The sequence below is a fragment of the Oncorhynchus mykiss genome, chromosome 5, assembly GCF_057628025.1.
Source record: "Oncorhynchus mykiss isolate SJ-2025 chromosome 5, ASM5762802v1, whole genome shotgun sequence".
NCBI lineage: Eukaryota > Metazoa > Chordata > Actinopteri > Salmoniformes > Salmonidae > Oncorhynchus > Oncorhynchus mykiss.
Window position 1 is genome coordinate 90,484,041 of NC_143026.1, and position 121,353 is coordinate 90,605,393.

Sequence of the window (121,353 nt, forward strand, 5' to 3'; positions counted from 1 at the left end):
ATGAAAGTGTCACACAATCTTTGACAGCCATGAGTTCACACTTATTAATGTTAAGATATAGACCAGACGCTTTGGAAAAGGATTGTATCACATTGATCGATATGGGAATCCCTTCATCCCCTTTTCCTTCCACTCCTCTTCTCCCGGATGTCACAGTCAACTCCACACAGGATGCAGCTGTGGAACAGCAGTAGTACAGTCTGTAAAACCCAGATGCGCAACATCACAAGACTTCCGGCAACGCTTGCGAAGCAGACTTGGCAGACCAGGCTGGGGTTTGAGAAGGCAATGAGAGAAGTGTAAAAAAAAATATTTCTTCGTAAATATAAAAATATGTTTACCTATAAGGCACACCCTAGTTTCTAGCCAATGTCTTAAGCAGCTTAACATGTTATCACTCCAACCACGTGAAAGTGACAAACTGACACGCTGATTTTTTTTTGTGTCAAAAACAACTTTACGTCGGAGTGCCTTTGATTTGACCGCGTGCGCATGCGTACTTCGGCGCGATGTAAAATTGCGTGACTAAGACCTCTGCAAAAACATCAAAATGAATTACAGATTTCTTGATTTATCTTAGATTCATTAAGACTATTTTGCTACGGCGGCTCAAGAGGGACAAACATGATATCTACACTGAACAAAAATATAAATGCACATGCACCAATTTCAAAGATGTTACTGTGTTACATTTCATATAAGGAAGTCAGTCAATTTAAATAAATTAGGCCCGAATCTAAGGGTTTCACGTGACTGGGAATACAGATATGCATCTTTTGGTCACCTTTAAAAAAAATACCTTAAAAAAAGTATGGGGCATGGATCAGAAAAATAGTCAGGATCTAGTGTGACCATCATTTGCCTCATCTCCTTCACATAGAGTTGATCAGGCTGTTGATTGTGGCCTGTGGAATGTTGTCCCATTCCTCTTCAATGGCTGTGAGAAGTTGCTGGATATTGGCAGGAACTAGAACACGCTGTTGTATACGTCGATCCAGAGCATCCCAAACATGCTCAATGGGTGACATGTCTGGTGAGTATGCAGGCCATGGAAGAACTGGGACATTTTCAGCTTCCAGGAATTGTGTACAGATCCTTGTGACATGGGGCCGTGCATTATCATGCTGAAACATGAGGTGATGGCAGCAGATGAATGGCACAACAATCGGCCTCAGGATCTCGTCACGGTATCTCTCTGCATTCAAATTGCCATTGATAAAATGAAATTGTGTTCGTTGTCCGTTGCTTATGCCTGCCCATACCATAACCCCACCATGGGGCACTCTGGTCACAACGTTGACATCAGCAAACCACTCGCCCACTTGACGCCATACACGCTACGCTGTCTGCCATCTCTACCCGGTACAGTTGAAAACAGGAATCATCCATGAAGAGGACACTTCTCCATTGTGCCAGTGGCCATTGAAGGTGAGCATTTGCCCGCTGAAGTCGGTTACGATGCTGAACTGCAGTCAGGTCAAGACCCTGGTGAGGACGAGGAGCACCCAGATGAGCTTCCCTGAGACGGTTTCTGACAGTTGGTGCAGAAATTATTTAGTTGTACAAACCCTCAGATTCATCAGCTGTCCAGGTAGCTGGTCTCAGATGATCTGTCAGGTGAAGAAGCCGTGGAGGTCCTGGGCTGGCGTAGTTTGACGTGGTCTGCAGCTGTGAAGCTGGTTGGACGTACTGCCACATTTTCTAAAAATGACATAGGAGGCGGCCTATGGTAGAGAAATTAACATTATATTCTCTGGCAACAGCTATGGTGGACATTCCTGCAGTCAATATGCCAATTGCATGCTCCCTTAAAACTTGAGAGATCTGTGGCATTGTTGTGTGACAAAACTGCACATTTTAGTGGCTTTTTAATGTGCCCAGCACAAGGTGCACCTGTGTAATGATCGTGCTGTTTAATCAGCTTCTTGATATGCCACACCTGTCAGGTGGATGGATTATTTTAGCAAACGAGAAATGCTCACTAACAGGGACGTAAACAAATTTGTGCACAGAATTTGAGAGAAATATTCATTCTGTGCTTATGGAACATTTCTGGGATCTTTTATTCCAGCTAATGAAACACGGGACCAACATTTTACATGTTGTGTTTATATTTTTGTTCAGTGTATAAACCCTTGATTGCTGATGCTATGCATTGGACAATAGTGAAAGGCTTTGAAGCCACCGGTAGAAGCAGTCCTCCATAGGAATGAATGAAATCCGAGGCGGAATCCTTCCTGCGGGGTGGTTTGAGTATTTAAAAAAATATAATAATAATTTACTTTTGGTGGTCAACAAACTCAATGTACTTCAAAATCTAAACTGTGTAGTAATGATAATGAACTTACAGTTGCTCACTAATTATCATCTGAATGAAAGATAAAGCAGTGGTTCTCAACTGGTTTTGCATCGGGACCCAAATTGAACCAGGTTGTCTCAGCTGCGATCCGATATTTGCATCGCCAAAATGAATCGGCAAAATACAAATCGGGAAAAGTATTTTTTTATGCTATATTAATGACACGGGAACAACATTCCCTCCTCTTTCATCATTAGTAATTTCATTAAAAATTACATTTAGCCCATATTCTTGATGAAAAATGTTAATAAACTCACTGGTTTGCGACCACAAATCAACCGAAATAGCACTGGTAATATTTGAAATACTGTGATAGAAGAAAAAATGTAGAGATTCAATTATTTAACATTTTGCAAGTTCATTATATATTTTTTTACACACTTTCGACCTGGTTTAAGTCGTTTATGTAAAGACTGGAGTATTTTTGTTATTTAATTTATTTATTTTTTACTCAGAGACCAACAACCCATTCAAACCTCGTGAGACCCAAATTTGGGCCGCGACCCACCAGTTGAGAAGCGCTGAGCAAGACAGCCAGAAATAATCGAAAATTCCAAAGACGACAGAGAGAGAACACATTTTTTTCATATTTTGACAGCGAGGAAATGTAACCAATTTTCTGTGCGGCCCCCCGGCAAATGTAGCCCCCCGGGACAAAATGAGTGTGACACTTCTGCTGTACTGTCTTTGGCAGTAGTGCTGTAGCCTGGTCGACTCTCCGGGCCAGGTGCCATAGCATTTTAGTGGGCTGGCCTAGTGTCTTTGGTATTCCAACTGGGCCAATCACTGGTCCTCATGAGCTTGTAGTCTTACTGCCGTCATGTGGTACTCAATTTGTATGCCACAGACAAATATGAATTCACAATAGTTTTTTGAAGTTTTAAACGTCAATTTGAGATGGATTGTAAATATCAGCAAAATAACAAGTATTACAGAAGCAGCTGTTCATATAGAAAGTACTATATCTCTAGAAATCACATGTACATTCACCCTACAGAACCACAGCTGTGCATACCTTTTCCTACTTATAACTGAACAAAAATATAAATGCAACAAGCAACAATTTCAACAATTGTACGTAGTTACAGTTCATATAAAGGAAATCAGTCGATTCAAATAAATTCATGAGGCTCTAATTTGTGGATAAATGAATGGCCAATATGTTTTTCCCCCACAAAAGGACTTTAGTACACACATAGATACTCCTGTTTCATCAGCTGTTCCGGGTGGCTGGTCTCGGATGATCCCGAAGGTGGAGAAGCTGGATGGGGAGATCCTGGGCTGGCAGGGTTACATGTGGTCTGTGGTTGTGAGGCCGGCTGGGCGTACTGTCAAATTCTCTTAAAACGACTTGAGGCAGATTATGGTAGAGAAATTCACATTCCGTTCTCTGGCAACAGCTCTGTTGGACATTCCTGCAAGTCAGCATGCCGATTGCACACACCCTCAAAACTTGAGACATTTGTGTTGTGTGACAAAACTGCATATTTTAGAGTGGCCTTCTATTGTCCCCAGCACAAGGTGAACCTTTGTAATGATCGTGCTGTTTAATCAGCTTCTTGATATGCCACACCTGTCAGGTGGATGGATTATCTTGGAAACGGATAAATGCTCATTAACAGGGATGTAAAGTAATTTGTGCACACAATTTCTGAGATTTTTCATTTCAGCTAATCAAACTGGAGGTAGCAGGTAGCCCAGTGGTTAGAGCTTTGGGCCAGTAACTGAAAAGTTGCTGGATCAAATCCCCGAGCTGATCTGTCGTTCTGCCCCTGAACAAGGCAATGAACCCATAGTTCCCCGGTAGGCCATCCTTGTAAATCATTTGTTCTTAACTGACTTGCCTAGTTAAAAGGTTAAATAAATAAAATAACACTTTACATGTTGAGGATGTATACAGTACCATTCAAAAGTTGGACATGGACATTAGACCTGTGGAAATCTGTCCTTTGGTCTGATGAATCCAAATTGTAGATTTTTGGTTCCAACCGTCGTATCTTTGTCAGACGCAGAGTAAGTGAACAGATGATCTCCGCATGTGTGGTTCCCACCGTGAAGCATGGAGGTCTGATTGTGTGGGGGTGCTTTGCTGGTGACACTGTCAGTGATTTATTTAGAATTCAAGGCATACTTAACCAGCATGGCTACCACAACATTCTGTGGCAATACACCATCCCATTTGGTTTGCACTTAGAGGGACTATCATTTGTTTTTCAACAGGACAATGGACAACACACCTCCAGGCTGTATAAGAGCTATTTGACCAAGGAGCGTGATGGAGTGCTGCATCAGATGACCTGGCCTGCACAATCACCCGACCTCAACCCAATTGAGATGGTTTGGGATGAGTTGGACCACAGTGTGAAGGAAAAGCAGCCGACAAGTGCTCAGCATATGTGGGAACTCCTTCAAGACGGTTGAAAAAGCTTTCCAGGTGAAGCTGGGTGAGAGAATGCCAAGAGAATGTTTAACCCTTTTGGTCACTATATTGTTACATGTGTGTTGTCATAGTTTTGACAACTTCACTATTATGTAGAAAATAGTAAAAAATAAAGAAAACCCCTGGAATGAGTAGGTGTGTCCAAACATTTGACTGGTACTGTATATTACATACGGTGTTCGGAACAGACAACATATTTAAATTCCGGACTGATATTGCTAGCTCTGACATTTCTTAATCTCTTGTTTCTCCATTAGTTTTTTTGTGGGTGGGGTCATTTGTGTGTTATATTGTACAGTTAGACATATACTACGTTGCTGGAGCCAGAAACACAAGCTTTTCACTGAATCTGCAGTGATTTGAAGTACTTACCACGTTACTACACTTCCTAGAGTGGGACTGATGACAGAATTACAGCCCAGTTAGCAGCGTTTTCAAAATGGTAGTGTTCTACTTAAGTACTTGGTCTTTGATAAATGGCACTCAAGTCAGAATAAATCAAACGTATTAATATGGAAAACATTTATTATGATTTATGTATACAAAAAAAAAAATATTTCAAAATTGTAAAATGTAATAAAATCAATAGCAGTATGACAAACACACATTTGGCATGCTCCCTCCCTATACAAGTCCTCTTAGAGTGATAAAGTTTAGGGTTTCGGTTTATCTCCGCATTTGACCCAAATATCAATTCACAAATGTTTAGTATGGCTCAAAATGACTAAACCATGCTCTCCCATGTTAACTGGATTTCCTCATCGTCAGTCCTTACCACCACTACTATACAGTAAAAAGTACTAACAATATTCTTAGCTTCTCCACTGGCTTAATAAATCCCAGCATCTAATGTGGTAAGGAGTGAACACTGAAAACCCGCCAAGAAAAACGCTGTAGTCTCTCACATTTCACTTGCTACATCTGTAACATAGAACCTGATAATTTGGCAGTACTGTGAATACATACTGACATCATTGACTCACATTAATAGTAGTACTGTGTACTAACAGTAATGTGTGTCTAAACCAAACAGTGCATGAAACTAAAAGCTGTCAAGAAGCCTAAGTAAAAATCACCAGTAGTGGTGGTGGAATTCCTATAGAAAACACTTAGTAAAATGACCGTCACAGTTCAATCAAGATTAAAAAGAGAGTCTGGATACCGTATCTGTCTGCAGTGGATACGTCATTCCCAGGGATCCACTCTTAGAGTTCAATGGAAATGCATCAATACAAAACCTTGTTGCAACATTACTTCCATGCTTTTCAGTTACCGTGACAATTAAAAAAATGGTTAAAAAAAAAAAAACAACCTCTGCCTGAAAAGCATAGCCATGCATTTACACTAGACACTAATTTTGCTAAATATTTTTTGGGGAGAATTAACACTTTATAGTCAAACACACACAAAAAATAGTTCTGCCATTTTAGACCCAAACTTGATCCATCTAAAGAGAACCCGAAAAAAAACAAATTACAATTATCCTATCAAAATAATAATATTCAAATAATGCAAAGCACTGCATTCAAATAGACATACAACAATTATGTTTCCCAGGCCAGTATTAAAACTATAAAAAGTCAAAGCAACATTGCATCTTTTTTTTGTGTTGTTCAATTTGTAATTAGTCACGATTATTGATCAAGTGAGAAAAAAAACCCCTCAATAATCCAAATGGCTCCTTCCCTCCAATTTCAAAGCCATGTTAAGAGATAACACTGCTTGGGTAGTATAACTACTTCAACCACTGAGATGCTATAGCACAGCCAGCCACGAAGAATGGAAAATCAACCAGGTTTATAAGTGTTCACATCCTGAGGTCATATATATATATATAAAGGGGTGCGTCACTCAAAATGACTAAATTACATATTAGTTTCCTTACCCTGTAAGCAGTCTATGGACAAGGAACGGTATGTAATTTTGTAATTTGGGTTACTATCCCTTTAACTTGTCTACAACAAGTAGTTGTGTGGGATGAGAGTCGAGACAACAGATCCTCCTTCACGCATCCAAGCATATTGCCATTAGAATCTTTTTTTTTTTTCAATTCTGTTTTGAAAGTCCAAACTGCACCCCCCCCCCCCCCCCCCCCATCTCCATGAAAAGGCAGATTCTCACCAATTGCATCTCATATTGCTGACTTGAAGTAGCACGACTACCTTTCATTCTAGGCACGGCCATACATTCAGTAGGTGCATAAGGTAGAAAGGTTACACCCGGTTTAGTTTTAAAACAGAAACCCTATCATTAAATCTTAAGTCACATTTAAAATATGCACACTGTAGTTCTTACAGTCTACTTGTCTTGAGAAACATAATTTTCAAAAAAAGATACAAAATGCATGATTTATCATGTCAACAGCATCAGAATAAGACAACAGGTTGGAAACGTTCAGTGACTGTTTATACCAGTACACACCTGATTGAACGTCAACCAATCACCAAGCCCTCAATGAGTTGAATCAGGTGAGTTTGTCTGGGAGCAAAACACATTTTTGCTGTTGGGGGGGGGGGGGGTAACTCGAAAGACGAGTTGGGAAACGCGTTTTTTAAAGAGTGGCGTTTTAAATACAAGCTTTGCATGATTGCATGCCATGTTCTATCGTAACTCATCTTTGGCCTCATTACGTCGCCATCTGATGTAATTCTCTCCAAACCATAAAAGTACTATTTGTGAGAAAGAGCAAAGTCTTAAATCTATATTTCATTACGTAAAAAAAAAATATACACTTTTGAAAATTTGAAACATTTCCAATTATAAAATTGTAGGCATTAATGCATTTTTAAAATATACCAATCCATATAGTAGAATACGTCATCCTGGCATTTCCATCCTGTTGCTGTGATTTGCCAGACTAAAGCCAGTACATGAGCTAAGCGACAGCTGTCAGTTACAATCTACTACACATTTAAGGAACCAAAGATCACATCCACTCTGCCACTATGCTCGAGCCTGTAATGGAACCCACACTGAATAGTGCTCAGTTTGATAATAAAATGCCATTTAACAGACTTATCTAAAGCGACACAGTCATGAATGCATTTTTTTTTTTTTAATTGCGCATGGGTGGTCCCAGGAAGCTTTGCAAGTGCCATGCTCTACCAACTGAGCTACGAAGGATCATGTTGGGAAATGAAACCTTGAAAAGGAGCGATATTCAGTGTGCAACAGATTCCAGGCTGACCATTCTCCTTCAAAACTCCTTTTCGCTCTCCTGCCTCAAAGGTGACAAGTTCATCGAATTAGCAATCGATTCAAATGCCACCACGGACAACTATGTCCCCCTAAAACTTTCTACAATGCTTTTAAACTTTTTTTTTTTTTTTAGACAGACAATTGGTTAGGTTTAGGTCCAGCTTTTTCTCAACAGACTAGGTGTCTAGGGTTAAAACACATCCCATGCACACAGTGAAGTCCTTTCTGACTTGACAACAGCAAGCCTAAAGCCAGTGTCCTCCGGTCCCGGGGACTACACTCATTGATTCATGTAGATTAAGTGGAATGTGGGATCATGTGGTGAACAAACAATCATTATTCTTTAAAAATCCAGAAGACATCCAGCTGTCTGACTCAACATAATTTGGGGGGGGGGGGGGGATGAACTAACTTAGTGAATTCAGTCCTAAACTCAAGGCAAAAATTGTTTTATTTTGTCATGATTACTTGGATGTTAAAAACGGGGTCTTGAAAATATGGGCAGGCTCTTAAATTGTCTTATAAGATTAAAAAAATATTAAGAACACAAGACAGAATTATACAAAAAGATTTGAGTGGCTCTAGAAAAAGAAGCAGATTTTGTAGGAGAACAAACTATGGGAACTTCTTCACATGATTGAACATTCCCTGGAAGAGGCCTTTTCTCCCTGGAAGGAAACAAGGGTAAGATGTGAGACAAAACAATGCACCACTAAATTAATACTAGCAGTTACATTAAAACAGACATCTTAATCTAGTATAGGCACATGCAGCACGTTATGTAGAAGGACTGAGAAGCTCAGTTCTGGCGACTTTAAGCAGACATCCTACTCCAAAATGAGTACAAATAAAATTACTCACATCTAAAATATAATTTCCACCTTCAGAAATGAGCCCAATAACATATCGGTAAAAAGTATTGTCGCCCGTAGCTTAACTGATGCAGCATAGTGGCTATAAATACATAGATACCCCATGCTTCAACCCATCAACACACTTACCCTATTGGACTAATCCTTAACCAGATTCTGAATTTGATCTTTTAACTAGTTGGCATCCAATTTATACATTTTATGTCCCCAAAATAATAATATAACTATTTTTATAGTCAAACGCCAGATGGCAATAGCTTAAACTTCCGCTGACTGGGATAAGTTCAACCTGACTGGGATAAGTTCATTATGGGATTCAATTCAAGGGAAATAATTTACTCTCAGTTCCTCCTCCTCGAAGTCGTCATCATCATCTCCGTTCTCCACCTCCATCAACGTCTTGGTGACGGTTCTCTTAGCCACTTCCTGGACAGGAAGACAACAGCTCAATAAAAAAAAAATCTCTGCATAGGTCTTGTACTTATTCTGCAATTTTCGCCCTCACCAAATATTTTGCACATGGCAATGTTTGTAAAGGCTATTCAAATTGATATTACAATTCAGGACATGTAGCTAATGTCTGAGAAAATACAAACAAATATTGAACTTACAGTGCCTTCAGAAAGTATTCATACCCCTTGATTTTGTGTTACAGCCTGAATTCAAATGCGATTTTCTCTCTCGCACCCATCTACACACAATACCCCATAATTACATAGTGAAAACATGTTTAGAAATGTTATTTATAAAAATCTACTTTTAAAAAGAAATCACAACTGAGTTAATACATGTTAGAATCACGTTTGGCAGCGAAGTGTCTTTCTGGGTAATTCTTCAAGCTGGTTGTTGATCATTGCTAGACAGCCATTTTCAAGTCTTGTCATCGATTTTCAAGACGAAAACTAACTAGGCCACTCGGGAACATTCAACATGGTCTTGGTATGCAACTCCAGTGTATATTTTTCCTTGTGTTTAAGGTTTTTCTCCTGATGAAAGGTGAATTTATGGATATGCTTGTGCTTTGCCAATGACAAGCATACCCATAACATGATGCAGCCACCACTATGCTTGAAAATATGAAGTGGTACTCAGTGACGTGTTGGATTTGCCCCAAACGCTTTTTATTCCGGACATAGTTAATTTCTTTGCCACATTTGTTGCAGATTTACTTAACTTTTTCGATATAGGGGGCGCTCTTTTAATTTTTGGATGAAAAACGTTCCCGTTTTAAACAAGATATTTTGTCACGAAAAGATGCTCGACTATGCATATTGACAGCTTTGGAAAGAAAACACTGACGTTTCCAAAACTGCAAAGATATTGTCTGTGAGTGCCACAGAACTGATGTTACAGAAAAAACCCAGATAAAAATACAATCAGGAAGTACCGCATTTTTTGAAACCGCCTCATAGCAATGACTCCTTATATGGCTGTGGAGGAGCTAGGAGTCAGCTTACCTTTTCCACGTTTTCCCCAAGGTGTCTGCAGCATTGTGACGTATTTGTAGGCATATCATTGGAAGATTGACCATAAGAGACTACATTTACCAGGTGCTCGCTTGGTGTCCTCCGCTGCAATTATTGCGTAATCTCCACCTGCGTGTATTTTTCCATTTGCTTCAGAGGAGAATCCTAACTGGCACGAAAGACTTATCATCGAATAGATATGTGAAAAACACCTTGAGGATTGATTCTAAACAACGTTTGCCATGTTTCTGTCGATATTATGGAGTTAATTTGGAAAAAAGTTCGCCGTTGTAATGACTGAATTTTCAGGGTTTTTTCTTAGCCAAACGTGATGAACAAAACAGAGCGATTTCTCCTACACAAATAATATTTTTGGAAAAACTGAACATTTGCTATCTAACCGAGAGTCTCCTCATCGAAAACATCCGAAGTTCTTCAAAGGTAAATTATTTTATTTGAATGCTTTTCTTGTTTTTGTGAAAATGTTGCCTGCTGAATGCTAGGCTTAATGCTATGCTAGGCTATCAATACTCTTACACAAATGCTTGTGTAGCTATGGTTGAAAAGCATATTTAGAAAATCTGAGATGACAGTGTTGTTAACAAAAAGCTAAGCTTGTGAGCCAATATATTTATTTCATTTGCGATTTTCATGAATAGTTAACGTTGCGTTATGGTAATGAGCTTGAGGCTATGATTACGCTCCCGGATACGGGATTGCTCGACGCAAGAAGTTAAGTTCCTTATTGCAAACAGGATGCATGTTTTGGAATATTTTTATTCTTAAAGGCTTCCTTCTTTTCACTGTCATTTAGGTATTGTGGAGTAACTACAAGGTTTCCTTCCTCCCCAGCAACTGAGTTAGGAAGGACACCTGTTTTTTTTTGTGTTTTTTTTTTTAAAGTGACTGGGTGTAATGAAGGGAGGCATTGGTGAATTATTTCTGAAGGCACTGTAGGGGTGCGTTTCTTCCCCCCTCACCTCTCCATCAGAGTTCACAAGGGTGGTGGTGATGTCATCCCCGGTGCCCCAGGAGGCCTGGCTCTTCCACAGCAGGTCAGAGGGTGGGCTGTGAGACACACCTGCGTCTGAGCTCCACACCTACAACAGGACATCACACAGAAAGATGAAATCAGGACTATGTTCAACACCAGGGGAAATAGCTAATCAAATTGTTAGTGGATTTACAAACTCTTACCACTTGGGTGAATCTAGTTGATAAATAAATAAAGACCAGTCACAGACTGACTGAGGAGGAGTGCTGCTTACCGTGACAGTCTTGCCGGCCTTGAGGACAAACTTCGGGGAGAACTTGTAGGTGATCTCCTCTCCTTCTCCAATCTGCCTCTGCAGCCTCCAGCTACCTAGAGACTGGTCCTATAGACAGTGTGTTTTAAACACCAATTATTTCACCGATCCTAATAAACACGCAATTCATTATTGATTACTTCACAGCAGTGAAGGATCAGAGAAGTTGTAATATTGAATTGTAATATGTAATTGCAGTGTTGTAGCATTCGAGTCTGACTCGAGTCACAATTTTCATGACTTTAGACTCAAAACTTGGACACGACCATTGGTGACTCGGACTTTCCTTCCTGGCACTTGTATTTGCACTTGGACTGAACAGGCTACTATGATAAGCAGAATATTAGCAGCACTGGGTGGGCAGAGCAGCGAGGGTTCTGTTCTCCAGCAGGGGGGTGGGCAGAGCAGCGAGGGTTCTGTTCTCCAGCAGTGGGGGTGGGCAGAGCAGCGAGGGTTCTGTTCTCCAGCAGGGGGGTGGGCAGAGCAGCGAGGGTTCTGTTCTCTAGCAGTGGGGGTGGGCAGAGCAGCGAGGGTTCTGTTCTCCAGCAGGGGGGTGGGCAGAGCAGCGAGGGTTCTGTTCTCTAGCAGTGGGGTGGGCAGAGCAGCGAGGGTTCTGTTCTCCAGCAGGGGGGTGGGCAGAGCAGCGAGGGTTCTGTTCTCCAGCAGGGGGGTGGGCAGAGCAGTGAGGGTTCTGTTCTCCAGCAGTGGGGGTGGGCAGAGCAGCGAGGGTTCTGTTCTCTAGCAGTGGGGTGGGCAGAGCAGCGAGGGTTCTGTTCTCCAGCAGGGGGGTGGGCAGAGCAGCGAGGGTTCTGTTCTCTAGCAGTGGGGGTGGGCAGAGCAGCGAGGGTTCTGTTCTCTAGCAGTGGGGGTGGGCAGAGCAGCAAGTGTTCTGTTCTCCAGCAGGGGGGTGGGCAGAGCAGCGAGTGTTCTGTTCTCCAGCAGGGGGGTGGGCAGAGCAGCGAGGGTTCTGTTCTCCAGCAGGGGGGTGGGCAGAGCAGCGAGGGTTCTGTTCTCTAGCAGTGGGGGTGGGCAGAGCAGCGAGGGTTCTGTTCTCTAGCAGTGGGGGTGGGCAGAGCAGCGAGGGTTCTGTTCTCTAGCAGTGGGGGTGGGCAGAGCAGCGAGGGTTCTGTTCTCCAGCAGGGGGGTGGGCAGAGCAGCGAGGGTTCTGTTCTCTAGCAGTGGGGGTGGGCAGAGCAGCGAGGGTTCTGTTCTCCAGCAGGGGGGTGGGCAGAGCAGCGAGGGTTCTGTTCTCCAGCAGTGGGGGTGGGCAGAGCAGCGAGGGTTCTGTTCTCTAGCAGTGGGGGTGGGCAGAGCAGCGAGGGTTCTGTTCTTCAGCAGTGGGGTGGGCAGAGCAGCGAGGGTTCTGTTCTCCAGCAGGGGGGTGGGCAGAGCAGCGAGGGTTCTGTTCTCCAGCAGGGGGGTGGGCAGAGCAGCGAGGGTTCTGTTCTCCAGCAGGGGGGTGGGCAGAGCAGCGAGGGTTCTGTTCTCCAGCAGGGGGGTGGGCAGAGCAGCGAGGGTTCTGTTCTCTAGCAGTGGGGGTGGGCAGAGCAGCGAGGGTTCTGTTCTCCAGCAGTGGGGGTGGGCAGAGCAGCGAGGGTTCTGTTCTCTAGCAGTGGGGTGGGCAGAGCAGCGAGGGTTCTGTTCTCCAGCAGGGGAAAGGACACAGCACCGGGCACACGCAGCCTACATCAGCTGGTGAGCTGCGTGGGAGCAAGCGATCAGTGTGGGCAGACGGAGCCTAGGCTACACGTCGTACAAGCGACTCGCTTGCTTCCGCGTAACCACCAGTCAACCATTTAGCTTCGCCTGGTTAATTAAGAAACACTAACTCCTTTACGAAATTTAAAATAATAGTATTGAGTTTACATACTCAATATAGCCTGGTTCCTCTCTAGGTTTTCTTCCTAGGTTTTGGCCTTTCTAGGGAGTTTTTCCTAGCCACCGTGCTTCTACACCTGCATTGCTTGCTGTTTGGGGTTTTAGGCTGGGTTTCTGTACAGCACTTTGAGATATCAGCTGATGTACGAAGGGCTATATAAATAAAGTTGATTTGATTTTGATTTGATTTAAAAGTTTTTAAAAAACAGTCTAGCTACTGTCGCCCTCTCCCCTTGGGTCTGAAAAGTAGGTTGTCTTTGAATTTGTCATCTACCTCTCTACCTTCTCACTTTCCCTAGTCTCCCTTTAGTTTTCGCTCTAGAATAAAACATTTACAGAAATATCAGTGTGCGGCTACAAAAAGTAGCTTAGAGGCAGTAATTATTTTTTGCAAATTATTAATCCGGTCAATCTGACAGGAGCAATAGCCAACTCCATCTAGAGACCATTCATCCATTCAAAAACAGCATTACTAATTTGACATAACTATTGAACACAAATTAAATATTTGTGTAAACCTGTTTATGAAGGACTTCTGTTTCATAGGCTATTGCATATCGAAGGCAATTATGACCTAAAGAACAACCTAATTATTTGTTTTGCTTTCAAACTTTGACATTTTTACTTGCACATCAACCAAAATTAATGTGGTATTTTTTTTGTTAAAATCAGACCCAGAGACACAGACTTCAGCCATAACATGACTTGTGACTCAACTATTGATGACTCAGAACTCAGCTATAGGGAATCGTGACTCGACTACCAACACTAATTGTAATTCTGAATAGTAGTAATATGTCATTTTATGAGTAGCTAGCGGTACCTTGTCTGAGTCGTTCTTCAGGGTGACACACTTCCCCTCCAGGTCAGTCTCCTCGATGGTAATGCTGCCGATGGCCTCTGCCTCCTGGTTGATGTGAACCTGAGGCACGACCACTGACTCTTCCTGCAGCTCCACGCGCTTCCTCTTGGCCCAGGAGGAGCGGGAAGAGCCTGTGCCCATGGCGCGGGACACTGTCACACGGCTGGACGGGCTGGGGGACAGCTTCAGTCTGTGGGGGGGAGAGGGGAGGAAAAACAGGAGGGGGGAAACAGAGAAAGAAACGTGAGTCATCCATTACTTGCATCCCCCATTACTTTAATCAAAGAAAACAAAACACCTGTATTGTGGAGGAAGACATCGTTTTACTAGTCAACCTTCAGTCTTCTGCTCTTCACTCCAGCAGTCTGTCTGGCGCTAGCTGATTGGCTCAGGGTCTCAACCAACCACCTGCCTTCAAATACTGCTTATGACATTACGTCATAGACATCTATCCTGCAGCATCTGGATAAGCCTTCCTAAACCCTTCACTTGGTGCCCGCTGAACCACTCACCAGGTAAAAGTTAAGAGGCGTGACATTTGGGGGAGAAACAAGTGTCAGCTTGAGAGGCCCGTTTCAAATTAGCTAGTTGTTTACCCTTCTGTACTAGCCTGGGGGAATATTCTCTAACCTAATCAGTGACAAACCAGAACGGAGAATTATTTGACCATGCTGGTCATTTATGAACATTTGAACATCTTGGCCATGTTCTGTTATAATCTCCACCCGGCACAGCCAGAAGAGGACTGGCCACCCCTCATAGCCTGGTTCCTCTCTAGGGAGTTTTTCCTAGCCACCGTGCTTCTACACCTGCATTGCTTGCTGTTTGGGGTTTTAGGCTGGGTTTCTGTACAGCACTTTGAGATATCAGCTGATGTAAGAAGGGCTATATAAATACATTTGAACGATTTTAATTATTGCCATATTTATTAGTCTACCTGTTTAGTGTAACAGGATGAATGCAATGCAGTTGGACTTGTTCCAGCAGCTTGCCAACAACAGCATTACAGACGGACAGAGAGACTTCTCAGGCAGGGGTTGAAGAAATGCACTGCTCATCTGTCTGTTGTCCAAATCTAACAAATAGCCATCATTGCATCTTGCAAACTAAGTGTTTTTCTTTTACACTTTTAAAAATCAGCTTTCCCCTGTTCTCTATTGGATGAGTGAAGTCAGTCAGCCCGTCCGTCCATCCCATCCTCACCTGTCTTCCTCTCCCTCCAGCAGTTTCCTGTAAGCGTTGATCTCCATGTCCAGGGCCAGCTTGACGTCCAGCAGCTCCTGGTACTCGTTCAGCTGCTGCTGCATACGCTCCCTCATCTCAGCCATCTCCCTCTCCTTCAGGTCCATCTGCATGCGGTGCTTGTCCCGCTCTCCAGCCACCAGGTTCTCAAGCTCCCGCACACGCTCCTCATTGGCAGAGGCCTACACACGGAGGGACGAGATTACAAAATAAGGACAGTTCAAGGAAGTACAACGTAATTGCAGTAGATGGCTATCTGGAAGTAAATAAACAGATTGTGTTTAAAAGTTCAGACGACCAGATCGATGAACAACAGTACTTAAACATGCCGTTCAGCCTAATAGGTATGTGTACCTGTTTCTGCAGGGCAGAGAGCTGGTAGGCCAGGCTCTCGATCCTCATATGAGCCTCCTGCAGTTCCTCCCGAGCTGTGCTCACCGCCTTGTCATTCAGCTCAGACGACACCTTGGCATTATCCAGCTAAACAGACGGGGTGGGGGCAGAGAACAAAACATGTAATTGACACTCCCGCAGGCCGGAACTACAGACAAAAAGGACCACAAACAGCAGTATAAAAATTAACTTGTCACAGATGCATGATAAATATAGCATGAAATTGACAACTTGTTTCACAACAACCCCACTAACTTTCATGGCCAATTATAAATCATTATGGTAGTATTTCCCCAATGTGTCCCTTAGACGCCCCACAGGACTGCATACAGTGCATTTGAAAAGTATTCAAACCCCTACCCCTTTTTCCACATTTTGTTACATTACAGCCTCATTCTAAAATTGACTGGCCTCCCAGCCAAACTGAGCAATCTGGGGAGAAGGGCCTTGGTCAGGGAGGTGACCAATACCCGAGGGTCACTCTGGCAGAGCTCTAGAGTCCCTCTGTGGAGAGGAGAGAACCTTCCAGAAGGACAACCATCTCTGCAGCACTCCACCACGGGCCTTTATGGTAGAGCGGCCTGACGGAAGCCATTCCTCAGTAAAAAGGCGTATGACAGCCTGCTTGGAGTTTGTCAAAAGGCACCTGAAGACTCTCAGACCATGGGAAACAAGATTCTCTGGTCTGATGAACCCAAGATTGAACTCTCTGACCTGACTGTCAAGCATAACGTCTGGAGGAAACCTGGCACCATCCCTACGGTGAAGCATGGTGGTGGCAGCATCATGCTGTGGGGATGTTTTTCAGTGACAGGGACTGGGAGACTAGTCAGGATCGAGGCAAAGATGAACGGAGCAAAGTACAGAGAGATCCTTGATAAAAACCTGCTCCAGATCGCTCAAGACCTCAGACTGGGGCAGAGGTTCACCTTCCAACACCCAAGGACCCTAAGCACACAGCCAAGACAACGCAGGAGTGGCTTCGGGACAAGGCTCCAAATGTCCTTGTGCGGTCCAGCCAGAGCCCGGACTTGAACCCGATCGAACATCTCTGGATAGACCTGAAAACAGCTGTGCGGCGACGCTCCCCATCCAACCTGACAGAGCTTAAGAGGATCTAAAGAGAAGAATGGGAGAATCTCTCCAAATTCAGGTGTGCCAAGCTTGTAGTTTCATACCCAAGAAGACCAGAGATTAATGGCTGCCAAAGGTGTTTCAAAGTACTGAGTAAAGGGTCTGAATACTTACGTAAATGTGATAAAATTATAAAATGCATGTATAGATTTGCCCCTCCAAAAATGTTACTGTTTTTGCTTTGACACTATAGGGTATTTTTGTGTAGATTGATGAAGGAAAAAAAAAAATCTCATCAATTTTGGAATAAGGCTGTAACGTAACAAAATGTGTTAAAAGTCAAGGGCTCTGAATACTTTCCAAAGCACACCTGATGATTCAACTAAAATCAATGATTAGTAGGCTACTAAGTTGCACCAGGCTACTAAGTTGCACCAGGCTACTAAGTTGCACCAGGCTACTAAGTTGCACCAGGCTACTAAGTTGCACCAGGCTACTAAGTTGCACCAGGCTACTAAGTTGCACCAGGCTACTAAGTTGCACCAGGCTACTAAGTTGCACCAGGCTACTAAGTTGCACCAGGCTACTAAGTTGCACCAGGCTACTAAGTTGCACCAGGCTACTAAGTTGCACCAGGCTACTAAGTTGCACCAGGCTACTAAGTTGCACCAGGCTACTAAGTTGCACCAGGCTACTAAGTTGCACCAGGCTACTAAGTTGCACCAGGCTACTAAGTTGCACCAGGCTACTAAGTTGCACCAGGCTACTAAGTTGCACCAGGCTACTAAGTTGCACCAGGCTACTAAGTTGCACCAGGCTACTAAGTTGCACCAGGCTACTAAGTTGCACCAGGCTACTAAGTTGCACCAGGCTACTAAGTTGCACCAGGCTACTAAGTTGCACCAGGCTACTAAGTTGCACCAGGCTACTAAGTTGCACCAGGCTACTAAGTTGCACCAGGCTACTAAGTTGCACCAGGCTACTAAGTTGCACCAGGCTACTAAGTTGCACCAGGCTACTAAGTTGCACCAGGCTACTAAGTTGCACCAGGCTACTAAGTTGCACCAGGCTACTAAGTTGCACCAGGCTACTAAGTTGCACCAGGCTACTAAGTTCCACCAGGCTACTAAGTTGTAGGAAAGGATGGCCTAGGGGTGTAAAGCTAGTTTCTTAAAGGTCAAAGAAAGGTCATACAATGGCCATAAACCCCTAGCCTTACAGATATAAAAAGGTTTAGGGTGGGAAGCACGGGGTCAGACATCATACATACCTTGGCCTGGAAGGTGTTGCCCAGCTCCTCCTTGTAGATGGAGACTTGTTCCTCATGCTGCCTGCGCAGGTCCTGCAGAGCCTGAGCCAGTTGGAACGTGTAGTCCTGGGTCACCCCACTGTCCACCTCCACGGTACGCTTCTCACGACGCCGACGCGTCTCACGTACCTCCTAAACACAGAGGGTCACCTAGCCAGTCAGACAGGTGTTCCCATGACAACACGGCTAGTATGCTTGCCCAGGTGTAAAGACGTACAGCTTTCATATCAATTGGTTTGTGAAGAAACGGGAGGCATGTGAATCACAGTTGTAGCTTTTGTTCTTGTGCATTTCACTGTGTGTGTGTGTGTGTGTGTGTGTGTGTGTGTGTGAGTGTGTGAATCCACAGCAGCTGTAGGACTTTATACACTGAGTATACAAAACATTAAGAACACCCGCTCTTATGACAGACAGACCCGATGAAAGGTAGGAGACAGGTTAAAGAAGGATTTTTAAGCCTTGTGACATGGATTGTGTATGAGTGCCATTCAGAGGGTGAATGGGAAAGACAAAAGATTTAAGTGCCCTTCAACAGGTTATGGTAGTAGGTGCCAGGCACACCGGTTTGTGTCAAGAACTGCAACATTGCTGGGGGGGTTTTTCCCACTCAAGTTTCCCATGTGTATCAAGAATGGTCCACCACCCAGAGGACATCCAGCTAATTTCACACAATTGTGGGAAGCATTGGAGTCAACATGGGCCAGCATCCCTGTGGAACGCTTCTCGACACCTTGTAGAGTCCATGACCTGATGAATTAAGGCTGTTCTGAGGGGGGAAAAGGGGAAGGAGTTCCTAATGTTTGGTATACTCAGTGAACAGGACTAAGTTGGCCTGAAGTTATCATTTCTAAAAATGTGACATTTATTTACCTGCTGGGGCTTTAAATCAATAAATAGTTTCAGTAGGTTTTTAGTGCAGTACGTGGTACTTAATTGTCATTCATTTTTTTATTTAACTAGGCGAGTCAGTTGAGAACAAATTCTTATTTACACTGACGGCCTACACCGGCCAAACCCAGACGACGCTGGGCCAATTGTACGCCGCCCTATGGGACTCCCAATCACGTCCACATGCGAAACAGCCTGGAATCAAACCAGGGTCTGTAGTGACGCCTCTAGCACTGAGATGCAGTGCCTTAGACCGCTGCGGCCACTCAGGGGCCATTTACCTGAGGGGGCCCCCCCCCCAATGAATAGTGTTGCCCCACCCTGGGCAAACAGTGATGGATGTTATCGCTATGTGTCCACACACACCTCGTCGAACATGCTCTTCCTGAACTGCAGCTCTTCCGTCAGGCTCTGGCAGCGGTTCTCCAGATCCACTCTCATCAGAGTCTCGGTCTCCAGCTGCTTCTTAGCTACAGAATGGGCATCTTCAGCCTGGAAACACAAGACATGGTGTGTAAGAACTAAGGTCTGACCTGTGTGTGTATCCTAACCTTGCGGCAACATGATAGTGTGTGTATCCTAACCTTGCGGCAACACGATAGCGTGTGTGTGTGTGTATCCTAACCTTGCGGCAACACGATAGCGTGTGTGTGTGTGTATCTTAACCTTGCGGCAACAAGATAGCGTGTGCGTGTGTGTATCCTAACCTCGCGGCAACACAATAGCGTGTGTGTATCCTAACCTTGCGGCAACACGATAGCGTGTGTGTGTGTATCCTAACCTTGCGGCAACACGATAGCGTGTGTATCCTAACCTTGCGGCAACACGATAGCGCGTGTGTGTGTATCCTAACCTTGCGGCAACACGATAGCGTGTGTGTGTGTGTATCCTAACCTTGCGGCAACACGATAGCGTGTGTGTGTGTGTGTGTATCTTAACCTTGCGGCAACAAGATAGCGTGTGCGTGTGTGTATCCTAACCTCGCGGCAACACAATAGCGTGTGTGTATCCTAACCTTGCGGCAACACGATAGCGTGTGTGTGTGTATCCTAACCTTGCGGCAACACGATAGCGTGTGTATCCTAACCTTGCGGCAACACGATAGCGTGTGTGTGTGTGTGTGCGTGTATCCTAACCTTGCGGCAACATGATAGCGTGTGTGTGTGTATCCTAACCTTGCGGCAACACGATAGTGTGCGTGTATATATCTATATCCTAACATTGCGGCAACATGATCGCGTGTGTGTATATCCTAACCTTGCAGCAACATGATAGTGTATGTGTAAGCTCAGTCTGACTCACCGAAGTGTGTATGCGTGTGTGGACGTACTTTACAAATAATATGACTCACATCCCCCACCCCACCCCACTTCTCTTGTTCCAATGTACATATATAGCCCATAACAGTTACGTAACTAACGACAACCATCTCTACCAACTTTCAATTGGGTCATTTCCGTTCAGTTTGCCACTTGTGGTTGCCCAACCTCCAGCCTTAACAGAAGAAACAGACTGTATGGCAAGTAGCAGGCAGGTGTGAGTAAAACAGGAAATCCAGATAAGGATACTACCAGGCTAGAAATATTGTGCGTGGGATTCCCTTTTGTCCTTCTAAGTAAACGCACAGACCTTGTTGGTAGAAAACCAGACAGGGCTGTGTGACCTAACAGAAGCCCGTCCCACCAGGCTAGAAATACAATGCACGGCCTTGGACTCGTTTTGGTCGTCATCAGTAACACGTTAGACTGTTTGTGTGGTCCTCTGTAGATCAGTTGGCTAGAGCACGGCGCTTTCAACGCCAGGATAGTGGGTTCGATTCCCGGGACCACCCATACGTAAAACATGTTTTCATTCGTGACTAAGTCGCTTTGGATAAAAGCACCTGTTATAAATCCCATTTTATTATTATTATTTTATAACCAGTGTCGTGAGAGTGAAACTGTAAACGGTACAGAAACCTTGGCTAACTGGGCCTTCAGGTCGGCAACCTCCGCAGCCAGGTTTCCATTCTCACTGAGGGCCGTGGCCAGGTTTGCTTCACTCTTGTTGAACTGGGCCTCAAGGTCCTTGGCCCGAGCCATGGCAAGAGTCAGGTCGCCATCTTTCTTTTTCAGACTGAGGAGATGGAGAACAAAAAACAGACACTGAGACCATGTGCATTTATTTTCATAAAATAAAAACAGTAACTTAGAGGAAAGTGTCTACAGGTACCATTTCCATTCAAACCAAAGAGATTTAGACTGAAATTTGTTTAACTTTTGCCAATTTCCAACCAACTGTTTGATATATTAAAGCGTGTTTCTTGTCCCTAATCTGATTTCACAGATAAAGGCACGAAAAAAAGACCACCGTAATCTCAGCACTTCTTCTGCGCTGTACAGCATCAGCCAAACAGGAAAAAAAAAAGGATCACGACTGTATAGCTTCCACATTAAACGTTGCTTTAAAGATAAGCATGCCCACAAGACCGATAAATAAAGAGGATAGTCCTTCAGTGGTTAACAGCGGTAACCAAGACAGTCAGTGCTTTAGAAACTAACTTCCTGTCTACCAAAGTGTTAATTAGCAACCATGTAAACAATGATCAACACAAGCGTCTGGAACTTTTGAGGAACAGACGTAAATCTCCCCCAAGCATCAAACCAACTGCCTTAACAAGTCATTCAAAAACAGCTTGGGGGGGAAATAGGATTAGTTAAGATTAAGTGAACCGGGTTTACACTAACAGCAAGAGTAATTGGGAGTCAAGACTACGAGGCATCTCCACAAAATGACCCTGCTCATAAGACCATGTAGTTAATTAAGTGAAGAGAATAAGATCACGTGAGGATTTATAATTTAGAGTGTCCTCTGACTAGGATAATAACCAACAACACAGGATTGGATTCCATTCGATTGAAGGGAGTCAATTCAGGAAGTAAACTAAAATTACAATTCAATAATTTGAAGTAAAAACAGCCATCTATTTTCAATTACTTGTTACTTGTGACGTAATACATAAAAGTAAATGCTATGTATTTCAAACATAGATTTTTTTAAAGTTTGAATCAAAATCACTCCCCGAATTGACTAGCTTTAATTCAAATGACCCCCGACCCTGACAGGGACATAAAACAGTTGCTTTGAAGAGAGATTAGCAACACCTGGCAGTGAAACAATCTGGGATATTAAATAAACCATTTGGGTTGGGAGCGTAGAATTAGCATCTTAAAACAACTAACGTTAGCCACAGATTCTGTCATACTGCCCAAGTTAACACACACACAGCGTTTTTTGTAGGACAGGAATTTGCAGCTTGTCATATAACACAGCTATTTTGTGTAACAGACTGTAAAGGAATTTGTGTAGCATGTCATAAAGGAATTTGTGTAGCATGTCAAAGGAATGTGTGTAGGATGTCATAAAGGAATTTGTGTAGCAAGTCCGTAAGCAGGGTTCCCCAACTGGCGGCTCTGGGAAAACTATATTAAAATAACTTTTTTTGTGGGGGGGGGGGGGGGGGGGGGGGCTGCTTAATGACTTGCTTAATGATCAGCTCCAAGTTATTTTAATGTTGGAAATCTGTTCACGCATAGAGAGCTGTACAGTACCAGTCAAAAGCTAACAAACCATTTAATGAGTAGGTTTCTTGAAAAAAATAACTATTTTCTACATTGTAGAATAATAGTGTAGACATCAAAACTATGAAATAACACATGGAATCATGTAGACACACACAAAAAAAGTGGTAAATCAAAAGACATTTTATATTTGAGAAACGTCAAAGTAGCCACCCTTTGCCCCAATGGCAGCTTTGTACACTTGGCATTTTCTCAACCAGCCTGGCCCACGGCTGAATCTAGTTGATGACCCCTGTCAAAGGATTGCGTGTAGAATGTCATACAACCAACACACAAAGATTTCCTACGACGATCAAACGTAATGGAATGTACATCTTGTCATGTTGGCCTATAACTCAACCATTTCCCTCTTCCACAGTGAGAGGAATGTGCAGCCTTTCCCGTTGAATAACACACTTTTCAGGCAGACTCCAAATTTTGGGTATCAGTGGGTGTTATTACTTACTTCCTGGTCACCTCCTCCACGTCAGAGTTGGCCTTGCCCAGGTCTATCTGAAGCCTGGCCCTCTCCCTGGCCGTCTCATCCAAGACACGCCGTGCATCCGCTAGCTCTGCCTCGTACAGGGTCTTAATCCCAGTCACCTGGTGCAGAGAGGGAGCACACACACACAAATCACAGTTTGTCACACGCGCCCAAAATATAACAGGTGTATACTTTACCGTGAAATGATTGCTTACGAGCCGTTCCCAACCACGCAGAGTTTTATTTTTAAATAGTAACACAAGAGGAATAAAATACACAACAGAGCAAAACACAGGAAGTACCAGATCAATGTGGAGCTACATACAGGAAGTACCAGTACCAGATCAATGTGGAGCTACATACAGGGAGTACCAGATCAACGTGGAGCTATATACAGGGAGTACCACATCAATGTGGAGCTATATACAGGAAGTACCAGTACCACATCAATGTGGAGCTATATACAGGGAGTACCAGATCAATGTGGAGCTACATACAGGGAGTACCAGATCAATGTGGAGCTATATACAGGGAGTACCAGATCAATGTGGAGCTATATACAGGGAGTACCAGTACCAGATCAATGTGGAGCTATATACAGGAAGTACCAGTACCACATCAATGTGGAGTTATATACAGGAAGTACCAGTACCACATCAATGTGGAGCTATATATAGGAAGTACCAGCACCACATCAATGTGCAGACGTACGAGGTATTTGAGGTAGACATGTACATGAAGGCAGAGTAAAGTCATTTGGCATCAGGATAGATAAGAGTAAAATAAAGTGAGTAGAAGCAGAAAATGAGTATGTATGCGTGTTTGTGTTGTGTCGGTATGAATGTGTGTGTGGGTTGTGTGCAAGTGTCAATGAAGTGCGTGTGAGTATATATATATATATCACAGCTCTCTATCTAGTGAATGTGCGTAGGGTCAGTGCAGATAGTTGGGGTAGTATTAAATAGACTATTTAGCAGTCTTATGGCACACAGACTCAGTCACGAGCTGTGCCCGGTCAGAAGCCTGTACTATCCAGCATTCCACAGATTTTTCCCCCCAAATACATAACAGATTGCGGGCGTGGCTTGCTTAACAATTCCCAAACGAAAAGATTGAATAAACCTGTTAATACCACTCAGACCTTTTGTTATAAAAAAATTGTTTATATCTTAAACTGGTCATTAAAAACATGTTTGAAGAGATGTATAACTTTTTCTTGAACGCCACTTTCTTTGCACAGTCACTTTTAACTCATTCCATTATCAAATACAAACTAAAATCATTGCAAAGACTTTCAAGAGGCCATCTGACAAGCATCAAACTAGTTTTCCCCAAAACATCAATATTTGCATACTAAGTTGTTTAGCAATGCATGTGGCCTCATGCTGTGCAAATCACAACAGGCTTGTTTAAGATATAAAAACAGGCCGGGAGAAAGTAACAGTTACAAAAAAAAACTTTGAAAAGGCACCCCCCCGGGCCACTCCCATCTGGAACTTTGACTCTGCACAGCCCCGGCAGCCCAACAACACTCCCCTCGGCTGGAAACAGGGCGGTGTCTCTTTACAGTTTGGCTCAAGTCCAGACAATGATCCCATTCTGGGGTCTGTTCAGTAGACAGAGCCCAAGTCAAAGCACTTCTTAGTGGCTGAGATTTTCTACATAACCACTATGTAACAGTGATAGAATGTAGTAGCTAGACGAGCTGAAAGGTGCTTCCTAACCTAGCAACGAACAGGTGTACGAGCTGACAGGTTAGTAAGCACCTTTGACATAACGCTGAACAGGTGTACCTAGCAACTACCATATATCAACAGTAACCACAACCACTCAACTCATTGCTTGCTCAATGAATCTACCCACTCCCCCATTTGTATTCTTTCTACAAAACCTGGTGAAATAGTTATCAATGTAATCCTCTGCACTGAAGTGAACTGAAGTCATTCAGGAGCTCCGAGACTGAAGTTGTCAAATAAATCAGACTAAGGAACTGTACAGCAAATTGCACATACCGTACACATTCCTACGTGATAGGAATCCCACAGAAGATGTGGATTTTATGCTGCACTGGGAATAACAATAATAAATGCTGATGGTGGTGCTATAAACATCAGGGTAAAAACAAAAACCACCTGGACTGCTCTAACTCTAACAAAATGGCCATGTTCAGCTGCAGGTGGTTGGTTTGAATGTTTAGTGATTAAAATAAAATGTTTTGCTCCATGAATTAGTCCAACAAAATGTATACCGCCATCTTGTCTATTTCAAATCTTCTCTCATTAACAGATAAGTGCACCCACCTACACCGGTCTCGATAAATGAGAGAATATTTTAAATAGACAAGATGAAGGCGTACACATTGTTGGACTACCTCACAGAGCAAAAATGTTTTATTCCTTTTGGTTGGTCGAACATTGTCTGTGCTATGCCAAACAGTAACGTACCTATCCTGTAATTGGTAATATAAATGAACATAAAGCCGGTTACAATCTGCTAACTAGGACAGAGACAACTTTGGTTAGTTTACCTTATCTACCAAGCAATGTACTAATTTTGGACTTCATTTTTTTTTTTTTTTTTTTAAAGAAAGGTCAGATTTGTTCATTTGAGTTTAATAAACACAACCAGGTTCCCCTCCAAAATAACAATAATAATCGCGGGAGTTTCGAACACCCAAAACGTGTTTTCCTAGCTGGCTAATCGTGCATGTAAATGTAGGCACGACAGCTAGCTACCATGCAAACGGGACTAGCATCACGAGTCTTATAGTTAACTATATGATTCACCAGGAATGAGCAAGATGACTAGTGAAATATTACAATGAAACAATAGTCTCAACGATTGATACAATGTAGCTATGGCGAGACAGTGTAACTAACTGTACAAGGTCTTTGGACGAGTACAATGTTACCTACAAGTTAAATAGCTACAAACTTGCTAGCATGCTAATCAGCTAGTTTCAGCCAAGGCCCGTGAGAAATACAGCCAAGCCAACAAATCAAACTGCTCGAAAAATATACAAACTGATAGACCACAAGTTGGTTATCGGTGTGTTCCATTAATCAGCTCGATTTGTTAACTAGATTGTTGTTTTACCGGTAACTTAGTAGCTAAGTATCTTGCTAGCTAGTTAAACGCTAACGTTAGCTAACTACCGTTAAATTAACGTTATAGGGTTAGCTAGCAACATAAGAGATTTAATGGTTAAAAATTACCTCTCGTGTAGTGACTTCTTCCTTTTCGGAGACCTTGACCATGAGCCGGTCATTTTCAAGCTCTAGTGACCGGACTCGGTCGATGTAAACGGCAAGCCTGTCGTTCAAATGTTGCAGGTCTTGTTTTTCCTGGAGGCGCGATATCCTCGTCGGGGAGAGCGGGGTTCCAGCAGGCGCGGCGCGGCTTGGGGTTGCGGTGGCCATGATTCTTCAAGTTTTACTCCACTCTGTAATGTTTTCAAACTTGTTTTATTTATTTTTTAATTGTTTTATTCTTCCTTACCCTCGATCGCCACGCACTTGTTGTTTTGAGGTTCCAAAAGCGGTTTAGTTAAAACCTAAACGAGTTTGTTTGATGAATGAAATCTGCAGTCTACTACCAAGACATGTAGCTAAATTTCTCCTAGTTTTGAAAGACCTCGCCAAAACAAAATGGCCGAACTTCACGCGGACCGCGCCAAAAGGAGAGTTGAGTTTTGCTCATAGACTTAGCTAGACATCGCATCTGTCCGAAAACAGCTATATTGTGTTTAGAGCAATCATTTCACATGACCTGGATTTGAACCTTTTCTTTAAAGCTTTTTCTACAAATTGTCCCACTTTTTTTTTATATCAGATTGGTCCAGTACCATCCTCAGACAATTGCTTTCATTTTATGCAATTCTCATTTCTGTGACAGGCTTCAAATAAAGGTTCATATCTAGGTCATGTGACATGATAGTCCAAACCACGGGGCCCTAATTATGGCATCTGTCAGCATGTGCAGCCCCATTTAGGTGGTGGGCCGAAGCTGCAAGACGTGAACATTCTGATGATGTGTTGGCACAGTTAATTCTTGCACATTTTCTCAATAAAAAAAAAGTATATATATTTCATTCTGTCTGCTCAGGCAAATTAGCCAAACTGCTAAACATGGAACCAATCAGAACTCCCGTACATACCCCTCGTGATGAAGGCAGCCAATGGCCTGCTTCTATTTTAGGATGTAAACACAGCCTAAAATGAAAACTCGAGCTGCTCTCTGTATGTGTGTGATGAGCTCCCAAAGACTGAAATAACAGAAATATCTGCTTTTGAGTGCACTTAAAGCTTTTTTTTCTCCGAGCAACAGCGTGTGCGTTTGTAGCTATGAACAGCTGACAGAAGGTTAGTTAAGTTTTAGTTCTTTTTTTTAATTAATCAGATATGAACTAATGGACGATGCCAGAAGTAGAGATGGAGCTTGAATCTGATGGAGGTGGAAATAAGGAGGCATGGACTTTTGTCTAAAAGAATGGTACAAAAAAAAGGATAATTGACGTGGGAAAAGAAAACACATCTATAAGCCTATAGTATCTGGTAGGGGTTAGTTTGTTAGGCCTCACTCGAGATGATGATAATTGTCCTGTGTCTTGTTTTGACCTACGGCCCAGGGCACCTGTCAAAAGGAGACATTTCTGTGTCGGAAGATTAAAATGCTAAATATAAAAACGCAACGTAAATAACGATGTTTTCGGTTAACAGCGCAGAAATGTAACGATGCACCTACGAAGGTTTTAACAATGAACTTAACCTTAAGAAGCTTTTGGGAAACACTCCAGTTTAGTTGAAGAATCTACTGCAGTGTTTTGTATAGGCAAACCTGTAACAGCCATAAATGGAGACAAACAATCTTTCGTTATATCCCATTATATGGTGTACAATCTGTTCACTAACTCCAACTAAGCCCATTGACAGGGCTCCCGAGTGGCCGCAGCGGTCTAAGGCACTACATCTCAGTGGAAGAGGCGTCACTGCAATACCTGGTTCGAATCCAGGCTGCATCACATCCGGCCGTGATTGGGAATCCCATAGGGTGGCGACCCAGGTTCGTCCGGGTTTGGCCGGGGTAGGCCGTCATTGTAAATAAGAATTTGTTCTTAACTGACTTGCCTAGTTAAAAACATTTTTAAATAATGTGGCTAATCTTATGTCAGTATGAATTAAATAATGAGCCCTGCCTTAGTGATTGTGTATAAGCGACGTTTAGAGGGTTCGAAGAGTGGAACGCCATCTATAGCTGGGATAGTAGAGACTCGACACCATCTCAAATCAAACACCATCTCTAATCAGTTCATATGAAAGATAGGAATTTTTTAGACAGGTCAGGCATTACTAATCTAATTCTCATCCTTACAATTGTATTAGCTTTATTTAACCCTTATTTTACCAGGTAAATTGAACTAGAACACATTCTCATTTACAGCAACGACTTGGGGAATAGGGGGGGGGGGGGGGGGGTGAATGAGCCAGTTGTAAGCTGGGGATGATTAGGTGACCGTGACGGTATTAGTGCCAGATTGGGATTTTAGCCAGGACACCGGGGTTAACAACCCTACTCTTATGATAAGTGCCATGGGATCTTTAGTGACCACAGAGAGTCAGGACACCTGTTTAACGTCCCATCCGAAAGACAGCACCCTTTACAATACTTGTGCTATAGATTTTTGTAGTCTTAAATGATTACTTGGAATAAAGATATCTAAAGCTCCCTGTCCTGGAATGACATGCTAGTGATTCAATTATCTTTGTTAGGGGCAATCAGTCGATGAATAAGAAGAAAATTGACTTATTTAAAATTGAGACGCTGCCCATGCTGTCAGATATAGTAGTTTCACTGATACAAAGATGAGTCCTCTATCTATATCTATGACCTGTTGTTCACGAGCATATCTGCCCTCTCATTGGCTAGAATGCTCCCACCTGATTTTGCCTCCTCCCTTTGACAATTTTTGGTCTGTTCCCTCATATTCATCTCTGGACCTCTTCTGCTTTTTTTCATTGTTACCCTCTCATCATCAATGGTGATTTTAGCATGTGGGGCAAACTCAAAAAAATATGTTTTTATACAGTCAGCAGAGCCACAACACTAAACAATACATTAATTGCACTACAACGGAGACAAACATGCCCACAAACTGTTAGGGCCCACAAAGCTGTCCCATCAGCAGAGGTTTCCTTTCTGCACCATGGCGTGAATCCTTACCACCACTACACCTGGCTATCAGCGGAGCCTTGTCTGGCAGCGAAACAGTTCATTCAGTCTCATTTACTGCTTTTTTAAAAACCATAGCTGATATGGCAGACTTGCTTCAACAAATGTGGTTAATACTGACTCCTTGTGGAGTTGTGTAAGTTGAAAAGAACCACATTCTCCTTCAATAATAAAGTAAAAATAAACATTATTACATTTATGTTCAGTACATGTATGCGTATTCTTATATCATTAACACTTATCTCAAAGTATAAGCAAGTGCAAGCAAACGAGGTAGGCCTATTTGTTCAGCACTTTCAAAATGGACACCACCAGACATTGATGTAAGTTCAGATAAATTCAGCAAGATGTTGAGGCCTTAACTTTACACTTCTTTAAGCCGCGCGAGAGGGAGAGAGAGAGAGAGAGAGGGTGAGAGAGAGAGAAAGAGAGAGAGAGAGGGTGAGAGAGAGAGAGAGAGAGAGGGTGAGAGAGAGAGAGAGAGAGAGAGAGAGGGGGAGAGCGAGAGAGAGGGGGAGAGAGAGAGAGAGAGAGAGAGAGAGAGAGAGAGAGAGAGAGAGAGAGAGAGAGAGAGAGAGAGGGAGAGAGAGAGAGAGAGAGAGAGGGAGAGAGGGAGAGAGAGAGAGAGAGAGAGAGAAGGAGAGAGGGAGAGAGAGAGAGAGAGAGAAGGAGAGAGGGAGAGAGAGAGATAGAGAGAAGGAGAGAAGGAGAGAGGGAGAGCGAGAGAGAAGGAGAGAGGGAGAGAGAGACACTCGGTTATCCTACCATTTTAAGTATTTTATTCGGCCTATGTGGTCTAAAAATAAATGAAAATACAATCCTGAGGATCCACTTCTATATAAAATATACCGACACACAGACCGCAACAACAAACAAAAAAAGAACTCGTGCAATATTAACTGGAATTACATGGGTCTAGTACTGAACTTTTTAGGCGAAAACAGCTATGTGAATGGGAAGAGACTGTCGCTGGTAAACATGGTTACAGACCCAACATCACACACTCCTCCTTGTCAAGAAAAGCACATGAGCTAATTATAACACACAAAGTAAGAAAAATAATGAAATCATACCAACATTGCCTGAAATGATGAATAAGATAGACCTATATAAGCAATAGGCCTATAACAATTGAGATGCACAAACTATGGCATAAGGAAACGATGAGCGGATGAGAGGCAATCCGTAATTTCGATCAAGACATTAATGAGCGAGCTAAAATGGACATTGTCAGTATAAGTATTTGTTCAGCACTTTTGAAATGTAAAGCGACAGAATTCAGAATATGGGCCGTTCTAACAAGTCAAAACCATAGGATAAATAAAGGGGGCATATAAGCAGACAAAGAAAGTTCTTACAATATTCGATGATGACATTTCTCTAAAACAGGCTATAGGCTACATGTGCACCACCAAGTCAGAACAGTAGGCAAAATTCTGAGGGGGAAAGGGACCACGGGCCTGCGGGCCTCTTGCCTAAGCACTCCCTAGGTGCCTTCCCCTTCCCCCCTGGGAACAAATGAAAACATGATAACAAACAATTTCAATAATCAAAACAGTGAGTCCTAATGACACATACCAGACATAACCAATCAGCTCCCTCAGCAACAACTGACATATTATATACCAAATCTCTTTCTGAGAAACCACCAACACTATATAACCCTTAGCTCCATGAAAAACAACCAACACAGCTCTCAGCAATTACATTCTCTATATCACAATCAATCTTTCTGCATTCTCCTCCCAGCAATGATCTCTCTCCTAAACAACAGAACACGGGCTTTTATAACTAGAGAAGGAGTCTACTGGGATACAGCTGTAACTTGACGAGGGGGGGGGGGGGGGGGGGGCTCCAATTAGCCGTGGAGTCGACCAATCAGCTGCTTGGGGGATTTCAGGAAGCCATCTCCTGAAACACACACTCAAATACACAAACTACAACACAGAAACGGGGGAATGTAACACTGTGGCCAATGACATTGAGCCCTCTTAGATGGGCACTTCTAATATAAATCTATGGCAGCATCCAAAGGGGATTGAACTGCCTAGCTCCCTGTAGATTCTGCGGTGAGGTAGTGTCCCCATGAGTGACAGAACTGTCATGGCTGTTGAAAGGAGTGGACCAAGGTGCAGCGTCGTGAGCGTACATTTTCTTTATTAATCCAAATGACGCCAAACAAAACAATAAACACCACAAAAACAAACCGTGACGCTCACAAGCAAAGTGCTCTAAACAGAGTCAACCTCCCACAAACGCAGGTGGGGAAAAGGGTACCTAAGTATGGTTCCCAATCAGAGACAACGATAGACGGCTGTCCCTGATTACCACATTTCGGTAATCCAACCAGCTGAAAATATGCATTGGTACTTAAAGAATATGATGACAGATCAGTTGTCATCTGAGACATTATTACTAATGATAGGATGACATAAACTGTATCTTGGAAAGTCTACACATTACAGTTATCAGATTCACATGGAATTGTTGTGCAATTTAAATGTTTAAATATGAAACTATTTGTGAAAAGATTAAATGTAATTTTAGCTTCCAAATGAGAGAATTGGGCTTTCATGAGTGAACTATGCTCAACTCAGTGGCCCTGCCCATGTGAACAGACATTGGTTATAAACTATGAAACACGCCCTTCTCTCCCCTCCTATATATAAAGCCCTTGACGGAAATGTAACTTTCTGTTCCGAGGACGTTAGGGCGACAGTCCTACTTTAAAAGGGCTCAGATACTAAGCTGTTCCAAGGATGTGTGGACTTGAGGTCCCTACGTTGAAAGGACAAAGACCACCTACAGAACTAATTAGCATCGAATTTCAATGTGAAGGTGACGACCTACATGCCGGAAGGATGAATTTCGACTATACCAGCCATAATATAGCATGAGCATATAACTTGGCAACTTTTAACTCTTATTCACTCCAGAAGTGATACTTCCTAGCCGTTGAGATAGCAGCAGTCGCTCAACATAGGCTAGGAGAGGACGGACAGCGTACCCATTCTACCACGCTCCAGTTCACCCCTAGACATTCTTCAGAGGACCAGAGATCCATAAAGGACAACCCAGCCTCCCATCTACTGAAGCGCAGCTCAGAGTAAATATTTATTGCATTCTCCTTTTTCAAATGGGCGGTTATTTAGAATGCAATAGATTCTGTATTTACGATAGCGTAGCTTCTGCCTTTGTTCCTCAGTCTTCCCGCTCTTTCACTCAAACCCAACCCCTTCTCTTTGTGAAACCAGCCGTCGTATCTATTCCGTCCACCAGGGACGTTTTCTTTCTGACATAATTTGTAATCAATGCATGATCCATTCTGTGTGATGATTTAGGTATTTAGTCAATAAATAACGAAACCACATTTTGTATTGCTGATTCAACTTGTTAGCCAGAGTTCCTGAAGATAACCAAGAATTTACAACTTTCAGATGAGACTTAACAAGGTGACGATTAAATATTGACTGATATTGAAATAAAAGATGACTAGGTCTTTAAGAGAATATTTGAAAGATAACAGCTCTATAAACATTATTTTGTGGTGCCCCGAATTTCTAGTTAATTATTTACCTGATTAGCTCAATCAGGTAATATTAATTACAGAGAAATGATTTTATTGAATAGCATGTCAAATCACTTAATCCGGCATAGCCAAAGACACAACTCTGGCTAAAATGCTTGCTTGCTAGCCTAGCTTCCTTTCATGGGACAACCATGAGGTTAACATAAGAATACTACTTCTAGCTTCCTTTGGCATCCATGAATACACAAGTTCATCGGACACTGGGGAAGTAGATAAACGGCCTCATTGCCAAAATCCCGAAGTATCCTTTTAATAGATTATATTTTATAAATAATGTTTTGATGTTGCATTTAACTGCCGTTATCAAGGTAATTTCCTTAGTAGGTGACCTAATTTCCTTAGAGGTTAGTATGTGAGAGAAGTCGGAGCTCAGGGATGATCGACAAGTTTCCCACTAGGAATTACCAGAGGTGGGACTAAGTCACTATTATTCGAGTCACAAGGTTCAAGTCTTATGTCGAGTGCAAAGTAGAACGGGTCGAGTCTCGAGCCGAGTCCAAGTCATGCATTCTAAGTCCAAGCAGAGAGGAAGAGAGAGGCCCAACTCAGAGGAAAATCTGTCTCCCTCCAAGAGGTGGTGTTTTTTTGTATGGAGGTCAATGAGAGTGTTGAATTTGGTCAATAAAACAATTAATGGCTTATTTGCTACGTGAGGTTTACTTGATCTAATAGAAGTTTTGAAATGCTTAAGTTGTCACGAGTGTACTGATATAAGTATCACACGTGACATACCGGCAACTTTGAGAAAAAACACTTTATAGAGGAGTTGTCTCGAGATGGTTATGCATATTCTTGACATGAGGCTAGTAGCATAGCCTCTCTCTCCATTGAATACAGGCAGTTGACATCAACAACCCAATCCAAAGAAAGGATCGGCGGGAGCTAGACCGCTTTGTGGACAACGACTCCCATTGTTAGGGTGTAGAGACGCATCTTGTCAGTATATCCATAATCTTTGGTGCAAGTCAAGTCACAAGCTTTTTCAAGTCAATTAAACTAAAATCTATACATGCAATGACTTGTTCAACTACAAATATTTGTCGATTGATTGAGGCTACCAGACAACCATTTTCATTATTTTGTCTACATAATTAGGCCTATGTAATAATTCATTTGAACAAATTCCAAAAGCAAGCTTCATAAGTAAATTATTCATTTTATGCAATTTCATACCAAAATAACAGTTTTTTTTTGTTGGGAGCTTGCATATTTATGGCAATCCTCTCTATGTACAATTTGACATTTGCTCTGCACCCCATCCTATATTACAGAAGTCCAGAGGACATACTGTGCCTTCAGAAAGTATTCGCACTCTTTGACTTTTTCACGTTGTTGTTGTGTTACAAGCCTGAATTTAAAAATGTATTACATTAAGCTATTCTCGGCCTTGTCTCAGGATGATAAGTTGGTGGTTGAAGATATCCTTCTAGTGGTGTGGGGGCTGTGCTTTGGTAAAGTGGGTGGGGTTATATCCTGCCCGTTTGGCCCTATCCGGGGGTATCGTCGGAGGGGGCCACAGTGTCTCCAGACCCCTCCTGTCTCAGCCTCCAGTATTTATGCTGCAATAGTTTATGTGTTGGGGGGCTAGGGTCAGTCTGTTATATCTGGAGTATTTCTCCTGTCTTATCTGGTGTCCTGTGTGAATGTAAGTACTCTCTCTCTGTCTCTGCTCTCCTTTGTCTCTCTCTCGTTTGTCTCTCTCTCTCTCTCTCTCTCTGTCTCTCTGTCTCTCTCTCTCTCTCTCTGTATCTCTCTCTCTCTCTCTCTCTCTCTCTCTCTCTCTCTCTCTCTCTCTCATCCCTAGGACCATGCCTCAGGACTACCTGGCCTGATGACTCCTTGCTGTCCCCAGTCCACCTGCTGCTCCAGTTTCAACTGTTCTGCCTGCGGCTATGGAACCCTGACCTGTTCACTAGACGTGCTACCTGTCCCAGACCTGCTGTTTTCATCTCTCTAGAGACAGCAGGAGAGATAGAGATACTCTGAATCATCGGCTATGAAAAGCCAACTGACATTTACTCCTGAGGTGCTGACCTGTTGCATTCTCTACAACCACTGTAATTATTATTATCTGACCCTGCTGGTCATCTATAAACATTTGAACATCTTGGCCATCTTCTGTTATAATCTCCACCAGGCACAGACATAAGAGGACTGTCCACCCCTCATAGCCTGGTTCCTCTCTAGGTTTCTTCCTAGGTTCCAGACTTTCTAGGGAGTTTTTCCTAGCCACCGTGCTTCTACACCTGCATTGCTTGCTGTTTGGGGTTTTAGGCCGTGTTTCTGTACAGCACTGTGACATCAGCTGATTTAAGAAGGGCTTTATAAATACATTTGATTGATTGAGTTTGTGACTGGCTCACACACACACACACACACACACACACACACACACACACAACTCCATAATGTCAAAGAAATAAAACATGAAATGCTGAGATGTCTTGAGTCAATAAGTATTCAACCCCTTTGTTATGACAAGCCTAAGTAAGTCACATAATAAGTTGCAAGGACTCACTCAGCATGCAATAACAATGTTTAACATTATTTTTTTAAAGACTACCTCATCTCTGTACCCATACAATTATATGTAAGGTCCCTCAGTTGAGCAATGAATTTCAAACACAGATTCAAACACAAAGACCAGGGAGGTTTTCCAATGCCTCGCAAAGAAGAGCACCTATTGGTAAAAGGACAAATGTTCTAAAAGCAGACACTGAACATCCCTTTGAGCATGGTAAAGTTATTAATTAAACTTTGGATGATGTATCAACATACCCAGTCACTGCAAAGATACAGCCTCCTTCCTAACCCATTTACCGGAGAGGAAGGAAACCGCTCAGATAGGCCAATGGGGACTTTAAAACAGTTACAGAGTGACAGGAGAAAACTGACGATGGATCAACAACATTGTAGTTACTCCACAGTACTAACCTAATTGACAGAGTGAAAAGAAGGTAGCCTGTACAGAATACAAATATTCAAAAATGTGCTTCCTGTCTAAAGTAATACTTCAAAAAAATGTGGGAAAGCAATTCACTTTTTGTCCTGACTACAAAGTGTTGTATTGTATTTGCCCCAAACATATTACTGAGTACCACTTTACAAGCATAGTGGTGTCTACATCATGTTATGGGTATGCTTGTAATCATTAAGGACTGGGGAGTTTTTCAGGATAAAAATAAACAAAATGGAGCTAAGCACAGTCAAAAATCCTAGAGGAAAACCTGGTTCAGTCTGCCTTCCACCAGACACTGGGAGATTAATTCACCTTTCAGCAGGACAATAACCTAAAACACAAGGCCAAATATACACTGGAGTTGCTTACCAAGAAGACAGGTAATGTTCCTGAGTGGCTGAGTTACAGTTTTGAATGAAATCTTCTTAAAAATCTATCGCAAGACCTGAAAATGGTTGTCCAGCAATGATCAACAACCAATTTGACAGAACTTTAAGAATTTTCAAAAGAATAAATGGGAAAATGTTGCACGATCCAGATGTGGAAACTCTTAGGCCGTGTCTTGATTTGACAGTTCATGCAGCTTTAATACTCTGATCATAGAGTTTTGATCATGGAATTCCGAACTCATCATGCAGCTACACCTACATTTAAAATGTGTCTACCGTGTCCACAGTGTGTCCGGAATCCATTTTCCTATGCTACATTCAAATGCCAGTATGCTTTTCTACAAACAGGGGAATAGGGTAAATATGATAAAACAACAACTGATGACAGTAGCTAACTACTGTAGATAACTAGCCAGCTAACCGCTGTAGCTAGCCAGCAAACTAGCAAACTAGCAAACAGCTAAAGGAATTGCAAACGGGTTGCAAAGAAATATATTTTATAAATATTAGCTAGCTAGCGTTGAGGACAGCAAACACATTCCTCACATGCTAAGAACGTATTTCCTCCAACATTATAATGAAAAGGTGCCTCTTGTTCCCATATCACACGCTTTCTAGAGAGCGCTGATGAACTTGCCCACTGTATGCGCTTTCCGTAACCTGATTGTGTCCAGACTGAGGAGAAATCCACACACAATTAATCACTGACCACTTACTGAAGAGGTCAGCCAGATCGGAACATAATCAGACCACAAAGCGAATTTTAATGTGTCTAGATCCGTCTCTGATAACAGAAGTCACATGTCAGTGTGAAGTGGAGACATACATTTGTATTTTTTTTTACAAAATGTTAATGTTTCTTCCACTTTGACAGAGTATTTTGTGAAGATCAATGACAAAAAAATACAATTCAATCCATTTTAAATCACACTTTGTAACACATGAGTGTAAATACTTTCTGAAGGCACTATGATTTTTTAATTTTTTATAGTTCCCTTATGTTGAGATCCCGACTTCTCGTGATAATGACAAAAGTTTGGTCGAGATCACAAGATAATCAAAAAAGTACCACTCGTCATCCATTGATTTGTTCAGATGCACGCTAACCACTTTATCAAGGAGCCCTGCAGCGGCGTCAATATTTAAGCACTGAACAACGCTCGACATGCAGCACTGTCTCCCAAGACTACAGGCAATCGCATTACAAGGAACAAGGCTAGTCTTGTGAGCCAGCTAGTTAGCTAGGTAGTCTTGTTAGCTAGCTAGCAACCTAGCCTGTTAGCTATACTGATTGTTAACTTGCATAACTGATATACAGTGCCTTGCGAAAGTATTCGGCCCCCTTGAACTTTGCGACCTTTTGCCACATTTCAGGCTTCAAACATAAAGATATAAAACTTTATTTTTTTGTGAAGAATCAACAACAAGTGGGACACAATCATGAAGTGGAACAACATTTATTGGATATTTCAAACTTTTTTAACAAATCAAAAACTGAAAAATTGGGCGTGCAAAATTATTCAGCCCCTTTACTTTCAGTGCAGCAAACTCTCTCCAGAAGTTCAGTGAGGATCTCTGAATGATCCAATGTTGACCTAAATGACTAATGATGATAAATACAATCCACCTGTGTGTAATCAAGTCTCCGTATAAATGCACCTGCACTGTGATAGTCTCAGAGGTCCGTTAAAAGCGCAGAGAGCATCATGAAGAACAAGGAACACACCAGGCAGGTCCGAGATACTGTTGTGAAGAAGTTTAAAGCCGGATTTGGATACAAAAAGATTTCCCAAGCTTTAAACATCCCAAGGAGCACTGTGCAAGCGATAATATTGAAATGGAAGGAGTATCAGACCACTGCAAATCTACCAAGACCTGGCCGTCCCTCTAAACGTTCAGCTCATACAAGGAGAAGACTGATCAGAGATGCAGCCAAGAGGCCCATGATCACTCTGGATGAACTGCAGAGATCTACAGCTGAGGTGGGAGACTCTGTCCATAGGACAACAATCAGTCGTATATTGCACAAATCTGGCCTTTATGGAAGAGTGGCAAGAAGAAAGCCATTTCTTAAAGATATCCATAAAAAGTGTAGTTTAAAGTTTGCCACAAGCCACCTGGGAGACAGACCAAACATGTGGAAGAAGGTGTTCTGGTCAGATGAAACCAAAATTGAACTTTTTGGCAACAATGCAAAACGTTATGTTTAGCGTAAAAGCAACACCCTGAACACACCATCCCCACTGTCAAACATGGTGGTGGCAGCATCATGGTTTGGGCCTGCTTTTCTTCAGCAGGGATAGGGAAGATGGTTAAAATTGATGGGAAGATGGATGGAGCCAAATACAGGACCATTCTGGAAGAAAACCTGATGGAGTCTGCAAAAGACCTGAGACTGGGACGGAGATTTGTCTTCCAACAAGACAATGATCCAAAACATAAAGCAAAATCTACAATGGAATGGTTCAAAAATAAACATATCCAGGTGTTAGAATGGCCAAGTCAAAGTCCAGACCTAAATCCAATCGAGAATCTGTGGAAAGAACTGAAAACTGCTGTTCACAAATGCTCTCCATCCAACCTCACTGAGCTCGAGCTGTTTTGCAAGGAGGAATGGGAAAAAATGTCAGTCTCTCGATGTGCAAAACTGATAGAGACATACCCCAAGCGACTTACAGCTGTAATCGCAGCAAAAGGTGGCGCTACAAAGTATTAACTTAAGGGGGCTGAATAATTTTGCACGCCCAATTTTTCAGTTTTTGATTTGTTAAAAAAGTTTGAAATATCCAATAAATGTCGTTCCACTTCATGATTGTGTCCCACTTGTTGTTGATTCTTCACAAAAAAATACAGTTTTATATCTTTATGTTTGAAGCCTGAAATGTGGCAAAAGGTTGCAAAGTTCAAGGGGGCCGAATACTTTCGCAAGGCACTGTATGTATAATTAAGGGAGACTTCATGTTTTGTGGATATTATTACATTATTATTATTATTATTACATTTACAGTGGGTGAGCTCCATTCGACAGGCTGATCAGATTCAATTTCAGACACAGTGAATTCTATAACGTTGTCATTGATGAGAATGAATCTAAAAATCTATTGACATTCAGAATAGACTTGGGTTGTGCCGTGGCGGAGCTCTTTGTGGGCTATACTCAGCCTTGTCTCAGGTTGAAGATATCCCTCTAGTGGTGTGGGGGCTGTGCTTTGGCAAAGTGGGTGGGGTTATATCCTTCCTCTTTGGCCCTGTCCGGGGGTGTCCTCGGATGGGGCCACAGTGTCTCCTGACCCCTCCTGTCTCAACCTCCAGTATTTATGCTGCAGTAGTTTATGTGTCGGGGGGCTAGGGTCAGTTTGTTATATCCGGAGTACTTCTCCTGTCCTATTCGGTGTCCTGTGTGAATTTAAGTGTGCTCTCTTTAATTCTCTCTTTCTCTCTTTCTTTCTCTCTCTGAGGACCTGAGCCCTAGGACCATGACTCAGGACTACCTGACACGATGACTCCTTGCTGTCCCCAGTCCACCTGGCCGTGCTGCTGCTCCAGTTTCAACTGTTCTGCCTTATTATTATTGGACCATGCTGGTCATTTATGAACATTTGAACAACTTGGCCATGTTCTGTTATAATCTCCACCCGCACAGCCAGAAGAGGACTGGCCACCCCACATAGCCTGGTTCCTCTCTAGGTTTTGGCCTTTCTAGGGAGTTTTTCCTAGCCACCGTGCTTCTACACCTGCATTGCTTGCTGTTTGGGGTTTTAGGCTGGGTTTCTGTACAGCACTTTGAGATATCAGCTGATGTACGAAGGGCTATATAAATAAATTTGATTTTGATTTGATTTGATTTGTTTAGACATCTAGCCTGTATTGTAGTTGCATGACCAGAGACAAATCTTTAAAAAAGGTACAGTATTTGATTTGGAGTGGTACAGTATTGATTTGGAGTGGTACAGTATTGATTTGGAGTGGTACAGTATTGATTTGGAGTGGTACAGTGTTGATTTGGAGTGGTACAGTGTTGATTTGGAGTGGTACAGTATTGATTTGGAGTGGTACAGTATTGATTTGGAGTGGTACAGTGTTGATTTGGAGTGGTACAGTATTGATTTGGAGTGGTACAGTGTTGATTTGGAGTGGTACAGTGTTGATTTGGAGTGGTACAGTATTGATTTGGAGTGGTACAGTATTGATTTGGAGTGGTACAGTATTGATTTGGAGTGGTACAATGTTGATTTGGAGTGGTACAGTGTTGATTTGGAGTGGTACAGTATTGATTTGGAGTGGTACAGTATTGATTTGGAGTGGTACAGTGTTGATTTGGAGTGGTACAGTATTGATTTGGAGTGGTACAGTATTGATTTGGAGTGGTACAGTGTTGATTTGGAGTGGTACAGTGTTGATTTAAAGGATCCTTCCAACTAGATGGCAAGTGATAAAAATCCTAAATTATCAATTAAAAGCTTATGGAAAGTCTGCACTTCTCTTCATGTGAAAACGACAGTTTATTTATTATTCTACAGCTGTAAAGTCAATCAAATCAAACTTTATATAGCACATTTCTTACAACAAATGCATTTTCAAGATGTTCAAAGTCATGCATATGGCATATAGCACCTTCCTGTTGGCAGGTCTCTATAGGTGACCAGGGGATTTTCTCAACAACACGTGAATTTGCCTCCATGGAGCTCATCAGTGTAGCCTATTTTGGCGGTTCACCATATCATCCATACGGATGTGGAATGCGAGTGGAGGAAGCCAACCGTATCCACAACCAGGTACAGTCAGTGGAGGACCTGTACCCGGCCGAAGACACCAACCCTCTGTCCCGAGAGCCCTCAGAGGAGGTTAAGGAACCGTCTCTGGGGCAGGTTCAGCAGAATGGCATGTCTCCTTGAACCTGAGCCAGAACTGCTACCCTCAGTCATTCCTATTTGTACCAGACATTGTTAATGGGGTATGCAGGTATCCTGACTGCCGTGGCGCTGTCAGTGGAGCAGCACGATGCTAAAAGGAGAGCAACAGTTGGGCGGCGCACCAACCCTCAACTGGCACACAACGAGGAGAGGGAGGTTGACGCACAGCAATGATGTAGACAGCAGTTAGGATCAAGCGCGTTACTCTGTTGCAGGTTAAAAGGGTCTTTAGATCACAGTCGTTGGATGGAGTGTTATCTGTAAAGTTTGGGCACAGAAAACGAAGAGGATTGGCATCAAGGCATTCAATATGGTTACAGGGATGGATGTGCAGGATTTCATGGTTTTTGGTCACGGGGTCTGGGTGCCTCGCCGGTTGGTCTGGCGATTGTCCCTATGGTGCCTAAGGGACCTTAACATTGAAGAGGCAGTGAAGTCAAAGGATTTCTTTATCAAGGGAGGGTCTTAACGCCTCCGTGAAGACCATCTTTACTGGCACCAAGGTCAGCTACACATCACTGGAAGGGACACCTGCTTCTTCATTGTCGTGGACAACCAAAGCCTCCGTCTCCATCCAGCGGGACGACCTCTGACACGCTCATATTGCTCTTCCTGTCAGTACCTGTTCAGGGAAGCCAATGTTCCAAAAATATTCCACATAGTTATCTCAAACACACACACACACCTCCCAGAATAGGTCATATAACATACGTGTTTTGCTCAAAGCAGTTAACCAAGGTAATGTAGTTAAAGTTCAATCACAAAGGCTGGTCTGAAGTGCATCTCCTCACAGTTGCATTCAGTAGTACAACACAATTCACATTGCATTTTATCATGGTCACAGTGAGAATTTATATCGGTGACGTGTAAATAAATGATTACCCCCAGAATGAGAGAGAGTACATCACTTCCAGCAGATCACCTTGCTGAGGATGGCGTTGATCGTGCACTGCTTCTCATGGGGTGAGTCTGCCGTTCCGCATGTCTAAAACATGGAGAAAAGGGGACAGAGTAAAAACATAGGTGCATCTACAAATTCTGTTTTACACAATATTGTATATTTTTTTTAATATGTTACTGAGCTGTCTGTCCACAGGCTCGATGTGCTGTGGTCCCCACAACTGGGGAAAGCAGGTCCTACTAAACATACATTGAGAGGAATTTGCTGTAAAAAAAAACACACAAAAAAACAAACAGTAAATACAACTCTGTTAAAAACTAAATGTAAAAGACTCTTGCTCGGATCACGTTGGCACAAGATGTCGATGCACCGGATGATCCGACACATGCACTCCTGTTGGACTGGAAAACAAAAGAGACATTTGGTCAGTGGTATGTAGGGCCGTATCAGCATCTTTATCTGGACAAACACCACATTGTCCAAGGTGGGGTTTGTGTTATGATAGACAATGTGACAAGTGTTCCCTCAACACCCAATCGTCAAATCAAACCAAACTTAATTTGTCACATGCACCGAATACAACAAGTGTGGACCTTACCGTGAAATGCTGACTTAAAAGCCCTTAAACAACAAGTGCAGTTCAAGAAGAGTTCCAAAAATATGTACCAAATAAACTGAAGTAAAAACAATTTAAAGTAACACAATAACGAGGCTATATACAGGGTGCGGGGGTACAGGTTAGAGGTCATTTGTACATGTACATTTGAAGTCATAAGTGTACATATGCCTTAGCCAAATACATTTAAACTCAGTTTTTCACAATTCACAATTTCTCAGTTTTTCACAATTTAATCCTAATAAAAATTCCCTGTCTTAGGTCAGTTAGGATCACCATTTTATTTTAAGAATGTGAAATGTCAGAATAATAGTAGAGAGAATTACTTATTTCAGCTTGTATTTCTTTCATCACATTCCCAGTGGGTCAGAAGTTTACATACACTCAATTAGTATTTGGTAGCATTGCTTTTAAATGGTTTAACTTGGGTCAAACATTTCGGGTAACCTTCCACAATAAATTGGGTGAATTTTGGCCCATTTCTCCTGACAGAGCAGGTGTAACTGAGTCAGGTTTATAGGCCTCCTTGCTCGCACACGCTTTTTCAGTTCTGTCCACACGTTTTCTATAGGATTGAGGTCAGGGCTTTGTGATGGCCACTCCAATACCTTGACTTTGATGTCCTTAAGCAATTTTGCCACAACTTTGGAAGTATGCTTCGGGTCATTGTCCACCTTATATGAAGTAGTTCTAAATTACCCTATAGAAAAATTAATGGCGGAAAAACGATTACAACTGTGGTACTCAATACCGTAAGCTTATGTTAGAAACCAGATAAAATAGGCAAATTAATAAATCTAAAATACAAATACAAATATGAAAGATATGTATTTTTCCCCATTCAGTTTCATACTCGTGACCCCCCAGAACTTAATCCACTGTGCTAGCGCACCAGGCATGTGATTGACAGTCCAATCAGAGGGCTGAGTGTGCGTTTCACTAGCCAATCTGTGAGTTTTTGATCATATGTGACGCTACCAGTGGCTACTTGGCGCGTTGAAAACAACTGGGAACTCATGACGTCTTCAGGTTGAGAAGTCGGAGCTCTAGAAAGAGGCCCGAGTTGGAATTATGAGTTGGATGACCGTTCAAATCAACCCCCCAAATTGACCCCCCCAGTTGGTTTGTACGCACTGAAGTCTGAGATGTTTTTATTTTAATATTAAGCAAATATGATGATACATAGGCCTGTAGCCTAAACATTACAACAATATTAGTATTATGGGAATAAAATGGAAATGGACATGAATTATATTAGAATCGCTCTTCCTATCTGATTTTAAAAATGTCTGATAAGGTATATTCTAAACGATTCACTTTTGCAAAGCATTTATCTTGAAAAAAAAAAGAGACTGCTGAATCAAAATGGTCCGCACCCACAGGTGGCGCTACAGAGATTTCACTGGTGTTTTATTTTGGGAAAACCCTCATTACCCAACATCCACCGCCAAACTTTCCTTCCGGTTTGTGCGCCATTAAAGAAAGCAGGTAAGAATTTGATGAAGAATTTATATCATCTAAAATCTTTATAAAATCTTTGACATCCTTCCTTTTTTACTAATTTGAATAAAAGCAACACAATGTATACTTATTTCTTAAAGGATGCTTCCAATATTGCCGTGATAAATATACGATTTTCACGGTAAACATCAACCTAAAGTTGCTGCGCTTTACATGGCCTCTTTCCCTACACATGTGAATCAAATCGGCTTGTTATTGCTGGATCTTCGTAACGAGACTCTTTTTTTACAATGACTACAGATAATATGCATGTCCTTGACAAAGAAAAAATCTGCTTTAATGCAAACCCGTACTTCTATCGTCAGTAGTATGAGTAATTACCTAGTTGTCTACGTTTGCTAGCTAACATTGTTCACGGTTAGAGGCTAACCAGCATTCTGTCACGACCATTTTTGGCTACCTTGCTGAATCAATAGTTCTAACGTTAACACCTAAAGAAGTTCATTACATGACTGGAGTGTGGCTAGTTAAATTTACATTGCAGTTGACGACACTGCTGTGCTTTATCTTGGCCAGGTCGCAGTTGTAAATGAGAACTAGTTCTCAACTAGCCTACCTGGTTAAATAAAGGTGAAATAAAAATACAATGAGCGTTGTATGAAATCACCAGTAACGTTAGTTAGCTGGCTATCTTGCCAAGGCCACACTCGTAACACAGTTAACATTAAAATTAAATAAATACATAAATTAATGTTATTGGTCGCATACACACGTAACAATTATTGCTGGTGTAGCGAAATGCTTGTGTTCCTAGCGCCAACTGCAGTAATATCACGTTTTTAAAAGCAAAATAATGGAATAAAGAAATATTAGGATGAGCAGTGCCTGGTCCCGTGTTTCACGAGCTGGGGATTTCTCTCCCCCCCCCCCCCCCCCCCCCCCCCAAGCTTATTTATCTCCCCCCCCCCCCCAAGCTTATTTATCTCCCCCCCCCCCCAAGCTTATTTATCTCAAATAAGTGAGCACTTCTCATCCACCTGACAGGTGTGGCATATCAAGAAGCTGATTAAACAGATGCTGGGGACAATAAAAGGCCCCTCTAAAATGTGCAGTTTTGTCACACAACACAATGCCAGAGATGTCTCAGGTTGAGTTACCCGTTCAATTGGAATGCTAACTGCAGGAATGTCCTGTTTTCTACCATAAGCCGCCTCCAACAAAGAATTTGGCAGGCATAAGCTACAGACAACAAACAGAATTGCATTTTATCGATGGTAATTTGAATGCACAGAAATACTCGTGACGAGATCCTTTTTTTTTTTTTTTTTTTTTACAAATCAAATATTTAGGTATCTCACCAACATCTGTATTCAGTCATGTAAAATCCATAAATTAGGGCCTAGTGAATTTATTTAAATTGACTGATTTCCTCATGGGTCCTAACTCAGTAAAATCATTGAAATTGTTGGGAACATCGGGTTAACTGCCTTGTTCGGGGGCAGAACGACAGATTTTTACCTTGTCAGCTCAGGGATTTGATCTAGCAACCTTTTACTGGCCCAACTCTCTAACCACTAGGCTACCTGCCACCTCTAAGGTACAGGAATGATTAAACAGTTGGTTTCTGGCTAAGGGCAGGGTACCGGCCAGGGATGGCTATTTTAACAGCCTGGTGGCCTTGAGATATAATTTTTTTTAAATTCTCTGTCCCTGCTTTGATGCACCCGTACTGACACTGTAATGTAAGTTAGTTGGTCAGCAACTAGCTAGCCAGTTAGTCTCATGCTTTGAATTACATGTAACTAAACTTATATGTATATTTTCTCTCTCTACAGACATGGCTATCAGGTATCCTATGGCTGTGGGGCTTAGCAAAGGCCACCCCGTAACCAAGAATGTAACCGCACCCAAACACGGCCGTAGACGAGGGGTGAGTTAATCTGATAGAAACACGACAACCATTTCAGGTAGTGTGGTGTTGGCAGAGCCCATGTCCTCCGGTAAAGGGTCTAGGACTCTGGACACTTTGCCATAGGAGGTTGTTTTTTCTTGTCCTAGAATTGCTGGGTCAAGTCCCGCTCTGGCTCTGATTTTTATAGTTTGGGTTCTATTCCCATAGCTGCCCCGCACCTGTAGTGATGGAAAGTGGTCAGGCTTTGCTCCCCGTTATCAGATTATAGGTCAACAATTTAATTTTATCAGTGATCCAATAAACTGGTACAAAAGCAGGATAAGTTACAGTGCAGCTTGTTCAGTGCTGTTCTGTCGTTCCCCCTGCACACATCAACTAGGTTTCCTACTATCCCTGTCTGTCTGCATCCCACGACTGACAGGGACGCTTGGTTTCAGACACTTTAAAAAAAAAATAATATAAATAGTAGCTATCTGAATAAAAGCCTTTTTCCCCCTCATGGTTAACAATCTATATTTCCACCGTGACTTTAGAACCGGTTGTTTGACAAACTGTTGCTGATTTTTATTTTTTTTATTTCAGCGTCTGACCAAGCACAGCAAGTTTGTGCGTGACATGATCCGTGAGGTGTGCGGCTTCGCCCCTTACGAGAGGCGCGCCATGGAGTTGCTGAAGGTGTCCAAGGATAAGCGTGCCCTCAAGTTCATCAAGAAGAGGGTATGTAAAACTCCCCTGCTTACCAAAATGGCCGGGTGTATTGGTGGTGGTAGCATGAAGGCATTTGCTCATGTCAGATGGTTTGTTTGTGAAGCTGCTTTCTTGTGTATCAAAAACTGAACAAAACAGATTTTGTAGCACCCACATTATGTTAAACGTTTCCATCATGGAGCATATATGGAAAGATTCATCAACTATTGGATTAGACCTGTAGTTTGTCCAATGTCCAATCAGGTAATTCTCAGACAAGTTTTGCATTATGCAACTGCTATCCCTGTACATGTTGATTACTGAACTTGTCCCTGACTTACCTGTTCCAGAGACATGCTTTAGTGTTGTCATCCTGAGTATGGTAGTTTACCTGCATCGTGTGTGTTAGGTTTTCCCATTGTAATGTACCTTTTGTGTTTTCTTCCCAGATTGGCACTCACATCCGCGCCAAGAGAAAGAGGGAGGAGCTCAGCAATGTCCTGGCTGCCATGAGGAAGGCTGCTGCCAAGAAGGATTAAAGCTGTTCTTGCAAATAAATAAATATTTGTATTCCAAAACAACAACAAAGTATATTCTTTCATTGTTTCTCATTTTAGAATGATGGAAGTGGTACTGTACTTACTCTGCAGAGACCCATTTATACTTGATCAGAAATACACATTGTATTAGAATAGGTCCTGCAGACCTCGAGTACAGCTCTACACCTGTGTAAATATTCTGGAGAATTGACTACGCTGTCTGGTTAGTGTACTTTACAGTATGCCATGAGCGGTCATCTGCATTTTTAGACATGCCAATAGTCTTAGCAGTCTGTGTACTTGCTGTAGAAATAGGCAATAAATGGCAAAGGTGTCATGAAACCATTGATCAAGTGGGAATAAACTTTATAAAAAAAGGTAAAGTTATAATATGCGAGTTTTATCAGTAGTTGCATGCAAAATTTGGTCAAATAGTCTAGGCTGCGTAGCAGCGACATGGCCCATCTGATTGGGGGGTTAAGGGTTGAACGTCAGTAATTAGAAATGCAACTTAGACCTCAAATGTCCCTCTAATACATGATAGATATGTTCTACATCATACAATTATCTAAAGTTCCGCTCTCATGACACAGCTGTCTCACACGGTCAGACGTGGGGCTTTTAACAACAGGTGAGAATGTACAACCAAATAAAAACAATGCTGATCAGAAAAATCTGCTTTCATAGTTCAGGATGTCTGATCTAACTCGTATCCATCTGGGTTGGGGTGATTTCCATTTTAATTCCAGTCAATTCTTTAAAGTAAAACAAATTACAATTCAACTTTCTCCACATTGAAGAGAATTGGAATTTCATTGTTCTTCCTGAATCGTCCCCAACACTGGTAGCAGCTCAGGTGCCAGTTTCATAGAGTCATAATTCATTGTTGTGGAAAGACTATGGGGTACATCTTGCTGTAATGATCCACAAAGTGAACCTCCAGGCCCTCTGTGATGAACTCTGGCAGGTCAGAGAAGTCCTTCTTGTTCTCTGCTGGTAAGATCATGCAGGTCACTCCTGCACGCTTTGCCTGGAGATAAGGGAGGAATGTTCAATATTCATTATGTCACTGGTACTAAAACTACACAAATATAAAACGCGACATTTGTGTTGGTCCGATGTTTCACGAGCTGAAATAAAATATCCCAGAAAAGTTCCATATCCATAAAAAGCTTCCCACTTTTTTTTTTTTACATCCCTGTTAGAGATCATTTCTCCTTTGCCAAGATAATCCACCTACCTGACAGGTGTGGCATATCAAGAAGCTGATTGAACAGCATGATCATTACACCGGTGCATCTTGTTCTGGGGTCAATAAAAGGCCACTCTACAATGCCACAGATGTCTCAAGTTTTGAAGGAGCATGCAATTGACATGCCAACAACAGTAATGTTCACCAAAGCTGTTGTCAGAGAATTTAATGTTCAGTCCTCTACCATAAGCCGCCTCCAACGTCATTTTAGAGAATTTGGCAGTACATCTATACCCACAACCACAGACCATGTGAAGCCACGCCAACCCAGGACCTCCACATCTGGCTTCTTAACCTGCGGGATCTTAGACCAGCCAACTGGACAGCGGATGAAACTGAGGAGTATTTCTGTATGTAATTAAGCCCTTTAGTGGGTAAAAACGTATTCTGATTGGCTGGACCTGGCTCCCCAGTAGGTGGGCCTATACCCAGCCATGGCTACGCCCCTGCCCAGTCGTGTGAAATCCATAGATTATGGCCCAATTAAATTTATTTAAATTGACAGGATTTCCTTATATGAACTATAACGCAGTAAAATTGTTGCTTTTATATTTTTGTTCAGTATAATAAAAGTTCAGATAAGTTTCAGAACATGAGCTCTTCCATACACAACCATACGCCAGACCCTGCCACCTCTAAAATGTAACTATAAATTAAACATGAATGTCATATGCAAAAACATATCGTTTGCATATCCGTTTTACCAGTAGCTTCTGCAGGAATTAGCAATAAAATTAAAGGCGTCTTCTGTATGTTTATTTATTTATTTATTTAACCTTTATTTTACTAGGCAAGTCAGTTAAGAACAAATTCTTACTTTCAATGGATGGCCTAGGAACAGTGGGTTAACTGCCTTGTTCAGGGGCAGAACGACAGATTTGTACCATGTCAGCTCGGGGGTTTTGAACTTGCAACCTTCCGGTTACTAGTCCAACACTAACGCTCTAACCACAAGGCTACCCTGCCGCCCCTTAATGTTATGAAACCATTGTCTCACCTCAAAAGTTATGATTTTTAATAGTAATACAATATGTAAAGGATCAGCCTACTTGAACTACATTTAGTTCTCTTTCTCATAAAAAAATTAAGCTCCCAGGTAACTAAAACGGTGTTATTAAGAGTGACGTGACTCACAGCAATGGTCTTCTCCTTGATGCCTCCCACAGGCAGGATCTTTCCGGTCAGGGACACCTCTCCAGTCATGGCCACGTTCTCCCGCACTGGCGTGTTGGTGGCCAGGGACAGCAGGGCCGTGACTATGGTGCAGCCGGCACTGGGGCCGTCCTTGGGAGTAGCACCCTGTCGATAACCACAGCAGCCGTACAGGGAGAGAGGAGGAGAAACTGTTTGTTTGGTACAACCAAGGTCCCGTTTCATAGAAAACTGTAATACGGTGAGTGATTAAAGAGATCAGATTACAATGGTTGGTTGAAATGTGGACATCGATGGAAAAACACCAAACTGCCAGTTTGTACGGAACGGGTATAGTATACAAGACACACATTATTATTATTTTTTTTAAATGCTGTCTGTGAGGACAGTGTCATGTCATCAACCTTTACCTCAGGGACGTGCAAATGGAGGTGGGCGCCAGAGAAAAAGTCGTTGTCCGGCTGTTGCTTCATGAGGAAGGTCCTGGCGAAGGTACTGGCGATCTTAGAGCTCTCCTTCATCACATCTCCTAGCTGCCCCGTGACCTCCAGGGACCCGTCCCTGGGGCCGTCCTTATCCTTACCCCCAGTGTCCCGCGGCCGTCTCAGGGACGTCTCGATGAACAGCGTGGTGCCACCTGGAGAGGAGAGAGGGACTTTAACAACCCCTTTAGGAGGCGATGTCCGCTAAATCTAATTAGCATAATAGAAAAATCCCCTGTCAAAAATCCATCTGTTTAAGCTAGAGATATCGGCATGGGCTGCATCTCAATCCACTGTATCCGCCGATGTCAGCTCTGTGCATCCACAGAGGCAGAACTACGGCGGTGTTTGTCAGACCAGGAGACACACAAAAAAAATGTAGTAACCAACAAAAAAAAGTGATGAATCTCCAAAGTAGCCACCATTCGCCTTGACAGCTTTGCACACTCTTGGCATTCTCTCAACCAGCTTCATGAGGTAGTCACCTGGAATGCATTTCAATTAACATGTGTGTGTGCGCCTGGTTTAACGTTCATTTGTGGAATTTCTTTCCGTGTTAAATGTGTTAGAGCCAATCAGTTGTGTTGTGACAAGGTAGGGGTGGTATACAGAAGATGCATGATGGAGATGGTAAAAGACCAAGTCCATATTAGGGCAAGAACAGCTCAAATAGGTAAAAGAAAAACAACAGCCAATCATTACTTTAAGACATGAAGGTCAGTCATTACGGAAAATGTCAGGAATTTCTTACGTTTCTTCAAGTGCAGTCGCAAAAACAATCAAGCGCTGTGATGAAACTGGCTCTCATGAGGACCGCCAAAAGAAAGGAAGACCCAGAGTTCCCTCTGCTGCATAAGATACGTTCATTACAGTTACCTCCACCTCAGATTGCAGCCCAAGTAAATGCTTCAGAGTTCAAGTAACAGACACATCTCAACATCAACTGTTCAGAGGAGACTGCGTGAATCAGGCCCAAAGAAACCACTACTAAAAGACAACAATAAGAAGAGACTTGCTTGGACCGAGCAATGGAAATTAGACCGGTGGAAACTGTTGTTTGGTCTAATGAGTCCAAATGAGAGATTTTTGGTTCCAACCGCCGTGTTTGTGAGACACAGAGTAGGTGAACGGATGATCTCCGTAAGTGTGGTTCTCACTGTGAAGCGTGGTGGTGTTTTGCTGGTACACTCTCTGTGATTTATTTAGAATTCAAGGCACCCTTAACCAGCATGGCTACCACAAAATTCTGCAGCGATACACCACCCAATCTGTTTTGCGCTTAGTGGGTCCATCATTTGTTTTTCAACAGGATAATGACCCAACACACCTTCATGCTGTGTAAGGGCTATTTGACCAAGAAGGAGAGTGATAGAGTGCTTCATCAGATGACCTGGCCGCCACAATTACCTGACCTCAACCCAAATGAGATGGTTTGAACTGCAGAGTGAAGCTAAAGCAGCCAACAAATGCTCAGCATATGTGGGAACTCCTTCAAGACTGTTGGAAAAGCATTCCAGGTGAAGCTATTTGAGAGAATGCCAAGAGTGTGCAAAGCTGTCATCAAGGCAAAGGGTGGCTAATTTGAATAATCTCAAATATAAAATATATTTTGATTTGTTTAACACTTTTTTTGGGTTACTACAAGATTCCATATGTGCGATTTCATAGTTGTCTTCACTATTATTCTACAATGTTGAAAATTCTAAATCAAATAGCTAAATGATCCCCAGGTTTACATTCCAGAGGGTTAAGATCAGAGCGGTGTTTGTGTTGTTGTCGATGCATAATGCTGGTTGTAAAACACACCTCTCTTCTACATCTCTAGGTCATTCTTACCCATGGCTGTCCATGCCAGGCCCATGACAACACCAGGCGGTGTGACATCATACATCCTATCCACAGTGAAGATGGGCTTGCCGACGTAATCCTGCAGGTTGTCAGGGGTAACCTGGACCGCAGTCTCCTCTCCACTCACGATACGGAACGCCACTTTCCGGAACACCTGGATACATAATTAAAAACATCCTAAAGTCAAATTATTCCCTTTCATAGGGGAGAATCCTAATTTCCACTTAAATCAAATGAGTGAAAATGAGACTTCAAAAGTCAAGATTAACCCCATAGTGTATACGGTGCATTCTGAAAGTATTCAGACCCCTAACCTTTTCCATATTTTGTTACGTTACAACCTTATTCTTAAAATATTGTTTTTTCCCCTCATCTACACACAATACCCCATAATGACAAAGTGAAAACAGGTTTTCAGAATTGTATGCAAATGTATATATAAAAATATATATAAACAAACATACATAAGTATTCAAACCCTTTACTCATTACTTTGTTGAAGCACCTTTGGCAGTGATATAGACTTGCCACTAATACATGCAGTCAGAAGGTGACGTTTGGCCTAACCTTCTCCACTTGTTTCTGTAGGTTCCTGACTCCACTTTCTCTGCAGTACTGTCTGATGAGAAGGTTCAGAGCCTCTGGGGAGATGTTGGTCGTATCCTCAGTCAGTCCACATTGAGTACGCAACTGAGGTACCAGGTACTTCTGTTAGTTAGTGAGAGTGAGAGAAAGTGTGTGAGTGAGAGAGACAGAGACACGATCAGATGGAGATACCTCCAATAGCTAGGTCATCCATCCATTTGTCAAAAGATTTTCATATGCTAATATTCACACAAAAAATATGCTAATTTTACCAACAGAATTCCACTAAACTGGCTTGTTGTGATTAAAAAGTGTAACTTTTCATTTAAAATGTTATCCTCCCATTTTCAGCTCTGTTGATAGTTTTGCCACAAGTCTTGCGATAAATAGCAAATTTGCCCATACTGGTTTTATTGGTTAAATTGGCAGCCAAGCACCAATCATCGTGTCACCAGCATGATTATAGAGTCAAACTCATCTTCACCGTGCATTTTCACCACCCTGTGACATTCATCATAACTTGAAATCATCTGAAGCTAATAAACTGTTCAAGATTTTCCGGGACCGAGGGGGAGGAGCTCAGGACCTAGGGGGAGGAGCTCGGGACCGATGGGGGAGGAGCTTGGGACCTGGGGGGAGGAGCTCGGGACCTAGGGGGAGGAGCTCGGGACCTAGGGGGAGGAGCCCGGGACCAAGCATTGTCGCATGACTGCAGTTTACTTTTATCAAATATTGAGCAATAGAATAAATAAATGTTTCCAATGCCATTTGTCGCAAGATCTATTTCATCGACCCAAAATAATATCCACCCGTCAAACATGGTGGTGGTTAAAGGGTGGATCATTATTTGGGTCGATGAAATAGATCATGTGACAAATGGCATTGGAAACGTTTTAAGGAAAAGTTACCAACAAATTGTTTCCATCAGGCCTTTTTATATCTCACAGGTACTTTACTCGCATAAAAATGTTTGGACGGAAACATGTTAAATGAGCCAATGTTTGCCGTAAGACGGAGTGGGTGTTTTGTTAAATCATGTTTGTTGACCCTCCGATTGAATCTTGTGTGATGACACATTACCTCAGCGATGGCTAGTTTCTCCTGGGCCACATATCCAGACACGTTGATCATCTCCATACGGTCTCTGAGGGGCTCTGGGATGGTGTCAGTCACATTGGCGGTGCAGATAAACAGAACCTGGAGAGAACAAGGACACAAACGGTTAGATTCAAGAACAGGACCTATTCATTATTAGTGCTGGGCTGTAAGAGTCTGGACACCTCAAATCCCTCCAGGGACAGGTCCATCCTAACAGGTGTGTCCATCCTAACAGGTGTGTCCACCTACCTTGGACAGGTCCATCCTAACAGGTGTGTCCAGCCTAACAGGTGTGTCCACCTACCTTGGACAGGTTCATCCTAACAGGTGTGTCCAGCCTAACAGGTGTGTCCACCTACCTTGGACAGGTCCATCCTAACAGGTGTGTCCAGCCTAACAGGTGTGTCCATCTACCTTGGACAGGTCCATCCTAACAGGTGTGTCTACCTACCTTGGACAGGTCCATCCTAACAGGTGTGTCCACCTACCTTGGACAGGTCCATCCTAACAGGTGTGTCCACCTACCTTGGACAGGTCCATCCTAACAGGTGTGTCCACCTACCTTGGACAGGTCCATCCTAACAGGTGTGTCCATCCTAACAGGTGTGTCCATCCTAACAGGTGTGTCCATCCTAACAGGTGTGTCCATCCTAACAGGTGTGTCCAGCCTAACAGGTGTGTCCAGCCTAACAGGTGTGTCCAGCCTAACAGGTGTGTCCATCCTAACAGGTGTGTCCAGCCTAACAGGTGTGTCCAGCCTAACAGGTGTGTCCAGCCTAACAGGTGTGTCCAGCCTAACAGGTGCGTCCAGCCTAACAGGTGCGTCCAGCCTAACAGGTGCGTCCAGCCTAACAAGTGCGTCCATCCTAACAAGTGTCCATCCTAACAGGTGTGTCCAGCCTAACAGGTGTGTCCATCCTAACAGGTGTGTCCACCTACCTTGGACAGGTCCATCCTAACAGGTGTGTCCATCCTAACAAGTGTGTCCATCCTAACAGGTGTGTCCAGCCTAACAGGTGTGTCCAGCCTAACAGGTGTGTCCATCCTAACAGGTGTGTCCAGCCTAACAGGTGTGTCCATCCTAACAGGTGTGTCCATCCTAACAGGTGTGTCCATCCTAACAGGTGTGTCCACCTACCTTGGACAGGTCCATCCTAACAGGTGTGTCCATCCTAACAAGTGTGTCCATCCTAACAGGTGTGTCCAGCCTAACAGGTGTGTCCAGCCTAACAGGTGTGTCCAGCCTAACAGGTGTGTCCATCCTAACAGGTGTGTCCATCCTAACAGGTGTGTCCATCCTAACAGGTGTGTCCAGCCTAACAGGTGTGTCCAGCCTAACAGGTGTGTCCAGCCTAACAGGTGTGTCCAGCCTAACAGGTGTGTCCAGCCTAACAGGTGTGTCCAGCCTAACAGGTGTGTCCAGCCTAACAGGTGTGTCCAGCCTAACAGGTGTGTCCAGCCTAACAGGTATGTCCACCTACCTTGGACAGGTCCATCCTAACAGGTGTGTCCAGCCTAACAAGTGTGTCCACCTACCTTGGACAGGTCCATCCTAACAAGTGTGTCCATCCTAACAAGTGTGTCCATCCTAACAAGTGTGTCCAGCCTAACAAGTGCGTCCACCTACCTTGGACAGGTCCATCCTAACAAGTGTGTCCATCCTAACAAGTGTGTCCATCCTAACAGGTGTGTCCAGCCTAACAAGTGCGTCCACCTACCTTGGACAGGTCCATCCTAACAAGTGTGTCCATCCTAACAAGTGTGTCCACCTACCTTGGACAGGTCCATCCTAACAGGTGTGTCCACCTACCTTGGACAGGTCCATCCTAACAGGTGTGTCCACCTACCTTGGACAGGTCCATCCTAACAGGTGTGTCCACCTACCTTGGACAGGTCCATCCTAACAGGTGTGCCCACCTACCTTGGACAGGTCAACAGGCACATCCAGGTAGTGATCCAGGAAGTTGAAGTTCTGCTCCGGGTCCAGAAGCTCCAGCAGAGCTGAGGACGGGTCGCCTTGGTAACCACGACCTATCTTGTCAACCTGGAAGAATAAAAAAAAAAAAAAAGGCAGAACAGTCGATCACCGAGTTCACCGATAATACAAACAAAACGCATGAAACTACATTTCTGTCAGCCAAATAAGAGCTAGAGGGGACTACATAGCATGTATTATTCACCTCATCAATAAGGACCAGTGGGTTTTCTGTCTTTGTCTTCTTGAGGCATTGAATGATTTTTCCAGGCATGGCTCCCACATATGTTCTCCTGAAAACAAACACAAAAGTACAGTAAATAATTAGTTACTCTCAACGTTGGATTGTATAGAACGTGAATGCTAACAGAATGGATGTATTGAGCAATGAACAGCAGCTGATTCGTGCCTCATACCTGTGTCCTTTGATTTCAGCGACATCGGTCATTCCACCAACACTGAAGCGGAAATACTCTCGGTTGAGTGCTCTGGCGATGGAGCGGGCGATACTGGTCTTCCCCACACCAGGAGGACCATAGAAACACAGGATCTTTCCCTGGGTCGAGCCTCTCAGCTGACTCACCGCAATAAACTCCTGCAGGAAGAAAGAGAGGAAGATTGGGTGAGGTCAAGAGGAAACTTTGTATTTACTTTAATAAAAAAGTTAATAGTCGCCCAACAGATTAGATTTTTCACATCCACAAGTCCAACCGTCAACCACTAGTCGGATTGTAACCATGGTGATCCCACAGTACAATTCTCTCACCAGAATGCGTTTCTTGACATCGTCCATCCCATAATGGTCTTCCTCCAGCACCTCTTTGGCCCGTTTGAGTTCCAGGTTCTCCTCACTATTAGTTCCCCAGGGCATCGAGGTCAGCCAGTCCAGATAGTTCCTGGTCACACTGCACACAGAACCAACAGTTTAATACAAGAGGCATGTTCATTACGTACTTGTTCAATAGTTTATTTGTATTTAGTTTGTATAAAATAGGAGAGATGTAACAAAATAAATATGCTCTTTCTGAGTGATAGTTCAAAGGTGAGGCAGATGCTGAGGTCATTCCCTGATTCCCAAATCAACCCCTAGCCCCTACCCACACAGCACTTACATATAGATCTGTGAGGATTGGATAGGTTTAAGCAGTATGGTAAGAGCTTTATTTTGCCCTCTGATAGGCCAGGTGGAATTGTCGCCATATTGCTTACAGTACACCTATCCAATCCACTCAGATCTCCACATCCAGGGGGCAGGGATGGACTAGGGGTTGATTTGGGGATCAGGGACTGACTTGAACTCTGAGGAGTGGTTGTCCAGCAGGCCGAGTTTGTTTAGCTCCTCGTTGATGACGTCCATGATGTGTTGGGGCACGGTGCGCTCCTTCAGCCTCTCCCTGAACTTCTCCTCTATGGCATCCTTGTCCTCCTTCTCCAGGCCCAGCTCCTTCTTAATGATCTTCAGCTGCTCCTGGAGCAGGTACTTCCTGTGGGTCAACTTGATCTTCTCCTCCACCTGACAGAGAATTAGGAACGGGGAAAGTCGTCATACTGGATTGGTGGCTGTCCGGACCATCTTCGTCATTCATTTAAGTGACTATTTTACTGTCCAATGTGTCATTACATTTTTGCAAAGAGTTTGAGGTAATGGTGGTTTTTGAAGAGATACTGTACATCTCAAAATAGTGTAAAGAGGACAACGTTACTTTACCTCCCTGCCGAGACGCTGCTGCAGCTTACTCAGCTCGTATTCTTTCTTCAGAAGTGATAAAGCCTTGTAGAGACGTTTGGGAATCTGAGGAGAGTGAGTTATTGAAAAAAAATATATATATTTATATTTTTTTTAAAGCACAAAGAATATTATATTGACAATCTACTTATGGGTAATCTCTTATTTTTTTTTTAGCTTGAACATCCATGGAGAGAAAAAGGGATAAAAATAATAATAAAATGTAAAGAACTGATCATGTTTGTTAGTGAGGACAATCCCTGTCCACTTACATTGGTCTCTTCCAGGACGTCCTGCAGCTCGTGTGACTCGGCCCCTGTGAGAGCGGCTCCCATGTCACTCAGATAGATGGGGTTGTCCACTACTCTCTGCCCAGCCTGCATCATCTGAAGAACAGACTCTCTGCACGCACACACACACACACACGTTAGTCATTTGACACTCTCGTGTATTAAAAGAAAAGGGGGAGGAGGCTGAAACATGTGTGGGCATTTGAAGTAAAACCTTAAATAGTCAGTAACATTCAGTCATTCAAAAAAACAAAAACAAACATACGAGTTCTGGACTATTGATGCATTCATAATTACCGCCATCTAGACAATGGAAGAGACATCACTTTCCTAGGTATTTTGAATGACAATTATGCATTTGTAAAGAAAGGATGTCATTACCTGTAAAGTGGATTAAGGGCGATGATGTCACGGATGGTCTTCACGATCTCTGCCGTCAGGGCCTTCAAACAAAGCAAATGCACTCTGTTATCAAGGCATCACGCTACAATGCGTGGTTAAAGGGGAAATCTGCAGTTGCTAAAAACCCTTTTCGGACTTATAAATGAATTATATACAGTACCAGTCAAAAGTTTGGACACACCTACTCATTACAGGGTTTTTCTTTATTTTGACTATTTTCTACATTGTAGAATAATAGTGACGACATCAAAACTATGAAATAACACATATGGAATAATGTAGTAACCAAAAGTGTTAATCAAATCAAAATAATATTTGAGATTCTTCAAAGTAGCCCCCCTTTGCCTTGATAACAGCTTTGCACACTCTTGACATTCTCTCAACCAGCTTCATGAGGTAGTCACCTGGAATGCATTTCAATTAACAGGGGTGCCTTGTTAATTTGTGGAATTTCTTTCCTGCCTTAATGCGTTTGAGCCAATCAGTTGTGTTGTGACAAGGTAGGGGTGGTATACAGAAGACAGTCCTATTTGGTAAAAGACCAAGTCCATATTTGAGCTGTTCTTGCCATAATAAGCAAAGAGAAATGACAGTCCATCATTACTTTAAGACATGTAGGTCAGTCATTCCGGAAAATGTCAAGAACTTTGTAAGTTTCTTGACGTGCAGTCGCAAAAACCATCAAGCACTATGATGAAACTGGCTCTCATGAGGACCGCCACAGGAAAGGAAGACCCAGAGTTACCTCTGCTGCAGAGGATAAGTTCATTAGTTACCAGCGTCAGAAATTGCAGCCCAAATAAATGCTTCACAGAGTTCAAGTAACAGACATCACAACATCAACTGTTCAGAGAAGACTGTGAGAATCAGGCCTTCATGGTCAAATTGCTGCAAAGAAACCACTACTAAAGGACACCAATAAGAAGGAGACTTGCTTGGGCCAAGAAATACGAGCACATCCCCACAGCATGACACTGCCACCACCATGCTTCACCGTAGGGATGGTGCCAGGTTTCCTGCAGACATTACGTTCGACATTCAGGCCAAAGAGTTCAATCTTGATTTTATCAGACCAGAGAATCTTGTTTCTCATGGTCTGAGAGTCTTTAGGTGCCTTTTGGCAAACTCCAAGTGGGCTGTCAGGTGCCTTTTACTGAGAAGTGGCTTCCGTCTGGCCACTCTACCATAAAGGCCTGATTGGTGGAGTGCTGCAGAGACGGTTGTCCTTCTGGAAGTTTCTCCCATCTCAACAGAGGAACTCTGAAGCTCCGTCAGAGTGACAATCAAATTCTTGGACACATCCCTGACCCAAGGCCCTTCTTCCCCGATTGCTCAGTTTGGCCGGGCAGCCACCTCTAAGAAGAGTCTTGGTGGTTCCAAACTTCTTCCATTTAAGAATGATGGAGGCCACTGTGTTCTTGGGACCTTCAATGCTGCAGACATTTTTTGGTACCCTTCCTCAGATCTGTGCCTCAACACTATCCTGTCTCGGAGCTCTACGGACAATTCCTTCAACCTCATGGCTTGGTTTTTGCTCTGACATCCACTGTCAACTGTGGGACATTATATAGACAGGTGTGTGCCTTTCAAATCATGTCCAATCAATTGAATTTACCACAGGTAGACTCCAATCAAGTTGTAGAACCATCTCAAGGATGATCAATGGAAACAGGATGCACATGAGCTCAATTTAAAGTCTCATAGCAAAGGGTCTGAATACTTAGGTAAATAAGGTATCTGTTTTTAAATTTTAAAACATTTTAAAAAATTAAAAAAATCTACAAATCTGTGTTTTTGCTTTTGTCATTATGGGGTATTGTGAATTGATTGATGAGAAAACAAAGTATATTTAATCAATTTTAGAATAAGACTAACGTAACCAAATGTGATAAAATGTAAGTGGTCTGAGTATTTTCCGAAGGCACTGTAGAATCCAAATGCCTACCTTGACTTCCTCTGAGACCTCAAACTGTTGGTGCACCACGTTGTCTACCTCCACCATGAGGATATCAGAGGAGGGCAGTGGGAGTGCCTCTACGGTCACGTCTGCCTCCTGCACCTTCTCCTCCATCGTTTCAGCCAGGATCGCTGGCTCTTTACGCTCTTTTCTCTTGGGCTTCCGGCGTGAGACATTGGGCTGGCTCCCTGGTTCAGTGACAGAGGCAGACTCAGAGGCGGCAGAGGCAGGCTCATCCGGCTCCACCTCCATCTGCTTGGTGATGCGGATTCTACCAGAGAGAAAGGAGTATTTCGTACAGTGTGTATGTTTCCAATGGACACTAACACATACTGTACAGATGAAATATCAAAAAGGTAACATAACATGCATAGTAAGTTCTTTCTTCTTCTTCTTCACCCCTACCTTCTGTGGCCCATAACAATCATCCTCAGCTTGTCACCGAGGTCCTGCATCTCATGGATCTGTACAAAAGTTCCTGTGTTGTAGATGGCATCCAGACTCTCCACCACATCAGTCTCATTACTGAAGAACCCCAGAGAGAGACGAGAGAGAGAGAATGTCAACAGAGAGAATACAGTAGGAGCTGTCTAAAGGGCAAGTACTAGATCCAGGATGATACCAGTATCGCGATACTCCTTAGTATTGTGGCAAGTGAGACAAAACTAAGTGGATTTAACTTCTTTAGGAAAACAGCCCTAATGTTGGAAATCATTATGTTGTCCTCCAGAGTCACATGTATTTATTTTCCAAGCTATAGCACACAGTATGTTACAGCAGGTTTTTAAAGAACCAAAGAGTTTGGTCTGCTTCATGTTATCATTTTTAACATGTCAAAAATAAATAAATGCTATAATGCTATCATCACAGGCCGTAGAGGCTACAGTTGAAGAAAGATGTCCCTTACGCATCATCTTTCTTCAGGAACACTCCAGCGTACGGTTGGGCAAGTCGGACTTTTCTCCTCAGAAGATCCATAAGCCCCTTGTTCTTCACCTACAAATGAAACACACCACCCAATATGTGTAATGATTAGCTTACTTGCACAACAACAAGATGTTAGAAAAACTAATGCATTAACAAAAACAAAATGATTCCCCTAAAAAAAAAAAAAAGATGTTAGATCGAAAAGATCTACAGCAACGCTGACCACATACAGTATTAGCATTGAATATGATGCAATTCCATGCAAGACTTAGATTGGAGGCACTAAAATGTAAGACCCACTATGCATGAATCGCACTGCCATTTCCTTGTTGCTTAAAATGCTAATAGTTTGCCTAATTTCAGTTTATGTGGCAAAACAAGCAAGTATAGTGTAGAGAATCATTGTACCATCTAAACCGCTGTGAGATATATTTTATATAACCAAAAATATTGTATTTTAAGCTGTTTGAAGCTGGTGTAAAGCAACAACAACAAAAACTTAAAACAGGAATCATAGAAATATCATAGAACAGAGCTATCTTAGATTTGCTTTAAATGAGAATGACAGATTTATAACTCCCATTTCTATGTGCGTTTTGTCAGGTCTCCTAAAAAGTTAAGTATTGCAACTTTAAGTTGACACACTGGTAGAGACACTAGTCATTCAAAATAAGTGCAGTTTCTCATTCTGAATATTGCATCATCCAGATGTGTCCTTGGGAGACCTCTGTGTCTAATGAGTCGGCGCTGCGTACCTCGATAATTTTGATAAACCTTGGGAAAACCGGATTCCTACTGACGGCGATCAGTGGTACGTTGGGGAACACTTCAGGGACCAGCATGGGGGTGAGAGCTGTCATCTGGGGGGAGTTGTACGGTGTTCCTCCATCTCCCCCCGACTCGTCTCCCCCAGACCCGCTGCTCTCCGACCCGTCTTCCCCCGAGAAGCCAGCGCCGCTGCCTCGGTTGCCAAACAATCTTATCTGGTTGTAGCTGGTAGAAGCCCCGCAGCCGAGAATCGCTCTTTCCCCGGAATAAAAACCGGTGACCCTTGTCCATCGGTTGAGCTTCGCTAGCCTCCCGGCTCCTGTCATTGATGTAACAGCGTTCCAAGAGCGGGCGTTGCATAATGTTTTCCTAAGCGTACCGTTTGTAGAATAAGATCTTTTGGCCACCATTCCAGTCCAGTTAGATGACTCGCTAACGAGAGATCGCACGGTCCCCGTTGTAAACATACTGGAGTAATTTCTCGACAAGATTGCGCCGTTTTTAGAAGTCTGCTTGCAAGCACCCAGCATTATCATGTAAGTGGCCATGTTGAATCTCGGGCTTTCTACTGTCGTCACTCGTTACCACAGCCACAAAGTCATAAACCCCGCCCATTTCTAAAATGTATCGTCTTTAAATATGATTTTAAACCTAACCTTGACGTTAACCTTAACCACACTGCTATCCTTATTCCTAACCTTAAATTAAGTTGTTATGATATAGTAAATTTTGTGGCTGTGCAATCAAGTGGAAACCGTTTAATACGTCACATTTCCTTCTTCCGGCAGTGTTTTTAAAAAGTTTTATCTTTTGCAACAATAATAACAACATTACACATCAATACAGGGACATTCCTGTGAATACAATGAAAAATAAATGAAATAATAGTTATATAAATCTCCACCCCCTTTTACACAAGCTCCCTGACATGAGCGTCAAACATGTGTTTCCTCTTCGATTAAGTTTAACGGCGGTTGGCATCCAATAAATGTTGCATTACCGCCACCTACTAGACTGGAGTACAACTCCCTTAAACTTTGCTTGAAAAACCCCAAATACCATGCCATCTAACACTACATTCACACCAAAAATTATAATAATAAAAAAAAACATCACCCTACTACCTACTATTTAAATCTATTTAGCGCTACTTTAAGACTACTGAGTGGCGCAGCGGTCTAAGGCACAGCATCTGAGTGCTAGAGGTGCCACAGACCCTGGTTTGATTCCAGGCTGTATCACAACTGGCAATGATTGGGAGCCCCATAGGGCAGCACACAATTAGCCCAGTGTCGTTAGGGTTTGGCCGGGGAATGCCGTCATTGAAAATAAGAATTTGTTCTTAAACTGATTCGCCAAGTTAGATAAAATAATATACTTCTGGCCAACAGCCTGAAAGGATGGGACACCACCACTTAACACACCCCGTTGACGTCAAGTCCCACACACCCAAATACCTCTCTGCAGCTGCCACCACAAACTCAATTTTCTGCGACTTACGTTCCATCCCTGCAGTATAGTTGACAACCATTGCTATAAATGCTAAAAATCCAATATTACTGAAACATATATCACTTGTTGGTTTATCCCTCTGTACTGGTACAGATCTACTACTCACACCACTCCTCTCAGGATCCCTCCCCCTTGACCCATCGTCCTCTACTTTCTTTACTGCCTCAGCATATGGCAACTTCCTCACCACTCTAAATCTGGAAACCTAAACCTGCCTCTCTCGCACGGGACACTTCTGATCCCCATGGGCTCCCCGACAGTTTACCCATACCACTACTTTCCCCAATGCTACACATTCCTTTCTCATGCCCCTCTGCACACTTCTCACACCTCCTACACACTGTTGCCACATAACCATAAGCTTGGCACCTGTAACAACGTAATGTATTCGGCACAAAAGCTCACACAGGATAACTTATATATTCTAACATCGCTTTGTAGGACAAAGAGACAACAACAAAACTCAAAAGAACAGACGACTCTTGTGTTTCTCCAGTCACGCCACCCTGTCTGCGTTGCACCAAACGGCAAGCATCACAAACACAGAGATTCTTCCCCTTCAGTTGGTCAACTTTTACATTTACCGCTACCCCAGTAATCACTTATTTTAATGGCTCCCTTTCCTTGAGAACAAAACAATTGCCCCCATTCGTTTAACGCAGAGTGCCTCCTCCCTATAACCAGCAGAAACACAAACAATTATCACAAGACGACTTCTGGTTACCCTCACCGATTCCACAGCACCCAGCTCTGTTTTCACTCACCCTGAAACCACAAATGGATCAGCCAAAAAGGCAAGGGTCCACTTTTTCCCAAAAACGTCAATCCTACTGTCACAGACACATCTTTATCCTGACCCTCGGTGCTAGCCCTGGGCTCCGAGAACTTCACCACAAGAGATACGTCGCCCTCATTCACTTCCATTTCTCTTCCTGTCTTCAGCTCACTCTGCTTACACTTTCTACCATTCTTCTTTAACAAACCATCTCCCTTTTCCCTGCCATTTTTAACCGACTCAAGCTCACCCACTTCCTCTCTCTCTCTCTCTCTCTCTCTCTGTCTCTCTCTCTCTGTCTCTCTCTCTCTCTGTCTCTCTCTCTCTGTCTCTCTCTCTGTCTCTCTCTCTTAGACCTCCTTTTCCCTCCATTCCTCATCCGTGTCATCCAAAGTATGCTTCTCCTTATGATAATACTGCACTTCTCCTAACATACATCTTGTTCTTGACTTCTCAAGGGACGCCAATTTAACCGTCTGTCACAATCACAGTACAATCAGCAGGAACCCATCGGGATGTAGCGCTCAACAGTGTATCCCACTTGTAAAAGCAGCTGCTTGGTCTTGATGTTCTTCTTTATCAATAGCTTAGCGCTATGCTTGTACATTTCAAACAAGCGCGCTCTTCCAACCACCATCCCACTCTATCTTTATGCTGGCTGAGAATACTCCATCCAATAAACGTAATTGACAGTCTTATTTTAAAATGATTTCTTTGAGATTTCATTGTTTCATAGACATCACTGTTTGCAAAGAGAAAAAGCATACGCAAAGCATAATGTTACTGGAAACTTAATTGACAACAAAAAAAATGATGTTATGCCAAAAAAAATAGAAGGTTAGATGATGCACATATTTACAGGTCACAGGGTGGAGCAAATAAAGGAAAATTAATGAAACCATTTAGTTATCGATTTGAACCAAGTTGTTGAGGCATATAATGTTCTCTCAATGTAAAATACTGGTTGTACAGTAGTGGGTATAGATGCTGTTCTAAGTGGACCAATCCTAATACCAGTTCCTGTACCTCAGTTTCATACAGTACAGTGCCTTCAGAAAGTATTCAGACCTCTTGACCTTATCCAACTTTTGTTTGTTTACAGCCTTATTCTACAATGTATTAAATTGTTCCCCCCCGACCTCATCAATCTACACACAATACCACCATAATGACAAAGCAAAAACTGGTTCAGAATTTTCACATTTACAGTTGAAGTCTGAAGTTTACATACACTTAGGTTGGAGTCATTAAAACTCGTTTTTCAACCACTCCACACACTTCTTGTTAACAAACTATAGTTTTGGCAAGTCGGTTAGGACATCTACTTTGTGCATGACACAAGTAATTTTTCCATCAAATGTTTTCAGACAGATTATTTCACCTATTCACTGTATCACAATTCCAGTGGGTCAGAAGTTTATATACACTAAGTTGACTGTGCCTTTAAACAGCTTGGAAAATTTCAGAAAATTATGTCATGGCTTTAGAAGCTTCTGATAGGTTAATTGACATCATTTGAGTCAATTGGAGGTGTACCTGTGGATGTATTTCAAGGCCTACCTTCAAACTCAGTGCCTCTTTGCTTGACATCATGGGAAAATCAAAAGAAATCAGCCAAGACCTCAGAAAGAAAATTGTAGACCTCCACAAGTCTGGTTCATCCTTGGGAGCAATTTCCAAATGCTTGAAGGTACTACGTTCATCTGTACAAACAATAGTACGTAAGTATAAACACCATGGGACCATGCAGCCGCCATACCGCTCAGGAAGGAGACGCATTCTGTCTCCTAAAGATGAACGTACTTTGGTGCGAAAAGTGCAAATCAATCCCAGAACAACAGCAATGGATCTTGTGAAGATGTTGGAGGAAACTGGTACAAATGTATCTATATCCACAGTAAAACGAGTCCTATATCAACATAACCTGAAAGGCCGCTCAGCAAGGAAGAAGCCACTGCTCCAAAACAGCCATAAAAAAGACAGACTACGGTTTGCAACTGCACATGGGGGCAAAGATGGTACTTTTTGGAGAAATGTCCTCTGGTCCGATGAAACAAAAATATAACTGTTTGGCCATAATGACCATCGTTATGTTTGGAGGAAAAAGGGGGAGGCTTGCAAGTCGAAGAACACCATCCCAACCGTGAAGCACAGGGGTGGCAGCATCATGTTGTGGGGGTGCTTTGCTGCAGGAGGGACTGGTGCACTTCACAAAATAGATGGCATCATGAGGAAACACAATTATGTGGATATATTGAAGCAACATCTCAAGACATCAGTCAGGAAGTTAAAGCTTGGTCGCAAATGGGTCTTCCAAATGGACAATGACCGCAAGCATACTTCCAAAGTTGTGGAAAAATGGCTTAAGGACAACAAAGTCAGGGTATTGGAGTGGCCATCACAAAGCCCTGACCTCAATCCCATAGAAAAATTGTGGGCAGAACTGAAAAAGCGTGTGCGAGCAAGGAGGCCTACAAACCTGACTCAGTTACCCCAGCTCTGTCAGGAGGAATGGACCAAAATTCACCCAACTTATCGTGGGAAGCTTGTGGAAGGCTACCCAAAACGTTTGACCCAAGTTAAACAATTTAAAAGGCAATGCTAACAAATACTAATTGAGTGTATGTAAACTTCTGACCCACTGGGAATGTGATGACAGAAATAAAAGCTGAAATAAATAATTCCCTCTACTATTATTCTGACATTTCACATTCTTAAAATAAAGTGGCGATCCTAACTGATCTAAAACAGGGAACTTTTAACTAGGATTAAATGTCAGGAATTGTGAAAAACTGATTTTAAATGTATTTGGATAAGGTGAATGTAAACTTCCAACTTCAACTGTACATACAGTAAGTATTCAGAACCTTTCCTCAGTACTTTGTTGAAGATCCTTTGGCAACGATTACAGCCTTAAGTCTTCTTGGGTATGACGCTACAAGCTTGGCACACCTGTATTTGGGGAGTTTCTCCCATTCTTCTCTGCTGATCCTCTTAAGCTCTGTCAGGTTGGATGGGGAGCGTCGCTTCACAGCTATTTCCAGGTCTCTCCAGAGATGTTTGATCAGGTTCAAGTCCGGGCTCTGGCTGGGCCACTCAAGGACAATGGGAGACTTGTCCTGAAGACACTCCTGCATTTTATCATATTTATTTAACCTTTATTTAACTAGGCAAGTCAGCTCAGAACAAATTCTTATTTACATTGACGTCCTACCAAAAGGCCTCCTGTGGGGCCGGGGCCTGGGATTAAAAATGTAAATAAATTAAATAAAAATATAGGACAATACACACATCACGATAAGAGAGACTACACAACACAACATAAAGAGAGACCTAAGACAACAACGTAGCATGGCAGCAACACATGACAATACTGCACGGAAGCAACACAACATGACAGCAACATGGTAGCAACACAATATGGCAGCAGCACAACATGGTAGGAGCACAAAACATGGTACAAGCATTATTGGGCACAGACAAAGGGCAAGAAGGTAGAGACAGCATGATGCTGCCATATACAGCATGACGCAGCCACCACCGCCAGGCTTCACTGTAGGGGTGGTGACAGGTTTCCTCCAGACGTGACGCTTGGCATTCAGGCCAAAGATTTCAATATTGTGATCCTACTGGCCCTAGACCACTCTGGGTCCAGATGGAGTCTGAATCGTGTAAACCTGCAGCACTTTCCTCTGTGCTGTGCTCGTCTCTCCCAGTGTCCCTAGGCAAAAGGTGTGTCAACCCAATTGTAAAGCAGTCTCTTAAAATTTGGAATCAGTTCCGTTTAGCCTTTAGCCTCCGAGGCTTTTCTCTATCAGGCCCAATCAATCAGAACATTTGATTTCCTCCATCTTTGAATGATGGGGCTTTTGGCATTTGGCACTCACTAGGCCTCTCCTCGCTAGTCCAATTATTCTTTGATGATACATTTGCCTCTTTTTCTCAGCTGCAGGAAAAGTTCAACCTCCCCCAATCCCACTTTTTCCGCTATCTCCAGACTAGAAACTTTGTCAGAGCTAACACACCTGGATTTCCCAATAGGCCTGCGAATACAGCTATAGAGAGCATCTTGGAGCTGAACAAGCTTCCTAGGGGCGCAATTTCAGATGTATATGCAATCATTGATGACTTACAGAACCCTTCTTTGGTGCCTTTAAAGACTCGATGGGAAAAGGATTTGGGGGAGGAACTTGGGGAAGACGCCTGGGAATCTGTGCTGCACAGGGTGCACTCGTCCTCTTTTAGCACTAGACACAGCCTCATTCAATTCAAGGTGGTTCACCGTATCCACTGGTCGGGGGCCAAACTTGGAAGAATATTCTCTGATTTTGATCCTACCTGTGTCAGATGTAAAGTGGAACCAGCCACACTGTTGCATATGTTTTGTGGCTGTCATAAACTGTCAGGTTTCTGGGAATTAATATTTAAATGTTTCTCTGATATATACGACACTGCTATAGATCCGTCTCCCCTCACAGCCCTTTTTGGAGTACTGCCCATGGGTACCCCCCTGTCAAGAATCCAGTCGGACACTGTTGCTTATACAACTCTTTTAGCTAGACGGCTAATACTACAGAACTGGAAGATGGCAGCTCCCCCATCTTATAAATATTGGGTGAGGGATGTGTTGTGCTCTCTGAAACTAGAAAAAATTCAATTCAATTCACGTGGGAACCCCAAACTGTTTGATGAGGCTTGGGCTCCATTCCGGTCTTACTTTAAACAGTCCATCCTCTGATGGCATTCCAATTAAAACTAAAATAAGTCTGTATTTGACCCCCCTGTGACTTAAGGGTTGGAGGAGCTTCTCTCTGTGTTTTTGCTGGGGGGGGGGGGGGGGGGGGGGGCATTAAGGTCCATGTGCTTATTGATTGTGATCCGCGGATGCCTTGTTCATCTTGCCCGGGCAGAGACTGAAGTGTGAGCTTGTTTTTCCCATTTATTTTTACATTTTGTTCACGCCTACATGAATAATCATTTTATTTTTTTATTTATTTTAAAGCATTGTAAACTTTATTTTTGGTCCAGTGGATGGTCGGTCTGTGGCCATGACTCTCTGTGAGTGGTTGCATTTCTCCACCCTTATCCCTTGACTGTTTACAGGAACAATGGTGAGGTGTTTGCTCTGTCCCTGTACTATAGATTGCCCTTTAACCTCTGTAGCCTTCTGCCTGGTGTGTTTAACTTGTCTAAAGTATGGTATCTTTAAAGCTATTTTTTTATTTGTTTTTTTTTTCTAGTTATTATTATTATTTATATTGCTTTGTCTTGTCTCTCTCTGTGTGTGTGTGTGTGTGTGTGTGTGTGTAAAACTGAATAAACAGAGTTAAAAAAAAAATTACAAAAAATTCAATATTGGTTTCATCAGACCAGAGAATCTTGTTTCTCATGGTCTGAGAGACTTTGTCATTGAAGTACAAACATGCATAGGTTGGCCCAATACCCTTTCAAGTGACTTTTTACAATAATTTTGTTCCTCCATCAAATATCATTGTCTTTATTGTCTTGATGTATTCATTGATTGAAACAAAGATCCCTCAGTCATTTACTCAAATAAAGACAAGTCCATTTTTCTTCATGAATCACTACCTTTCTTTACCACAAGGGAGTGCTATAATCCAGTTCAATGCAGGGCATCGAAATGTTATGATTATCCTTGCTGATGAAATTATTTTCTGCCCTGAAATCCAGCAGGGAAATCACAACTCACATCATGTCAGTCAGAGCAACACGTGGTTTAGGGTGGTACAATTTGATATTGTCTTGGTACATACAACACACCTTACAATGATATACAACACACCTTACAATGACATACAACACATCTTACAATGACATACAACACACCTTACAATGACATACAACACACCTTACAACGACATACAACACACCTTACAACGACATACAACACACCTTACAACACACCTTACAATGACATACAACACACCTTACAATGACATACAACACACCTTACAACGACATACAACACACCTTACAACGACATACAACACACCTTACGACATACAACACACCTTACAACGACATACAACACACCTTACAAAGACATACAACACACCTTACAACGACATACAACACACCTTACAACGACATACAACACACCTTACAACGACATACAACACACCTTACAACGACATACAACACACCTTACAATGACATACAACACACCTTACAATGACATACAACACACCTTACAACACACCTTACAACGACATACAACACACCTTACAATGACATACAACACACCTTACAACGACATACAACACACCTTACAACGACATACAACACACCTTACAACGACATACAACACACCTTACAATGACATACAACACACCTTACAATGACATACAACACACCTTACAACACACCTTACAATGACATACAACACACCTTACAACGACATACAACACACCTTACAACGACATACAACACACCTTACAACAACATACAACACACCTTACAACGACATACAACACACCTTACAATGACATACAACACACCTTACAACACACCTTACAATGACATACAACACACCTTACAATGACATACAACACACCTTACAATGACATACAACACACCTTACAATGACATACAACACACCTTACAACGATATACAACACACCTTACAACGATATACAACACACCTTACAATGACATACAACACACCTTACAATGACATACAACACACCTTACAACACACCTTACAATGACATACAACACACCTTACAATGACATACAACACACCTTACAACGACATACAACACACCTTACAACGACATACAACACACCTTACAACGACATACAACACACCTTACAATGACATACAACACACCTTACAACGACATACAACACACCTTACAACGACATACAACACACCTTACAACGACATACAACACACCTTACAACGACATACAACACACCTTACAATGACATACAACACACCTTACAATGACATACAACACACCTTACAACACACCTTACAACGACATACAACACACCTTACAATGACATACAACACACCTTACAACGACATACAACACACCTTACAACGACATACAACACACCTTACAACGACATACAACACACCTTACAATGACATACAACACACCTTACAATGACATACAACACACCTTACAACACACCTTACAATGACATACAACACACCTTACAACGACATACAACACACCTTACAACGACATACAACACACCTTACAACAACATACAACACACCTTACAACGACATACAACACACCTTACAATGACATACAACACACCTTACAACACACCTTACAATGACATACAACACACCTTACAATGACATACAACACACCTTACAATGACATACAACACACCTTACAATGACATACAACACACCTTACAACGATATACAACACACCTTACAACGATATACAACACACCTTACAATGACATACAACACACCTTACAATGACATACAACACACCTTACAACACACCTTACAATGACATACAACACACCTTACAATGACATACAACACACCTTACAACGACATACAACACACCTTACAACGACATACAACACACCTTACAACGACATACAACACACCTTACAACGACATACAACACACCTTACAACGACATACAACACACCTTACAACACACCTTACAACGACATACAACACACCTTACAACGACATACAACACATCTTACAATGACATACAACACACCTTACAACGATATACAACACACCTTACAACGATATACAACACACCTTACAATGACATACAACACACCTTACAATGACATACAACACACCTTACAACACACCTTACAATGACATACAACACACCTTACAACGACATACAACACACCTTACAACGACATACAACACACCTTACAACGACATACAACACACCTTACGACATACAACACACCTTACAACGACATACAACACACCTTACAATGACATACAACACACCTTACAATGACATACAACACACCTTACAACACACCTTACAATGACATACAACACACCTTACAACGACATACAACACACCTTACAATGACATACAACACACCTTACAACACACCTTACAACGACATACAACACACCTTACAACGACATACAACACATCTTACAATGACATACAACACACCTTACAACGACATACAACACACCTTACAACGACATACAACACACCTTACAACGACATACAACACACCTTACAACGACATACAACACACCTTACAACGACATACAACACACCTTACAATGACATACAACACACCTTACAACGACATACAACACACCTTACAACAACATACAACACACCTTACAACGACATACAACACACCTTACAATGACATACAACACACCTTACAATGACATACAACACACCTTACAACACACCTTACAATGACATACAACACACCTTACAACGACATACAACACACCTTACAACGACATACAACACACCTTACAACGACATACAACACACCTTACAACGACATACAACACACCTTACAATGACATACAACACACCTTACAACACACCTTACAATGACATACAACACACCTTACAACGACATACAACACACCTTACAACGACATACAACACACCTTACAACGACATACAACACACCTTACGACATACAACACACCTTACAACGACATACAACACACCTTACAATGACATACAACACACCTTACAATGACATACAACACACCTTACAACACACCTTACAATGACATACAACACACCTTACAACGACATACAACACACCTTACAATGACATACAACACACCTTACAACACACCTTACAACGACATACAACACACCTTACAACGACATACAACACATCTTACAATGACATACAACACACCTTACAACGACATACAACACACCTTACAACGACATACAACACACCTTACAACGACATACAACACACCTTACAACGACATACAACACACCTTACAACGACATACAACACACCTTACAATGACATACAACACACCTTACAACGACATACAACACACCTTACAACAACATACAACACACCTTACAACGACATACAACACACCTTACAATGACATACAACACACCTTACAATGACATACAACACACCTTACAACACACCTTACAATGACATACAACACACCTTACAACGACATACAACACACCTTACAACGACATACAACACACCTTACAACGACATACAACACACCTTACAACGACATACAACACACCTTACAATGACATACAACACACCTTACAACACACCTTACAATGACATACAACACACCTTACAATGACATACAACACACCTTACAATGACATACAACACACCTTACAATGACATACAACACACCTTACAACGACATACAACACACCTTACAATGACATACAACACACCTTACAATGACATACAACACACCTTACAACACACCTTACAATGACATACAACACACCTTACAATGACATACAACACACCTTACAACGACATACAACACACCTTACGACATACAACACACCTTACAACGACATACAACACACCTTACAATGACATACAACACACCTTACAATGACATACAACACACCTTACAACACACCTTACAATGACATACAACACACCTTACAACGACATACAACACACCTTACAACGACATACAACACACCTTACAACGACATACAACACACCTTACAATGACATACAACACACCTTACAATGACATACAACACACCTTACAATGACATACAACACACCTTACAATGACATACAACACACCTTACAACGACATACAACACACCTTACAATGACATACAACACACCTTACAATGACATACAACACACCTTACAACACACCTTACAATGACATACAACACACCTTACAACGACATACAACACACCTTACGACATACAACACACCTTACAACGACATACAACACACCTTACAATGACATACAACACACCTTACAATGACATACAACACACCTTACAACACACCTTACAATGACATACAACACACCTTACAACGACATACAACACACCTTACAACGACATACAACACACCTTACAACGACATACAACACACCTTACAATGACATACAACACACCTTACAATGACATACAACACACCTTACAATGACATACAACACACCTTACAATGACATACAACACACCTTACAATGACATACAACACACCTTACAACGACATACAACACACCTTACAATAGGGTTACTGTTCTCCTTTTTCACAAATATCATCTTGTTTGAGGTGTGTCAGGTGATTAACAACAACAAGACTTTGTGAAACAGCTTAATAAACAATATCCTATCTAGATAGTATGATTATAGTGCATGGTCTGCTCTATACCAACAAGTAACAGTGGTCCAACAATTACAGTCTAAAAAAATAAGTGAATCAGCCCAGTCCAGTCAACCATACCAGACAGACTGACAGAGGACTGCAGCTGCATATGTAAATACCCACTCATTAAAGTCTGCATTGTTTTGGTGTGTCCATACGACCTTATAGAACACCTCCTCTGTTTCTGACAGGATGACCTCACTGGAGACAGCACCTGCTAGAAGTGAATGGGTATGTAGTACAGTAGGGGGGGGGGGGGGGGTCGGTCTTAAGTGAAGAACATAAATTTACCCTAGATGAGTTCATTAAAGTAGTCTGCTTATTGGCTAATCTCTTACTGGCATGCTTGTGTATGAAAGCACTTCAATAGAGTGGTATATCTATAAAGCTTTAAGGCGTGGCAGGTAGCCTAGTGGTTAGGGGGGGGGGGGGGCAGGTAGCCTAGTGGTTAGGGGGGGGGAGGCAGGTAGCCTAGTGGTTAGAGCGTTGGGATGGTAACCGAACATTTGCTAGATCGAATCCCTGAGCTTACAAGGTAAAAATCTGTTGTTCTACCCCTGAACAAGGCAGGTAACCCACTGTTCCCCAGTGGGCGGTCATTGTAAATAATAACTGACTTGCCTAGTTAAATTTGTAAAAATATATATTTTTAAGAATAACTGAAAACAAGGGTTTGAAAATGTAACCCCCCCCCCCCTACCCAAGAGGTATGTTTATGAGTGCATCTAACATAAACAACCTTTAGAGTTCTCTTAGAGAATCCTTTGAGGGAATCAAAGAGCGATTCCAAGATTGTTGAAACTCCCATCAACAAAGGAAGTGATGGGATCTGAATTACAGCCGGAACAGTTGGCAATCTTCAAATGCAGCTGTTGACTGACAGTAAGAGGGACACAGATGGAAATGTGTGAGCCCGGTGTCATATCAGAGTATCAGACCCCAGGCAGCTGGTGGAGGGGAACACAGGTCTCTTTGGTGGAGAACATAACACAGGTCCCAGGTCTCTTTGGTGGGGAACATAACACAGGTCCCAGGTCTCTTTGGTGGGGAACATAACACAGGTCCCAGGTCTCTTTGGTGGGGAACATAACACAGTTCCCAGGTCTCTTTGAAGATCAGTGAGGTGAGAATACAGGCAGGCAGGCAGGACGAACGGACGGACGGACAGACAGGAAGACAGGCAGGAAGACAGGGAAGCAGGTAGACAGGCAGGTATTTTCTTATTACGAAAGATCAGTGAGGTGAGAATACAGGCAGGCGGGCGGACGGACGGACGGACGGGTGGGCGGGCGGACGGACAGAGAAGCAGGTAAAACAGGGAGGCAGGCAGGTAGACAGGCAGACATGTAGACAGGGAGGCAGGCAGGCAAACATGTAGACAGGGAGGCAGGCAGGCAGTCAGGTGGACAGGCAGACATGTAGACAGGGAGGCTGGCAGGCAAGCAGACATGTAGACAGGGAGGCAGGCAGGCAGTCAGGTAGACAGGCAGACATGTAGACAGGGAGGCAGACATGTAGACAGGGAGGCAGGCAGGCAGTCAGGTAGACAGGCAGACATGTAGACAGGGAGGCAGGCAGGCAGACATGTAGACAGGGAGGCAGGCAGGCAGGCAGGCAGACATGTAGACAGGGAGGCAGGCAGGTATTTTCTAATTTGTAATTGTTATTATTTAACCTTTATTTAACTAGGAAAGTCAGGTAGACAGGTAGACAGGCAGACATGTAGTCAGGCAGGCAGGTAGACAGGCAGACATGTAGACAGGGAGGCAGGCAGGTAGACAGGGAGACAGGCAGACATGTAGACAGGGAGGCAGGCAGGTAGACAGGCAGACATGTAGACAGGGAGGCAGGTAGACAGGCAGACATGTAGACAGGGAGGCAGGCAGGTAGACAGGCAGACATGTAGACAGGGAGGCAGGCAGGCAGTCAGGTAGACAGGCAGACATGTAGACAGGGAGGCAGGCAGGTAGACAGGGAGACAGGCAGACATGTAGACAGGGAGGCAGGCAGGTAGACAGGCAGACATGTAGACAGGGAGGCAGGCAGGCAGTCAGTCAGGTAGACAGGCAGACATGTAGACAGGGAGGCAGGTAGACAGGTAGACAGGCAGACATGTAGACAGGGAGGCAGGCAGGTAGACAGGCAGACATGTAGACAGGGAGGCAGGCAGGCAGTCAGTCAGGTAGACAGGCAGACATGTAGACAGGGAGGCAGGTAGACAGGTAGACAGGCAGACATGTAGACAGGGAGGCAGGCAGGTAGACAGGCAGACATGTAGACAGGGAGGCAGGCAGGCAGTCAGTCAGGTAGACAGGCAGACAGGGAGGCAGGTAGACAGGTAGACAGGCAGACATGTAGACAGGGAGGCAGGCAGGTAGACAGGCAGACATGTAGACAGGGAGGCAGGCAGGCAGTCAGTCAGGTAGACAGGCAGACATGTAGACAGGGAGGCAGGTAGACAGGTAGACAGGCAGACATGTAGACAGGGAGGCAGGCAGGTAGACAGGCAGACATGTAGACAGGGAGGCAGGTAGACAGGGAGGCAGGTAGACAGGTAGACAGGCAGACATGTAGACAGGGAGGCAGGTAGACAGGTAGACAGGCAGACATGTAGACAGGGAGGCAGGCAGGTAGACAGGCAGACATGTAGACAGGCAGACATGTAGACAGGGAGGCAGGTAGACAGGTAGACAGGCAGACATGTAGACAGGGAGGCAGGCAGGTAGACAGGCAGACATGTAGACAGGCAGACATGTAGACAGGGAGGCAGGCAGGTAGACGGGCAGACATGTAGACAGGGAGGCAGGCAGGTATTTTCTTATTTGTAATTGTTATTATTTAACCTTTATTTAACTAGGAAAGTCAGGTAGACAGGTAGACAGGCAAACATGTAGACAGGGAGGCAGGCAGGTAGACAGGCAGACATGTAGACAGGGAGGCAGGTAGGTAGACAGGCAGACATGTAGACAGGGAGGCAGGCAGGTAGACAGGCAGACATGTAGACAGGGAGGCAGGCAGGTAGACAGGCAGACATGTAGACAGGGAGGCAGGTAGACAGGTAGACAGGCAGACATGTAGACAGGGAGGCAGGCAGGTAGACAGGCAGACATGTAGACAGGGAGGCAGGCAGGCAGTCAGTCAGGTAGACAGGCAGACATGTAGACAGGGAGGCAGGCAGGTAGACAGGCAGACATGTAGACAGGCAGGCAGTCAGTCAGGTAGACAGGCAGACATGTAGACAGGGAGGCAGGCAGGTAGACAGGCAGACATGTAGACAGGGAGGCAGGCAGGCAGTCAGTCAGGTAGACAGGCAGACATGTAGACAGGGAGGCAGGCGGGTATTTTCTTATTTGTAATTGTTATTATTTAACCTTTATTTAACTAGGAAAGTCAGGTAGACAGGCAGACATGTAGACAGGGAGGCAGATAGACAGGCAGACATGTAGACAGGGAGGCAGGCAGGCAGGCAGGCAGACAGGCAGGCGGGTAGACAGGGAGGAAGGTGAGGGATCCTCTCCTCCTCTGGATTGGGACAGTCTGATGCTGCCTAAGGAGTTTTTCCTAGCCACTGTGTTTCTGCCTCTGCATTGCTTGCTCTTTTATGTTTGGTATCTGTAAAGCACTTTGTGACAATTGCTGATGTAAAAAGGTCTAAATAAAATAAATGTGATTGATAGATGCTGCCTCTATCTGGGTTTCTCTCTCTATGTGCTTACATTTGTTTTGTTGGTATGGCATACTATTGGGGAATTTTGAGTTCGGCATTAATGTACCATTCCAGAGATTACTCTCTGAGCATAAATCCATTCAGTGTTATAACAAAAATGTGTGCTAAATGGCACGGTAATAACTTCTAATTCCCCTAATCTACATCCCTGATTACCATACTAAATCCTTCAGAAAATTACAAGAATTTCCCAAAAAACAATGAGCCATAGTCTGTATTACTGGACTTTGACCAACCTCACATTACAATGTGTACTGTACATGTAAGTGGGTAGTAGTACAATAGCCCTCTTTTTTTGTCTGTAGACATGCAAGCATATTGGTGAAGTGTATAGCAAACCCCTATAAAACTGTTTCATTTAAAGAAATCATATATATTAAATAAACAATGATAAAAACAGCTTGACTAAGTATTGGTCATGTTTTCTATCAATATCTGTCACAAAATGGATATGTAATTGCCTAGTTGCCTATAAAGATTAAATAAAAAAGATATAATTTAAAAAATAGCAGAATATTAGTCTATTATTCAATTGTTGGGGGGGGGGGGGAATCTCAAACTTTCTTCTCTGCTGTGATTGGACGAGAGCATACATGAGTAGGAGGTGCGTATGGAGCTGTAACTTGTGCTTCGTTACAGCTGTAGATATGGTCTACAACGCAGACGCACTGTGAACAACTTTGCAAACGTTTACATTTATTGTGTATTAAAAACACAGAGAAATAAAACAGATGGGTTACCAGTGTTTCAGCTTTCTAGGAGAAACATCGTCTGAACTTCGTTACTTAGAAAGCTATTTCGTGAACTAATACATTAAACTCACGAAGAAGTTGGGTGCCCATTGCATTGTGTTTCGGTCGGATATTCCTGCTTTGCTCCAAGACGATTTAGGTAAGGATTTGTTTCGATCACAGAGATACGTTCTTGTTTGACACTTCTTGTACTTCCGAAATATAACTATCTGCTTGTAACATCCGATCCGTTGATCCGGAGCTTGCAATTGTAGCCGTGTATGTTTGCCAGGCTGATCTAAGTTCGGAAGAAACTGAGCGCATGCTGGACATGGTTTACATTTAAAGACTGTCCAGATCTTTGGCGGCTACTAATAAGTATGCACAAAAGACTGCGCGAAACGAATGGGATTTCACTGTGTCGTGTTGGAGTCCTTGCTCCTCGGTCGTTTTGGTTAAGCACAATGTTTGTATTTTTCGTATCCCTTATTCTATGAATGTATTGATTTGCAGGTGTTTTTGGGTCAGCCTCATGAAATGTTAATATTTCAATGTATTTAACAGTTCCCTCTGCCGTCAAGCGATGAAATGTATTCTGAAATAACTACATTTAATTGTATATCATTTGTTGAATAAATTCAGTGATTCTGAATTGCATTTTGGCTATCAAACAATATTATGGATGAATTTTTTTTTGAAAGTTACATAATTTGCTTTTAGTGTTGCACAATTCGGACAATTTATAGCCTGAAGGGGATGTTTTATAAGGTGTTCGGTTTTACACAGGGACTTGAATGCGTTGCCCATGGCACCGTCTAAAATGAGCGAGCTACGGAGGGAACAGTCATGGGAGGTTGGCACCGTGATTCACAGGCGTAAACTGCTGATAAAAGCCACGAAAGGGATGTCCACACCCAGGTAGCATACCTATTCACCTCACCTGGTTATGTAATATAACTAGGTATTTAATGAGAATTAAATTCTATTTTTATTCATTTGCCAGTAAATAATTGATTACTGGTAGATTTTGACAGATTTTTGATTTCCTTGTTGCCAGTGTGTAAACACAAACCTTATCATGTATCCTTTCATCTTCCAAGTCCAGAGTTCATTTCCGGATCCATCCTACTGATAAGAGATGATAGCTTTATAGACTAATGACATTTTGTGGCCAGGCTTGTATTTATTCAGGATGGGAGTGTCAGGGTTAATTTTCAAGGCTTTAACATCTATGCTGGCAGGGTAAGGGCTTCTTTTCACCACTTTGACAACACAAACTAGGTCCAATAATACACTTTTGGGCAACCTGACCAAATTCACATAGACGTACATGTGTGTTATAGATCTGTCACTCTCATTGAAAGCAAGTCTAAGAAGCAGATTTGTTCTATGTGCGCTATTTCAATACTTAAATTTACGTTTAAAAAAAAAACTTTTAGATGGTACAATGATTTAACTACACAATACTTTATTGTTTTGTAACAAATTGGGCATTCTTAGAATTTTAGGAACCAGGAAATTGCCGAGAGATATCTCCCTAGTGCACCTTTGAAAGATCAGCTCAAGAGAGTTCTACCACATCCCCCCCTCTGAGTGTTACAGTGTAAAGACAAGGCCGTGGCTACAGATCCCTTCCAGAAACCTCTGTTAAAACTTCGTATCCGGATCACGTTCTGCACACGTTATTTTACGCATTCGTAGCTGCTCCTCCTCTTCACGTGTATCTCTTTACGCACTCTCTTTTTAACCACGATGATGTAGCTTATGTCTCTCTGCCTCATATTTCTGCACAGCTTAAATAACATACAACATTTGGCGATTTGAACGAAAATCCAAAACATGTATATTATGAAGGCTATAACCTTCTGTCTGTTTTAACTGATATTGTAGTTGCACAAGCAAGACCCAGTCCCGTATAGTTTGGACGCGTTTTGTGTGATGCGGGCTAATCTTTTTATAGTTGCTGCCATATCGTAGTTCCTGGAAGAAGAACAAAAACACGACTTGTCTGCCTACTGCGCATCTTATTCAATGATGATGGAAAAAGTAATGTACAGTCGCCAATTAGACTGCGTGTCTGTCTTGCAGCGGAACGTATATCTGTACCCACCCAGACCGGTAAAAATAGTCTGAAAATGGGCGCATTCGTTATGCATCGCTCCGTACCATAGTTAGGCCATATGCTGATATAGCGGTGAGAGTTAATAGCTGCATGTAACTCAGCATCTAAGAACATGAAATCACTAGACTGACTGTTTTGTATCGTGTTTATGTTTGAAATACTGACGGCAAAGTTTGTACGAATATGTTGATAATGTAAATAGTTGCATGTAGCCTACTCCCCTCCTGAAAAAGAAAGAACATGACATTGTGCTTATTAAAAGCCTGGTGAGGTGATGCAATAGTAAGAACAGTTTGGTGTTAAAACATGAAGTTTGTAGTCTAAACAAGTGACCAGACAAAGGCGATCAAGGATGCGGAAGCGGAGCACCCAGCATGTCAGCAGTGGTGGAAAAAGTACCCGATTGTCATACTTGAGTAAAAGTAAAGATAACTTCATAAAAATGACTAAAGTGAAAGTCACCCAGTAAAAAACGACTTGAGTAAAAGTATTTGGTTTTAAATATACTTAAGTATCAACAGTAAATGTAATTGCTAAAATATGTTTAAGTATCAAAAATATAAAACAAATCAAATTCCTTATGTTAAACAAACCAGACTGCACAAATGTTCTTGTTTTTAAAATGTACAGATAGCCAGGGGCACACTCCAACATGTACAAACCAAGCGTTTGTGTTTAGTGAGTCTGCCAGATCAGAGGCAGTAGAGGGATGACCAGGGATGTTCTCTTGATAAGTGTGTGAATTGAAAAAACAAAACAAATTCTGTTCTGTTAAGCATTCAAAATGTAACAAGTACTTTTGGATGTCAGGGAAAATGTAAAAAGTAAATAATTTTATTTAGGAGTGGTAGTGGAGTAAAAGTTGTTCAAAATATAAATAGTGAAGTAGGGGGCGGCAGCGTAGCCTAGTGGTTAGAGCGTTGGACTAGTAACCGGTAGGTTGCAAGTTCAAAACCCCCGAGCTGACATGGTACAACAAATCTGTCGTTCTGCCCCTGAACAGGCAGTTAACCCACTGTAGGCCTTCATTGAAAATAAGAATTTGTTCTTGCCTAGTTAAAGGTCAAAATAAAAAGTACAGCACCCCCACCCCAAAACTACTCACACATGAAACAGGAATGTGGCTTTGGCCACACCACATCCCAAGGCTAGTGTAAACAGAAGTTGCACATTTTAGTCTCCTTAATAAGTCTGTAAAGAGAGCGGAACATATTTCAATATGTAAAGCCTGTAAAGCTAAAGAAATTGATGATTCATAATGACATTTTAGACCAATATATATAGATATATTTACTAACATTGTGTTTGTTTGCCCTCCAGGTCCAAGATGTCTGTGAGCAACCACGAAAACAGGAAGTCCCGCTCTAGCTCTGGCTCCATGAACATCCAGCTATTCCACAAGACGTCTCATGCGGACAGCCTCCTGACCCAGCTCAACCTGCTCCGTAAGCGAAGAGTCTTCACTGACGTGGTCCTGAGGGCCGGGAACCGGGTTTTCCCTTGCCACCGTGCAGTGCTGGCCTCCTGCAGCCGTTACTTTGAGGCCATGTTTAACGGAGGCCTGAGGGAGAGCCGCGATGCCGAGGTCAACTTCCACGACTCGCTGCACCCAGAGGTGCTGGAGTTGCTGTTAGACTATGCCTACTCGGCCCGCGTCATCATCAACGAGGAGAACGCGGAGTCCCTTCTGGAGGCCGGGGACATGCTCCAGTTTCATGACATCCGAGACGCCTGCTCTGAGTTCCTAGAGAAAAACCTGGCACCGTCCAACTGCCTGGGCATGATGCTGCTGTCGGACGCCCACCAGTGCCAGCGGCTCTACGAGCTCTCCTGGAGGATGTGCCTGGCCAACTTCGCCACCCTCAACAAGACGGAGGACTTCCTTAGTCTCCCTAAAGACAAGGTTCAGGAGCTTGTGTTCAGCGAGGAACTGGAGGTGGAGGATGAGAGCCTGGTGTACGAGGCTGTGATAGACTGGGTAAAGGCGGACATAGAGAGGAGGCTGGGTGACCTTCCGGAGCTGCTGCGCTGTGTGCGTCTGGCCCTGCTGCCCGAGACATACCTGCTGAAGAACGTGGCCTCTGAGGAGCTGGTGATGGGACACAAAGTGGGCCGGGAGATCGTGGAGGATGCAGTGCGATGTAAGATGAGGATCCTCCAGAACGACGGCATTGTGACGGGGTTCTGCGCCAGGCCCAGGAAGGTCAGCCAGGCCCTGCTTCTCCTGGGAGGTCAGACCTTCATGTGTGACAAGGTGTACATGATTGACAACAAGACCAAGGAGATCACCCCCAAAACGGACATCCCCAGTCCCCGTAAGGAGTGCAGCGCCTGTGCCATTGGCTGCAAGGTCTATGTGACAGGGGGGAGAGGCTCTGAGAACGGGGCCTCCAAAGACATGTGGGTCTATGACACCCTGCATGATGAGTGGTCTAAAGCAGCGCCCATGCTGGTGGCCAGGTTCGGACACGGGACAGCTGAGCTCGACCACATCCTGTACGTTGTAGGTGGACACACCTCTCTGGCCGGCTCCTTCCCGGCCTCTCCGTCAGTCTCTCTCAAACAGGTGGAGCAGTATGACCCGCAGACCAACAAGTGGATCCTCGTAGCTCCTCTCAGAGAGGGGGTTAGCAATGCTGCAGTGGTGGGGGCCAAGAACAAGCTGTTTGTCTTCGGGGGCACCAGCGTCAACCGAGATAAGTTTCCCAAGGTGCAGTGCTTCGACCCGGTCCAGAACAGGTGGACGGTGCCTGCTTCCTGCCCTCAGCTCTGGCGCTACACGGCGGCGGCTGTCGTAGGCAACCACGTCGTAGTGATCGGTGGAGACACAGAGTTCTCGGCCAGCTCGGCCTACCGCTTCAACAGTGAGACGTTCCAGTGGTCCAAGTTCGGGGATGTGATGGCCAAGAGGATCAGCTGTCACGCGGTGGCGTCGGGCAATCGGCTGTACGTGGTGGGGGGATACTTTGGGGCTCAGAGGTGCAAGACCCTGGACTGTTACGACCCCTCTACAGACTCGTGGGACAGCGTGACCAGCGTGCCCTACTCGTTGATCCCCACAGCTTTCGTCAGCACCTGGAAGTACCTCTCAGCGTAGTGACGGACGGGGCAACAGGAAGAAATGGCTGTTAGGATCATTGGTGAGTTGCTTCTTCAAACACGGACAAAACATAACAGGTCACGCAGACCCAGGTTAAACTCTTAAAAACAGTAAGAATAGAAATTGCAGTGTCTCAAAGTCGTTGGGGAGATAAAATTGATAAACTATATTAAGAGGGCGGCACAGGCAAGGACATATCTTTTTTTTTTTTTTTTTTTAAACATGCAAATGAGGAGACGGTTTGTCTCCGCAGAGCAATTAAAGAGATTAATCACAGACAAAACAAATCCATGTGTTTAAAATCGAACTTCAGCAATGGAAACAAACTAATGGGAGAAAAAAAAATGAATTGGTAACACATGCGTCCCCCTCTAGATTGACCCAAATCCTATAAATCTGGAGGACAGTGGGTAGGAGGAGGTCAAGTCACTTTGTTCCACTCTGGTCTCAGTCGATATTAAAGCATCACTCTCCTTCATAGTTGTTCAACCCTTACTACACTATGGCCTTAATACAAATAGTTGACTGGATTTATAAAGCTTTGCAGGTGCTCGAGGACTTTACAACACTCCCTAAAGACAAGGTTCAGAGATCAGTCATTTGTCCTCTCTTGTCAGTCCGGTATCAGTGACCCCAGGCACAGGTGGACATCGAAGGGACCGACAAACAGTTTCAGTCCTCTGTTGTCATGGTTGTCATGGTTGCCGATGACTACAACATTATCTAATCGGGGCCTCTGGCTGGGTCTCTGGCTGGGTGTTGGATGATAAACATGGAGAAGTCAGTAGTTTATGGAGCAGTAGGAAATATGAATGTCAGCCTGGCAGTAATTACAGAGACAAAGAGCCGCTCCATGTCGCTCTAGCCCTCAATCACTTTCAGCACAGGAGCAAGACAGAGTTCAGGCCTGTGCTTGCAATACACTACAGTCCCTTGGTGAGGAGTGTGCAATATCTGCGAGCTGGCCTCAGGCTCTATCCTCTAGGTCCTAGGATGTGGCAACAGGGGCGTCAGTTTGGTATGGCAGTCGCAACCACAATTTACACTGAACAGAAATAGAAATGAACATGCAAAGTGTGTTGGTCACATATTTCACAAGTTGAAATAAAAGATACCAGATATGTTCCGTACGCACAAAAAAACTATTCTCACTAATTTGTTTCCATCCCTGTTTGTGAGCATTTCTCCTTTGCCCAAGATCATCCATTCACGTGACAGGTGTGGCATATCAAGAAGCTGATTAAACAGCGTGATCATTACACAGGTGCATCTTGTGCCGGGGACAATAAAAGGCCACTCTAAAATGTGCAGTTGTGTCTCACCACACAATGCCACAGATGTCGCAAGTTTTTGGCGCATTCAATTGGCATGCTGACTGCAGGAATGTCCACCGGAGATGTTGCCAGATAATTGAATGTTGATTTCTCTACCATAAGCCGTCATTTTAGAGAAATTGTCAGTATTCCAACGGGACGGGATCGTCAGAGACCAGCCACCCAGACAGCAGAAGAATAATTTTTGCGTGCTCGTTGCCCTCACCAGGGTCTTAACCTGACTGCAGTTTGGCGTCGTAACCAATTAAAAAATATTATTATTATATTTTTTTTCAGTGCAAATGCTCACCTACGATGGCCACTGGCCTGCTAGAGAAGTGTGCCCTTAATGGAATAATCCCAGTTTCAACTGGGCCGGGCAGATGACAGCATGTATGGCGGTTTGTTGATGGCAACGCTGCGAGTACCCCATGGTGGCGGTGGGGTTATGGTATGAGCAGAAATAAGCTTTTATTGATGCCAGTTGGAATGCACAGAGGTACCGTGACTAGATCCAGAGGCCCATTGCTGTTCCATTCATCCATCACCTCATGTTTCAGCATTGTAATGCACAGCCTCATGTCGCAAAAATTGGTTCACCGTTCCTGGAAGCTGAACATGTCCCAGTTCTTCCATGACCTCCTACATACTCACCAGACATGTCACCAATGAGCATGTTTGGGATGCTCTGCATCGATGTGTACGACAGCGTGTTCCAGTACCCGCCAATATCCAGCAACTTTGCACAGCCATTGAAGAGGAGTGGGACAACATTCCACAGGCCTCAACCAACAGCCTGATCAACTCTATGTGAAGGAGATGTGTCGCGCTACATGAGGTGAATGGTGGTCACACCAGATACTGACAGTTTTTCTGATCCACTCCCCTACTTTTAGTTTTGACCAACAGATGTCTATTGTCTGTCTATTCCCAGTCGTGTGAAATCCATAGATAATCACATTTTTAAGGCCTAATGAATTTATTTTAAATGCCCGATTTCCTTTTATATGAACTGTAGTTCAGTAAAATTGTTAATTTTAGCATGTTGCGTTTTATATTTTCAGTATAAAATACGCTACTAAAATCATTCCAATCCTGATTAAAAATAAAATAGCAAATGCAGTTTAGCGGTATTGGCAGGCTGATTTGAGGACCATGTGGAGGATCTGGGAGCGGGAGGGAAGGATGTTTGTATGGCTGGCTGGCTTTATCGATGCAGCTGCAGTGAGCGGCTCAACATTTTCTCAAAACAGTGCCGAGGTAAAGATGGCTGTAGGTAAACTACTGTTTTTGACTTGACATGAAACCAAACTGGGAGGATGACTGGCAGTAGGCCGACAAGTCATCAACTGGCAGCATCATTAAATAGTACTCGCAAAACAACAGTCTCAACGTCAACAGTGAACAGGCGACTCTGGGATGTTGGCCTTCTAGGTAGAGTTCCCCTGTCCAGTGTCTGTTTTGCCCATCTTAATCTTTGATATGGCTGAGATGTTTTTTTTCTTTGAAACTCTGCCTAGAAGGCCAACATCCCGGAGTCGCCTCTTCACTGTTGATGTTGAGACTGGTGTTTTGCGGGTACTATTTAATGAAGCTGCCAGTTGAGGATTTGTGAGGCGTCTGTTTCTCAAACGAGACACTAATGCACTTGTCCTGTTGCTCAGTTGTGCACCGGGGCCTCCCACTCCTCTTTCTATTCTGGTTAGAGCCGGTTTGCGCTGTTCTGTGAAGGGAGTAGTACACAGCGTTGTACGAGATCTTCAGTTTCTTGGCAATTTCTCGCACGGAATAGCTTTCATTTCTCAGAACAAGAATAGACTGACGAGTTTCAGAAGAAAGTACTTTGTTTCTGGCCATTTTGAGCCTGTAATCAAACCCACAAATGCTGATGCTCCAGACACTCAACTTGTCTAAAGAAGGCCAGTTGTATTGCTTCTTTAATCAGCACAACAGTTTTCAGCTGTGCTAACATAATAGCAGAAGGGTTTTCTAATGAACAATTAGCCTTTTAAAATGCTAAACTTGGATTAGCTAACACAACGTGCCATTGGAACACAGGAGTGATGGTTGCTGATAATGGGCCTCTGTACGCCTATGTAGATATTCCATTAAAAAATCAGCCGTTTCCAGCTACAATAGTCATTTACAACATTAACAATGTCTACACTGTATTTCTGATCAATGTGATGTTATTTTAATGGACAAAAAAAAAATAGGCTTTTCTTTCAAAAACAAGGACATTTCTAAGTGACTCAACTTTTGAACGTGTGTGTGTGTGTGTGTGTGCACCATATGATGATGTTGGTGGCACCTTAAATGGGGAGGATGGGCTCGTGGTGACGGGTGGAATGGCATCGAACACAGGGTTTCCATGTGTTCGGTTCCATTTACTCAGTTCCAGACATTATGTGCCAGCCTCCACTGACACACACACACACGACGCTTGCATCTAAACCATGTCGGCGGTCTACAGAACAGGGTAGTAAGGGAAAGGCAGTGTGGAGGGGAGATGGCGAGTGAGAGAGAAACTGAGATGAGGAGATATATTTTGCAATGCTTGGCAGCCAGGAGCCGCTCGCTGTAACAAAAATATGTTGCTCCCAAGGCTGAACTTTCAACCAGGGTAGAAAAAAACATAGGGTTTTCTCTCCCTCGTGTCGACAACACTCCAGTTGGCTGCTAGAGAGTTCACTACACATTTGTAGTAAAAATATTTTGGGGGTCTTTAAACGGTATAACTGATCAATGCACCATCATACCAGGTCATTTAACGCTTTAAAACAAAAGAAAATGGATGAATACGTTTTATTTTTTCCTACAGAAGGGCCATTTCTTACCGCTCTCTACAGCTTCTGTTCAAAAACATCAACACATACTGGAGGACTTACTGGCTCGCTACAGCTAACCAACTAACTACGTCGGTCGCGACCAGAATGACACACCAAAGGCCCACCCTGTTTCTGTTTAGAAAAAATAGAGAAAGAGGAGGAGTTTGAGCACGAAAAAAAAGTTCCAAGGCGACGTTTAACCACTGCCAAAATGTGGTGGCTGTTTGTGACACCACGGCTGCTAAAAAGTGCACACAGGTGGGTGCTACATGTTCGGCAATGGAGGACCAGTACCTACAGAGGAGCGGGTCCTTTGGAGGAACTGACCGCCTGCGAGGCGCTCTGGGTCAATTTGTCACACTGCTTCTCTCTGGCTGTACTATTGATGCTTCCTCCTCTGAAGAGACGAGGCCTTTCCAATACAAACGGTCTCAACTCCGAGCCTTTCATCCCAAGCCAGATGGAGACGTTCCATCTCCAATTATAAATGTTTTATTTGTTTAGCTTTTAATGCACTTTGAGATTTATTTTCTGTTATGAAAAGCCTTTATACAAGTGAAAATTATTATTATTATTACTGTGTTTTACATGCTTATGACACACACACACACACACACACACCGCCCGTTTCCTTCTAATTCTAGAGGAATAAAGGTGTGGCTTTCAGTTCCATTGGTAATGATTTGGAGTGGGGAGATTTGAGCTGGAGTGGGGAGATTTGAGCTGGAGTGGGGAGATTTGAGCTGGAGTGGGGAGATTTGAGCTGGAGTGGGGAGCTTTGAGTTGTCTTGGCGGTTTCTTCTAGTGTAATGATCAGCTAGTTTTCAGTTGTATTCTCTCCAGATGGGTCTGACCACAGATTCAGGCTACAATCCTTTCACTCACTGTTGATGGGGAAAAAAACAATTTGTGACTGTAAACACTCGTATTATGGTTTGTCGTAGACTCCTAGTCTAGACGAGAAACAATCTGTTTTACTGTAGAGCAGAGGTCAACGTGTAGATTTGTTGAGTGAGCTCCGTTAATCACACATGGCAGCAGGAACATGCAAACAATTCCACCAGTAATATTACAGCAAGGAACCAGTGCAACCGTTTTAACACAAACAAAATGGATACTGTATAAAAGGGAAAAGAATCGGTAAACGCCAGACTCGAAACAGAAACCCCTCCTGGATTCACCTCAGAAGGACGGGTTAGGAAGATGAATAAATGACTGTCTAAACTGGAACAACCATTTCAGTAACAGGTGAAATAAGTTAAACAGATTTGGATTAGTTTAGAAAAATGTATGTTATTTTTATCTTTGTGTTGCATAAGATTAATGCAAAAACATTAGATTTTGAAACGAACATATTTTGCAACTGCAATAGAGCATGCAGGAAAATATAATGATGGGTGTGGTTTTGAGTGTTTTGTTTTTAAATTCTACACAGTAAGAATGACACAATCACACTCAACCCTTATTCTACACCACAGAGTTAATTGAGCTATTTTTGAGTAAAAGAATAGGAACTCTGCTGTAATGACATTATTTCCTGTGGATTTGTTCTGTTTTCCCTTGTGCTTGTATAGCACCCTAGAGTAGTTAATCATGAGTTGGGTCTTAGCTGACATATGTGGGGGGGGGGGGTATCCTAGCTTAGCCCCAACACTGTGCTGGTGTAGGACTATAGGCAGACAGAATGTAACCGGAGATCTGAGCACAAAGTTCAACGAGGTTTCCCCGGAAAACCCAACAGGCCTAGCAATGGCTGTTTGTTCTCACTCCCCCCCTCCCTCCTCCTGTCTCCCCTCTTCTTTCTCTGCTCCCTCCTCCTGTCTCCCCTCTTCTTTCTCTGCTCCCCCTCCTGTCTCCCCTCTCACAAACATCCCAGAAACAGAGGCCCATTTTGAACTGTTCCAACTGAAACCTGAGGTGGTGGGGTGGCTCTGTGATGGGGCACACCTGGGCTGGGTCATAGGCCAGTGGGCAGGCTTCAGTGGGCCTCCCCAGACTGCTGTTTTAAAGAAAGGGCCGAGGGAGGGGGGAGAGAGGCTCAATACTAATGTTTTATTAAAGCCCACCAGGAACGCTCTGAATGAGCCTTTTTATAATGGCATCTGTGTTCAGCATCCCCCCCCCCCCCCCGGAGAGAGCGAGGGTGAACTCGGGGCACGTGCCCACACTGTCTTGAGTCTCCAGAGTAATCAATCTGTCACGTTTATGGCCCTTGGCGCAGCATCATTTGCATAAAACGAATAGGGTTTTTATTGGCCTTTTCTCCATGGTGCGGAATACAAAGGGAGGATGTGCTTAAAATGGCCGACTAATCCTCAGACTATAATTTGATGATCACTTTAAAACAGATGAGTCGGCAGCGCTGTAGGGCTTCTTCGAACCCTTTACACGATGTATCCCTCAGAAGCATGTATCATTGGTCTGCCACAGCTGTATTCTCTGTCCCACTGTTAGTCTCAGGCCAGCGTCTGCCACAGCTGTATTCTCTGTCCCACTGTTAGTCTCAGGCCAGCGTCTGCTAGGAACAATGTTTTATGTTAGAATTTGTCAGGCTCAACTTCTGGTAAGACGATGTGCTCATTTGCATTAGTATGCTGTCTGACTGTTTTACCTCACAGACAAGGGGGCGGGGGGGGGGGGGTGTCTAATGAGCAGATCTTTTCAAGGGAGAGGGACACTTTGTCAAACTGAAATTAGCCACCTGATTACTTCAGTTTGACGCAGCGGGTGTCCTTTTGGATTTATGTGACTTCTTTTATGACTGGGGTTTGTGGAGCCTTTTGACGCATTTCTTATCATTAAACACGCGCTTGTTCTGGAGATTTTAGCTAACAATGATTTAACATGGAGACCAAGGAACTGGACAGAGACGGAGCGATGATGGGCCATGGTCCAGTGCATTGTGGGGTAGCAGTATTGACAGTAGAGGCTGCAGGGTTTTGGTGAAAATACATCCTTCCGCCCGGGACTGGAACTACAGTCAACTCCTGATTCTGTGTACACTCAGGCCAAGCCCAAAAGTGGTGTACAGTATATAGAGAAAAGGGTGCAGACTCTCTGGCTTACTGTCTGCAGTGGACTAACCAGACTCACTGGTATGGGCTGGTGTTAGGAAATAGGTGAAAAGCCAACTGTGAGGTAACACAGAGGAGAGTTTATGGCTGTTTGACCCTTTACTAACATGAAGAAGAGACGGGCTGAGACACACACAGACGAGCCTGTCTGATCGTGGATCTCTGAGGTCTGGGAGTGTACTTCACCTCATTGGGACCGTGTGAATGTGAATGCAGCTCAATGTGAAACCTGACTCTAAATAGAAAGAGAACTATATTTAAAGGTGCCGTACTTGTGAAACAGTGATAGGGTGGCTGGCAGCAGAGGGTAGTACTCCTGGTGGTGCCGGCTTTCGTCGTCTACCCTGGCGGTGCTGGCTTTCGTCGTCTACCCTGGCGGTGCTGGCTTTCGTCGTCTACCCTGGTGGTGCTGGCGGTGCCCGTTTTCATCGTCTACCCTGGCGGTGCCGGCTTTCGTCGTCTACACTAGTGGAACATTTTTTATTAAAAAGAGCTGCAGGGACTGTGCCAGGACACCCGCACAGTGACACACACAAACACTTGCTGCAGTGGAAAGTCTCATCAGGTCTGCTGATGTGGTGTTATTAGCATATTAGTCAACATAAACAAAACAGTTTTTACATGTATTGTGTAATATGTTTGCACTATAGAATGAGAACAGCAGCCGCTCTCTAGTCCTCGTGGTAAATGGGTACAGGCCTTTGTAGCTGTGATGTGAGATTGGAGACTCAGGCTCCTGCTGTATTACCAGGTTCTGTTCTGCTCTGAGATGAGAGGATACCCAGGTTCTGCTCTGCTCTGAGATGAGATGATACCCAGGTTCCGCTCTGCTATGGTAATGAGCTCATTAAGCTGCCTTAAACTACCCCAGCAGTCTCTGTCTGCTGTAACGCACCATGCTTTAGTGTCTGTTAGGCACACCTATACACACAAACAGCTCCTGCAGACAGAATAGTATTAATTCCCAAAATGCAATTCAGAATATAACTTTTTTTTCTTCTTCAAATGAACTGTTCCATCTTAACAGCAGGGGAAGGAAATTAGATTCTAAAATATCTGAGGCCACAAAGATAGACTGGGATATGAGAGTCCAGCTACAGAACCCAGAGGAATCACCACAGTGTAGAATGTACATATCTACAGCTGAACAGATTTCTAGCTCCAGTACGTGTCAGTCTAGAATCATGATAAGCCTGGATGTGTATTGGTTTATGCCAAAATTAGGGTTAAGGCATACGATTTTATTTTTAATAATATTACAGCAATACAATATATTTTTTTGTAATGGGAACAACTCCAATCCTACATTTTGTGGGAATTTCTCTCCATCATAAAGCATGAATAATGGTATGTTGATGAGCATGATAAGACACTATACTGATGAGCTGTTATAATGGTCCACACTGCAGTATCTGCATTCTCACTTCCTGTATATGAGCTGTTGCTAGACATGTGGCAAGTGTTCACAGAAATGTGAATGATTCTCATGGACAAACTCAGTTCTTGGTATGCCTAACGCTTATCTTCTTTCTCTCTCAGCAGTGGTGTCTGGAATGCAGGCTTGTCTCCCTTCGGTGGCTGTGGAATGCAGTGGAGGGGTTGTCAACCCTGCCCTCCAGGCCTGCAGTCAGAAGAGAATCACATGTCCCCAGCTGCAGAGCAGGAGTGTGGCTAAACTGGGCCTAAGGTCGGGTGAGGAGAGGAGCGGCCTGTCCCTCCCAGCCCGCCTAATCTGATGTTTCCTCTGCTGAGTAACTTTCCATCGAGATACTGGCCTGAGCTGCACCAGACCACTGGGGAAGGGGGGGTGCTGCAGCCTAAGGAATGCCAGGCTGGGACTGTACTACAGAGGAACATGGATGCCGTACTGTACATCCCTCTGAGTCCTGGGGCTCATAGTGTGTTTATGACTGATCCACTGATTGACTGACACTATGATCAGAGCATACAAACAGAATCTGTTCTATGGATTCTATTTCTACTTTTCAGAGACTTATCAACTCCAGAATGACTGCAGCCGAGGATAGGACTGATTGTGATGTCACTCTAAAGGAGCTGCCACATTGGTTCTCCTGCTCTGACAGAGAAGGGCATGGGGTCTGAGCCACTGGGCTCCTCCAAACACTGGGTTATTGACTGTGTTCCTCAGGTGGCATTTGTTGAACTAGTGACAAACTCAAGGAGGCCTTGCCCATGTTAGTTAGGAGGGAGTTAATTTTGGGAAGTGAAGTGTATGATTTTGTGCATAGAACAATCTTCCTGTTTATTTTTAGACTTGGACTCGAACTTCCCTCAATTTTGGTCAACTAAATTTGTATCTTCTTTCTCAACTTAAAACACACTGCAAGGAATGTGACTCATGGCTGAAGATACAAAAATCACAATTTGACTAAATGCCTGTTGTGTGTTTCTTGTCTCAGGGTTTATGCAATTATTTGTGTTTGTGCGTAGTTTGGATGTACCCCCTGTTGCAACCTTTTTTTGTGTGTGTTTTCGGTTCTGTTTGTCCCTGGAAATGGCCTGAAAGAGGATGTTAAACTGAGCTCTGACTGTCTCACTAACAGAACATTCACAGGATGGCTCGAATGCAATTAGACCCATTTTTAGGATCTATCTTGAAGTTTAAACTCGTATCTACCCGAGGATGTCTTCACAGCTATCTTTCATATTCGTTTGTCAACCGAAACATCTTTTATAAAAGTGACCCTTTACCATGAATCCGATCTCAGTAGTATTTGTGCCGGACCCTAATATTTTGGCCTGTTGAGGTTTTTAAACAGTGTTTTGATTTGCAGAAGGAATTGTCTTTTTTTTTTCTTCTAATTTTGACGTTAAGTGCCTTGCTCAAGGGCACATCGACAGATTTTTTCTTCACCTAGTCAGTTCGGGGATTTGAACCAGCAACTTTTCAGTTACTGGCACAATGCGCTTCACCGCTAAGCTACATGCCGCCATATTCAAGCTGTTCCTCTTTCTACAAAAACAGACATCTGTATGTCAGAAAAGTCAAACCTGTGAAACCAACTGTTTACTGTTTTAAAGAATGGCATTTTCTTTCAAAGCTGTAGTTTTGATACTTCACTGTATGGAAAACACACGTTTATTTCTAGGAATGTTACAGCTGTTCACTTCACAGCATAGTACCTGCCTGATTATATAGTTGTCTAAGGGCACGTCTGGAACATTTTCCAAATGGAAATTCCAGGAAGTTTGTGTTTTAACAGGGATGCCCTGTTTCCATTGGGCTCAAACTAACAGTCACAGCTGGGTCAAATACCTGAGCTGTTAAATCAACTACATTTCATTAGGATCCCTATTAGCTGTTGCAGCAGCTACTCTTCCTGGGGTCCACACAGAACATGACATCAATAGACAAGAACAGAACTCGTTTTTTTTTTAAAGGCATATCAATGCGTACATTCAAATTACATACTTTTAAACAATTTGTAGTTTGAGAGTAAATTGTGGCTCCATAAGATGGTCTGTGCCTTTTCAGATCGCTGTAGTTAATTAAGACATTTCACAGGGACACAAAGATTGAGACCAAGCCACCTTTTTTGTTATGAACCCTTGTTGCCATGAGGTTGTGTTACCTGAGGACTGGTTCTGCATGGAGAGAACGATCACATGGTGCGATGTCAACATACTTGAACCTTAGATGACAGATGCCCTTCCTTTGTTACAGGAACATCTCTTACCCCCCCCCCCTGTATGATTTTACTCTATATGGCTGGCTGCGAGGTATGTGGTCTGAAACTTCCTGGCATCTGCAACCATAATGCATCATTAGCTAGTACCTTTAGAGAATATCTAATGTAGCGCAGTAATCAACTGCTAGACCTCATACCTCTCCTCTCATACAGCAACAGGGATGGGTCCTTGTAGAAGAACGCTTGACAGCGGATGGCACACAATACCACAGACAGAGGGGGATTGGGTTGCCTGAATCTTTAGACCTAGATTTACAGACTATTCAATCCGTAATCGTGGAAATTCAGCGACGGAATTCATGTTAAACGCTGCACATGTAGGCTCAATCGGGAATTACTTGTTTTTTGTGTAAAATCTATAACGCTTCAGCAATACGGATCGAGTAGAGGCCTCAATCGGATCAAGCGTTAACTGGCGATAGCCGACACCCGCATGCAGAGCTGATGTTTTGGCGATGTTCAGAATGAGAAAGTGTAGAAATAATTCAGCTCAAATTGAAAATGAAATGAGAATTGTTATCAGCCTAATCGATTAGTGTACATTTTACATTCCAGTGGTCAAACTTGTCTACATGGGATTTCTCTTAATGCGACTTTATGCAGCCAAGAGCCGTTTGTGGATTTGACAGCTCTAATATTCCACCGCGGACCCCCACGCCGAGAGGACCTATAGACCACAGCACCCCCCCCCCCCCCCCCAAACCAATCAACCCCCCCATGACTGGCCTGTTCGGGTCAGGTTACCATGTGGACCACACTCCTACAAGAGACACCTCTCCCAGGCTGACTACACCGCTCGCGTTGGGTGCGCGAGCGTTGCAAAATACATTTAGAAATCTACGTTATTCAATAATTGCGCGCGCCAACGAGCGTCTGCGTTGCCAAGGGCTAAATTAGAAGTCACAGTTCTATTTCTGACGCAGATCTCGCTGCCTCTCCCTTCTCCTCATTGGTTTATAGAAGCAGGTACTCACGTGCCATCTCCTCATTGGTTATACCCACGTGGGTGACTGAAAAAGGAACATAGTCAGTAATGCACCTAATTTATGAAAGTTGTCCATCGCAATATAAAGTCAAGAGAAGAAAAAGCCTGGAAGGAGGAGAGATGACTAGAAACGATTCGGTTGACCGTTTTATGTGTGGATTAATTGGCGGAGTAGAGGACCTTGTGCATTTCAGGTAAAATAACAACTCAATGTTTATATCCCAGGACAAATTAGCTAGCGACAGCAAGCTAGCTAAATTGCCATAAATGTTTAATGCTTTTCGACCGGTCCCCAAAATAATATAATTGGTTCAGAGTTTGTTTTGATATTTTAACCTGCGTGTCGTGATCGCATTTGGTGTGGGGGGGACAAAATACACAATGGCGCACGATGGCGCACGTGCGCGCAGCCGGTTTGGTTTCCGTGCCACACCCGCCAGAGGGGGAGAGATCGAGAGGTATGGAGGTGGGGGTTTTATGACACCTCACACCCATTGTAAATCTGAAGGTAGCACACAAAATCCCTTTGTCCTCTCACTGTGGAGGAATGGAACGTATGATGGGCCTATGGAGAACCTACCTCGGAACAGTAACATGCAATAAATGGACTTTGGGACAATATGTTTCGTCAGCCAACATGGTGGTAATGACGATAGATGGAATATGAAAATGAATGTTGTTTTTGTTATGTTATTAAAAGTTAAATGACGACGTTATAACAAAAACATTGTTTCCCAACCTGATGTTTGCATTTTGTACATTGTGTGGAAAATACCCAGATCAAAGAGAATGTTTTTGTAAAGATGAAATGCGACGTTACTTGTCTAAATTGGATCTGAGTAAAGCCCAGACCTCCAGCCTCGTAACTAGTTACACTCAGAGAACTTGCCCTAAAGGCAGAAACGCCCATTTCTGACCCAAGGGTATAAAACGTGAGTTAAGAATTATCACGACTAGGTGACCACGAGCTGCAGCCAAGGTCCGATTAGTTTATAACCACAAAATGCAGGAAATGAATTAATTAGCGACTATTGTAAAATGAGACTGTAGAGGAAATGAATTAATTAGCGACTGTTGGGAAAAGTTTGGCTTTATTGAGTCAAAGATTTTACATGGTGCCCCAGGTTACTTAGTTAATAATTACCTGATTTATTTAATCACGTAATTATAAACCGTTTATCATTCGATGAACAGCAGTCGTCACATTAATCAATCCAACGGCACTACAACGCCCACACCCCATTTAGACCCCCTCAGATCAGACCTATGCCCTTTCGGCCCACCTCATGTCCCCCCACTTCCGCAAAGAGGGCCTCAACATGAAAGTCACACATACGCCCAGGCCGTGAGCAGGCAAACAGGCCCAACCCCCACTATTACACTAGCCCAGGCCAATGGCATGTACCAGATGCTCAGCAGGCTCTGCTCACACTTACTGGTATGAGGCCAAACCACATGACTAACATTGGACACTTTATGAAACACAAAGCCTTCTCTATCTCATCCTGGAATATCCAAGGCCTGAGATCATCTGCCTTTCGCCTAAAGAGCAGGAACCTGGACTTCATCAAAGAAATCGGAAATACATTGTCATCCTACAATAAAAATTGTATAGAGGAGACAGACCCACTGGTTGACCTCTAGGTTACAGAGAGCTGGTAGTACCATCCACCACACTACCAGGTGGGTGGTATAGAGGAGATGGACCCACTGGTTGACCTCTAGGTTACAGAGAGCTGGTAGTACCATCCACCAAACTACCAGGTGGGTGGTATAGAGGAGATGGACCCACTGGTTGACCTCTAGGTTACAGAGAGCTGGTAGTACCATCCACCACACTACCAGGTGGGTGGTATAGAGGAGATGGACCCACTGGTTGACCTCTAGGTTACAGAGAGCTGGTAGTACCATCCACCAAACTACCAGGTGTAAAACAGGGAAGGGACATTTTACATCTGGTTAGAAATGATAAAGGAAATGATCTCAACAGAGAAAAATGTCCTCTTGTGTGCTACCTACATCCCCCCCACTAGAATCCCCATACTTTAATGAAGACAGCTTCTCCATCCTGGAAGGGGAAATCGATGATTTCCAGGCCCAGGGACATGTACTAGTCTATGGCAACCTAAATGCCAGAACTGGACAAGAACCCGACACCCTCAGCACACAGGGGGACAAACACCTACCTGGGGTAACAGACAGGTTTGTAGGCCTCCTTGCTCGCACACACTATTTCAGTTCTGCTCACAAATTTCCTTTAGGATTGATGTCAGGGCTTTGTGATGGCCACTCCAATACCTTGATAATGTTGTCCTTAAGCCATTTTGCCACAGCTTGGGGTCAGTGTCCATTTGGAAGACCCATTTGCGACCAAGCTTTAACTTCCTGACTGATGTCTTGAGATGTTGCTTCAATATATCCACATACATTTTCACATGACCACATGATGCAATCTATTTTGTGAAGTGCACCAGTCCCTCCTGCAGAAAAGCATCCCAACAACATGTTCATGGTGTTCTTCGGCTTGCAAGCCTCCCCCTTTTTCCTCCAAATGTGGTCATTATGGCCAAACAGTTTTATTTTTTCAGAGGACATTTCTCCAAAAAGTACCATCTTTGTCCCCATGTGCAGTTGCAAACCGTAGTCTGGCTTTTGTATGGCGGTTTTGGAGCAGTGGCTTCTTCCTCGCCGAGCGGCCTTTCAGGTTATGTTCATATAGGACTCATTTTTCTGTGGGTTTAGATACTTTTGTACCTGTTTCCTCCAGCTTCTTCAAAAGGTCCTTTGCTGTTGTTCTGGGATTGATTTGCACCAAATTACATTCATCTCTAGGAGACAGAACGCATCTCCTTCCTGAGCAGAATGACGGCTGCGTGGTCCCATAGTGTTTATACTTGAGTACTATTTATTGTACAGGTGAATGTGGTACATTCAGGCATCTGGAAATTGCTCCCAAGGATGAACCAGACTTGTGGAGGTCTGCAATTTATTTTCTGAGGTCTTGGCTGATTTCTTTTGATTTTCCCATGATGTCAAGCAAAGAGGCACTGAGTTTGAAGGTAGGCCTTGAAATACATCCACAGGTACACCCACAATTGACTCAAAGGATGTCAATTAGCCTATCAGAAGCTTCTAAAGCCATGACATAATTTTCTGGAATTTTCAAAGCTGTTTAAAGGCACAGTCAACTTAGTGTATGTAAACTTCTGACCCACTGGAATTGTGATACAGTGAATTATAAGTGAAATAATCTGGTTGAAGAACGAGTGTTAATGATTCCAACCTAAGTGTATGTAAACTTCCGACTTCAACTGTAGGTCAGGCATAGAGTTACTCAGATTCTTTTCTCAGTGGTCAGGAGAGGACTCAGGCCTGTGGAACTGTTCTCAGATCAGTGGTGCGTGGACAGTGTGGTTGACAGCCTCATTGAAAGGCAGCCTACTGAGAACTTCTTCCTGAGAAAAGCTGTGGGCGTCCTGGCCTGTACAGTAGGCTGCACTTGAATGTTGACACCTCTCTATGGAGGACAGATTGCAGGAATAAATCAACGCCTCCCTAACTACAGTCTGGGTGCAAACTGTAATTTCAGTTCCTTAGAGGGAAACATTTGACTTGTAGATTTCTGATTGACACCCACAGTCTTTCATCCATATCCCCATTTCCCTTTCCTGACTGTCTGAGATGCTGTTTGAGGCTACGCTGCCTGGAGCCCCAAGGGCCTGCTCTGGGTAAAGGGGCACTGCCGGGTGTGTGCCGCAGTGGAGATGCTCCTCTTTGGGGGCGTTTGGAGGAGGATATGAGGCTGTGGCCCAGCCCTGATGGACGGCTGCAGAGGGAGAGGGGCAGTGGAACTGCCAGATGGGAGAATCCTCCTCTCCCTCATCATCCTTCCCTTCCTCTTCCTCTCCCTAAAACAGCTGGGTTATCTCCCCGGAGAGGAGGAGAGAAAAGGAGAGGAGGAGGAGAAGAGGAGAGAGTAGAGGAGGAGAGAGGAGGAGGAGAGGAGGAGAAGAGGAGAGAGTAGAGGAGGAGAGAGGAGAAGAGGAGGAGAGAGGAGAAGAGGAGAAGAGAGAGGAAAGAGGAGAAGAGAGGGAGAAGAGAGAGGGCAGACCAGACAAAGTTGGAGAAGGGAAGAAACAGCAGCTGTCTAGATTTATTTTGCATCTATCTTGAAACTCAAAACATCATTCCGGTGATTTTAATTCTGTTTTTATTATCAAATAATACCCCTCAAGCATAATTCTATCATAAACTACAAAATAATCTAAAATAACATTTAAGGTATTTGACCAGAAAATGATTCCCCGAAAACAGTTGCCTTTGTTTGTACAAAACATATTGCTCTTAAGAACATCCAGAATAAAATGTCTAGAGATATGAGACAGACATTCACATACATGTGACACAACATCATGAATTATTTTCAAAGCCAATGAAAAACTTCAACTTCAAAACGAACCCCACAAATCTATGTAAACAACAACAGCACAAAAAAACTGTGCCTACTAGATATGACATTATCCTCAACAAACCCTGTTCCGTCATGCTTGGCTGCTCTCTCAAACCCTGTTCTGTCATGCTTGGCTGCTCTCTCAAACCCTGTCCGTTATGCTAGGCTGCTCTTTCAAACCCTGTTCCGTCATGCTTGGCTGCTCTCTCAAACCCTGTTCTGTCATGCTTGGCTGCTCTCTCAAACCCTGTCCGTTATGTTTGGCTGCTCTCTCAAACCCTGTTCCGTCATGCTTGGCTGCTCTCTCAAACCCTGTTCTGTCATGCTTGGCTGCTCTCTCAAACCCTGTTCCGTTATGCTTGGCTGCTCTTTCAAACCCTGTTCCGTCATGCTTGGCTGCTCTCTCAAACCCTGTTCCGTCATGCTTGGCTGCTCTCTCAAACCCTGTTCCGTCATGCTTGGCTGCTCTCTCAAACCCTGTTCCGTCATGCTTGGCTGCTCTCTCAAACCCTGTTCCGTCATGCTTGGCTGCTCTCTCAAACCCTGTTCCGTCATGCTGGCTGCTCTCTCAAACCCTGTTCCGTCATGCTTGGCTGCTCTCTCAAACCCTGTTCTGTCATGTTTGGCTGCTCTCTCAAACCCTGTCCAGTCATGTTTGGCTGCTCTCTCAAACCCTGTTCTGTCACGATTGGCTGCTCTCTCAAACCCTGTTCTGTCACGATTGGCTGCTCTCTCAAACCCTGTCCAGTCATGTTTGGCTGCTCTCTCAAACCCTGTTCCGTTATGCTTGGCTGCTCTCTCAAACCCTGTTCTGTCATGTTTGGCTGCTCTCTCAAACCCTGTTCTGTCATGTTTGGCTGCTCTCTCAAACCCTGTTCCGTCATGCTTGGCTGCTCTCTCAAACCCTGTTCCGTTATGATTGGCTGCTCTCTCAAACCCTGTCCAGTCATGTTTGGCTGCTCTCTCATGGACATGTTTGTAGCATCATGCTGGATCAACTTTTAAATTTATGGATTTCCTAACACAATGCAAACATGCATAAGAAGATGAAACATCTTGCTCTGAAAAGGGGATCTGGCAGAGGCTAGCGGGATGAGCAGGGCTACTCAATGGACCCATTGTCATGTAAAATGTTTTTTTTTTTACATTTCAAACAGATTCTGCCCGACGACACCATTAAACCGCGTCGCATAAATAGACGTTTGAAATTCGGTCAGAGACAAAAGTCTCTCACTGGCTGCCAAAGAATGAAAGGGAGGGAGGAGATTAAGAATGCAAACTGTCGCCCCAATCTGGACGGTGGGGTGTGTGTCCGTGTGTGCGTGTGCGTGCGTTTAGAGCTTGTTGTGGCCTTCCTAAGAATGGGGGCAGTGAGCTGGAACTGACATGGTGGGGATATTCAGCTTCTCCACAACAAATATCGGCGTGTGTCTGCTGGCTTGAGACACACAGCTGGGGTAGCCTCGCCAGGCACAAAGGCCACAAATTAGTTCAGAATGGACTTCTACTCATTTCCCCTGGGTGCCCCTGCGTTCAAGACTGAGGGCCCCCACTGCGAGACGGCCAATCAAATGGACCCCTCTGCTAAACCTCCTAGCGCCTACACACTTCATGTCTCTCTGAAACGGTCAGAAAGGTTCAGTTTGAGCAATATCTCAACATTGTAATATTGCTATGGCGAATGTTTGCCCAATTGTAAGTGGTTAGGGGGGGGGGGGGGGGGGGTCAGAGTTAGACCCAACAGGAAGGAAGACTGTCTTGAAATGTGTTTTATTGTCACATACACCGGATCGGTGCAGGGAAATGTGTTTTATTCCAAAGTACTTGCAGGATTGTCTGTTTTATAATATACAAAAATATAATTGCAAGGCCATATTTTGACGCCAATGTTTGTCTGCTGAGCTGGCCCGTGAGCTTGATGTGGCTAGTAAGGTAGTCTGGCTGCAGAGCACACACAAGGCCCCATTAATACCTGGCACTTGGCACTAACATTCTCCCTGTATCTGGTTGTGCCCACATTTTCATACAGGTGTAGACAATTAAAATATGCATTGGGAACTTATTTACGATCAGATGTTATGAAGTGTAAACGGACAAGATCAGTACAGAGATCAGAACGAAGGACGCATGTTACCACCAGATATAAACGGGGCTAGAGAGAAGATAGGCGGTGTGTTGAACCACAGTCTCCAGTCTACTGTTACAAGGAGCTCTGGGCTGAATTCCTAGGTGAGTCTGTGGTTGGAGTATGAGTGGTATGTGTGTGTCGTGATTATAGAGGTGGCTTGGAGAACTTTGTTGGGGTTGCATAAGGATTCATAAGGTATCAAAACCATTCAAATGTCAGAGGTTTGTCTGTGGCCCTCGTCTCCTCCGATCATCTCAGTCTCTCTCTCTCCCCCTCTCTGTCTCTGTCTGTGTGTCTGTCTGTTCTTCCCCTCTGGCTTCTGTGGGGCTGGGTAAGTAAACAGTGTCTGACTGAGACGGCCTAACCGCAGGAGCAGAGGAGCGGTCTCCAAACCTGCTTCATTTCAAACCCATATCCACCATTTTTCAAACCGCTGGAAGCACCATTGTCAAAGTAGGTACTAGGAGGCAGTGATGTAGTCAAGTAGGTACTAGGATGCAGTGATGTAGTCAAGTAGGTACGAGGAGGCAGTGATGTAGTCAAGTAGGTACGAGGAGGCAGTGATGTAGTCAAGTAGGTACTAGGATGCAGTGATGTAGTCAAGTAGGTACGAGGAGGCAGTGATGTAGTCAAGTAGGTACGAGGAGGCAGTGATGTAGTAAAGTAGGTACGAGGAGGCAGTGATGTAGTCAAGTAGGTACTAGGATGCAGTGATGTAGTCAAGTAGGTACTAGGAGGCAGTGATGTAGTCAAGTAGGTACTAGGAGGCAGTGATGTAGTCAAGTAGGTACTAGGAGGCAGTGATGTAGTCAAGTAGGTACTAGGATGCAGTGATGTAGTCAAGTAGGTACTAGGAGGCAGTGATGTAGTCAAGTAGGTACTAGGAGGCAGTGATCTAGTCAAGTAGGTACTAGGAGGCAGTGATCTAGTCAAGTAGGTACTAGGAGGCAGTGATGTAGTCAGGACACTAAACCTTGTGTCTAAGTCCAGTCCCAAGTCCCTAGTGTTCAAGTCTAAGTCCTTTATAGTTGAGTCACAAGTCCCTAGTGTTTAAGTCTGAGTCCTATATACTCGAGTCACAAGTCCCTAGTGTTCAAGTCTGAGTCCTATATACTCGAGTCACAAGTCCCTAGTGTTCAAGTCTGAGTCCTATATACTCGAGTCACAAGTCCCTAGTGTTCAAGTCTGAGTCCTATATACTCGAGTCACAAGTCCCTAGTGTTCAAGTCTGAGTCCTATATACTCGAGTCACAAGTCCCTAGTGTTCAAGTCTGAGTCCTATATACTCGAGTCACAAGTCCCTAGTGTTCAAGTCTGAGTCCTATATACTCGAGTCACAAGTCCCTAGTGTTCAAGTCTGAGTCCTATATACTCGAGTCACAAGTCCCTAGTGTTCAAGTCTGAGTCCTATATACTCGAGTCACAAGTCCCTAGTGTTCAAGTCTGAGTCCTATATACTCGAGTCACAAGTCCCTAGTGTTCAAGTCTGAGTCCTATATACTCGAGTCACAAGTCCCTAGTGTTCAAGTCTGAGTCCTATATACTCGAGTCACAAGTCCCTAGTGTTCAAGTCTGAGTCCTATATACTCGAGTCACAAGTCCCTAGTGTTCAAGTCTGAGTCCTATATACTCGAGTCACAAGTCCCTAGTGTTCAAGTCTGAGTCCTATATACTCGAGTCACAAGTCCCTTCGGTGTCCCAAAAGTAGCAGTCCAACCATTTATACATTTCATAACAGTGTTGCAGATCTGCACATCTCAATAGATAATACAGCTATCTAACATTTGCTGTTGTAGCTAGTATGTTGAATTATGCAAAAGAGAGATTCACCACTGGTCCAGTCCCAGTCGAGTCACAAGTCATGAAAATTATGACTCAAGTCCGCGATAAGTCTAAATCCTGGACTCGAGTACTACAACAATGCTAGTAGGTACTGTAAGGTAAGCGTAGGAAAATGTATAATGTTTTGGAAGGGACATTCCATTTAGATCCAGGGGTGAGGAAGTTTGGGTTGAGTCAGGATGTGGACATGAAGCTATAGTTAGAGTTTGGGTTGAGTCGGGATGTGGACAGGATGCTAGGGTTAGGGTTTGGGTTGAGTCGGGATGTGGACATGAAGCTAGGGTTAGGGTTTGGGTTGAGTCGGGATGTGGAGTTAGGGTTGAGTCAGGATGTGGACATGAAGCTAGGGTAAGGGTTGAGTCGGGATGTGGACAGGAAGCTAGGGTTATGGTTGAGTCGGGATGTGGACATGAAGCTAGGGTTAGGGTTGAGTCAGGATGTGGACATGACGTTAAACTTTGGGTTGAGTCGGGATGTGGACATGAAGTTAGGGTTGAGTCGGGATGTGGACATGAAGTTAGGGTTAGTGTTTGGGTTGAGCCGGGATGTGGACAGGAAGGTAGGGTTAGGGTTGAGTCGGGATGTGGACATGAAGCTAGGGTCAGGGTTGAGTCGGGATGTGGACATGAAGCTATGTTTAGAGTTTGGGTTGAGTCGGGATGTGGACAGGAAGCTAGGGTTAGGGTTTGGGTTGAGTCGGGATGTGGACATGAAGGTAGGGTTGAGTCGGGATGTGGACATGAAGTTAGGGTTGAGTCGGGATGTGGACAGGAAGCTAGGGTTAAGGTTAGGGTTGAGTCAGGATGTGGACAGGAAGCTAGGGTTAGGGTCGAGTCGGGATGTGGACAGGAAGCTAGGGTTAGGGTTAAGTCGGGATGTGGACATGAAGTTAGGGTCAGGGTTTGAGTTAGGGTTGAGTCGGGATGTGGACAGGAAGCTAGGGTCAGGGTTAGTTCGGGATGTAGACAGGAAGCTAGGGTTAGGGTTTGGGTTGAGTCAGGATGTGGACATGAAGCTATGGTAGAGTTTGGGTTGAGTCGGGATGTGGACAGGAAGCTAGGGTTAGGGTTTGGGTTGAGTCGGGATGTGGACAGGAAGCTAGGGTTAGGGTTGAGTCGGGATGTGGACAGGAAGCTAGGGTTAGGGTTGAGTCAGGATGTGGACATGAAGTTAGGGTTGAGTCGGGATGTGGACATGAAGTTAGGGTTAGTGTTTGGGTTGAGCCTGGATGTGGACAGGAAGGTAGGGTTAGGGTTGAGTCGGGATGTGGACATGAAGCTAGGGTCAGGGTTGAGTCGGGATGTGGACATGAAGCTATGTTTAGAGTTTGGGTTGAGTCGGGATGTGGACAGGAAGCTAGGGTTAGGGTTTGGGTTGAGTCGGGATGTGGACATGAAGGTAGGGTTGAGTCGGGATGTGGACATGAAGTTAGGGTTGAGTCGGGATGTGGACAGGAAGCTAGGGTTAAGGTTAGGGTTGAGTCAGGATGTGGACAGGAAGCTAGGGTTAGGGTCGAGTCGGGATGTGGAGAGGAAGCTAGGGTTAGGGTTTGGGTTGAGTCGGGATGTGGACATGAAGGTAGGGTTGAGTCGGGATGTGGACATGAAGTTAGGGTTGAGTCAGGATGTGGACAGGAAGCTAGGGTTAGGGTCGAGTCGGGATGTGGACAGGAAGCTAGGGTTAGGGTTAAGTCGGGATGTGGACATGAAGTTAGGGTCAGGGTTTGAGTTAGGGTTGAGTCGGGATGTGGACAGGAAGCTAGGGTCAGGGTTAGTTCGGGATGTAGACAGGAAGCTAGGGTTAGGTTTTGGGTTGAGTCAGGATGTGGACATGAAGCTATGGTAGAGTTTGGGTTGAGTCGGGATGTGGACAGGAAGCTAGGGTTAGGGTTTGGGTTGAGTCGGGATGTGGACAGGAAGCTAGGGTTAGGGTTAGGGTTGAGTCGGGATGTGGAAAGGAAGCTAGGGTTAGGGTTTGGGTTGAGTCAGGATGTGGAAAGGAAGCTAGGGTTAGGGTTTGGGTTGAGTCAGGATGTGGACATGAAGCTAGGGTTAGGGTTGAGTCGGGATGTGGACAGGAAGTTATGGTTAGGGTTTGGGTTGAGTCAGGATGTGGACATGAAGATTTGTGCACCAGTGGTCTCAACCTTATTCATATCGGTCTGGTATATAAAAACATTTACAAACCCTTTACGGTTCCTTTACGGTTTCTTTACGGTTCCTTTACAGCAAAGGACTCTCTCTCCAAACAACCTGCACGGCCCACAAATGTTTCTCCCACTGTCTAAACAAAGGTAATGCTGTGTCATTCAAGCTTGACTCAGAGCAGTAAAAAAAAGCAATCAAATCTGCATTAGAAACACACACACACACACACACAGAGAGGGAGGTTTGTGTGTCTTCCTGCCGCTTCTTCAGGCTAGTTCAAACAGCCTCCGTCTTGGCCAGAAGAACTGGAGAGGTTTTTATTTTTAAAATCTGACTGTGCAGGCAACAGCCTGGGCTTTGAACAGAGGAGCAGGAGGAGTAATGTAGGAGAGTTGTGACAGGAAGGAGCTTTCAGGCCAAGCAACGTTTGGCAACGGTAATCGCTGTTTACACAATGGAGCAATTACTCAGTAAATTGCAGAGAAAAGAGAGGAAAAGGGGGGAGGAGAGAGAGAGAGAGAGCGAAAGGGTAGCTAGGCAAAGCCCTGCTGACAGACGTACTAACAGGGAGTTTATTGTGTTGGTTCATGTCTTTGATGGAGCCGGCTCTGTGTTACAGTTTAATGGCCTCAGGTTTGGGCGTGGCTGGCTGGCTGGCTGCACTTTAAAACACACACCTTTAGCCCTGGTGCTCTCAGAGCAATTACTGTCAAGTCAGTCCAGAAAAAAACCAACAAACCCTTGTGATTTTACTACAATTTGCCTCCAGATTCACATTCCTCGTCCGCGCCCCAATAACACGTTCATCATCGGAGAGCTGATGGAATACCTTGCCTTGCAAATCCACCCAGTAAACAAGTTTGTAAAACAAAGCACCAGAACGCATCCCGCAGAAAGTCTTCACATCTCTATGTTCACGTCGTTAACGTGAAACAGAATGTGTTCTTACCAGATGAAATACAGTTAAGAGTGATGTGACGGGGGTGGGGGTGGGGGGTGGGGGGTTTGAGGTAGCATCATTGATATGAAGACTTGACATCACAAAGGGTTTCATGCTATTAACCAAATGGACTAGCATTGCAAACAGACATTCCAGGCAAGCTGGGCGTATTTGGACTTATTTGAGTGTGTCACAAACTATTTTCCTTCCCGTTTGTCACAAAGCCACAGTAAAAGCCTTTGTTTTGGGAAGCAGTGTGGGCTTTAATTGACATTTCCTCTGTGAGTTTCATTAATAAAACAGGGAAGGATTCCCAGTTGGGCTGAACAGGCTCAGAGGGAGGGCTCTACAGTCTCGCCCCAGGGCACAGCTGAGTACACAAAGCTTTGGCTCTCCAATCACAGGCACAGACCCCCAGAAAGGAACAGACCCCCAGAAAGGAACAGACCCCCAGAACGGAACAGACCCCCAGAACGGAACAGACCCCCAGAACAGAACAGACCCCCAGAAAGGAACAGACCCCCAAAAGGCTTCAAAGGTGTGTCCTTTCCACCACCTCTCCCTGAACCCTCAGTTGGCCAGTCAGTCAGCCAGTCAGTCGGCTAACCAGTCAGTCGGTCAGCATATCAGACAGTCAGTCAGTCAGTCAGCTCTGCACCACAGGGGGCCCTCTGTCAGCCAGCCAGTCAGTCAGCCAGCCAGTTAGTCAGTCAGTCAGCTAGCCAGTCAGTCAGCTAGCCAGTCAGTCAGCTAGCCAGTCAGTCAGCTAGTCAGTCAGCCAGCCAGTCAGTCAGCTAGCCAGTCAGTCAGCCAGACAGCCAGCCAGCCAGTCAGCCAGCCAGTCAGTCAGTCAGTCAGTCAGTCAGACTTCGTGCTCATCTGAACCAACACAGATCCAAAGTGACAGCCTCTGATGAATAATACAATAGAGAGACACAAGTGTTCCCATTCTGTCTGCATCTGTCCCTCTCTCTGGGGTAGAAGTGTGTCACCCTCCCTCATTCAGAACAGAGTTTAATGAAGCAGCAGACACATTAACAGGGGAGCCTCAGGACTCAGCCGCGCGGCGACTTTGTTAACGAACCTCGCATGGGTGTCTGACTCTGTGTGTGTGTGTGTGTGTGTGTGTGTGTGTGTGTGTGTGTGTGTGTGTGTGTCTGGGAGCTCCCGCACAAAGAGGAAAAGAAAGACAGTTGTCATCGGATTTGTTGTCAGATGAAATACCCAGGAGCAGAGCGGATAATTAAAACAGAGGGAGGTGACTGTAAAGACTCCCCACTGAGGAGGAGAGGGAGAGAGGGAGGAGGAGAGAGGAGAGGGATGAAGAGACGGAGGAGGAGAGGGAGAATAAGAGAGGAGAGGGAGGAAGAGAGGAAGAGGAGAGGGATAATAGGGAGGAAGAGAGGAGGAGGAGACTACACCCACAGACAGAACTCCAACCCCCTCAGTGTGCTGTAGAGTACACCCCCAGACACAATCACATACTTTCTGCCACTCTGTGCTGCTTCTGCCTGTCTCTCTGTATCTCCCCCTCCCTCCCTCCCCCTCCTGTTTCTATTGCAGCCAGAGGCCTTGAGGTTCTTTGGCTGCGGTTGGCGGGGCACAACAGCCATTACTGTGGGAGGTTGGCTGGCTGTGTCTGGGCGACTGCTCTGTTCCAGCTCCTAACTCATTGAGTGGTTTAGTGTCTGAGGGCCCCCTGTGGTGCAGAGCTGCTGCGTTCAGCTACTGCGAGTTACCGTTACTCACGCCCCAGTTTGCCCATTTGGAGCCCTGTTTTGCAGTCTGTTTAGCTTTCTTGAAAGGCTTGCGCTCCAACTGACAGATGAGCCAATGTTACGCACAAGAGGTCTCTGGGACGGCGCTCCGCATGCAGACAGTCCTTGTTTTCCATGCTGACTGAGGCATATACAGTGCATTGGGAAAGTATTCAGACCCCTTGACTTTTTCCACATTTTGTTACGTTACAGCCTTATTCTAAAATGTATTACATTTTTTAAAATCCTCATCAATCTACACACAATACCGCATACAAAGTGAAAAGAGGTTTAGATTTTTTGGCAAATGTTTTAAAAAAACAAAACAGAAATACCTTATTTACATAAGTTTTCAGACCCTTTGATCTGAGACTCGAAATTGAGCTCAGGTGCATTCTGTTTCCATTGATCATCCTTGATGTTTCTCCAACTTGATTGGAGTCCACCCGTGAGGAATTCATTTGATTGGACATGATTTGGAAAAGCACACACCTGTCTATATAAAGGTCCCACAGTTGGAGGTGCATGGGCTCTCTAGTAGCGCAGCGGTCTAAGGCACTGCATCTCAGTGCTAGAGACATCACTACAGACACCCTGGTTCGAATCCAGGCTGTATCCCAACTCGCCAAGATTGGGAGTCCCATAGGGCGGTGCACAATTGGCCCAGCGTCGTCCGGGTTTGGCCGGTGTAGGCCGTCATTGTAAATGAGAATTTGTTCTTAACTGACTTAACTAGTTAAATAAAATAAAAAATGTCAGAGCAAAAACCAAGCCATGAGGTCAAAAGAATTGTACGTAGAGTTCCGAGACAGGATTGTGTCGAGGCACAAATCTTTGGAAGGGTACCAACACATTTCTGCAGCATTGAAGGTACCCAAGAACAGAATGACCTCCATCATTCTGAAATGGAAGAAGTTTGGAACCACCAAGAATCTTCCTAGAGCTGGCAGCCTGGCCAAATTGAGCAATCAGGGGAGAAGGCCCTTGGCCAGGGAGATGACCAAGAACCCAATGGTCACTCTGACAGAGCTCCAGAGTTCTGTGTGAGATGGGAGAACCTTCCAGAAGGACAACCATTCCTGCAGCACTCCACCAATCAGGCCTTTATGGTAGATGGAAGCCACTCCTCAGTAAAAGGCACATGACAGCTCGCTTGGTGTTTGACAAAAGACACCTAAAGGATTATCAGACCATGAGAAACAAGATTATCTGGTCTGGAGCAAACCTGGCACCATGAAGCATGCTGGTGGAAGCATCATGCTGTGGGGATTATTTTCAGAGGCAGGGACTGGGAGACTAGTCAGTATCGAGGGAAAGATGAATGGAGAAAAGTACAGAGATCCTTGATGAAAATCTGCTCAGGACCTCAGACTGGGGTGAAAGTTCACCTTCCAACAGGATAGCGACCCTAAGCGCACAACCAAGACAACGCAGGAGTGACTTCGGGACAAGTCTCTGAATGTCCTTGAGTGGCCCATCCAGAGCCTGGACTTGAACCCAATCGAACATCTCTGTAGAGACCTGAAAATAGCTGTGCAGCGACGCTCCCCATCCGACCTGACAGAGCTTGAGAGAATCAGGAGAGAAGAATAGGAAAAACTCCCCAAATACAGGTGTGCCAAGCTTGAAGCATTATACCCAAGAAGATTTGAGGCTGTAATCGCTGCCAAAAGGTACATTAATCAACAAAGTACTGAGTAAATGGTCTTAATACTTATGTAAATCAGTTTTTTATTTTTATACATTTATACATTTCTAAGAACCTTTTTTTGCTTTGTCATTATGGGGTATTGTGATGTCATTACGGGGTATTGTGATGTCATTACGGGGTATTTTGAAGATTGGTGAGGGGAAGATTGGTGAGGGGTAATCCATTTTAGGATAAGGCTGTAACGTAACAAAATGGGGGAGAAATCTGATTACTTTCCGAATGGACTGTACATACAAGAAAGAATACACAGCAAAATACCGGGATAAATTACAGTACTTAACTTTAAAAAATATGTCTTCCCCTACAACCTTAATATATACATCCTTCGGGAGTATTATCAGACAGGACAGAACAGAGCAGAGCAGGACAGGATAGAGCAAGACAGGACAGAACAGAGCAGAGCAGGACAGGATAGAGCAAGACAGGACAGAACGGAGCAGAGCAGGACAGGATAGAGCAAGACAGGACAGAACAGAGCAGACCAGGACAGGATAGAGCAAGACAGGACAGAACAGAGCAGAGCAGGACAGGATAGAGCAAGACAGGACAGAACAGAGCAGAGCAGGACAGGAAAGAGCAAGACAGGACAGAACAGAGCAGAGCAGGACAGGATAGAGCAAGACAGGACAGAACAGAGCAGAGCAGGACAGAACAGAGCAGGACAGAGCAGGAAAGGACTGAGAAGTCAGGACAGAGCCGGACAGGACAGAGCAAGACAGGAGAGAGTAGGACAGGCTCCTAGAGAGCTTTTCAAGTGCAGGGTATTGTATAGAGGATTACGAATATTTCTGCATTACTCCACTACATTAAACTACAGAGTCTGCAGCAGCACTCACAAAGACATACCACATATACTTTATCAATGTTTTGACACAGTCAACTCAGGAGGATAGGATACAACCACCAAGCATAATGTACACTCCTGTGTTTCCCACTTACGCTCTCTTAAAGCTCAGGACAACTTTTCCCTCAACGTGAGCAAGACAAAGGAGCTGATCGTGGACTTCAGGAAAAGGAGGGCCAAACACGCCCCCATTCACATCGACGGGGCTGTAGTGGAGCGGGTTGAGAGTTTGAAGATCATTGGTGTCCACATCACCAACAAACTATCATGGTCCAAACACACCGAGACAGTTGTGAAGAGGGCACGACAACACCTTTTCCCCCTTAGGAGATCTACAGCTGCACCATCGAGAGCATCCTGACTGGTTGCATCACCGCCTGGTATGGCAACTGCTCGGCATCCAACCAGAAGGTGTTACAGAGGGTAGTGTGTACGGCCCAGTACATCACTGGGGACAAGCTTCCTGTCATCCAGGATCTATATACCAAGCGGTGTGAGAGGATGGCGCAAAAATTGTCCAAGACTCTAGTCACCCAAGTCATAGACTGTTCTCTCTGCTACCGCACGGCAAGCGGTACTGGAGCACCAAGTCTAGGTCCTAGAGGCTCCTTAACAGCTCTACCCCCAAGCCATAAGACTGCTGAACAGCTTCTACCCCCAGGCCATAAGACTGCTGAACTGCTTCTACCCCCAAGCCATAAGACTGCTGAACAGCATCTACCCCCAAGCCATAAGACTGCTGAACAGCTTCTACCCCCAAGCCATAGGACTGCTGAACAGCTTCTAACCCCAAGCCATAAGACTGCTGAACAGCTTCTCCCCCAAGCCATAAGACTGCTGAACAGCTTCTACCTCCAAGCCATAACACTGCTGAACAGCTTCTACCCCCAAGCCATGAGACTGCTGAACAGCTTCTACCCCCAAGCGATAAGACTGCTGAACAGCTTCTACCCCCAAGCCATAAGACTGCTGAACAGCTTCTACCCCCAAGCCATGAGACTGCTGAACAGCTTCTACCCCCAAGCCATAAGACTGCTGAACAGCTTCTACCCCCAAGCCATAAGACTGCTGAACAGCTTCTACCCCCAAGCCATAAGACTGCTGAACAGCTTCTACCCCAAAGCCATAAGACTGCTGAACAGCTTCTACCCCCAAGCCATGAGACTGCTGAACAGCTTCTACCCCCAAGCCATAAGACTGCTGAACAGCTTCTACCTCCAAGCCATAACACTGCTGAACAGCTTCTACCCCCAAGCCATAAGACTGCTGAACAATTCATCAAATGGCCACTCTGACTATTTACACTGACAGCCTTGGAGGATTTGGTTTTCAAAGTAAGATTTTCAGTCAGTCAGAAATATGATCATTTTACATCAAAAACATAGATTTAAGTGATAATGCCTGAGAAGCTGGTGTATGGAGGATATATTGACACGGATGTTGTTAGGCCCGATGGCCGACAAAACCGTGCCAATATATCCCTCCAAACACCGGCTTCTCAGGCATTATCACTTTCATACCAGGGGTTACCAACGTATTCAAGTAATGATTTGCATATTTTCATAATAAAAAAAAAATGAATTTATTCAAACTATTTAATCCTTCCACAAGATATAGTCCCAACAGAAATCTAGGGTTGCTAGTCAAGCCGGCTGGTCGTTCGTTCTATCGGTTCGTTTGCCAGAGACCCGACCCAGTCGTTCAGTCTTTTTGTTCTGTATCTATGGACGCGACCCAGTCGTTCAGTCTTTTTGTTCTGTATCTATGGACGAGACCCAGTCGTTCAGTCTTTTCGTTCTGTATCTATGGACGCGACCCAGTCGTTTAGTCTGTTTGTTCTGTATCTATGGACGCGACCCAGTCGTTCAGTCTTTTAGATTCTGTATCTATGGACGCGACCCAGTCGTTTAGTCTGTTTGTTCTGTATCTATGGACCCGACCCAGTCGTTCAGTCTGTTTGTTCTGTATCTATGGACGCGACCCAGGTTTATACAAATCTCCGCTGTTGAAAACTAAAAGAAATGTGAGATAATGTCTAGATGCTTTTTATAGTGGAGATCAAATGTATAAATTGCCTGGCTGGGCTGATGAGACAGTGGATTGCGTAGTCACACGGAACAGAGTAAAAAGGCATTTTAACGTCATAGATTTAGTCTGTGGTAACTTGTGGGATAGACACCGACTGGAATGCGGATTTAACCAATCAGCATTCAGGATTAGACCCACCCGTTGTATAACTGGGTAATAAAACACTATGTGCAACACCTGTTCTCTCCTTGTGGTCCTTTGTAGATCAATTGGGTAGAGCATGGCGCTTGTAACACCAGCGTAGTGGGTTCAAATCCCGGGACCACCCTTATGTAAAATGTATGCACGCATGACTAAGTTGCTTTATATTATACAGTATTACTCTCTGCCCGAAAAAAAAACCCAGACTTTATTCAGGGCTCTATTCAGTCGGCTAAACTGAAGCGTTAGAGATCCCGCACTAGAAAATTAAAGGTAATTTCCGATTGAGCCGACACATGCAGCGTTTGCAATGAACGCAGTCTCTACTAAAGCAGGAACATCACCTTTAAATTTCAATCATTCAATCATTGAATAGAGGCCTAGATTAACAAGCCAACAACTTGGTCTGCAGCTGAATGCAGAGCGGTGTATGCCAATGTACACAGTGAGCAGTAAGTCAGCAAACCTTGTTTGACTAAATCCATTTTCAGATGGATTTAGGCTAAGTGCCCTCCCTATCTGTTGGAATTGCACCTGATCTGATGGGTCATTTGGCATCGATTGCAGAAGTATTGTGGAGATCTTCTCATGCTTTTTTCTGCAACAGGATCTGCCATCAGGTGAGCAGGTTTCAGGAACAAAGCCTTGTTTTAGTCCTGTTATAGTAGTGGTGGTATGTGCTCCTTGTTAGTTGACCTCTCATACAGTAGAGCAGTAAAAAAAAAAAAAAAAAAATGGGACTTATAGTAGTAACTAGGGAAACGTGCTGTAAAAAAGGACAGGAAGTTATGTAACCTACTCTACAGTCTGTACAGGACAGGATAGTTATGTAACCTACTCTACAGTCTGTACAGGACAGGATAGTTATGTAACCTACTCTACAGTCTGTACAGGACAGGATAGTTATGTAACCTACTCTACAGTCTGTACAGGACAGGATAGTTATGTAACCTACTCTACAGTCTGTACAGGACAGGATAGTTATGTAACCTACTCTACAGTCTGTACAGGACAGTTATGTAACCTACTCTACAGTCTGTACAGGACAGGATAGTTATGTAACCTACTCTACAGTCTGTACAGGACAGTTATGTAACCTACTCTACAGTCTGTACAGGACAGGATAATTATGTAACCTACTCTACAGTCTGTACAGGACAGGATAGTTATGTAACCTACTCTACAGTCTGTACAGGACAGGAAGTTATGTAACCTACTCTACAGTCTGTACAGGACAGGATAGTTATGTAACCTACTCTACAGTCTGTACAGGACAGGAAGTTATGTAACCTACTCTACAGTCTGTACAGGACAGGAAGTTATGTAACCTACTCTACAGTCTGTACAGGACAGGAAGTTATGTAACCTACTCTACAGTCTGTACAGGACAGGAAATTATGTAACCTACTCTACAGTCTGTACAGGACAGGAAGTTATGTAACCTACTCTACAGTCTGTACAGGACAGGATAGTTATGTAACCTACTCTACAGTCTGTACAGGACAGAACTGTTAAAGAGAACTGTATTCAGTCTGTATAGGACAGGACTGTTAAAGAGAACCGGGTTCAGTCTGTACAGGACAGGACTGTTAAAGAGAACCGTAATTCAGTCTGTACAGGACAGGACTGTTAAAGAGAACCGTATTCAGTCCGTACAGGACAGGACTGTTAAAGAGAACCGGGTTCAGTCTGTACAGGACAGTCAAAGAGAACCGTATTCAGTCTGTACAAGACTGTTAAAAAGAACCGTAATTCAGTCTGTACAGGACAGAACTGTTAAAGAGAACCGGGTTCAGTCTGTACAGGACAGTCAAAGAGAACCGTATTCAGTCTGTACAGGACTGTTAAAAAGAACCGTAATTCAGTCTGTACAGGACAGAACTGTTAAAGAGAACCGTATTCAGTCTGTACAGGACAGAACTGTTAAAGAGAACCGGGTTCAGTCTGTACAAGACTGTTAAAGAGAACCGTATTCAGTCTGTACAGGACAGAACTGTTAAAGAGAACCGGGTTCAGTCTGTACAGGACAGAACTGTTAAAGAGAACCGGGTTCAGTCTGTACAGGACAGTCAAAGAGAACCGTATTCAGTCTGTACAGGACTGTTAAAAAGAACCGTAATTCAGTCTGTACAGGACAGAACTGTTAAAGAGAACCGTATTCAGTCTGTACAGGACAGAACTGTTAACGAGAACCGTATTCAGTCTGTACAGGACAGGACTGTTAAAGAGAACCGTATTCAGTCTGTACAGGACAGGACTGTTAAAGAGAACCGTATTCCCAGAGTACAGGACAGAACTGTTAAAGAGAACCGTATTCAGTCTGTACAGGACAGAACTGTTAAAGAGAACCGTATTCAGTCTGTACAGGACAGAACTGTTAAAGAGAACCGGGTTCAGTCTGTACAGGACAGTCAAAGATAACCGTATTCAGTCTGTACAGGACAGAACTGTTAAAGAGAACCGTATTCAGTCTGTACAGGACAGAACTGTTAAAGAGAACCGTATTCCCAGAGTACAGGACAGAACTGTTAAAGATAACCGTATTCAGTCTGTACAGGACAGGACTGTTAAAGAGAACCGTATTCAGTCTGTACAGGACAGAACTGTTAAAGAGAACCGTATTCCCAGAGTACAGGACAAGACAGTTAAAGAGAACCGTATTCAGTCTGTACAGGACAGGACTGTTAAAGAGAACCGTATTCCCAGAGTACAGGACAAGACAGTTAAATACAACCATATTTCCCTAGGGTAGGACTAGATTTCTTGCTAAACTAACTGACCAATCTAAACTTGTACAGTGCATTTGGAAAGTATTCAGACCCCTTGACTCTCCCCACATGTTGTTACGTTACAGCCTTATTCTAAAATGTATTAAATAGTTTTTTTTCTCTTCTCAATATCAATCTACACACAATAATGACAAAGCAAGAACAGGTTAAACATTTTAGCAAATGTATTACATTTAAAAAAAGGAAATATCACATTTACATAAGTATTCAGACCCTTTACTCAATACTTTGTTGAAGCCCCTTTAGCAGCAATTACAGCCTCCAGTCTCCTTGAATTTGACGCTACAAGCTCGGCACACCTGGATTTGGAGAGTTTTTCCCTATTCTTCTCTGCATATCCTCTCAAGCTGTCAGGTTGGATGGGGAGCGTCGCTGCACAGCTATTTTCAGGTCTCTCCAGAGATGTTCAATACATCCATAACGGGTTCAAGTCTGGGCTCTGGCTGAGCCACTCAAGGAAATTCATCCCGAAGCCTCTCCTGCGTTGTCTTCGGTATGTGCTTAGGGCCGTGGTCCTGTTGGAAGGTGAACCTTCGCCCCAGTCTGAGGTCCTGAGCGCTCTGGAGCAGGTTTTCATCAAGGATCTCTTTGTACTTTGCTCCATTCATTTTTCCCTCAATCCTGACTAGTCTCCCAGTCCCTGCCGCTGAAAAACATCCCCACAGCATAATGCTGCCAGCACCATGTTTCACTGTAGGGATGGTGCCAGGTTTCCTCCAGACGTGACGCTTGGCATTCAAGCCAAAGAGTTCAATCTTGGTTTCATCAGACCAGAGGATCTTGTTTCTCATGGTCTGAGAGTCCTTAAGGTGCCTTTTTGGCAAACTCCAAGCGGGCTGTCATGTGCCTTTTACTGAGGAGTGGCTTCCATCTGGCCACTCTACCATAAAGGCCAGATTGGTGGAGTGCTGCAGAGATGGAAGGTTCCGGAAGGTTCTCCCATCTCCAAAGAGGAACCTTGGTGCTCTGTTAGAGTGACCATCGGGATCTTGGTCCCTGATTGCTCAATTTGGCAGGGCGGCCAGCTCTAGGAAGAGTCTTGGTGATTCCAAACTTCTTCCATTTAAGAATGATGGAGGCCACTGTGTTCTTGGGAATCGTCAATGCTGCAGACATTTGTTAGTACCCTTCCGCAAATCTGTGCCTCGACACAATCCTGTCTCGGAGCTCTACGGACAATTCCTTTGACTTCATGGCTTGGTTTTTGCTCTGACATCCACTGTCAACTGTGGGACCTTATATAGACAGGTGTGTGCCTTTCCAAATCATGTCCAATCAATTGAAATTACCACAGGTGGACTCCAATCAAGTTGTAGAAACTCCTCAAGGATGATCAATGGAAACAGGATACACCTGAGCTCATTTTCGAGTCTCATAGAAAAGGGTCTGAATACTTATGTAAATAAGGTATTTCGTTTTTTTATTTTGAAGAAATTAGCAAAATTTTCTGAAAACCAATTTTTCGCTTTGTCATTATGGGGTATTGTGTGTAGATTGATGACCATTTAAAAAAAATATTTATATTTTAGAATAAGGCTGTAACGTAACAAAATGTGGAAAAAGTCAAAAGGTCTGAATACTTTCTGAATGCACTGTATCATGGTTGAATTATGGACCAGGCATGAATGGCACGTGCCATGGGGCCATGACCTCAATGGGGCCACAACTGATTTTGCTAGCCACTCGCACTCAGATTTAGTTTTAACATGGCAAAATGTGTAGAATTTCAGGAAATGTGCTTTAAAAACGGCAATATTTTCTCTCCACCCAATGGCAACGTGTAGAATTAGTACCGGGGGTCCTTCAGACGAGTCTTGGCCGTCCTAGAGAAAAACAACCGACGTACAGGGGTCAAATTACGGTGTAGCCCAAACTGTTCTGACGCTACAGACAGGAGTTGGCAGATCGGTTGTATCGACTTCAGACGAGTCCCAAGACGCTTGTGGGGGGCCGTAGAGCAAAGTGGAGAAACACCCTCGTCTTCGTGAGAGTCTCGTCTTTCCATAGATGTAAGCCAAACCATTCGGGCACTACAGCTGATTTTGTGAGAAGACCGATTTTCAGGGTGTCTCATGGTCTGACAAACAACCACTCTGGCTCCGTCACCTTCCTCACCACAGGCGTGGAAGTGCCACAAAGGTGGATTGAGATGCAGCCAATGCAAAAAAATAACACTAGTTTAAACTATTTGTCTTATGCTAATCATTGTAAATAAGAATTTGTTCTTAACTGACTTGCCTAGTTAAATAAAGGTTCAATAAATAAAAAAATAAAAAAATGGTGGCTTTGAGTTCCAATCTCATTGGGAGAAAACCCTCTAGCCAAACCAGTCAATATACACTTTGTTACTTGTATTTATGTATTTAATGATTATAAAAACAAAACGGTTGTAAGCGTAACCTACATGTAGGGCAGTGTACACATCCATGTAGCCTCATATGCTGAGATATTATCAGGCTGTAGCAGTCGTGCTTGTGAAGAGTGAGATATTATCAGGCTGTAGCAGTCGTGCTTGTGAAGAGTGAGATATTATCAGGCTGTAGCAGTCGTGCTTGTAAAGAGTGAGATATTATCAGGCTGTAGCAGTCGTGCTTGTGAAGAGTGCTGAAGAAGGTTCTAGACCAAGCTCCTTATGAAATTCATTCTTAATCTTTAAAGGTGATGACTGCAACTTGCTAATTGTCCAGTCTGGTGTGGTGATACTTTTGACTTGTCGCCACAGATGGTTTGTTTACGTAGCAGGTTAGGATAATTAACGTAGCAGGTTAGGATAATTAACGTAGCAGGTTAGGATAATTAACGTAGCAGGTTAGGATAATTAACGTAGCAGGTTAGGATAATTAACGTAGCAGGTTAGGATAATTAACGTAGCAGGTTAGGATAATTAACGTAGCAGGTTAGGATAATTAACGTAGCAGGTTAGGATAATTAACGTAGCAGGTTAGGATAATTAACGTAGCAGGTTAGGAGAATTAACGTAGCAGGTTAGGATAATTAACGTAGCAGGTTAGGAAAAGGGTTAGGGTTAGCTACAATGCTACAGTTGTCGTCCCCCACGCGACCACTAGATAGAGCTGTAGGCGACAATCAGTATCACAACACCTGATCAGAAGGTGTAGGTGGATTTTTGCTAAGGATGCTTTAGTGAAACGTAACCGATTTTAATTAGCCAAGACACAATTTGTTACCGGATATAATTATCTGCTCAGCTGGCTGAGTGGCTAACGTTAGCTAGGCTAGGGGTTCGGGTTAAGAGTTAGGTTAAAGGTTTAAGGTTAGGGAATGGATTAGCTAACATGCTAAGTAGTTGCAAATTAGCTGAAACGCTAAAGTTTTCCATGATGAGATTCGAACACACAACCTTTGAGTTGCTAGACGTTTGTGTTATACTCCCAACCAACCAACCACCCTACTTTCTCTTTTGCTTTAAGTAAACTTCTGTCTCATGTAACCATACCAAACATGTACTGTACTAATTTGAGTGTCCCGGATGTATGTTTACTATGTTACATCTTGTCTCTGAGACCAGGCTGGAGATGGTCAACATCGTCTTTCAACAAGTTTCTTTGTGTTGCCCAGAAGTGACATCATCACACCACCACAGGCCTCTTAAGACCACGAGCAGGGAAACACAGTGTTTTCCAAACGGTTGCCTATTGAGAGGAGAGCGAGCTGCAGTGGTCTTCTCCACAAGCCAGAGAAGATAAAAGAATAGCAGAAGGACCGGATGTCCTGCAGGGACTTATAACGGCACAACCACAACACCTGAACAACAGCCTTTTTTCTGCAGTAGCACGACAAAACGAGGAAGAGCAAACATTCTGCCAACAGGTTTCCCACTGTTCTCTTCCGGTTTTTCCATTTAGCCAATAATATCATAGAATGCCATGACAGCCACTCGTAAGAGTCTCGATCAGGTGTCAAACTCATTCCAAGCGTTGATGATTTGAATCAGCTGTATAGCGTTAAGGCAACAAAAAAACAAACTAAATGTTGATCCCCTTGGGGTCGCGAGGACTGAGTTTGGGGAAACGCTGCACTAGGCCCTCCATGGGAACGAGTTTGGGGAAACGCTGCACTAGGCCCTCCACATGGGAACGAGTTTGGGGAAACGCTGCACTAAGCCCTCCATGGGAACGAGTTTTGGGAAACACTGCACTAGGCCCTCCATGGGAACGAGTTTGGGGAAACACTGCACTAGGCCCTCCATGGGAACGAGTTTGGGGAAACGCTGCACTAAGCCCTC

The 121,353-nt window shown here is 43.8% G+C and overlaps 4 protein-coding genes, 1 non-coding gene and 1 pseudogene across 8 annotated transcripts; 3 read left to right on the top strand and 3 right to left on the bottom strand.

The window, feature by feature from the left end:
- Positions 1–5,306: 5,306 nt before the first annotated feature.
- lmnb2 (lamin B2) lies at positions 5,307–26,816 on the bottom strand. Its single transcript, XM_036978840.2, has 12 exons — positions 26,587–26,816; positions 23,354–23,490; positions 21,247–21,403; positions 19,655–19,780; positions 18,362–18,532; positions 15,979–16,104; positions 15,586–15,806; positions 14,344–14,572; positions 11,604–11,711; positions 11,316–11,435; positions 9,209–9,295; positions 5,307–8,665 (listed from the first exon to the last, which is right to left on the bottom strand). The coding sequence occupies exons 1-12, from the start codon at positions 26,788–26,790 to the stop codon at positions 8,627–8,629; spliced, it is 1,725 nt and encodes a 574-aa protein (XP_036834735.1). The 5' UTR covers positions 26,791–26,816; the 3' UTR covers positions 5,307–8,626.
- Positions 26,817–44,422: 17,606 nt separating this feature from the next.
- LOC110524836 (large ribosomal subunit protein eL36) lies at positions 44,423–47,614 on the top strand. Its single transcript, XM_021604754.3, has 4 exons — positions 44,423–44,454; positions 46,263–46,357; positions 46,922–47,056; positions 47,476–47,614. The coding sequence occupies exons 2-4, from the start codon at positions 46,265–46,267 to the stop codon at positions 47,563–47,565; spliced, it is 318 nt and encodes a 105-aa protein (XP_021460429.1). The 5' UTR covers positions 44,423–44,454; positions 46,263–46,264; the 3' UTR covers positions 47,566–47,614.
- On the top strand, positions 46,651–46,780 carry LOC149983621 (small nucleolar RNA SNORA63). Its single transcript, XR_016496457.1, has one exon. It is a non-coding gene; the product is annotated as a small nucleolar RNA SNORA63 (small nucleolar RNA).
- Positions 47,615–47,914: 300 nt separating the features above from the next.
- lonp1 (lon peptidase 1, mitochondrial) lies at positions 47,915–66,337 on the bottom strand. The gene is made up of 18 exons (XM_021604753.3): positions 62,015–66,337; positions 61,240–61,328; positions 60,738–60,857; positions 60,321–60,603; positions 58,355–58,416; positions 57,956–58,085; positions 57,666–57,749; positions 57,250–57,470; positions 56,724–56,862; positions 56,374–56,552; positions 56,163–56,250; positions 55,904–56,026; positions 53,965–54,081; positions 52,867–53,007; positions 52,288–52,453; positions 50,380–50,606; positions 49,952–50,116; positions 47,915–48,595 (listed from the first exon to the last, which is right to left on the bottom strand). The coding sequence occupies exons 1-18, from the start codon at positions 62,573–62,575 to the stop codon at positions 48,446–48,448; spliced, it is 3,045 nt and encodes a 1,014-aa protein (XP_021460428.3). The 5' UTR covers positions 62,576–66,337; the 3' UTR covers positions 47,915–48,445.
- A 9,262-nt stretch (positions 66,338–75,599) lies between these two features.
- LOC149983622 (uncharacterized) lies at positions 75,600–77,470 on the bottom strand (annotated as a pseudogene).
- Positions 77,471–78,992: 1,522 nt separating this feature from the next.
- On the top strand, positions 78,993–94,293 carry enc3 (ectodermal-neural cortex 3). Of its 4 annotated transcripts, none has more exons than XM_021604758.3 (3): positions 78,993–79,298; positions 82,581–84,400; positions 93,115–94,293. In XM_021604758.3, exon 2 carries the CDS (start codon positions 82,588–82,590, stop codon positions 84,355–84,357), a length of 1,770 nt encoding a protein of 589 aa, XP_021460433.1. In that variant the 5' UTR covers positions 78,993–79,298; positions 82,581–82,587; the 3' UTR covers positions 84,358–84,400; positions 93,115–94,293. The 4 variants fall into 4 exon arrangements, with proteins under 4 accessions (XP_021460433.1, XP_090092456.1, XP_021460431.1 ...); XM_090236330.1 differs by having other exon boundaries at positions 79,014–79,298; positions 93,118–94,293; XM_021604756.3 differs by lacking the exon at positions 78,993–79,298 and adding an exon at positions 79,904–80,056 and having other exon boundaries at positions 93,118–94,293.
- The last annotated feature ends 27,060 nt before the right edge of the window (positions 94,294–121,353 follow it).

Bases quoted from the DNA above. Each gene is read 5' to 3' on its own strand.
- LOC110524836 (XM_021604754.3), top strand. From the start codon at position 46,265: ATGGCTATCAGGTATCCTATGGCTGTGGGGCTTAGCAAAGGCCACCCC. The intron at 46,358-46,921 runs GTGAGTTAATCT...TTTTTATTTCAG, and splicing joins AACACGGCCGTAGACGAGGG to CGTCTGACCAAGCACAGCAA. The intron at 47,057-47,475 runs GTATGTAAAACT...TTTTCTTCCCAG, and splicing joins TCAAGTTCATCAAGAAGAGG to ATTGGCACTCACATCCGCGC.
- enc3 (XM_021604756.3), top strand. From the start codon at position 79,944: ATGGCACCGTCTAAAATGAGCGAGCTACGGAGGGAACAGTCATGGGAG. The intron at 80,057-82,580 runs GTAGCATACCTA...TTTGCCCTCCAG, and splicing joins AAAGGGATGTCCACACCCAG to GTCCAAGATGTCTGTGAGCA.
- lmnb2 (XM_036978840.2), bottom strand. From the start codon at position 26,790: ATGGCCACCGCAACCCCAAGCCGCGCCGCGCCTGCTGGAACCCCGCTC. The intron at 16,105-18,361 runs GTATGTATGATG...CCGTCTGTTTAG, and splicing joins GCAACACCTTCCAGGCCAAG to CTGGATAATGCCAAGGTGTC. The intron at 14,573-15,585 runs GTGAGGATGGGA...TCCCCCCCACAG, and splicing joins CTGGAGGGAGAGGAAGACAG to ACTGAAGCTGTCCCCCAGCC.
- lonp1 (XM_021604753.3), bottom strand. From the start codon at position 62,575: ATGGCCACTTACATGATAATGCTGGGTGCTTGCAAGCAGACTTCTAAA. The intron at 58,417-60,320 runs GTAGGCATTTGG...CTTTGTTTGAAG, and splicing joins AGGTCTCAGAGGAAGTCAAG to GCCCTGACGGCAGAGATCGT. The intron at 53,008-53,964 runs GTAATGTGTCAT...ACTAACTAACAG, and splicing joins AGAAACTAGCCATCGCTGAG to AAGTACCTGGTACCTCAGTT.